Source organism: Mirounga angustirostris, unplaced genomic scaffold, assembly GCF_029215605.1.
Source record: "Mirounga angustirostris isolate CCGP_5_RB_7025 unplaced genomic scaffold, mMirAng1.0.hap1 SCAF_13, whole genome shotgun sequence".
In the NCBI taxonomy this organism is placed as follows: Eukaryota; Metazoa; Chordata; class Mammalia; order Carnivora; family Phocidae; genus Mirounga; species Mirounga angustirostris.
Genome location: NW_026991721.1, coordinates 23,704,707 through 23,826,602, shown reverse-complemented (window position 1 = coordinate 23,826,602; position 121,896 = coordinate 23,704,707). Strand labels below are relative to the sequence as shown.

The 121,896-nt window shown below is 42.6% G+C and overlaps 1 protein-coding gene and 1 long non-coding RNA gene across 12 annotated transcripts; one reads left to right on the top strand and one right to left on the bottom strand.

Moving 5' to 3' along the window:
* The first annotated feature begins 2,111 nt into the window (after window positions 1-2,111).
* TRIM44 (tripartite motif containing 44) lies at window positions 2,112-112,698 on the top strand. Of its 11 annotated transcripts, XM_064576633.1 has the most exons (9): window positions 2,112-3,145; window positions 23,774-23,851; window positions 25,533-25,598; window positions 47,447-47,686; window positions 59,887-59,906; window positions 67,144-67,266; window positions 67,774-67,855; window positions 69,817-69,977; window positions 108,172-112,698. In XM_064576633.1, the coding sequence occupies exons 1-8, from the start codon at window positions 2,477-2,479 to the stop codon at window positions 69,931-69,933; spliced, it is 1,395 nt and encodes a 464-aa protein (XP_064432703.1). In that variant the 5' UTR covers window positions 2,112-2,476; the 3' UTR covers window positions 69,934-69,977; window positions 108,172-112,698. The 11 variants fall into 11 exon arrangements, 10 of the variants coding, with proteins under 10 accessions (XP_064432703.1, XP_064432706.1, XP_064432705.1 ...); XM_064576636.1 differs by lacking the exon at window positions 67,144-67,266 and having other exon boundaries at window positions 2,114-3,145; XM_064576635.1 differs by lacking the exon at window positions 69,817-69,977 and having other exon boundaries at window positions 2,114-3,145.
* Window positions 79,694-91,226, bottom strand: LOC135362334 (uncharacterized). Its single transcript, XR_010406895.1, has 3 exons — window positions 91,122-91,226; window positions 81,075-81,334; window positions 79,694-79,931 (listed from the first exon to the last, which is right to left on the bottom strand). It is a non-coding gene; the product is annotated as an uncharacterized LOC135362334 (long non-coding RNA).
* Window positions 112,699-121,896: the final 9,198 nt, after the last annotated feature.

Genomic DNA, 121,896 nt, shown 5'->3' with positions numbered 1-121,896 from the left:
TTATGAAGTCCCTTTGGAACAGTTCCATCAACTTCTGCCTCTAAGATCATCTTACCATAGAGGATTCAAAGAAAGATTGTGAAGTGTTAGATACTGAACAGCACAGTACGATCTTTTCACTTTCTGTCAGATAAAACTAAGAACAAACAACAACAACAATATGACAACAAAAAGACATCTGTCCCTCCCCACCAAACACCCTGGACATAAAAATCTTCTTTAAGACATTAAAAAATTGTTTTCATTGAAAAAATATTTTCTAAATGTGATAACATTATGTTCATATCACCTGTTATTTCCTTTTAAGCATGGGGTGGTGGAAATAACCAAGCAAGAAACACTCACTATTCACTAGGTATATTAATGTTGATATTTGAGTTGACATTTGTTGAAATTTTTTTTCCCAGAATGGTGCATCAATCCCTGTTTCAAATGCAGATATAGAAATAATTCCCAAAGAAATGAACTGGAGAAAATAGAAATGTATATGGAATTGGAACAAAACAAACCTTCTGATTCCACCCCACCCCCCGCCCAACAGCCCAACATTCTACAGAATTGTTCTGAGGTTAAAAAAACAAAAGATTTCAAAAACATAAATCTTTGACAAAAGCCTCACACGGATTAAGCATACATTATATATGTGGAGACAATGAAAATTATTTCAAATGATTTTTGTCCCACCCCATGCCCTAGCATTTTTGGGAAAATCATAGGGAAATGCTAGCTCAAAATTACCTAAGGGAAATCAGTTGAAAACAGATACTACTCCATTCCCCTCCATCTGCTCAACCACACCTCAGCCTCTCCCTGGACTAGATCAAAATGTCCTTTTCCTCTCCTAAATACAAAACAAAAGCTCCTAAATACAAACACAAAAGATATGGGGTGGATTTAGGGGTTGCTTATACTACCAGCAGCCAGCCAAAAATGCCCAATGTGTTAAAAATTAAGTTTAGGGGCGCCTGGCTGGCTCAGTGATGGAGCCTGCAACTCTTGATCTCAGGGTGGTGAGTTTGAGCCCAACGCTGGGTGTAGAAATTACTTAAATAAATACATCTTTTAAAAAATGTTTAAAACTTCCTTCAAAGTGTCATTATATGCACTAAATATAATTTGTGCCAATAATAATAGTTAAAATCTAGTGAATACTTCCAGAAGACAGGCACCTTTACATTTCATCCACAAAGGAGCCCCATCAGGTAGATATTATTATTTCCATTTTACATATCTTTTTAAAAAGTGGAAAACAGAATGATCAATTAACGTCTCCATGGTCACAAAGCCAATTAAGTTGTAGTACCAGGATTTGGGAGCCCTTAACAGTGGATCTTCCAAAACCAGCTTTTAAAATACCACAAAAAGGTCTGGCCTGATTCTGGGCACTTCGGTATTGGTTAATAAATAACAGTCCCTTTCATTTCTTTCGGAACCCAATCTGGATCTAGGTGGTCTCTTTACATAAAGGAAAATGGACAAATCCTCTCTCCCCACCTACCTCACCTGACATCTCAGAGGAACCCAAGGCAAGCACTCAGAAAAAGGCACAGAGGTTGCCACCCTAGAGATTCCAAGCCCCTAAGAAGCAGGAATGCAAACAGACTTTGCAAACAGACAAAGTGTAGTATTGCTTTGGATCGAAAATGTCTGTTTGCAGAGCCTGACTCTGAAATTCCCTGAGCCTGGGAGAACAAACACAACCCTTCCCGGGGCCCTCTGAAAATCCCAAGCGATCAGGTTCAGTCTGGTAAAAAAAAAACAAAAAACAAAAAACACTCAGTCCTGGCACCCTGCAGAACACCTGGCGGTGGGGACTGGGATGGGCGGCGACAAACTGGAAGGACCGAGACTGAAATGCACACGTACACCTGCCTAGCGGCCTTGAAAAGTCAGGTTGACACCCCCAGGGCCGTGGGAGAATTTGACCCCGCCTCCGGAGCGAGCGGGAGACCTCCTCCATCCTCCCCCTCCTTCCGGGGCGGCGGAGCGCCCCCTTCCCCCCACTCCCTCTCCCCCCCTCCCCCCGGGGAACGCGGAAAAGGGCCCTTGCCACTTTAAATGACTCAGGAAGTGAAAAGAGGCCGCTGACAGGGAAAGGGAAAGCGGAACCGGGGCGGCAGGGCCAGCGGCGCGGCGATCTCGCCGGGGGCAGCGCGAAGCAGGGCGGCGCGCGGCGCGGGGGCCGACGGGGGCGCGGGGCCGCCGCGCCGGAAGTGCCCGCGCCGCCGGAGGAAGCGCAGCGGGCGCCGAGCGGCCGAGCGGGCGGGAAGGCCCCTGGCTCCTCGGCCGGGCAGGGGCTGGCGGGAGCAGGCGGGAGCAGGCGGCAGCGGCGCCGCGGCCCCAAGCCTGCCTTGAGACCCGGCGCGGCCAGTACCCGGGACGGGACCCGGGCGGGGAGGAAGTAGGGAGGAGGCCGCGCCGAAGCCAGGCGGCGAGCTCCGAGGCCCAGCGGCCTGGGCCGCGTCACCGCAGCCACATGGCCTCCGGAGTGGGCGCGGCCTTCGAGGAGCTGCCGCACGACGGCACGTGTGACGAGTGCGAGCCGGACGAGGCTCCGGGGGCCGAGGAGGTGTGCCGAGAGTGCGCCTTCTGCTACTGCCACCGCCACGCCGAGGCGCACAGGCAGAAGTTCCCCAGCCACCACCTGGCCCAGTACGTCCACGGCGCCGCCCAGGCCTGGACCGCCGGAGCCCCGGGGCAGGGCGACGCCAAGGAAGAAGCCGAGGCCAAGGTGGAGAATGAGCGGGACCTAGAGAGCGAGGTGGGGGAGGAGAGCGAGTCCGAGGAAGACAGTGAATCCGAAGAAGAGAGCGAGACGGAGGAAGAGAGCGAGGATGAGAGCGAGGATGAGAGTGAAGAGGACAGTGAGGAAGAAATGGAGGATGAGCAAGAGAGCGAAGCAGAGGAAGACAACCAAGAAGGAGAATCCGAGGCTGAGGGAGAAACGGAGGCAGAAAGTGAATTTGACCCAGAAATAGAAATGGAAGCGGAGAGAGTGGCCAAGAGGAAGTGTCCGGACCATGGGCTCGATTTGAGCACCTATTGCCAGGAAGATAAGCAACTCATCTGTGTCCTGTGCCCTGTCATTGGGACTCACCAGGGCCACCAGCTCTCCACCCTAGACGAAGCCTTCGAAGAACTAAGAGTAAGTATTGGGCATTCAGAGCATAGGCCTGGAGGTCTGTACACCTGGGTTTCAACTCAGGTGGCCTAGTTGTGGCCACATTCGCCTTCACCATGACCTTAAAAGTCTAGCCTGTTCAACTTAGTGAGGGCAGTGCTTATACCCTCTTTTTGGTTGAACTTTGAGAATCAGTTGAAAGTTCTGGACTCTGACCCGATGGGAAATATATGTACACGTGAAACCTAGTGTACAGCTTCTGGAAAACTGCAAGCCTCTGGTGTCTGGATCCCAGTTAAAGCATTCATTGGGAGTTTTGACCCCATTTAAGCCAATTGCCGCAGCACCGCCATCGTTGAGACTAGTGCCTTGACTTGGTAAGGCAGTCTCTTTGCGTACTTGAGAATATGGGAAACCGTGCTTCAGCCAGATGAACCCAAGCAGGTGGTTCCTCTGTAGTGAAGAGACCCCCTGACAAGCGGCGGTTTCTGTGCTAAGGTCATATGTGCCGCCAATTTCATTCAGGTTCTTCATGTGTGACAGTTATTTGGAAAGGAGGATGAGAGGTTGGAAACAAACTCGGAATGGGAGTTCCTGTGTCCTCCATCTCTGGCAGGAGGGCAGGACCTTTATCTATCTTGGACCTTGCTGATCCCCTAGAACAGTGTTTGGGAAGTCGTAGACATTAATTAATCTTTTTTGGGCCAACAAATTTTTACATGATTTGCCTTTTACTTATATTGTGGATCTTTACAGTCAGAGAAATTGCTGGAGTTAACCAGGGAGGAAAGTTTGAGCAGAGTGACCAGTTCATTAGTGAATGTTGTCATGTTATGACGATTTTTGTTTCCCTAAGTAACCTTGCAATTCCTGGCACTGGGATAACAAATACTTTGTTAATGAAAATTTCCTGTGTTGAGATTTTCCTTTTTTTTTTTATTGTAAAATACACAAAGTATATAAAAACGTTTGCACAGTCTAACAAAAAATTATAAAGCAAATTCTGATGTACCCTCTACCCAGATTAAGACAAAGAGTATTAGTAGCAATATTGAAGACCTATGCCCTTTCCAATTATAACCATTTCCCTTCCCTATAGGTAACCATTTTCTGGACTTCTGTGGTGATATTTCCTTGCTTATCTTTATAGTTTATCACATATATATGCATTCCTAAACTTACTTGAGCTTGACACAGTTGATGTCATATTGTGCATTCTTTTGGGTTTTGCTTCATTTTTTTAGCATTGTGTTTGTGAGATTCATCCAGTGGAGCTGTGGTTTGTTCATTTTCATTGTTGTGTAGAATTCCATTTAAGACTATGCCACAAGTTATCTCTTCTATCAGTGATGAACATTCGATTTCCAGATTCTGAGGTTTCCGCTTATTATAAACAATGTTGGTATAGACATTCTTGTTCATGTCTCCTGGTGAACATCTACATATATTTAAATGGAATGTAACCCTAGGATGAGATTGTTGGGTCACAGACTGTGCATATCTTAAATAGCACCAGATTTTGCCAACTATTTTCCAAAGTGGTTGTACCAGTTTGCATTGCCTTGAAGAGTGTATGAGAGTTCCTGTTATTCTGTATCATCACCAGCACTTGCTATTAGAGAATTTAAAATTTTTTGTCAATTTTGTGGATATGTATGGTATCTTCTTGTGGTTTAAATTTGCATTCCTCTAGTTACTAAGGACTTTGTGTATCTTTTATCTCTCTCCTTTTGTGAAGTGCCCCATTGAGGTTTTTTTGTTCATTTTTCTGTTAGGTTGTCTTTTTCTCATCAATTTATAGAAATGTATTCGGACTTCTTTGTTGTTTCTGTGGGTTGCAGATATCTTCTAGTCTGTTTTTTAAAACTGTGCCTTGAATAGAAGCTCTTCATTTTAATATAATAGAATTTATCAATAATTGCCTCTATTGTTAGTGCTTTTTGTGTCTTGTTCCACTTAGGATTGCTTTTCCCATAGTGGAAATAGGGGCTCAATTTCATTTTTTCCTCTTGCAGGTAGCCAGTTGCTCTAGCAGCATTTATTGAAAAGCCTGTCTTTTCTACATGGATCTGCTGTGCCACCTGTCCATATGCCTGTGAATATGTTTCTTGGGTCTTCTGTTCTCTACCATTGACCTGTTAGCGTATCTCTGTGTGAAAAACATGTTTTCTTAGTTACCATAGCTTTGTAACATGTCTTAGTATCTGGTAGAGCAAGTTCTTCCACTTTGTTCTTCTAGAAAGTCTTGGCCTTTTACATTTCTTAGAAGCATACTATAAAGTTGTGTTAAGAAAGCCTGCAGAACGTTTTTCGTATTGTATTGAGTTTATAAACCAATATATAGAGAATTAACAGCATTCCAAGATAAAGTCTTCTCATATATTTAGGTCTAAATTGCCTCATGATAAAGTTTTATAATTTTTTTCTGAAAAATCTTGTATATCATTTTGACATTTATTGCTGGATACTTAAAATTCTACAGTATTGTACAAAATTTTAAAATTTTTGTTTTCTAATTGTTTGTATATAGGAATATGATTAACTTTTATGTATTGATTTTTATGTTAAGATGTCTGCTAAATTCTCATAAATATTCTAATAATTAATGTGTAGATTAATTCTAAGTACATGACCATATTATCTGCAGAGAGGGACAGTTTTTGTTTCTTTCCAGTCCTTATATGTGTTGTTTTTTTTCTTGCCCTAAGACTTTAGTTAGGACCTCCAATATAATATTGAATAGAAGTGATAGTGGGTATTCTGGTCTTGTTCTAATTGATGAATAATTTACATTTCACACATAAGTGTGATAGTAGTTTGGTTTTTTTCACAGATATATTTCATCAGATTAGGAAAATTCCCTTTTAATCCTAGCTTAAGAGTTTTTCTTTTTTTTAGATATTTTTTATTTATTTATTTGACAGAGAGATAGAGAGCGCAAGTAGGCAGAGCGGCAGGCAGAGGGAAAGGGAGAAGCAGGCTGTCCGCTGAGCAGGGAGCCCAATGCGGGGCTCGATCCCAGGACCCCAGGATCATGACCTGAGCCGAAGGCAGCCGCTTAACTGACTGAGCCGCCCAGGCGCCCCAAGAGTTTTTCTTAATATTCAGTGGCTACTGAATTTTGTCAGGTGGTTTTCCTGCATCTATTGGGGTGTTCATCTGATTTTACTAGGTTAATGTGGTAAGTTATGTTAATTGATTTTTTAAATTTAAAAATCAGTAATATGTTCACATGCCTCAAAAATCTCTAGTTCACCTTTGTCCTTTTCACCTGGTTTCTTCCCCAGCAACTATTGGTGACCACTTTTCTTAGTTTTTTGCACATCTTTCAAATGTTTCTTCTTCTATTTGTACACAGAAAGATGGGTGTGCATAAATATGGTCTTATTTTCATCCCTTCATGTCATTGTATTTTACAATTAAAGCAGCTTTGCATTTCTGGGATAAATGCAACTTGGTCATGGTGAAGTATCTTCATGTTTTTAAATTTGGTTTATTAATAATTTAGGCTTTTTTTCATTTGTATTTATGGGAGAAATTAGCTTGTAAATTTTCTTCTTTGTACTGGGATTCTGCTATCCAGGTTATGTTGGCTTCATAGTATGAGTCACAGTGTATTGCTTCTCACATAGTTTCGCTCTTTTAATGCTCTGGAAGTGTTTGCTTAAGATTGGTATGTTTCTTCCTAGAATGATTGGTAGAACTGACCATGGAAGCTGTCTGGACCTGAAAAGAGAAAGAGAGAATTTTGTTACTTTGTTTTCTATTTTTGATTATGAATTCAATTTCTTTAATGGTCATAGGTCTGTCCAAGTTGTCTATTTTTCCTTAGGTCAGTTTTGATAAGTTACATTTTCCCAGAAGTTTGTCCATTTTGTTTAACTTTTCAAACGTACTAGTATAAATTTGTGAATCATATCCTCTATCTTTCTTCATACTGTAGCTATCCTCTTTATTCGTGTGGGAACAGTAAGCATGTTGGTCATAATCTGTTTTTGGTAATTCCAGTATGTGGAGACTTTATAGATCTCTTCTGCTGTTGTTTTTGATGGTATTTTTCATGTTTCTTTATTTCCTTTTGTGTTATGTTTGCACAACTCTTCATTGCCTTTGAAAATTATTTGTGGGGATTTCCTAAGCCTTGGCATGAAGCTGTATTCTTCGAAAGAGGATTGACTTTGCTTGTGCTAAGGCCTGAGAGTACAATTTGTTTAGAACCCCTTTAAACTAAATGAATTGCTTGAGATTTCTTGGATCAGATTTTCAGGAGGTACCTGCCTAAGTTTACAACTTCTTAAAGATTTCATTTTCATCCAGCCCTGCAGCTCCTCCCCTCCTTCTGTTCAGCTCCAAGGCAACACTCCCACAGTCCCCTTCAGAGGGTGAGATAGTGGCAAGTTTAGTTTGTTTTTACTCTAGGATTTTACTCTTTGGCAGGGGTGAGAGCATCCGAAGTCTGTGTGGAAAGGGCTCTTTTAAATGTCTCACCCTGGGGCACCTGGCCAGCTCAGTTGGTAGAATATCTGACTCTTTTATTTATTTATTTGACAGAGAGAGAGAGCGAGAGCAGGAACACAAGCAGGGGGGCGAGGGGGGAGAAGCAGGCTTCCCGCGGGGCAGGGAGCCTGATGCGGGTCTCGATCCCAGGACCCTGGGATCATGACCTGAGCCGAAGGCAGACGCTTAACGACTGAGCCACCCAGGCGCCCCACATCTGACTCTTAAGGTTGTGAGTTTGAGCCCTACATTGGGTGTAGACATTACTTAAAAGACAAATTAAAAAACAGTAAGTGTCTCACTCTGAGCATGCCCCAGCTTTGCTTTCTCTTACCTTCTCCTCTTCCACCTCACTTTGTAACCCCTATCAAATGCACAGCCCAATTTCTTGCAGATCAGTAAATGTCCTCAGATCGAGAGCCGCTTCCCATACTCTTTTTTTTTTTATTTATTTTGAGAGAGAGCACAAGTGAGAGAGCACAAGAAGGGGGAGCAGCAGAGGGAGAGGGAGAAGCAGACTCCCCACTGAGCTGGAACCCAATATGGGGCTTGATCTCAGGACCCTGAGATCATGACCTGAGCTGAAGGTAGCCGCTCAACTAACTGAGCCACCCAGGCGCCCCTCCCGTACTCTTATGTTAACATTGGAATAGTATTGCTAACGAAACTGTGGACATTATTAGAATTTCACCAGTGTTTCCTCTAATTACCAGGATCCTGTGGTCACATTACATTTTTTTTTGCTTTTGATGAACTTGATAGTTTGGAGGAGTGCTAGTCAGGTGTTGTGTAGAATGTCTCTTAGTTTGGATTTGTCTGATGATTTTCTCATGGTGAAATTGGAATTAATGGGGTTTTGGGCGATATAAATTCTCTTTTTTGCTTTGCTTTTTTAACTTAGCAGTATGTCTTGGAAATCACTCCATAGATATGTCTATTTATTTATCTTTTTTTTTTTTTTGACAGCTACAAATACTCCATTGTATGTCATTTGTTAAATTCTTAATTAATGATAATGTGTTTTTCAACTCTAGGATGCTTATTTGGTTATTTTTTAAAGCTCTGTTTCTTTGAATCTTTTGGGGTCTGATTTTACATTTTCATAATTCTTCTCATATCTCATCATTTTTCGTCCAATACTAGACATTGTGTTTAAAAGAACTATAGACACTAGAATAGTATTTTCTTTTCTCCCCCTCAGAAGTGGTATGCCATTTACTCTACTAGGCAGCTAGGATGAGGGGCTGATTATTTTGATCCAGTAAAGCTTTGAGCTTGATCAGAGCTTGGTTGCAGCTTTAATTAGTTTCAGTTCACTCTGGTTTCAAATGTTTTGAGGCCAGTGTACATTTGCTTATTGGAAGAGAGTAAGGCTCTTGGAATATTGAAAGTAGCACAGCATGATGATGGTGAGGGAACAGGGTCTTGGTTACACTGCATTCATACAGCCAGTATTTATGGAGTATTGGCCAAGGGCAGGAGCTTCTAAGCATTGGGGATATAGCAGTGAGCAGAATGGAGAAAGTCCTGATTCTATTGGAGCTTACATTATATTAGAAGGAAATAGAGAAAAACCAATTAGCAAATAAACATGTAGTGAATGTTATAAAGAAAAAATGAAACAGTGTAGGATTAGAGAGGAACAGAAAGTATCCTAGCTCTGCCACTTGCTTTTTGACATTGGGCAAGCTATGTAACAGTTTGGTCTTATTTCCATATCTCTAAAATGGGTATGAAGTTATGAAATAAAACAGGATTTTCATGTGAATAAAATGGTTTAGTTTGTGATAAGACACTTTAACAATGCTTAACACATTGTAAGTTCTCAGTAAATGTTAGCTGCTGTTTTTATTATTAATATGAAGAGTCTGGTTAAACATACATGTTCTGATAGCTTCAAGCCTAACCAGGCTGTGAGTGGCTGGTATTGGTGGAGGAAGGCCAAATTGTTGCGAAGGGTTGCTGACACTTAGAGTAAAGCAGACTTCAGAATGGGCAGAGAACCAAGGTGAGACTGTATGGCAAGAGGGGCCTGAAGTTTCTGTCTCCAAAAGATTTTTGTGGGTCCAGATTTGAATTGCGCATGTGTGCCAGCTCTATCATAGAAATATAGTTACACAGCCCAAATTATGATCTCTCATCTGATTTATAACCTCTCATCCAGATATGTAGGTTTCTCTTACCATAATTTCTGGCTCTGAAAATGGGTCATTGGGTCTGACAAAGGAACTTGATCTGGCTTATGGATTTATTCATATGAAAATTCTTATATTGTCAAGGGGATTTGCATTCATAGCTACGTTAATGAGTCATTTTTGTTGAACAATAAAAGTGCAATTAGATGTTCTCAGAACTCTAGGCCAGTAGTTTAAAAAATTGAACATAACCTACAATAGGGGAAGTATATTTTACATTGTAACCTTGTTTACACACACACACACACACACTTTTAAATAACTCAAATGGAACACTGTATGCCTTACCGGATAGGATGTTTTCTGTTATTGTTCTATTCTGTTCAAAAAAATTCTGGATTCTCACACTAAAGTAATTATATTGCCTATTAATGGGTGTGTCCTGTGACTTGAAAAGTACGTGTCTAGTGCACTGTAGGATCACTGAAGGAAAGGTAGAGTTATAAAATGGCTAAAGGACAAGTAGGAAGCAGAGTTCAGCAGATGCTTATGAGCATCTGTGGAGTTCTTAACATGGCTTTATTATGTACAGATCCAAAGGGTTTCCCTTTGCCCTGGAGTGTGCCTTTAAGATGAGTATTTGGGGAGCAGAATGTTTGGTTAAGTGGCATTGGGAACAACTGCAGCGAAGAGCCGGTGAGGGAGCACTAGGAGCAGGGTGGTTCGAAGGATACAGGCATATGCTCAGAACAGCTGTGGCTCTAGGAGGGCTAGAAATGGAGGTATGTCACTGCTCTGTCCCATCATGGTTCATGACTCAGGCTCTTTAGTCAGCTCATAAGAAGCAGCTCTGGTAGGGAGGCAGAAGGTTGAAGGTCTGCCCAAAACATCTAATTATGTTATTTTTAATTGTTTGAAAGGTTTGGGTTATCTTCTAATAAAACCATGAAGCCCTGGCTACAGAATGTTGCAGTATCTTATTTATTTGTTTAGAATAAGACAAACTAAGACTAAGGTCTTTAAAGGGAATGGCTTCCTGTCAGAGCAGCCCCATGTGGTTCTATGGAAAATTTCTGGGAGAGACCTACAGTTCTGGGATTGCCCATCTGAGTCTACCCTTCAGAATGTACTTACTTAACCTGTAGTAAGTCTTGGAGTTAATACAGTGACGAGGACAGACAGGGCCCTAGCTTTCATGGAGTTTTCCCTCTAGCTGGGGAGAAAGAGAGGTAATTTGGGATGGTAGTATGTGCTATGAAATCAGCATGTCCTGGTGAAGGAGTGAGTGGCATGGCAGCAGAGGGTTACATTTTGGTGAGGTAGTCTTGGAAAGCATCTCTGAGCATATGACATGTGGGCAGAGACCTGAATTTATGAGATCTAGCAAAGATCTAGGAAAACCCTTCTTTTGTGTTACCAATTGAGTACTGCTTGTGCAAAGTTCAGTGATTTGTAGCAGAGACGATTGCTTTGGTTCCTACAACTTTTCATAAAGGGATTGTTGGCTCTTGAAGTGAGAAGAATATCATAATTCTCGCTGTTTTAATGTTCTGTTAGCACAGGTAAAAATACTACCCTGTGGAGGGAGTATGAGCTTGTGGGGAGGTCCTGGAGGGCTTCTGCAGGGTTGAACATGGGAAAAGCTGTCTCACTGTGTCCTGTTAAAGCATGGACTCTTTGTATAATCTTCATTATTAAAATTATACCTTATAATCTAAAATTAAGAAAAATTCTGGGAGAAGAGTGGTTAAGGTAGAAAGAATAGTGAATGCAAAGTTCTAAGGTAGAGGTGCGCTCGGAGTATTGGAGGGACAATAAAAAGGTCATTATGAAGCAGAGGGGAGTGAAGGAGGAGTAAGAGATGAGGTCAGCAAAGTAAACAGCGTGTTTCTCACCTTGGTACCACATTTCTGAATCATCTGTGGAGGGCAGTTCTTTAGAAAATACCTCTGATTGGCCCTATCCACGCCAGGTAAATCAAAATCTCCAGGATTTGTCAGGTATTTTGTAGAATGTCCTTTTATTGGGATTCGTCTTTTGTTCATCTCATGATTAGACTAGAGTTAGTGGTTTTGGGGAGGAAGACCACAGAGTTAAGGGTGCATGCTATCAAGATGACTTATCACGGTTGGTGTCTGGGAGCCAGAACCGATTAAGAGCTGGCACTTATTATATTACTATTTATGTGGTAAGCACTGTTCTAAGCTCTTTATACATATTAATTTGATTCTCATAACAATCCTAGAGGTCCACTTTATTTATTTTTTAAAAAGATTTATTTATTTGAGAGAGAGAGAGCATGTGTGCAAGCACGAGCAGGAGCGGCAGAGAGGGAGAGAATCTCAAGCCGACTCTGCACTGAGCACAGAACCAATGCATCTTTACCATCATGACTTGAGCCTAAACCAAGAGTCGGATGCTTAACCAACTGTGCCACCAAGGTGCCCCAAAGTACATTTTATTATCTCTATTTTAAAGAGGAAGGAAACTGAAGCATAGGGAGATCACATAACTTGCCCAGGGTCATACAGTTGGAAAGTGGCAGAGCTTAGCTGGGAGTCTTAATAGCTGACTCTCGAGAAAAGGTCCAAGCTTTTCCTTCTCTCTCTCCCAAGAATCCAGTGCCTTCTTTTTCTCTTCCCTGACCTCTCGATCAAAATAGAATGGGTTACTGGGCATTATGTACTATTAGATTATTGCTTTTCAGGGTAAGGTTGCTGATGCAGTAGTCTTATTATTCTTTTTTTTAGTCTTATTATTCTTAAACCCCTCTGAGAATAAAGGACTGTGTGCGTGTGACGTCAGCTTTTCTTGACTACAGCCCACAATATAGAAGTTGCCCTGTCTATTCGTTGGTGTACCCACTTCTCCTCCCTTGCATCTGACCCAAGACTGAGAAGCCAAAGGTGGATCTGTGTCAGTGCTCATTGTGTCTTCTGCTTGAACTTACAGTTCAGTCTGAGATGACCAGCTCAGTTTCATATTCCTGTCCCAGTTGGTTCTTTTAATATCCAGAGCCACAGTCTAAACTTGTGTGGCAGGAAGGAGCACAGATGCTCGTGGACTGTCAGAAGAGAGGGGGCAGAATATATACAAGGAATAGGTGGAACAAAAGCTTTGGTCCTGATATGTGGGGTAGAGATGAGAATGGGGTAGGAAACACAGAATTCTGGCCCTGGCAGACTTAAATCCTTTGTATGTGTGTTTTGTTTTTGTTTTTGGGGTGTGTGTGTTTATGTGTTTGTGTGTGTATCACTGTCATAGATCAAGCCAACATGGCATCAGAGAATATTAATATTAATGTCCTTTTCATATGTCACAAAATGAATGAAGAATTAAAAAAATAAAATCCTTCAGATATGCTAAAGGCTCAATCCATAATGTAGGCCAGATAACCATATTCTTGTTGAACATTTAACTATATCTTAAACTCACTTCAGATGTGTTTAACTAGTTTTTGGTCAGGTAGCAAAGAAATCTGCTTTTAACTTCAATAAGTATTAGAGGAAACATTCATTTTAATGTGTACAAGCTATAGCATATAGTTAGCATTAAAGACTGGTATTTTAGGTTAATCTTATTTATCTGAATAATTTTTGAGCATTTATGGTGAGCTGTGTGACGAATATTGAGAATAAAGAAAAGTTTTTGACATTAGGAAGCTTATAGTTTAATAGGAAAGACAGTCTTTTCAGGTGCTTATTTGTGTATAAATAGAGGAGAGGTACAAACAGTATACTATGGGGGCTCAAAGAAAAGAGAAACTAATTTCAGCTGAAAACATGGGATCAGGAAAGATTTCTCGGCAGGAATGGTATTCAAGGTGGACGGGATGGATAGGATTGTACTAGGTAAATACAGACTAGACTGCTAGGTAGCCTTCCTGTGTTTCCATAGCAACAGACTATATACATTAACTGTAGCATTAATTACAGTATACTCTGAGATGTTATTTCTTTCCATGTGCCCTGTGGGTTATAGTTATGAACTCTCCTAGGGTTACTACTATAAGTTATCTTTGTTCCCAGTACCTAGCACAGTGCCTGTTGAGTAGTAGATGTACGTGGAATATTTGGTGAATATATGATATGAAATACCTAGTTTCTAGGGTGCTGATGAAGAACTGAAAGAGACAGTATTGCATAATGATTTAGTGTATCAATGTTTACATTAGTTCAGCTGCATCTAATATAATGAAATAATTTGGAAAAATCCAAAATAATCGCAACTCAAACAGATACTTATTTCTCTCTGTGTAAACGAAGTCTGGATGTAAGCAGTCTCAGGCTGGTGTGGAGGAACTGTGATGTTATTAGGAATCTACGCTCTTTCTAGCTCCACTCTGCCGCCCTTAGGGTATAGTTCTTGTCATGGACCAAGTTGACTGCTGGAGTTGAGCCAGCACATCCAAGTTCCAGGATAGCAGGCATAGGAAAGCGAAGAAGGACACACCCCTCCATTTTAAGGAAACCCTCCAGAAGTTGCACACATTGCTGCTTATGTTTCATTGGCTAGAATTCAGTCCTGTGGCCTTTTCTAGTTGCAAGGGAGTCTAGGAAACAGTCTTTTCTTCAGGCTACAGTGTGTCCAGCTAAAAGCTGGGGTCTGTTACTAAGGAAAAATGGGAGAATGAAATGAAGGACCAAGCAGTCTTGCATTAGTTGGCTTTGCAATCTATGGATTTGAGTATTTATTAGCTGTGTCATGTGGGATAATTCACTCAGCCTCTCTGAGTCTTGGTAACAGCATAGTAATTGCTTCTTCTTGTTGGGTTATAGTGAGGAACAAAGATCGTACTTCTAAAGAGCTTAGCGTAGTGCCTGGAAGATAGTAAGCCCTCAGCCATGGGTGGCTCATTCTTATTACCATTTTAAAGCCATCTCAGGTTCTGTTCTGAGTTCAGTTCCAAACCAGTCAGTCTGGCAGCAGTAGAAGTTCTGGACACCAAGTTTCTTTGGGTGAAAAGTGTTCAGCCCCCTCTCCTTCTGCTCCTTCTGCTCCTTCTGCCTGCTTTATTCTGGTGGGTGGATATGCTGAGGAAAAACTTGTCTTGGAGAAGAGGCTCCTGTATGTTTCAGTGTCCTGCTGGTGCCTTATGCACTAGCTAACCAAAACACAGCTGGTAGGTCTAATTTTAGGTTCACAAGTCTTGCTGGTTGTCCTCTTTAAATTCTGTTTTACATTCTGAACTGTGGGAAATTTTTATAGAAGCAGAGGGGAGGCAGGGGCAATACATTATTTTCTGGTTAGGAAATAGCTTCCATTTTCTTTCCAGTAGGCAGTCATGGGAGAGATATTGTAGGCACCCTTCTGTTCTCTCTGTCCTTTGGGTCGGTGTAAACCCTGGTGGGGTGTAAGCTGTGAGTGGTAGACTCTGACTTCACGTGCGTGAAGAATGAAAATACTGGTCTTCAGCTGAGGTTATAAAACTGAGACAGTCTAGAAACTCTGCTGTTGTATTTTGAGGCTCTTTCCAGAGATGAGAATATAGTAGTAATAGTTATTGAGTGGTTTTAGGTCAGGTGCTTTTCATTCATTGTTTCAGTTGATCTCAGTACAACTCCCACAATAAGCTATGTTACTATGATTCTCATTTTACATGAGGAAACTGATACTCAAAGAGGTTGAACTTTGCGGAAGGTCACCTAGCTAGTAAGTAGAAGGACTAGGGTTTGAACCCAGGTCTGATGCCAAAGTACATGTTCTTTCTACCACCCCATGTTGCCTCTACTCCCCCATTTTAATTATTTCCACTTACATCTAAACTTTAAAGTTGTACCAACACAGTTTTCTGATGTTTACCTTCTGTATGAAAGTATTTAATACTTTCTGAATATTCTAAAACCGTTTTCTCTTCTACCTGAAGTTTTCTTCCTAGATATTTTACAAAGTATTTTGATTAATAACAGATTGTTTTGTCATTTTTTTCTGTTCATCCCTTCTCTATCTCAGTACTTGGTACTTAGTAGTGCTTCAGTATGTTGTCATTCAATTAATAATAACAACAATGATAACTAAAACTTATTGAGAACTTAGTATGTACCAGGTTCTGTACTATAAGCTTCCTACATGTTTTTGGTTTTTTTTTAATTTTATTTATTTATTTGACAGAGAGAGACTGAGAGAGAGGGAACACAAGCAAGGGGAGTGGGAGAGGGAGAAGCAGGCTTCCTGCCAAGCAGGGAGTTGCTTCCAGGGATAGCAACTTCAGATGTCTGTAGGGACCAGAAAGGTAACGTAAATCGGGAGGCAAACCAGGGTAACCATGGCAAACTGGAGAGAGCTTGCCTGGTGTAAAGTGGATAGCTGCTGCTTAGCTTCAGCCAATTGCTGCCATGTGGGAATGAGACGTGGGGCTCGATCCCAGGACACTGGGTTCATGACCTGAGCCAAAGGCAGACGCTTAAGTTTGCAGGCACCCCTAAGCTTCCTACATGTTATCTCATCTAATTTTTACCACAGTTCTTTGAGGTAAAGTATTTATTAAGATATTTTTATATAGTGGTTGAAGTTAGTAGCATGATGATTTTTTCCTTTGATCTATTCATTCAATCAGGTAGAGTGTTTGGAACAGTAGGGAATTTAACAGTGAGTAGTCCTAAGTTCCTATTCTCATGGAGCTTATATGGTATGAGCAAAACAGACATAAGGAAGTTCAGCAGTAAATTATATTTCAAACGATGATAAGGTAAATACTAGGGATAACAAACTAGGGGAAGGAGGAGGAGAGTGACTGGGATGGGGGAATAAGAGGGAGGCTATTTAAGGACGTGAGAAGGAGTTGTTTGAGGTAGTGACTTGGGTAGACTTTGAGCCAGTGATGGGAAGATCTGGGGGCATAGTGGCCCAAGTGGAGGGAATAGCATGTGAAGAGGCTCTGAGGTGAAGGAAGCTTGCTGGGGAATAAAAAGGATGGCTGGAGAATAACTGAGTAAAGGTAAGGGATGAGGGAGTAGTAGTTGAGATCAGATTACCAAGTAGGTCGTGATGAGGACTTTGGATTTTCTTCTGAGTAGCCATAGACTATTCAAGCAAGGGAGTGAGTGAGTGACTTAGGTTCTTAGACTCTGACTCTGGTGTCTGTGTGGAGATGGACAGTAGGGTAGCAAGAAGGAGAACAGTGCTCTTGCTTGGCCTGAGCAGTAGTACAGATGGTGAAGAGTAGTTGGAGGTGGCATGTGTTTTAGAGTTAGCTTTAAAAGACTTGGCGATGGGTTTCTCAGAACCAAAAGTGATTTTGGATCTGACCAACTGTATAAAAGTGGTTGCCTGACATAGGAGTAGACTTGGAGCTGGAAAATCAAGTAATATTGGTAAAGAATTTTTGTACATGGCATGGTGATAAAAAAATTCAGTTTCATTTCCTTTTGACAAGGCCTTTGCTTTCTGATTTGATTCCTTAGGAAGACTTGCTGTATATTCTTTTAGTCTGTTTCCACTGGTTTCCCCCCAAAAAAACTTTTTGTAAAAATAGAAAGTTGGGTTGATCTTTTTTTTTTTCTTTTTAAAAGCATGTTACCAACACAAGGCCAGTGGGATAGGAAAAAACCCAAAACAGCCAGCCAGTATTCTTTCTGAACTCAGCATCTTCTGATTTTTTATAAAGAGAATTCAATATTTAGGAGCCAGCTTAGGATGTTTAAGTGATTAACATTTACAGTTCTACAGAGAAATTACTGTTCTTTTGGTGCCCAGCTGGTTATTAGCATTAGACTAGACTAACTCCCATTAAACAGAGATACTTCTTGTCAAGAGACAAAAGTCGGGAGATATTTCTTGTTCTGATGCCGCTTTCACCTACCATATTCCACCTTTGTTTCTGCTCCTCACACATTTTCAAAGGACGTTTACATTAAAATGAGCTATATTACTTTTTTTGTTTTGGGGGTAAGTGGATGAACATGTGTTTATGAGGTGTTCTCAACCCCTTTAAAGAAAGAGATCCCAGGTTTTTGGTGTTCAAATACAAGGACCCTTAGAGGTAGAAAACCTTCAGAGTGTTACCTCCAGGGATAGCAACTTCAGATGTCTGTAGGGACCAGAAAGGTAATGTAAATCGGGAGGCAAACCAGGGTAACCATGGCAAACTGGAGCTTGCCTGGTGTGAAGCGGATAGCTGCTGCTTAGCTTCAGCCAGTTGCTGCCATGTGGGAATGAGAGCCCAGTACAAACAGATCTTTCAGATTTTCAAAAGAAGCTAGAAATCTTTATTGCTAGGTCATATCTCCTGATTTTTAAATGCTGGCAACTAATTTAAAATTCCAAGTATGCTGTGTGGGATAACACTCTAAAAGTCCCCCCCCAAAAAAAGTTCTGTAGGCTGCAGGCTACAAATTTGTAGATTCTGATTTGGTCCATTTTCTTCCTTCACAGATTGAGAAATAGAAATCCAAAGATATAAAATGACTTTTCCAGGCTCACGTAGGTAGTGGCAGAAGTAGGAATAGAACCTGGGTCTTTTTTCTTTGTGCAATTGTCTTAACACAGAAAGTTAAACTTTTTTGGTACTCTGAGGAAAGCTAATGTCCCTTTCCCTAGAAAAGTACATGTACATTCCAAATTTTGTACACAGTTTTAGGGGTTTTAAACCCCTGAAGTCTGTACATAAACAGGTAAAGAACTCTCTCTTGTACCTGCCGGTTTATATGTTTGCAGTGTACAGGGAACAGTATTTAAGCAAACTCACGTAGAGAAGCACTGAAGAAGCCGTAGGTCTGTCCTCCCTTGCTCACTCCTACCTTTATGTATTCTAAATCTTAGACAGTAGGACTACCTTTAGCTAAGTCTAAGACTCTTCCTACTACTGTCTGCAGTACCAGTCCCTCCAATCATTTCTTTCAGGTGTTTTACATACATATATAGCACCCATGGAGAGTAACAGGTTTTTTTTTTTTTAATAAATGTTATTTATAGTATGTATCCTTTCGCAAGTTTAAAAAAATTCAGTATGTTTTGCCTTGTATCCAGGCACATAACAGATCTACTTCATTCTTTTTATTTGCTATATTATATTCCACACTTTGTTAATTCCAGAGCTTATTTAGCCACCCACTGTTGATAGATGTTTAGAATGTTTGCAGTTTGTTCAGTGCTACAATAAATATTTCTGTGCATGCCTCCTTGACACATGAGCTAGGTTTTCTTTTTTTTTTTTTAAGATTTTTTTTTTATTCATTTATTTGAGAGAGAATGAGCTAGAGATAGCATGAGAGGGGGGAGGGTCAGAGGGAGAAGCAGACTCCCTGCTGAGCAGGGAGCCCGATGCGGGACTCGATCCTGGGACTCCAGGATCATGACCTGAGCCGAAGGCAGTCGCCCAACCAACTGAGCCACCCAGGCGCCCTGAGCTAGGTTTTCTTAAGGGGATAGAGAGAGAAATGGACTGGTGAGGTATGTGATTTCAAAGTAGCTTCATCATTTTGTATCAGCAACATATGGAAGTCCCTAGTTTCTCCAAAGCCCCTCATCACTTGATATCAGATCAGAACTTTTTTTTTTTCAGAACTTTTTTTTCAATATGATGGATAAGAAATATCTTAATTGCTAGTAAGTTTGTGCATCTTTTCTTTTAGTATGTATGTTAGCCATTTTGCATTTCTATTATATCATATCCTTTGTTTGGATTTCTTTTGGGCTTATTTGACTTTTTCTTATTTATAAGAATCCCTTTTGTATTTTCTTATGTATTGTTGACACCAACCGCTTCGGCTGTATATATTGTAAATCTTTTTCATTTGGATTGTTCTGATCCTGGTTTTGCTGCTGACTGACTAGCTTTGTGATTTGCGGGGCATTGTTTGACTTCCACAGAACCATTTTTGACCATTGTAAAGTGAGAATACACCACCTCTTAGTTACTGTGTAATTGTGAAATGCCAGTGACAGAGTGTATGAGCCCCGTGATTTTTAGGTTCCTCATTTGATTTCCGCGAGCCATTTCTCAGCTATAAATTGTGAATACACTAGTTTATAGGTTTATTGGGAAATGCCAGTGAAAGAGCATATAAAAGTGCTTTGGAGAATAAAGAATAACTTCAAGTGTAAGGCATTTGTCCTTTCTTTGGCTTTGTTATGACTCATCCCCAGGAGTTGGCTTTTGTGAAGCATGCTACATCTTCACAGATTAATCAAACTCTGAGAGGTAGGTGTCACAACATACCACTTGTTTCTTTTTATTCTACACTCTTTCAGGGCAGGGAAGAGGTGTGTAAACAAGGTATGTTCACATTGAACTCCTGTGTTCTTGGAACGTGTGAGGTGGGATGGAGGTGGAGAAGAACGGTATCAGGAGACTCTGACTTCATCACCCATAGTGCTGGCCGCAAGGGCTGACACAGTAGAATCAGGACACTTATGGAACCAAATGTCTATGAGGTTAGAATTAGCCTGCCCTTTCTTACTGTCGTGGTCCACCTCTCAATTAGAACACAGTTTTCAGAGGCAATTGTTCTATTCCACCACAAAAGGGAAGTATGAGGGTATAATTTCCGATCCTGGTTACCTTTTGATTGATGACTGCCCTTTGCAAACAGATAATTCACTAAAACATGATAACCACCCTTTGCTCTGGGGACACTCAAACTCAGATACCACCTTAGACCTAGATAACCCTGTGCCCCTACCCTATGCTGCATGCTTTAGAGGGCCCTTCCTTTAGAGGGCCTATGCCCATACCCTTCTCGACTACTCTTCAAGTACCCAGGACCCAAGAATTACCTGACAAAATGTCGTGAACCTGCTTTTGAGGCCTGCAGAGCCTCTTTCTGAGTCTGTCCTCCCAAAGATGGATCAAGCCATTAGACTCTACCCCTGATGTGTGCATTACTGGGTCCCAGGTGTGACCAAGGTGACTGCTTAGTACACCTACAGCTTGGGTGTACTAGCTCGAACATCTGTATACTATACAAGGCTTTTTGAGGTACAGAAAGTGTGTGGGGAAAGAAAGGAGGTGAATCTGGGGCCAGCGTCATCCACTTATACTTTTGCTCCAGCCCTGCAGCTGTTGGAGGCAGGTCTGCCCAGTGGATCCTCTCCTTTCTGACCATCTGCTTATTTTATGGGTAGAAAAAAAAGCCATTGAGGAATGTTTTCTTCACCACCCATTTAGAAACTGGGTATCGCTGACTCAATGTAGACCCCAGTTAATCTCAGAATAATTCTCAAAACGGGGGTGGGGGTTGGAATGGGTGAATTTCCTGAAGGGAGAATATCAGTGCATCTTCCTCTGTCTCTCCCCTGGGTAGGCAGTGCTGCTGATGCTTGGTGAAAGGAGGGAGGATTCTGCTGACACACTGTATTTTTATGAAAGAAGGCTAAGGGTTCCCTTATCTCTCCACACAAGGCACATCTGCCTGCAAAAGTGTCGTCTGCTTCTGAGGGATGCCTTTGTCGTTCTGTGTCTTTTCTGAATGTTTTAAGGCACAGTTTTGGTGCATTCCTTTCTGTTCTCTAGAGCCAGGGGGAAAGTCAATATATCAGGGCTTTTGCTGAAGAACTTAAAATGGGCGCTGGCAGCTGGGATGTGGGGGAAGAGAGCTTTCCAGGGACAAGTGACCTGCTTGTTCAGCCAATGAGAAGCAGGTTACAGAAATGATATCACCAGACAGGCTTTATTGTCTGATCATCTCATAAAAGCAGGATTGTGTCTGGCAACTTAACCCTTTTTTAGGTACTTCAGCTCTCACCCACTCTCTGGTATGTGACCTCCAGATTCTTTTTCCCAGCTGTCTGCTGAGAGATCACAGAGATTAAAGATTTAAATTGGTGATGAAATTTGGAGAGTTGTAAACCATCATTTTAAAACTACAATTTATTAAAATTTAGAACCCCAACTAGAATGGGAATGTCAACTACACTGTTTGGAGAGCATATTAAAGCTCCCATCTAATCATGTTACACCAGGCTTTTGCTGGATAGACTTGGGAGAGAAAAGGAGTTAGAGGGAAAACAAGACTGAGCCGTTAGTCTATTTTAATCTACATAAAGGGGTCTTAGTAAGAATTTGCTGTTTTAGAGGAATTGGAATTGGTTCTGAACATTTGGAAAATATTACTGATTCTGAGACCAATTTTGAGTAACAGATATTTGTAGTGTTTGTTTATATTTTACCTCTTGATTATCCCTTCCCCCATAAAAAATGTCAGTCATTTTACTTCTTCATGCTTCCTTTCATCACTGGTAAGATGCAGGTGATGATCCTACCTGATCCTACACAGGAGTTGAGATAAGAAAATAAACGAATTTATGTGATTTTGGAGTGTGCTACGCACATGTATTATAGTTAGGTCATTCATGTCTTAAGATTGCATGTTCGTTCATTCATTTGTTCAGCAGCCTTTTTCAAATCGTTCTTGATGCTGGGCACAGATACAGAGATAGAAGTTGTAGTTCTTACCCTTAAGGATTTTAAAACGTGGGGCGCCTGGGTGGCTCAGTCGTTAAGCATCTGCCTTTGTCTCAGGTCATGATCCCAGGGTCCTGGGATCGAGCCCCGTATTGGGCTCCCTGCTCAGCAGGAAGCCTGCTTCTCCCTCTCCCACTCCCCCTGCTTGTGTTCCCTCTCTTGTTGTGTCTCTCTCTGTCAAATAGGTAGATAAAATTAAAAAAAAAAAAAGGAGTTTAAAATATTGTGAGGCAGACAAACAATAATAGAAATGTCTCATGAATCTATTGCATTTACCATGTTCCAGGCCCTTTTCTGAGCACCTTAGCATATATTAGTTCATTTAATCTTACTATAACGCTGTGAAATAAGTACTGTTATTAGCTTCATATTACAGATAAAGAAATAGAAGCATAGAAGAAAAAAAAAGAAATAAAAGCATAGAGACGCTAAGTGACTTGCCTAAGGTCACACAGCTAGTTGGTAGAGTTGGGACTTGAATCCAGGCTGTGTGGCTCTAGAGTCTATTCTCTAAATCTCTGTTGACCAGTACAGTAGTTACTAGCTATATATAGCTTTGGAGGACTTGAAATGTGGTTTGTCTAAATTGAATGGGACTGATTTCAAAGACTTAGTATGAAAAAATGTATCTAATATCTCATTTTGAAATCACATGTTGCAGTGATAATATTTTGGATATACTAAGTTAAGTAAAATCTGTTAGAAATTAATTTCACTTTATTTTTGTGGCTACTAGAAAACTTAAAATTACATATGTGGCTTGCATTTGTGGCTTAACATTTCTCTTGGACTGTGCTACTCTAACTCGTTATAATGCAGGGGCACTTGGGTGGCTCAGTCGATTAAGCATCTGCCTCTCTCTCTCTCTCTCTGTCAAATAAATAAATAATATCTTAAAAAAATAAATCGTTATAATGCGGTAGTAATAACAGGAGACATTTGTTGAGCACTTACTATGTGCCACATACTGGGCAATACCTTGACACTGTTCTAGTTAAACCTCAAAATAACCCTGTTTATTATCCACATTTTAAGAAGGGGCAGGAGGTTTTGAGAAAGTCAGTAATTTACCTGAGGTTAGTCCACTCGTTAATGACAGACCCCAAACTTGAAACCTTGTATGTCTGACTCAAAAACCTGTACTCAACCAGTACACTGTAATACAATTTCCAGTTAAATCTTAGGGCATTTTCTTTGTTTTTATTTCTATAAGAATATTTAATACTGCATACTTCTGTATCTGGTATGTAGACGTTCAAGATAAAAATCACTAGGTCATAAAGTGGACCTCCTAGATCAAAATCTCTTTTCAGAGCCTCAGCCCTCAGTGAACACTGGCACAGTTGAACCCTAAGATGAAGCAGTGAGTCAGCCTGTACAAATTGCATTTAATTTTCATTCCAGTAGTTCTCTCAGGTCACTGGGCAATTTATGTCATGACCCTCTTTGTCCAATAGAGAGAGGAAGAGGGGCAGTGGAGCTTTCCTTAGTCGTTTAGTTCTCTTGGCTAATAAGAAGAAAAAATTGCTTTCCATTTCATTGTTCCATGAAATGCTGTTTGTGTTTGAGAGAGCAACAAAACGCTGTCTAATGATCCCTGACTTTTCTTTCTTTTAGAGCAAAGACTCAGGTGGACTGAAGGCGGCTATGATAGAGTTGGTGGAAAGGTTGAAGTTCAAGAGCTCAGATCCTAAAGTAAGTATTGTTTTGGAATTGATTGGGTATTGTATTTCGTTCTCCCTGAGCTGAGTTCGAGGGATGTTAATGATCATCTATCTGAACATCGCTTTGAGATCTAATTAAGCCTGCCTATCAGAGCAGTGTTTTAATATGCCTAGAGATAAGTCATCTGTTTTTTCCCTTCTGTGTTTTATGACTTACAACATATAATCATTAATTGTTTTCCCTGAACTGCAGACAAGTGCGTTTTTAATCTTCCTTTAACAGGCCTTTGAGACTACTGTCCTCTGTGTCCATTAAACTTAGTCAGAGGCATCCAAGGTACTGATCATCTTAATGCTGGGGCCTGGAACAGGCTCCAGACCCATCCAGTTGGTGTTCAGCACTAGTGTCTTGTCTTTCTCCCACTTACAGCAACCAGCAGCCACGGTGAATGCTTCTGTCCTCATGACCTGGAGTGTGGTCTGGGAAATGGCTTCAGCTTCCCAGCTTTCTTTGCAATATGTTGGGAGCTATAAGATTGATATTCTGGGAGACTCCATAGTGGGGTGGGGTGGACTGGGATCTGAGCATGCCGGAGGGAATCTGACTAACACAGCCTCCCTTCTCCTACCCAGAGACTTCCTGTGGCACTACTGGATATTGGTCCCAGCTGGCTCTGCCTGAGAGTCAAAGCCTGTTACAATCCAATAGGGAAAGGAGCACAATTTTGTTTGACTTTTTGTATCCCCACCCCCTTTCTTTTAATTTAAATTTCTTTATATGGGGAAAAGACTAGCATTTCTTGAGTACCCACTGAGAGAGCCAGAACACTGTGCTAGGAGCATTACATATCTTTTTTTAAAATTGTGGTAAAATATACATAATGAAATTTACCACTTTCACCATTTTTAAGTGTATAGTTCAGTGGCATTCAGTATTCCCATTGTTGTCCAACCACCATCACCATCACCATCCATCTCCAGAACTTCTTCAGTTATTCCAAACTGAAACTTTCTGCCCATTAAACACTAACTTCTTTTTCTCCCTCTGCTCTTGCGTACTTGTGATTTTTGTAACAACCTGGTAGAGTAGCTTATTATTCCCATTTTATTGATAAGGACACTAAGGCTTAAAGAGGTGGGGCCATTTGCCCTGAATCTAGTATAATTTATTTATTTATTTTTTGAATCTAGTATAATTTAGAGCTGGGATTCAAATTGACTCCAGTACCTGCGCTCTTTCTTTTATGTCACATGGCAGACCAAGCACTGGGGTTCATCTCCTTTCTACCATCTAATCCCGTTGTGCCCCGATTTTCTAATCTGAAACACTATCGAGGCGGAGCCACAGACAGTGACAGGCTTTTCAGAAGGTGGCTGCAGTCTCCTATCTACTAAATAACTTTCTCTTCATACAGCATTGAAAGTATTGGACATTGGTAATATCTCTTGCCTTCTGGTGTAGTTAGGACTCCAGAGATAGAGGGTATCTTGATAGAAAAAAGTTGGTGTAACCTTTATCAATTTTCTTAGCTCAAAGTAGAAAGACCCTTGGTATAAGTAGTTTTCCTTTAGTGAAGATGAACTAATTAATTATTAAGGATTACTGAAAGCTTTTTTTTTTTTTTTACCGAGTTTTTCTGGTTTCTGGGGCAACAGCTATCCTGAAGGAGACAACTGTATTTTCTGTTTCTGCCACACCCCCATGCTTGTAGGCAGTGAAGAGCAAGAGGATGTATACAGATTACACTGAGTGGCTTCTGTGCATGATGATAATACAGGTAAAGTGCTTTGGGGTCCTTTATGAATGCATAGAGTGCCTCTAATAGGAAACTTGCCAGAGGTGAAAAAATTGAGTGGTCCCATGAGAGCAGCTTGTAGAAGTCTCAGGATTTTCCCATGGTGCATCATGAGCTAAAGGATATTTCTTAGGACCAGACTTGATCTTGGATATGTGCATACACACTCACCTCTTTTATCTTCTCTTTATCTTGTCCTGAATTATTTCCACCAATCTCCTTTATTTTCAGACCCCGTTCTGGTCTGCCATATGCATATACTGTATATACCTGGAGCCAGCTTGAAGAAGGTCCAAGTCATTGCAGAATGACTGCCAGATCACAAACAGGTGGGGGGAGGGTGGAAAATGGGACACTATATACATAGTTTTTGCAACAAATAGTTGTCTTCCAAGAGAAGTTTTTAGTCTGTTCTGCATTCCCTCAGAACTCTACCATCCCTTTTTTAAGTTGGCCTATTTAAGAAGGGCAGAATCTCTCAGGCTTTATGACCTGTCATTTCCTGGCACAGGAGCTTTTCATAGAAGCACTGATTTGAGTCATGGAGCACTGAGCGCTATCACTGCCTCACTTCCTCTAGAATTCCATAAAGCATCACAAAGCTTCATTAGTCCAGACACTGAAATCTACTGGGGACTGAGTTAATTTTTACCTCTGAGTTTTGTCAGAGAGGAGTGGAAGATGACTAGATTAACCATTTTTTTAAATTATAAAATAATATATGCTTATAGATTAAAAAATACAGATATTCATAAAGAAAAAGTCAAATTTCCCCCAAGCTAACCACTATTAACAATTTGGTGTGTAACCTTCTAGACATTCTTCCCTGTGGAAATATACCTCTAAGATTTTTTACAAGAATTATACTGCACCTATGGTTTTTATTACACAGAATATTTTGGACATTCTTCTGTGTCAGTAATGTAGACTTAATTTTTCTTCTTAATGAGAAGCCTCATTTTGTCCAAAATATTTGTCACATGCCCTTTTTTCTTCCAGACCAGTTGTTCTTAACGTTTAATGTTCATAAAAATCACCTGGAGAACTTACAGAGTGCTGGGCCCACCCCCACAGTTGCTGATTCAGTGGGTCTGGGGTGACTAGAGGCTATGCTGACTCTGGTGATTTTCCTTCTCTCTTGTTTTGATTTTTTTTTTTTTTCATTCCTTTCAGCAAATGGCCAGAAGAACCCTTGTAAATAAGTCTAAGTGATTTCAACTTCAAAAAAAGTGAGATCCATAAAAATCCAGGCTTAGAAAACCAACAAATTGAGCAGAGGTAGCAGAGGAGCAGGGGAGAGGAAAGGGAGGTGGCCTGTGGCTGCTTGAGAGGACAGGATTCCTGTAAAGTGCCATATCCAGCAGAGAAGCAGCAGGGCCCAAAGAGTGAGAGGAGTTCTGGTCAGGATTTACAAGGATCAAGACTCATGCCATGGGACAGGAGTGGGTTGAGTTCCAAAACCAGAGGAACAACAGGAGACACCAAATCCCAGCCACTAGGAGTGAGCCTGAGGACAGGAATCAGAGCCAGTGGTGGTTGGGAAATAAGGCACAGAACCAGATTAAGTTGTGTGCATGCACTACTGGGTTTTACCCCAAAGATACAAATGTAGGGATCTGAAGGGGTATGTGCACCCCAATGTTTATAGCAGCCATGTCCACAATAGCCAAACTATGGAAAGAACCCAGATGTCCATCAACAGATGAATGGATAAAAAAGATGTGGTGTGTACACACACACACACACACACACACACACACGAATATTATGCAGCCATCAAAACCCCCGAAATCTTGCCATTTGCAATGACGTGGATGGAACTAGAGGGTATTATGCTAAATGAAATAAGTCAGTCAGAGAAAGACATGTATCATGTGATCTCACTGATACGAGGAATTCTTTTTTTTTTTAAAGATTTTATTTGACAGAGAGAGACACAGCGAGAGAGGGAACATAGCAGGGGGAGTGAGAGAGGGAGAAGCAGGCTTCCCGCCGAGCAGGGAGCCTGATGCGGGGCTCGATCCCAGGACCTGGAATCATGACCTGAGCCGAAGGCAGACGCTTAACGACTGAGCCACCCAGGTGCCCCACGAGGAATTTGTAATTTTAGGAAACAAACTGAGGGTTGCTGGAGTGGTGGGGGGTGGGAGGGATGGGGTGGCTGGGTGATAGACATTGGGGAAGGTAAGTGCTATGGTGAGCGCTGTGAATTGTGTAAGACTGATGAATCACAGACCTGTACCTCTGAAACAAATAATACATTATAAGTTAAAAAAAAGAGAGAGAGAGAGAAGATGGTAGGAAGGGAAAAATGAAGGGGGGGAGGTCAGAGGGGGAGACGAACCATGAGAAACTATGGACTCTGAGAAACAAACTGAGGGTTCTAGAGGGGAAGGGGTGGGGGGATGGGTTAGCCTGGTGATCGGTATTAAAGAGGGCACGTATTGAATGGAGCACTGCGTGTTACATGCAAACAATCATGGAACACCACAGCAAAAACTAATGATGTAATGTATGGTGATTAACATAACATAATTAAAAAAAAAAAGTTATGTGCATGCAGGTTGCTATGGTGAGCCCTGTTTTAAAGGATGCATATTTCCAGGGATCTAGAACTTTGTATATAATGGAGAGAGTATTTTTAATAACAAACAATCTTTGTTTAATTCAAAGTAGTCTTTTAAATAGTAAGCCATCCCAGTGTGTTTGATATTATCCAGTTTGCAAACATATTTTTTTCAGTCATACTTTTCAGAAACATTTATTGCACAAAGTAGGATTTTTGTCTGTAGATTTCTTATATTTATTATAGACTTTAGGGAAATTAAAAGATGTAGTTAATCAGGCATGTGCATGTCCGTGTCCATACCTGGATTTTTAAGAAATTGAAGGTATTCTGAGTTCTTTAAAACTCTCCTGTGAAGTGACTGTGCAGTTATCTTTCATATATACCCAGTGGAAACTGAAGCTCAGAAAACACATGGAGTCCCTTCCCTTCCTTCCCACTGCCCAGCCTCTCAGAAAGCACTGAACCAAAAACATAACATGCTAAACTCAATCCAACTAACATCTTACTATGCAGTTCATAACAGCCACTCTCTCTGTTAGTATTGATTGCTTTTCTTTCCATCTAACATGCGCTGTTCCTTGTTCCTATGGCTGGTGTGCTTGAAACAAACAGAAACACAGCTGTGTATCATGAAATCATAGTAATCTTACAAGAAGTTATTCTCAAGAAAAGTGCCTTAAACTCAAGCCAAGTGGCTCACATTATTCTCTCAGATTGAAGTGGGATTAAACATGGGACCTAGCCATACTAACACTGCCTAAAACATACCAGGTTTTTTTTTCTATATTCAATGTCTGAAGGTGTTCTTACTGAAGTTTAAAACCAGAGAATTGTCTAGCAACATGAAATTAAATAGATCTGAGAATTGTTTTATTTTTATTTAGCATTTACATGGCATTTTATAATTGCAAGAGAACTTTACAGTCCATTTTAGTAGCTGATATCCTTGACATGGAACATAGCCCAGTTCTTCACTCTCCTGTGCTAATCAGACTCTTGTTAAAATGATAGGTTCTGGGCTCCTGAGTGGCTCAGTTGGTTAAGCGTCTACCTTTGGCTCAGATCATGATCCGGGGTCCTGGGATCAAGCCCCATGTCAGGCTCTCCACTCAGTGGGGAGTTGGCCTCTCCCTCTGCCCCTCCCCCTGCTTGTGTTCTCTCTTTCTCTCAAATAAAATAAGTAAAATCTTAAGAAAATCTTAAAAAAAAAAATTTAAAAAAGACTCATTAAAGAAACGATAGGTTTTGCATGTACAAAGAGTAATGGATATAAGCAAAACCTACTTGAATTCTTGTTGTTAGTATCCTGTTATTTACCAGGGTCAAGCCAGGCTTCATGCTGGTCCTTGCCTTGTCCCAACACAGAAGCATTCACTGGGGCAGTGTTTATGCAGCCAACTGAAGCAGAGAATTGAGCTGCTTCAGTTATCAAGTTGATTCATTCAAAAGTGTTCCTTCAGTTGGAAAGTTATTAGAATTATTGACCTATTTCTACACTTTTCATAAAAAAAAGAAGATGTAAGTAGTAATCTTGAAGGGCATTCATAGTGTTTTATCTCTGTACCCTCAAGTCCTAGCCTGGTAGTTACTAGATGATGTAATAGTAATAGATATGCGTTATCTATTACAGTAACGCTATAAAAGAAATATTACTTGTCCTTTTTTATGGAGGAACAATCCAAGGTTTAGAGGGGGTAAAGAGCTTGCTAGTAAGTGACAGGACTAGGACTTCACATGTGTCATACTTCACGTTCTTCCCCTGCACACAATTGTTGAACCCATAGATGAGTAAATATAGAAGTATGTGCTGTCCTCATTAGCAGTATGACTCTTCACTGACTATTTTTCCCTTACATTCTCCTTCCTACCTGCCTTTACTAGATAGGGCAGCCCACAACCCCAGGGTCCAGGACTGGAGAATGGCCTTTTCCAACAGAAAGTATGGGGAGATGGAGAGGAGTTGTGACAGCCCAGAGCATTTAGCACTGGAAAAATGAAGAATTGAGGCTGGTGCTTCAGTAGTTTCCCATTAGTGATGGAGGACACCAGATGGGAAAATACCTGTGCTGTCTCAGGCCTGAGCTAGGCTCTGAGGCATGGAATCCACCAAGGAGCAAATGCAGCCCCTTTTCATCCTCTGTAAACACTTGGGTGGTAGAAAGGGGAGAAACAAGCTCTTTGCCCTCCTTCACCATACCCCTGCCTTTATCAAAACAAAATGAAACAACTTCCCCTTTTACCCATCCCCCAATTATAAGAGTGTTACATGCTGTCTAGAAAATTGTGGAAAAAACAGACCAGTATATATAGAAGAAAAAAAATCTCCCTGCAGTCGTTTGTAAACTTTGAGTACCTCTTTTTTCAATTTAATTTAATCTTATTTAAATTCAATTGATTAATATATGGTGTATTAATAGTTTAAGAGGTAGAATTCAGTGATCCATCAGTTGTATATAGCACCCAGTGCTCATTACGTCACGTGCCCTCCTTAATGCCCATCACCCAGTTACCCCATCCCCCCACCCACCTCCCCTCCAGCCACCCTCAGTTGGTTTCCTATAGTTAAGAGTCTCTTGTCGTTTATCTCCCTCTCTGATTTCGTCTTATTTTGTTTTTCCCTCCCTTCCCGTATGATCCTCTGTTTTGTTTCTTAAATTCCACATATGAGTGAGATCATATGATAGTTGTCTTTCTCTGACTTATTTAGCTTAGCATAATACCTCTAGTCCATCCACATGAGTACCTTTTTTTAAATGCAGATTCTTGAGCCTCACCCAGAATATCTAATTTGGTGGTTCTGAGACTGCTTTTTTAATATACAGCCTGGACGATTCTAATGCACATGGTCAATACATCACACTTTAAGACACACCTGTGAGAAAACTGGTTAATATCATGGTGCTTTGCCCTTCAAATAGAGATAACTATTATTCTGTGTGTGTGTAAGTATATATACAATTAGATAACTGTATATGTTTTTGTGTGTATAGACATGCATACATAGTTTGTATCCTGCTTTTTCCACCTGACATCATCCCTTATAAACATTTTTATCATTTGAATCCACTTCAGTCTTTGAACTGCAGCTTGGAAAACTAAAATCCTGAAGGCCAGTCTGCCATTATTGCCAAATGGAAGTTTTACCCATTATGGCATTTCTGTCTTCTTCCTAATAGCATAAGCACACTGAAGTTTGTTTTCCCCAGACATGCCAGTAACAGTCTAAGATTATTCAGAAATTTAGTTAATGCAAAGTCAGACACACAGTCATGCAGTCAGCCCCAAGTGGTCCTTTTGAAGCATCCCCCGCTGCTAGTCAGGCTGTCTCACAGGATGGGACTAAGTGAATACATGTAGGGCTCAGTGGGAAGTCTGAGGCCATCTGCAGTCCCCCGCTTTACAGCAGAGGAAACTGAGGTGCCAGGAGGCCAAGCGTTCCTGCCCGAGGTCACCCAGGCAGTAATAGCAGAGCTGGAGCAGGTTGATGGTTTTTAGGACTACAGTTCTGTAGTTCTCTCAATAAAGAGAAGTTTTCCATTTTTCAAGGATGTGGAAAAATTGGAAGTGGTACAGTCACTTTGGAAAACAGGCTGGCAGTTCCTCAGAAGGTTAAACATAGAGTTGCCATATGACCCAGCAATTCCATTTTTGGGTACATACACAAGAGAAATGAAAACATATCCACACAAAAACTGCACCCCAGTGTTCATAGCAGCATTATTCATACCACCCAGACTGTGGAAGCAACCCAGCAGATGACCGGGTAAGTAAAATCTGGTCTATCCACACAGCAGGACACTATTTGGCAGGAAGGAAGTGCGGTGTGGATACATGCTGCAATAAGGCTAACCCTTGAAAGTGGTGCTCAGTGGAAGAGGCCATTCCCAGAAGACCTCATACTGAGTGATTCCATTTGTGTGACATGTCCAGAGTAGGGCAGATTTCTACAGCTAGGAATAGACTTGTTTCCTGGGGCTGAGGGAGGTGGAGAAATGGGGTGGGGGTGATTGCTAAGGGCCGTGGAGTTTCTTTTTGGTGTGATGAAAATAAAATGTTCAAATTGATTGTGGGGTGATCGCACAGCTCTGAATATACTAAAACCCCTTTAAATGGGTGAATTGTATGATATGGGAATTCTATCTCAATAAAGCTGCTGAGAGGGTGAGAGATTTCCTTCTGAATCACTTTTGTTAGCCCTTCACTTAAAGTTCCGCAGAAGGCTAAACATAGAGTGGCCATATGACCCAGTAATTCTATTCATCAGTGAATAGTCTTTCTTTCTCCTTTCTTCTAGGCAGGGATGAGGGGCAGAAACCCGATGTTAGCTTGTCAGGGAGAGGCAGTAGTCTATAGTTATTACCCGCGTGGGCTCTGGATCAGACCGCACCTGGTCACATTACCTCCAGTGTTGACCACCAGTTCGACCTCAGGCAGATCCTGTGCTTCATATCGTCATGTCTCAGGTTTTTCATTTTTTTCAGCTGTGAAAGAGGGGAAAATCGTATATACTTCATAGGGTCGTTAGGAAAATTAAATGAGATAATCCATTTAAAGTGCTTAGTATAGCATCCTGTTCAGGGTGGCGGCTGCTAGCCTTTTCCTAGTCCTGAGATCCACCCCCTCTTCCAGCAGAAGGCCAGGGGTCCATGGGGGCAGCAATCCCACACCCATAGTTCAGGAGGCCTTCGGATCCTTGCTAGAAAAAGAAGCCACGTGTTTACAACTAACTAGATTCTATACTTAGATCAATTAACACTTCCTGGGATTAGTGACACTTTAAAGGACCACTGCTACCTCTTTTGAGTGATAATAGCATTCAGATAAATTGAGTTAAATCCCCACAGTTGGAGCCCCTTGGTTTGGCTGGCTGGCTGGCTGGCTGACTCTGGGCCTTGCGTGGCTGCCTCACCTAGGGTTAGTTCACTGTAGCTCCATTGCCCATTCAAGTTGAGGCAAATATATCTGCCTTGGGAGTTTACAGCTATGTGTCCATATGTTCCCAATAGAAACAAGAAATCAATGCATAGAAGCAATTATGCTTATTGTTATGGAGCAAATTCTCTAGTTAGCAAAACTGCCTGGTGCCAAATTAAAAGAAAAATAAATTAAGGGTCACAAAAGAAATTAAGTGTCACATTTAAGAGCCACATTAGGAGATATGTCCTCACTTTAAACACCACTGAGATTCTTGTTCTCTTCCTACTTCCCCTTCCTGCTTCTCCTGTAGCTTTACCCTTTGGTCATCCTCTTTCTCTTGGGCACCAGAGCTCTTAATTGAAGTACTGTATAAATAAGCTCTAGGCATTTTGAAATTAGGGTAGGCATGGTTTCTGAGCTGCCTGGTGGGCTGGAGCATTGTTAGAAAGCAAAGGGATTGAGCTTTAAATGGCTTAATAAAATTAACACGTTGTGATGTCCTTCTCCCCCTGCTCCAGCTCCTGTCTGCACTGACAGGAAACTTGATAATATACTCTCTGCCAAAGCTTGAAGGGCTTATTACGTGACCAACATGGGGAGGGGAGGGGAGCTGTCAGGACTCCCCCAAAGCAGCCACACTTCATGTTGCCAGTGCAGGATTGTATTTGACATTTAATTTAGGAGCCTGGGTGCTTAGATATAAAACTTTACTGTGATAATAGTGATAAAAACCACCCAGACTTTTATTTAAGGGCCTCCTCTCCTGTCTCCCTTCTTCCCCTTTTCCTGTTAGTTCAATCTCTCATTCAGCTATTAAATAAAACTCAGGTCTGCTCAAGGAAAAAGATGTTTTCTTTGATAACTTAAGGCTAGAGTTACAGAGTACAACTCTCAGTCTACCTCAGGTCTGTATGTAGATGCTTGTGTGTGTATATAAAAGGCAAAATTTGAGAATCACATCTTTCCTGACTGCTTTTAGCCAAAGGACAAAATCCATCTGTAGCTGTAGAGAATGTCCATTCAACCCAGTGATTTAGTTGATGACTACGCTTTGTTGAAGGGCTTCTGTTTAATTCTGTGGCCAGTGAAATAGAATCTTTGATAGCTCCTTAATTCCTAACTCAACCTGATTAGCTAGACATTATAATCTCCATTTTACAGATCAAGAAGCAAAGATTTAAGAGGTTTAATGACCTAAGGCTAATGATGCCAATAAATTGCCTTTCTGTGATTGCTATATAGAATTGTTAGTAGTTGTGGGAGGTTACTCACTTTTACCTATGGAAGATGGGTTGGGAATAGTATACCAGTAGAGAGTTTGTTCAGACTTTCGGGGAAAAAAACTATTGAGTATGACATGCTTGCTTTTACTATGGTGAAGAGCACAGGTGTTGGAGTCAGATGACCCGAGTCCTCTGGCACTTATTACCTGTTGATTTGCCTGAGCCTTTAGTGTCATCTGTAAGCTAGGGTTAATCATATTATACTTTTATTACTGAGTACCCTGAAAACAGAAACTGTTGAAGAGGAGATAAATAATGGAGGATCGGGCACCTGGATGGCTCAATCGGTTAAGCGTCTGCCTTCAGCTCAGGCCATGATCCTGGGACGGAGCCCTGCATCGGGCTCTCTGCTCAGTGAAGAGCCTGCTTCTCTCTCTGCCCTTAACCCCACTCATGCTCTCTCTCTCTCTCAAATAAATAAATAAAATCTTAAAAAAAAGAAAGAATGGAGGATGGTTAGCATGGCCTTTAGGGGCCCAAAAAGTATTTTAGCAACGGTAGTTAGTTAACAAGCCCTGTGGTTCTTAGGTAAGCAGATTGTTAGCTGCTCCAGGGATCTAATACGGTTTTAGTCTGCAGAAGAGAGACAATATGATAGAAGCAGGTTGTGAGGTTGACTATACCTACAGACTGTGTGTGGGAGCGAGGGGCAGAATGTGACCTATCCTTCGCACTCTGTGCTTTGCTGCAATATCATTGAAGTAGACTGTATCTGATTATATCAAACTAGAAAAGGCAAACATTGCTCCTTGACAGCTTGTGGCCATTTACTAAAACTGAGGCAAGGAGCCTCTGATTGACATCCTTAGTCTTCATGCCTAGGTCGTATGAGAAAGTCGTTCCTGTGTTCCTTTGGGAAATTAGCATCTGCACTCCCAAGGTTGTAGGCTCTTTCTCTAAGAAAACTAATTGGGGACTCTTTATCTGTGAAAGCTCAGTGGGAGGTACCATATGAAAAGCACACAATAAATGTTTGTGGTTACTGTTATCTGGACCAGCAGAATAGTTCTGCCGATGTTCCTATGTGCCCAGAGAATACTAAATTCTTTTTATGTATTATTTTGTGTAAACTTCACAAAAATACCTGTGAGAATGATATTATTACCTCTGTTTTACAAATAAAACTTTCACCTTTCTGAGCTTCAGAAGCATTGAGTTAGCAGAGTCAGTACTCACATCTCTTTCTCTGTCACAACAGACTCCATGAGGTTTACCATTTGGACAGCTGTAACAAAGAAGACTGAGACATACATCTCAGTGCCCTTTCCTGAGTGTTCCTGGTAGTGCACAGTTGTTTGGTTTCGATAGTACACAAATAATTGTGGCTTTGCAGGGAAAATGTTTGGATAGAGAAGTGGAATGAAGGTGGAGGGGTGAGTCTTGTTTTAAAATTGCTTTGAACTTCAGCAGATAATATAGACATGCTTTGTATATTCAAGTCTAAAAGGCTTAAAAATAATTTCTGTTTAGTTGCCCCTGAAACTTTCAGTGTCAGTTCCCACCTCCCACTTCCTATGGGATAATTTCTGAAGCAGAAACTGTCTTTCTAGCTTATGCACAGGTTAAGATGGAAGAAAGGCAAGAAAACAAAGTGAAATAGTTCTCACTCATTCTTTTTTTTTTTTTTTTAAGATTTTATTTATTTATTTGAGAGAGAGAGAGAACGAGAGACAGAGAGCAGGAGAGGGAGGAGGGTCAGAGGGAGGAGAAGCAGACTCCCCGCCGAGCAGGGAGCCCGATGCAGGACTCGATCCCGGGACTCCAGGATCATGACCTGAGCCGAAGGTAGACGCTTAACCATCTGAGCCACCCAGCTGCCCTAGTTCTCACTCATTCTTATTACAGGTCCTGGGTGTCTCTGGGGACTCCTTCTTCTACTTTCACATTTCTACAGGAGGGTCACCCAGAATTCTTTTTCTTTTCACTCAGGAAGAGTGGTGTTCAGAAGTTTGTGATTGCTTTCTTTATTGCCACCCTGGAGTCAGGCAAGATGAGAAGCATCTAAGAAGCAAGCAGTTGTATCGATTCAAAGGGAGCCTAGCATTCCTGTTGAACTTTTCTCTGGTGCATCCAGTTCAGTGCCATGACACTGGGTTCCACATCACATTCTCATGGCGATAGAGTCATAGCAGCTGACAGCATGAACGGGCAGCCCTGGGAGGAGGGGATGCTTGGCAGGGATGCCACAGCCATAGTGGCTAAATCGCCATCTCTCACGGTAAGGGCTGGACCGCAGTCTGCTGTGACCATGTCTCTCTCAGATGGCTTCATAGCTGATTAGCAGATTCGGTTCAAATGTTTGTTAGGATCTTTCCAATACAAAGCCTTTAGATAATATAGTCCTGAGTCTCTAATGCTGTGTGTGTGTTTGTGTGCACGCACATGTGCATGTGTGCATGTACATGTATATTCATATTTATATTTGGGGGAGGGAAAACCATGAAAGGGAGGAGATTCAGAAGAAGCATACTACAGGTTCATATGCGTGAAGCCGTTGAAGAACAAGCGTACTTAGGCTCAAGGACCAAAATTTATAGTCTCAGGAAGAAGCACTTTGGCAGAAATAGAGGAAGGCTGGAGTATTCTGATTGAAATATGGGGCTCCTACCTGAGCTGAAGGTACAAGCCAAACCAAAGACTGTATAAGACAAAGCTAAGGTCTAAACACCAAGGAGGAGATAGAGGGGATCACCCGGAATCTCTTTCAGCAAGTTACAGGTGCAAATGAGAGTGGGAGTGGGCTAAAAGACCCTGGGGCAAGGGGGCAGGTGGAGCTAAGATGGAGCATTTGGGTCTAGAGACTGGGTAGAGAGATTTAGTGGAGAGTAGTCTGAGGGAATGCAAAGAAGGGGGTTTTCATAGATACAAGGGCAGACTTCTTCAGCCAGTGTGGTGGAGAGGCAGATGTGGGATGGCTTCTGACATTTAATGTACTGACCACCATTTTGTGCAAGAGCCCAAGCAAAGGTGTCATCGTTTCTCCTCCAGATGCTAAGTCAAGAGACCTGTTCCTGGTGGAGAAAATGAAACTGAGCTCCAGAATTTAGAGCCTAGGTGATTTCCTAAACCATGGTGTTGTTAAGGGGGAAGGCAGGGAATAGGACAAGGTCTGAATGGAAGATATGGAAGAATAATATTGTGGTTAAAAGGAAGCTTGTGTAGTCAAACTGTGTGGGTGCAGATCCCAGCTCTGCCACTTACTCTGTGTGTGAATTTGGGCAGGTTTCTCACCCCCTCTGAACCTCAGTCTCTTCATTGGTAAAATTGATAGAATATAATTGTCACCACTTGGTATCTTTGTGACGATTAATTGAAGTAACACGTGAAATGCTTAATGGTAGTACCTACTATCTGGGCACTCAGAAAAGGCAGCAGTGATAACAATGAGGAGGAGGGAGAGGACTCAGTTTGAGGCTTAATGGTTCGAGTAATAGAAAAGTATCCAGGCAGAGACAGACATCAAAAGAAATTGTGAGACTGGAGGCCTGGAGAGAAAATCCAGGTGTAGGAGTCATCTCTGTGGAGGGAGGAGTTGAATTGCAAAAGTGGGTTGAAATCACTAAGATGGGAGTGTAGAGAGAAAGTGGTTTGGGCCCCAGAGGACATTTGACAACGTCTGGAGGTGAGGGGTGATGCTACTCACCACCTGTGTAGAGGCCAGGGGTGCTGCTGCATATTTCACAAGGCACAGGACATTTCCCTTACACAAAAAGCTATCAGCTCCAAGTATCAATAGTGCTGAGGTTGAAAAACCCTTGGTTTAGAGGAGTTTTTCTAGTCATCTAGAGAGAGTATGTAAAATTGTAGGGATGGAGCTGATAGAAAGCCAGAGGAGTCCAGGGTCACAGAAACCCTGGAAGGAAATTAAAGACTGAGGGGCATCAGTAGTGCTAAATGCTACGGACAGGTCAGTAGTGAGATTAAATAGAGTTGGCAACTAGTAGATTCTTTATTGGTGTTTATGACAGCAGGTTTTATGTGACCTTCTAAATAAGCTTGGTGGTTAAAGGTGGGAGAGAGGGCAATTTGCTTGATAGGGCAGCACTGTCAAAGGAAAAAGGTTATTTTATTCTCTTTACACTTTGTTTCATCTTTAGAATTTCTAAGGCAGATTTCTAGTCCCCCAAAGCCCCTCTTGTTTAGGTAACAATTGTGATTAGAGACAAATCCAGATCGGTGAGTTACTGCTCCAAGAATGCAAAATTTATGCAGTTGTATCATTTTAGAGATAAAAGGAAAACTGGCTCTTCATTTTTAGTAGCTCAGGAGCCTGAGGCTCTGAGAGATTCAGTGATTTGCCCCAGGTCACATAGCTGGTTGGTTCCAAAAGACAGGACTAACACTCAGGGCCTCTGACTTCTCATCCTGAGCACTCTCCTCTATGCCGAGTTGCTTTCCAGGGGTCTGATACTGGCTCTCAGGGGCTCAGTTTCCTTTTCAGTAGCAGGATGCTCTATGGAGTGGTTGTCAGAGCACTGACCTGGAACAGAGCTTACCTGAGGTGAATCTTTGCTCCATAGTTTACCTGCTGCATGACACTGGCCAGGTGACTTAATCACTGTGGGCTTCAGTTTCCCTAACATAAAATGAAAATATCATTGCCTACTTGAAAGATGAGAAACACATATGTAATAGTCTCTGGCACACTGCCTACACATGGTAGCCCTTTATATTTTCATCTTCATTATTCATAAGGCCCTGTCTTTGTCATGGATTAAAGGATAAGAGAATGTCCAATGACGGAATCAGGCCAAAGTTAGGCATGCCTTCTCTTTTCACCCAGCATCGCTCCTAACTCCATCTCCCACTTTATTATATGAGCTGTATAATGAGGGTTAATGCCACTGTGCTTATATAATGTCCTGAAGCAGATGTCCCTCTAACATACTGTAAGAATGTCCATTTCTCATTGATGAGCCTGGTAGTTCTCTAAAGTAAGTGGCTTCACACTTTGGTCACTCATTGGATCACCTAGTTAGATCTTTTTTAGAGTTTTTCAAGACACTAAAATCTGCTCTTTTGGGGAGCCTCAGGATGACTGAAGCTCCCATAGCAGAACCTTGTTCTTTTTTTTTTTTTTAATATTTTATTTATTTATTTGACAGAGAGAGACACAGTGAGAGAGGGAACACAAGCAGAGGGAGTGGGAGAGGGAGAAGCAGGCTTCCCACAGAGCAGGAATCCCGATACGGGGCTCGATCCCAGGACCCTGGTATCATGACCTGAGCCGAAGGCAGAGGCTTAACGACTGAGCCACCCAGGCACCCCCATAGAAGAACCTTCAAATGACAGGAGCAGCATGTGCTAAGTGCTTGGCTGTTATGGAAGCCATTATTTTAATGGGCTTAAGTTGAAAAGGGCTTTAAAAAAACCTTTGATTTCTTATAGAAAAGGGAAGTCAGATTAGGAAGGATCTAGTATTAACTGGGAAGGCAAAGAATGAAAATGTTGACATGCTTGAGATGAAGGTTCAGGTGGAAGAACTATCCTGCGTGGCCCTTTGGATGGTCACTCCACCCCCATGCACCCTTCCCCCACGTTCTCTAGGCTCTATTTCAGTGGCTATTTAGTTTTCTCTTTTGATTGTATTAATTTTTTTAAATAGACTTTTTTTAGAGCAGTTTTAGATTCGAAGTTGAGCAAAAAATACCGAGTTCCCATGTACCTCCTGCCTCCACACTCTTACCCTTATCCACTATCAACATCTCACAGCACAGTGGTAGATAAATTTGTTAACGATCAATGAACCTGTGTTGACTCATCATTATCACCCAAAGTCCATAGTTTACATTAGGGTTCACTTTTGGTGTTGTATATTCAGTGGATTTGGACAAATGTATAGGATGTTATCTACCATGATAGTATCATACAGAGTATTTTCACTGCCCTAAAAAATCTCATACTCATCTTTCCTTCCTTCTAGACTTATGATATCTACGGATCTTTTTGCTATCTCCATAGCCTTTCCAGAGTGTCATATAATTGGAATCATACAATGTGTAGCCTTGTTTCATATTAAATTCTTTAATTTAGTAAGATGCATTTAAGGTTCCTTCATGTCTTTTCATGGCTTTCTAGCTCATTTCTTTTTAGTGTTGAGTAATATTTCATTGTGTAAATGTATCGCAGTTTAGTCATCTGTTCACCTAACTTCGAGACATCTTGGTTGCTTCCAGGTTTTGGCAGTTATGAATAAAGCTGCTGTAATACCCATGTGCAGGTTTTTGTTTGGACACACGTTTTCAACTCCTTTGGGTAAATACCAAGGAGCATAATTGCTGGATCATATGGTAAAAGTATGTTTAGTTTTGTAAGAAACTTCCTAACTATATTCTAAAAGTGGCTGTACCATTTGGCATTCTCATCTCTCACCATTGTGCTCTATATCCTCGTCAGCATTTGGTGTTGTCAGTGTTTGGAATTTGGCCATTCTGTTGTTTTAATTTGCATTTTCCTAATGACATATGATGTTGAGCATCCTTCCTGTGCTTATTTGCCATCTGTATATCTTTGGTGAGATGTCTGTTCAGGTTGTTGGCCCATGTTTTAATTGGATTCTTTGTTTTATCATTGTATTTTAAGAGTTCTTTGTATATTTTGATAACAGTGCTTTATCAGATGTATCTTTTGCAAATATATCTGTGGCTAAGTCTGTGGCTTATCTTCTCATTCTTTTAACAGTGTCTTTCACAGAGAAATTTTTAATTTTAATGTAATCCAGTTTATCAAGTATTTCTTTCATGGATAGTGCCTTTGGAATTGTATTTAAAAAGTCATCACCATACCCAAAGTCATCTAGATTTTCTCCTGTGTTATCTTTTAGGAGTTTTATAGTTTTGCATTTTACATTTAGGTCTGTGATCCATTTTGAGTTAATTTTGGTGAACGATGGAAGTTCTATGGCTAGATTAATTTTTTTTGCACATGTGTGTCCAGTTGTAGCACTATTTGTTAAAAAGACTTTTTCTATTGTATTGCCTGTGCTTCTTTGTTCAAGATCAATTGACTGCATTTATGTGGGTCTATTTCTAGGCTCTGTATTCTGTTCTGTTGATATATTTGTTTGTTCTTTCCTCAGTTCCACACTGTCTTGATTACTGTAGCTTTATCATAATAAGTCTTAAAGTTAAGTAGTGTCCTCCAACTTTGTTCTTTTCCTTTGATATTATGTTGACTATTCTGCATCTTTTGCCTCTCCATGTAAACTTTAGAAGCATTTTATCAATATCCACAAAGTAACTTGTTGGGATGTTTTAGTGGAGTTGTAGTGTACCTATGGATCAAGTTGGGAGAACTGACATCTAACAATATTTAGTGTTCCTATCCATGAACATGGAATATCTTTATATTTATTTAGTTCTCCTTTGATTTCTTTCATCAGAATTTGGTAGTTTCCCTCATACATATTTTCTTAGGTTTATACCTAAGTATTTGATTTTGGGGGTACTAATGTAAATGGTATTGTTTTTATATTCAAATTCCAGTTGTTCATTGCTGGTATATAAGAAAGTGATTGATGTTTATATATGAACTCTGTATCTGGCAACCTTGCTGTAATTGCTTATTAGTTCCAGGAGTTTTTTTGTCAATTCTTTCAGATCTTCTACATAGACAGCCATGTTATTTGTGAACAAAGACAGCTTTATTTCTACTTTCCCAGTCTGTAAACCTTTTATTTCCTTTTTTGTCTTATTGCACTACCTAGCACTTTCCAATATGATGATGAAAAGGAGTTGTAAGAGGAGACATCCTTGCCTTGTTCCTGATCTTAGCAGGAAAACTATAGATTTTCACCAATTTTTTTTTTTTTTTAAGATTTTATTTTTAAGCAATTTCTGCACCCAACGTGAAGCTTGAACTCACAACTCCAAGATCAGGAGTCACATGTTCCATCAACTGGGCCCTCCAGGCACCCCTATAGTTTTTCGTTATTAAGTGTGATGTTAGCTGTAGATTGTAGATATTTTCATGAAGTTTCCCTATAATCTGGTTTGTTGAGAGTTTTTATCATAAATGAATCTTAGATTTTATCAAATGATTCTTCTGCATCTATTGATATGATAATGTGATTTTTCTTCTTTAGCCTGTTGACATGATAGGTTATATGAACTGATTTTCAAATGTTGAACCAGCCTTGCATGCCTGGGATAAATCCTGCTTGGTCATGCTGTATAATTTTTTTATACATTGTTGGGTTCAATTAGCTAATATCTTATTGAGGATTTAACTTTTTTAAGCTTCATTTATTTTTAAAAATTACTGTTCAAGAAAAAATAAGTGTTACACATTATTATAGAAAATTTGGACTGAAAGTGGAAAAAAAATACTCTTAATCCCATCACTCCGAAGTAATCACTCTCCATCATTTTGGTGTATTTCTTACAGTCTTTTGTAATAGAAATATTAATAACAGCAACAGTAAATGTTATTATTAGTAACTATTATTAGTTCTTTGGGTGGATACAGAGGTAGAGACCCCATGGTGCTGTATTTACACAGTGGAGTAATGAAAGGAGGTAAAGAGGATATACACGACTGCTTTTGTCTGCATTTTCTGATGAAGATGAGAAAATTGGTTTAAGGAAGAGATTAAATGGTCACTTTAATAACCTTTTCTTTTCTCAGTACCCCCATTGTAAAATCCAAGCAACTGAGGCTTCTAACCAGGTTGTCAGGAAAATATTTGACCGCACTCAGAATGTTAGTAATGGAATGTAGTTCATAGTTCATATCTGCTGTATTTCTAGGCTAATAGTAGATAATTTTCCAAGCCTTAGGAATGAGCATTGGTTTTATTCACGAATAGTGGCTATTCTTCTCATACACAAAAGATCCTGAAAAAGGACTTTGTCCTCATCTCTTCCCTCACCTGCCCTCACTGGAGCCTGATAGAGATTTGGAAAGCACTGTCTTGGAGCAAAATGCCAGAATAAATACTGGAGGCTGTGCAGAAGCCTTAACTTTGAGATTCCCAACCTGAAAGTTTCCATGGACACTGGCATGTTGGGAAGGCACTGTGCTGGTGGGAGTGAAGACAGCTTGTAGCATCTGAAAAAATTGCATTTCCTGCTTTTTTATTTTTTCTATTTTAGAATAGTGGCCATTCAGAAGAGGAAAGGGGGAGTAAAAGTGGACTTCTTGACCTTTTGGGGAGGTATTTAGAGTCCTCACAAACTATTTCATACAGTTCACACTTTTTAAGATCGTTTTTGGAGTAGGCTCCTTTAAACTTACTTGCAAGGAATTTGGCTAGTAGAACAAGTATTTCTGAACTCTTCAACCAACGTAGACTCAAATGTTTTTCTTTTGTGTAGCTTCCTGCTCCTGACCCTGTTCCATCTTTCTCAGTTCATGTCAGCAACACCTTTCTGGAACAAATCTTTCTTAAGCTATGATGCTTTCTAACTAGTATGCCTTTTTTTTTTTTTTTTAAATAATTTGCCTATAATAGAAAACTAAATAAAATCTTAGTTTCCTACAAGCCAGCTAACTAGGAGTTAATGGCTTGCAACCCATGTCAAGCACATTGAATGGTGTTGTTTTTAACTATAAGCTCTTAATTCAAGGTTTTATGTGTTTAATTATGTATGTGTAAAGTGCCAGTCTGTATGCCTCTTGGGTTCAGCCTAGCATGGAAATATTAACTACAAGATCATATAGAAAGTAGCATGGGATGAAACTTAACTCTTCAGATGTGTATCATTTATCCCAAGATTCACTTGGAGGGGAATAACATCTCAGTGGGGATAATAACAGAGCTGCCTGTTGACCAAGGAAACATCTCAGTTAAGAAGAAATAAGTTTGAAGAACCTGAAGCAGGCAGAAAGGGATTATAACAGGCAATATATTGTAGCACAAAGTATACTGGACTGGACCAAAGGAAAGCTGGTTTCTAAGCTTGACATGTATGTGTGTGTATGTGTGTGACCTATAAATTGAGGAAGTTGGACTCAGCTCTAATGAGAACAGTCAGATCTTCACTAGTTATGACTGTTCACATATAAGCCACCCAATTTTGCAAATTATAATGCTGTGTTTAAGTAATTTTAGTAAAATGCTATGTTTAAGTAATACAGATTTTCACCCTAATACAACGATAACAAAGATATATCAAATGGCTTGTAACCTAGGACTTTAAAGTTTCAACAACTTAGGGGCCAGTTGACCAAAGGGAGGAAGCTCCTATTAGGGTTTCATTTGTGTAGAGGACCCAGGTATCACAGGGGAGATTTTGCTGGAGGCCACTACCAGTGCCCTAGGAATTACTTTGAGGAGGGGGAGATTTTTCTTTTAACCAGAGTAGTTCTACTTTTGGTTCTGTTATGATTTAGGGTTCTACATTAAGATTTTGTTTAGGGTAAGTGAAGTTCTGTGCCTCTAAAAAAGCTTGTTCTGTGATACACCCAGGCTTCTCTTCTCTGCATATGTAGAATTTTCTTTTTACTGACACTGTATGTAATACAGTCAGGAGTATCAGACTGTCACTCTCACCTTTCAGGAGCTGTAGGATAGAGGCTGAAGAAATTCTAAGAAACCTACACAGAAATGATGTCAGTGGCTCTCCGGTAGCAGGGGCTGACAGAAAGGGTCTGCTGCTCTTGGAGAACCATGAAGTTTGTAGCAGAATGGAGTTTTGATGGCAGGGAGGTGAAATGAAGCTTGAAAGGGAGTTTTGAAAGCTGTTTCACTCCTGCCATTGGTAAGAGTCCTTTCTCCAGAGTACTCAACCTACTATATGCCAGGTCCCCCAGGGAATCTCTCCTTTGGCCTCTGAATGTGAATGGAAGCTATGACCCAGAGATTTGTTCTTACCATTTTGAACTAGGTTGGAGAATATCTTTTTGTTGATTAGTAGAGAACGGGGGTGAAAAGGATAAAGGTTTTAGAGAGTAGATTATTCTGCCTTCAGTTCTTATTTGTGGCCTGATCTGTATAAGATAAACTGTACAAAATAAAGGTTGAGAAATCTGTGTAAAACAATGGGAAATAGAGAATTTGATTTTTTTTTTTTTTTTAAGCCCTATGATTTAGTCACCTACTGCAGTCTGGCCACACCTTTCCTGACTGATGTCAGCTTCTGACCTGAACCACATGTGTATGTGAGGGTTAGTGAAATAGGTTGCGAGTCAGTTTTTATTTTGTTCTCCATTTTTAGTCACTTGCAACTATTAAAGAGATTTTTGCAGGCATTCAGAAAAGTTCATCTCTTAGCTAAAATTTGCTACGTTTAGTCTCTAAGAGAAGGTCTTAGGTCTTTATAAGACCTAATTTATTTCAGAGTTTGAGATCCATTTATAAAAGGTCATCATAAAGTATAACAGCCTTGAAATAAACACACTAAAAATAAAAAGGAATTACATAAATAAGCACAAATCACAGTTCTCAATCTGATAAAGAATTTGCAGGGACATTAACAACATTTAACACTCCCCCTCCCCTTTTCCTGCGCACCAGGGAGAGCACCTGCAGAGAGTATAATGAATTCCTGAGGGCTTATGTCACTTAGTCACTTGATGTGTGAAGAGAGACTGTCCTACAGGCCTTATTTTGTATGGACGTTCTTATGGCAGTGTTACAAAAGCTGCTTAAAGTATCAAGCCTCTTTCAGTTTTTAAGAGGCTAATTAAAAATGGCCCCATCTTCCCCTCTTCTGTAGACTTTCTCTTCCTCAGTCTCCTTTTTAGGTTTTCCCAGTTTGGCTTTCCTTCCTGGAGACTGTTCTAGTGAACAGAGCACCAGACTGGGAGCAGGAAGATTGGTGTCCCCAGCATCTTCTCCAGGTGCCCTGCAGCTGCGGCTGTTCCCTTATCTGGCAAAGAAAGGGATTCGCTTAGGTGACAGCTATTTTCTCCTTCCTCCTTCTGTCCACTGCTCTACCTTTTCCCTTTTCCCTGCCATAGTTACCGTGCAGAGTTGTTTGAAAATATTTCTAAAATACACATAGTTGTGAGGAAGCATCAGTAAGTATAGTTACTGGTAAGATACAGAGTTTAGAAGTTCTTATTTTGGTAGTTTCTCACTTTGTTTACCTTATGCCCCAGCCAAATATATCCTGCAGCCATATTTTATTTGATCTGCTCAGTGGTTGCTATAAAATAAATCAATATATAAATATATAAATATATTTTTACTCATCAGAGAATAAACATTTTAAGGATTGGCATGATCTAATATTGGTGAAGGTATAAATAAATGCCTACTTTCACACATTGTTGTGGGAATGTAATTGGTACATCTTTTTTGGAGGGCAATTTGGCTTTATCAGTCAGTATTTTTAGAGTATATAATAAATGGACTTGGTGACTCTAAAAGTCTCTAAAAAAAATTCATATGCGAATATTAAGAGATATATCCAAGGATGTTCATTACTGTGTTGTTTGTAATAGCAAAAATTTGGAAATATCCTGTATTCCCATTAAGGGAAATATTTAATGGGTACGTTTATCTTTTTATTTATATATATAAATATTCATTGTATATATCCATATCATACAGACATTAAAAATAATATAATGAAGTTGATCTGTATGTACAAACATATTTTAAATAGAAAAGCAAGACCCAGAACCTAATGTTCACTATGACCCGTTTTTATAAAAACAACATAATTGTCTGTGTATGTATATGTGTATAACTAGATAGAAAGGTGGCTGGAAGGATACATACCAAACTGTTAATAGTAATTACCCTCCAAAGAGAAAAATGGTATTCAGATGGAGAGAGAAGGGGAATTTCATTTTTTACAATTTACACTCACCTATTAAATTGTTAAAAAGTAATCAGGTATTGCTGGTGTAAAAGTGAACAAAAGGAAGAGCAAAAAGGGAAGGAGGAAAAGAAATTACTTCCTAAAGACTAAAAGAGGCAAAAGGATTACTAAGAAATTCATCAACAGTATTATGGGAACATTGTTTAGAGGATAGTCCCAAAATTTCAGGACCATGTAGGAACCATGGTTGGTTTATATTTTGGCCAGGGCTGCCTAGCATTTACAGTACAGTTCTATCCTTCCATTCTTTGTATGTCCAACTTACTATTTTTACTTGTTTATGTTCTGCAGGTAACCCGGGACCAGATGAAGGTGTTTATACAGCAGGAATTTAAGAAAGTTCAGAAAGTGATTGCTGATGAGGAGCAGAAGGCCCTTCATCTAGTGGACATCCAGGAAGCAATGGCCACTGCTCATGTGACTGAGATACTGGCAGACATCCAGTCCCACATGGACAGGTTGATGACTCAGATGGCCCAAGCCAAGGAACAACTTGATACCTCTAATGAATCAGCTGAGCCAAAGGCAGAGGTAAAGGAGAATGCCTGCAATTATTAGTAGCAGGAGGAATAGGAGGAAACTGACTGCTCTGTTTGTTAGCTCTGGAAATTCTCTTTTATGGTCCTTAAACATGAATGAATTGAAAGTTTAGGGTATAGGTGTTTAGACTGGTGTGTGAACCAGTGTGGAAGCATTGGCTGCTAGGGCCTGCACCCAGCAATTGGGCCTGGCAAAATATTTGTCTACCATGACTTAAAGGAGTATAGTCAGTAGGGCAAATACTAATCGCAGTTAAGGAGGGAAGCCAGAAATCAGAGCCAGAGAAGAAGGCAACTGACAGATTCCAAGTTGTGAAATGAGCCTATAAATAAAGTCGTCATAGGGATGAGAACAGGGTGAATGAGAATGTCAGGAAGTGGAGCATAAAGCAGGCCAGAATGAAAGGTTTTGGACTGATTGTGTGAATAGTAAAAAAGTGCCTTAGTCTGGTTTTTATATGGAGCCAACTGCATAAATTGGGGGCATAACTGTTAGATTAAAAGAGGCATGTGGCACTGGAAAGATCAAAAAAGGTGTGAATGAAAGACACAAAGTAAATGTTGAATCACTACATATGTGAGTCTCTGTATTCATTGTTATTTAGTAACAGGCAAAAAAAGTCTTAAACATTTTATCAAACAACATATTCAGGCATTTAGAATATAATTCTAAAATAAAATTTAAGATAGCTATTTAAAAAAATATTATAGAACTTATATTTCACCCACTGGGGAGAAGCTTTTGTTCATAAGGTTTCATAGTGTTATGTTGAAAATTCTGGTCAGGCTTACGCCTTCTAGAAGAAAACCTAGGGGAGTCCCATGGACTCTCCAGGACTGCTACAGACTCACTGAGCTTACTGCTTAGCTAGCAGTCTTGCCTTGGCCCAGGAGAGCCTAGATACAGAATAAATGAGCCGACAGAACAGCCAGGTTATCATTCAAGAGGCAGGTATTGTCTGAGCCATCCTGACAAAATGTCAGAGACCGTTGGACAGTTATCTGCTTCACTCATCCAAGGTTCTTGATTAATTTTCATCAGTGTGTGAAAAGAATAGAATGTCTTGTTCTTTTCATTTTATCCTCCGCAGGATGAAGAAAATATGTGCCTAAATAAGTTTCTAGATAGGCAAGAGAGCATTCTATATTCATCATTTAATTTAACCCTTATATATCAGCATTCATTATTTCTGTTTTACAGATGGGATATTGAGATGCAGAGAACTACAGAGACATTGAGCCAGTGTCATTTAGTTAGTAGAAAACAGAGCCAGGATTCAGATTGAAGTCTGTTCTATCCCAATGCCTATGTGTTTTCCCTACTATGTGCAATATGTCAAGTGTTCCATTTATATAAGTGGGAAAAATGAAGAGAATCAGTGCCCTAGACGGCTCTGTGTTCCTGAGACCTTTTATTTTATTTTTTTAAAGATTTTTGATTTATTTATCTTTGTGAGAAAGAGAGCGTAAGAGAGCACGAGTCGGGGGAGGGGCAGAAGGAGAAGCCGACTCCTTGCTGAGCAGGAAGCCCGATGTGGGACTCAATCCCAGGACCCCAGGATCATGACCTGAGCCAAAGGCAGACGCTTAATTGACTGACCCCCCAGGCGCTCTCCTGAGACCTTTTATAGTGTGGAGGTGGTCACTTTGTGTCTTAAACAAAAAAGTCAACCAGAATTAACTCAAAGGGATCAATGGCATGACTGTGTCCCAAATTCCCCCCAAATCGGAACCCCACATTTATTCTCTGTGTTGAGTAGGTTGTTTTTTCAAAAATAAAGATTTATTTTTGAGAGCGAGCCCCCTCTCTTTTATTTTCATTTCAAGTAATGAATTTAGTCCCTCCCCAGTATTAACCATCCTCTAAGCGCTTCATCTGCTCAACTGCGCTATGCTTGTTAACTCTGATGGAATTACTCCTAGGGATGCAAAACTGGCAAGGCCAAAGGACCAGGCTGTGGACAAAATAAGCTATTAAAGACAAAAAGTAGCATTCAGCTGGCTAGAGCTTTTACAAAGAACTGTTCTCATCTGATAGCCTCTCGCTCCAGCTAATCTGATAATTTACTGATCAGTTCAAATCTCCAGTACCTCTTTTTCACTCAGCAGAGGAATTCTTTTCTTCCTTTTGCATGTTACGGATTTTTTTTAATCACCTGCATTTCGTATTTGGCCAAAAGAGTCTTCCTCCCAACATTTTATTACGGAAATTTTTGAACATATAGCAAAGTTGAAAAGATTTTACAGATTACACCCATACACTTCCACCTAGATTCTTCCATTAACATTTTAATATACTTGAATCATGATTTACACATAGCCGTCTTTCCAGCCTTCCACTCTTTAATGCATCTTATTTTTTTGATGCATTTAAAATCGGATTGCAGATACTGATTCTGAACAAGATGGAGTAAACATATTTCACTTTATTACTTCCACTAATCACAACAAAAATTCCTGGACAAAATACATGTATATATGTGTATATTTATAAAAGATTTTATTTATTTGAGAGAGAAAGAGCATGAGCGGGAGGAGGGGCAGAGGGAGAGGAAGAAGCAGACTCCCCGCTGACCTGGAAGCCAACGCAGGGCTTGATCCCAGGACCCTGAGATCGTTACCCTAGCCGAAGTCAGATGCTTAATCAACTGAGCCACCCAGGCGCCCCTGGACAAAATATTTAAGTCACCTACCAGAAGACTCTCAAAAGTGAGAAAAGATGGTTCTGACCAGGGATCTTGGGATTTGAGGAACTACATGGCAGTGAGTTCCCTGGGATTTTTCTTGCTTCCTGTGTATATCCTGGCCTGGGTGCCTTGCAAACTGGAAACTATAATGAGCACAGACAGAAAGAAAATCTCCAAGAAAAGCCTGCTCTCTGTAGCCAAAGAACTAGGAAAAGGGCATTTCAGCTATAGAGAAATGTTTTGACCAATCCTGCCTATTCTGGAAACACACCATGAATAAAACTATACCCTTTCCCAGCCCCAGTTGGCACTGCAGGAGTGGAGCCAGTGGGGTGGAAACCTATCTGTTGTCTTCTCCTGCAGTAATGAGTTATCATTCCTTTTCCCTGGAGCCTTTAGGTAAAAGTCTGACTTCTGTCATCACCCCTGCCCCTCTCAGGAGTCAGTGGTGCCTGTCTCCCTTGGAGCCTAAAGGTAAACTCTTACTTCTACCCCTGCCCTGCAGTATCAGGAAGGAAATAGTATCCCTCCCCTTTGGAGACTGTAGATGGAGCTCTAACTCCTCCCTCCCACCCCTGCATTAACTAGGCAGTGTATATCCCCAACTGGGTCAGTGAGTAGAACCTTATCTTCCACTCTTGTCCTATAGTAATGAGTTGGTACCCTCCTTCTCCCTAGCCAGCACTGTGGAGATGATAGCATGGAGTTTTGTCATCTGAGGGGGGCAGATCAGAATAGCATTGCAGAATCATTTAAACTATATTGATATTTGAACCACAATCCACAAACCTGATCCAGGACATGTGTTCTGCTTCTTTCTTCTTTTTTTTTAAATCATTTTTACTTTCGTTTTATTTTGTTTTATTTTTTTAAATTGAAGTATAGCTGACACACAGTGTTCAATTAATGTAATAGGACATGTGTTCTGAATTTAAATATGTTGACTTCTTGCTAGAATAGAAGATTTAAATAGGAACCAGATTCTTAAATACTCAAAATGTTCAGGATACAGTCCCAAATCAGTCATTATAGCAAGAACCAATAAATCTCAACTCTAATGAGAAAAGACTATCTAATGAGAAAAGATGCCACCGCCAAGATGACACAGAGTATAGAATTATTAGACAAGGATTTTAAAGCTACTGTTTTGAAAATGACTTAGCAATAACAAACTCTGGAAACAAATGAAAAATAAAAAATCTCAGCAAAGAAGTAGAAGATATAAAGAAGGGCCAAATGAAAATTTTAGAACAGGAAAATACAATAACTGACATAAAAGATTCACTGGATTGGCTCAGTGGCAAATTGGAGATAAGAGAGGAAAGAATTGGTGAATTTGAAGATAGAGATCCAATCTGAACAACCAAGAAAAAAGATTGAAAACTAACTGAAATTGAGTCTTCAGGACCTGTGGGACAATGAAAGAAGATCTAACGTACACGTCACCCATGTCAGTAGGGGAGGAAAAGGATTGCGGTGCTGAAAAAATTGAAGAAATAATGGCTCAAAACTTCTAAGATTTGGTTGAAAGATATAAACTTAGAGATTTAAGAAGTTGAGTGAACCCAAGCAAGATAAATTCTAAGAAATCCATACCTAGACACATCAAAATCAAAGTAATGAAAAGGAAGGACAAAGAAAAAAGTCTTGAAAGCAAATTAGCCAGAGAGAAATGACACAATTAGCTATGGGGAACAATAATTTGAATGAATGTAGTATATATAAGATATTTGCTCTATATCTATTGAAATGATTATATGGGGGTTTTTTTCATTATTTTATTGTAATGGCTGATTATATTGGTTAATTTTACAATGTTAAATCAACCTTGCATTCTTGAAATAAACTCCCACTTCATTATTATGTATAATTTGGGTTCATTTCGTTAGTTTTTTATTTTATTTTTTTTAAAGATATTATGTATTTGAGAGAAAACAAAGACACAGAGAGAACACAAGGTGGGGGGGAGGAGAGAGGGAGAAGCAGACTCCCCGCTGAGCAGGGAGCCCACTCCATCCAAAGACCCTGGGATCATGACCTGAGCCAAAAGTAGGCATTTAACGGAATGAGCCACCCAGGTGCCCCTCAATTCGTTAATTTTTTAAAAAGATTTTTAGGTCTGTGTTCAATGAGGGATATTCATCTGTAGTTTTATATTTTTATAACATCATTGTCAGGCTTTGGTATTAGGGTTAGCTGGCTTCAGAAAACAAGCTGAGAAGTATTCCCTCGTCATCTATTTTCTGAAAGTTTATGTACAATTCGTGTTATTTCTCCCTTAAATAGTTGGTAGTATTTACCAGCAGAATCATCTGTCCTGGAGTTCTTTATGTGAAGGTTTTTGATAACCAATTTAATTTCTTTAATATAGAGCTATTCAAATTTTGTTTGATCTCATGTTTATTTAAATTTTAATTTGTGTTATATTTAAATTGTGTTATTTAAATTTGTGTTGTAACTTTCAAAGAATTTGTTGGTTTTATTTAAGTTGTACTTTTTAGTGTAAAGTTGTTCATACTGTTTTCTTGTGATTTTTTTAACTGTCTGTAGCATCTAGAATGATAACCCATCTTTCATTTCTGATGTTGATAATTTGTGATTTTCTCTTTTTTCCTTGACAATCTAATTACCATTTTATTAATTTTGTTAGTCTTAAAGAACTTTTTGATTTGCTAATTTTTTCTTTGTTTTCCATTTTGTTTATATGTGCTCTTATTTCCTTTTTTCTGCTTATTTTGAGTTTACTTGTCCTTTTTTCTAGCTTTGTAGATGGTTGATTTTACTACTTTTTTATGTCAGCTTTCAAAGCTATACTTTTCTCTCTAGGCACTGCTTTAGTTGAATCCTAAACTTTGGCAATGTTTTATTTTCACTTATCATTCAGTTTGAAATATTATTCATTTACTTTGATTTTTTTTCTCTTTACTCATTGATTATTTATGTCTTGTTTAGTTTCCAAATACTAGGGATTTTCTTACATGTCATACTGTTAATCATTTCTGATTTTTTCCATTGTGATCAGAGAACATGTTTTGAGTGGTTTCAAGCTTTTAACATTTATTAAGATTTGTTTTATGGCCCAGCATATGGTCTATCTTGGTGAATGCATTTGTGCACCTATTTTATAGTTTGGGGTGTGGTGTTCTATTAAATATCAATTAGGTTTTCAAATAACTTATATTTTTACTGATTTTTGTGCCTAGTTCTGTCAACTGCTGAGAGGTGTTAAATTTCTAAGGATGATTAAGGAATTATCTCTCCCTTTAATTTTATCAACTTCAGATATCTTGAAAGTCTCTTTAAGCAAATACATACTTATGATTGTTCTGTCTTTCTGATGAACTGACCCTTTAATCGTTACGAAAGTCCCTCTTTTTCTCTGATAATACTGTTTGTCTTCATGTCTGTTTTATCTAACGTTAGTAGAGCCGATCCAGTCTTATGCTTACTGTTCTCATGGTATGTCCCCATCAATTTGTTTTTGGTCTGTTGTTAAAGTGTTTGTCTCCTAGGCAGCATATGGCTGGGTTCTTATAATCTTTTATCCAGTCTGATAATCTCTGCCTTTTAATTGAAGTGTGCAGTCCATTAACATTTAATGTTATTATTAATATGGTTAAATTTAAGTCAGCCATTTCATGATTTGTTTACTGCTTGTCCCTCTATTTCTATTCCTCTTGTCTTTTCCTGCCTTCTTTTAGACTTTTGAAACAGTTATTTGAATTCCATTTTAATACATTTTTTGGCCTTTTAGCTCTATTACTTTGTTCTTATTTTGTAATGATTTCTGTGTGGATTATAACATATGTATTATAATATATGTAGCATATATAATATACATAGAAATCCTTTAATTTTCTGTCTACTAAAAATTAATACAGTACAACTTCACATAAAATGTAGATACCTTGAGGGGCGCCTGGTTGACTCAGTTGGTTAAGCGTCTGCATTTGGCTCAGGTCAAGATCTGGGAGTCCTGGGGTCAAGTGCCATGTTGGGCTCCCTGCTCAGCGGGGAGCCTGCTTCTCCCTCTGCCCTCCACTCTACTTGTGCTCTCTCTCGCTTGCTCTCTCTCTCTCAAATAAATAAATAAAATCTTCAAAAAAAAATGTAGATAGCTTGAAACTATATAGGCCAATTAACACTCTTTTTATGCCCTTTTGTTATAGTTGTCAAGTAGAAAATCTACATGTTATAAATACTGCAAGACAGTTACAATTTTAAACAATCATATGTTTCTAAAGAAATTAAGGAAAGTATAATCATAATTTTATATCTGTATATATATAGTTTTTAAGCAAGTTTGTAATAGTTGCATAACTGTAAATTTAAAGTCATTGAATATACACTTAAAACAGGTAATTTTATGGTATTATAAATTATACCTCAGTAAAGCTGCTAAAAACAAAAATTGTAAATAGTCCACCTGCTCAAGTACTATTTGCCTTTGATATCTGAAAATCATTTTAAAACCAGTCCATTAACACAATATGTTTTAAGAAATCTTTAGTACAGATGAATTTGACTAGGCTAAGCAGAATCACAGAGCTTCTGGTTGAAGAAGTCCAGAGATTACAAGGTTTCCTGATGACATTTCTTTTTAAAAATGTGTTTTTAATAAATCTTTTTGGGTCCTCTTATAGAATATAGCATACAGGACAAGTTTCAGTACTATTCCCCAGATCTAATGAGATGTGGTGTTTCTCCTCTTCAAATAACTAAATAAAGTTATTTCCTTCTTATTCATTTTGGAATGCTAAAAACTTATAGACAGAGCAGAAAGTAAACACACTAAATTGATGGTTATTATTGGGTTATTTTTTTCCTTTTTTTTTCTTTTTTGTGTATGTATTTTGTTTTTTTCCCCAACTTTATTGAGAGAAAATAGACATATATATAAGTTTAAGGTATACAGTGTGATTATTTCGATACACATATATACTGCAAAATGATATCCACAGTAAGGTTAGTTAATATCTTCATCCCCTCATGATATTTTTTTCTTAACAGTATATTTAAAATTTTCCTCGTATTACCAGAAATTCTTAATAAACATAATGTTTGAATCCTGAATCAATGATACAAACTTAACTTTTATGTAATTTTAAGTTTTTTCCAACTTCCTTACTGCTATTTATTACATTATAGTGCATGCCTTTGTTTATAAATCGTAATTACTGAGTCAAAAGTATGGACGTTTCTTAGGCTCTTGTACATATTTGTTAACTATTCCCAGAACAGTTACATCAGTGTATATTTTCATCACCAGTTTTGACAGTCTCTCATTTTTTTGCCTGAATTTTATAAACTTCTTTGCCAAAGTCAAGTACTCAAAAATGGTGTTTATTTTTATTTGCATGTCATGAGTACTTCCATCTTTTGTCTAGTTTTGAGAGAAGAGTACTGAACTATGTGAGATAATTTTAGGAAAAGTTCAGATGAGCAAATCATTAAAAATGATACGTGCATATCCTAAACATTTATTTTAAACTTGAAATATCTATCTGTATATTTCTTTGATTTTTGACTCAGGCCTTTGAGTATGCGGGTTTGCCGCTTGGAGTGGAATGTTATGTTTCTGCCATAAACCACATCTATACTGCACTGTTTATAAGGTCCAATTTCAGGATAACATTCAAAGCAAGCTGAATGTGGAATCCTAGACTTTTATACCTTATTTTTTCTAATATTTTGCATGTGTCTCACCTACATCAAAGTTAACAGCAATTTTTTTTTTTAAACATTTTATTTATTTATTTGACAGAGACACAGCGAGAGTGGGAACACAAGCAGGGGGAATGGAAGAGGGAGAAGCAGGCTTCCCGCTGAGCAGGGAGCCTGATGTGGGGCTCGATCCCAGGACCCTAGTATCATGTCATGACCTGAGCCGAAGGCAGACGGTTAACGACTGAGCCACCCAGGCGCCCCAAAGTTGACAGCAATTTTTAAGTAACTCATCTTTATTGAATGCTTTGGAAGCATTCAGCTTAGTTTTCATGGAGGCAGTGTTTCCCTCTTGCATTCACTTTTTGTGATTTAATAAAATGTGTTGTCATAATTACAAGCTCAACTGATTTAAACAGCCTTAGGAACAAAATTATCTGCTTCTTGGTGAACAGACATTTCCACTGGTGGAAGTAGAAACAAGGTGGTAAGATACTAGAATGTAGCCTACCAGCCAAGAGCGTTGAGGATATTTGATGGAGGGATTTGGGAACATTGCTTAACCTGACAAGTCATTTAAATAGAAACTGGTATTTAGCAAACTTTCAGTTCTAATATTGTCTGAAACCAAGATTTACTCGGGGGGGGGGGTAGAAATTAATCTTAAATCCTACTTATATCTTGCCTTCCCTCCTTTCCATTTTTGAATAATTGTTATTTTTTTTTAAGATTTTTTTTTTTTATTTATTGGAGAGAGAATGCATGAGCAACGGGGAGGAGTAGAGGGGAGAGGGAGAAGAAGACTCCCTGCTCTACAGGGAGCCTGATACAGGACTCGACCCCAGGACCCTGGGATCATGACCTGAGCCAAAGGCAGACGCTCAACAGACTGAGCCACCCAGGTGCCCCATTTTTGAATAATTATTAATTATGTGCCTTATGCTGTGTAAGGTACAGTGAATAAAGAGATTAACAGTACAGTTTCTCTTCTCAAGGAATTGAAATCCAAAGAGGGAGACACTGTATGCTGCTGTCACTTGGTTTTCTGCTTTAAGTACCAGCCTAGGAGTATGAGCCATACAGTTGTGGAGGACAGAGTAGGATTACTCCACTCAGTCTGTCAGTGAGAAAAAAATTTCCAAATGAGGCTTGATCTTCCAGAATGGACAGGAATTAGCTTAGGCTTTCAGAATAGGAGGGAATAGCGTGCACATCTTTTACAAGGAAGATTAGCAATCTTCTGAGTGTCTGCTGCCCTATTCAGAATTGCCATATGTATGTGTGTTTGTTCTTTCATTCATTTATTCATTCCTTCAACAGTGAAACTCTCACCCTGGTCTTCCCGCATGCTTTGTGATAGTGATTATTGCTTCTGAACAGCCACGTATCTATAAGCTGTAGAAATGGATGAATGTGAAGCACAGTCTTGTGTCCCATCTTCTCTGTCCTTCCTCACTCTTCCCTAGAGACGTTATTAATTAATTCAGGGAAAGTACAATAATGAGCACCATCTGTTGAACATTTATAATGTACCAAACATTTTCTTAGTGTTTTACATATTTTCTCATTTATTTTAATCTGTATTGCCACCCTGTAAGGTAGGAATTAGAATCTCCATGTGTAGATCAGGAAACTGAACCTGGAAAAGTTAAGGCAAACTGCCAAAAGCTTTGCTGTTGGAATTGATGAACGTAAATTTGAAGCCATGTTTCTCTAAATCAGAAAGTCCATCTCTTAACCACTGTGCCAAGATTTACAGTTGTGAGGACTCACTCTAAATCACAGGAGAGTGTTTGGATACTTTTTTCCGTAAGGTTCTCCTAGACAATTATGTTTGAATATCCAAAGATAATTGAAAACTTGTGTTGAGGTTTAATTAAGTCACTGATAGTTATGTAGCTCAAATTTAAATTATATGAATTTTTTCTTACTAGATTGTAGTTCCCATAAGACATGCCAGTCATTCAAAATGGAAAGAAAGCTCCCACCATCCCTATACCCTCCTTGCACTACCCGCCCCACTTCTCTCTCATTAGAGTGTGGATGATTAGTGCCCTGACCAGTACTGCAAATCCTGAACAGTCTACTAAAAGCCCTCCTTATCCAACCTCCAATGTATAATCTGACTTAAATCACCTTTCTAGCTATAACTGTCCTTAGATGCTTCTGCCCTGGCACTCTCCCTTTACTTCAGTTGCACTACCAACCCTCCAACCCCACACCACGGCCACTTCCGCCACAACCCCTGTCCGAGACACACATAAACACATCCCCATTCTCTAGTATCCTCAAACTCAAAATTCCTTTAACATACTTTTTTTTTTTTTTTAAACATTGCTGTGCGTTTGCTCTTGCTTGTCCAGTGCCCTTCCCACTCATCTTCTGTTGCCAACCTGGGGAAGTCCTGCTTATCCCTTAAGTTCCAATATAAATGTCACCTCTGTGAAGCCCTCCCTTCCCCTTTCTCCAGAAGAGGCTGTGTTTATCACTTTCCTTCTGACTTTCAAACATTCTGTTTATGTCTTTGGTAGAGCCCTTAACATAATTCATTTTCTTTCTCTTCCTGTGTTTCCCCTGTTCCTGAATGGGAGTTCCTAGGTTAAGTTATTATCTTTTACCCTTAGTGTTGACCTATAGTAGCTTATCATACTGAATTGTTACTGATAGTGATAATAACCTTTATTAAGTGCATCCTGTGTCTTAGGCACTGTGCTTGATGTTTATACATATTAATTCATTTAATCCTCCTTTCGTCCTATGATACAGGGACGGTTATTACCCCATTTTACAAAGTAGGAAATTAAAATTAAGTGAGGCAAAATAACGTGACCAATGTAATACAGCAAATGAGTGATGGAGTCAAGATTTGAACCTAGAGTGTCTGACTCCAGAGTTCATTCTTTATACCTATAGGAACAATCAAATTGATTAAGTGCTCTGGGGAGTTAACAACTAGGAGATACATTCTCCATTGAGACCAACCCTGAAAGGCTAAAAAGAAGGATGTAAAATACCCCATCACCAAAAGAAGGAGTGAGGTCCCTTGGAGAAGGCTTAAGAATCATTTGAAAAATTTTGTGTGATCACAAGAAGAGAGTCAAAGGACTCTGCTCTGATCACCGGTAAAGTTAGGTTCAGAGCATGCAGTACCTGGACAGCTACCCCTCACACATTGTTTTTATAGACAGTGAATGAGAAAAAGTGAAAAGCCAGTGTTGGGCTGAGGGATGTTGTAGATCATCAAATGCCAGAGCTCCCCTTTTATAAAGGAGAAGACCAAGGTTCAGATTAATTAATTAACTTGCCCAAGGGCACATAGCTAATAAATAATAGAGCTTGGACTAGAGTCCCAATTTTCTGAGTCCCAGTTCAGTGCCCTTTTTACCACAGTGTGCCCTATATTAGAGTTGCTATGTTCATATTTGGAGAGAAAAATGCTAGCCCAGGGCAGAAATGACTCTTTGAAGGAAACAGCTTGATGCTTTTGGAGCTGGTCAGCTTTTGCCTAAGACCTGCTGCTATTTTGGGTTCTCAGTTTGCTCAGAACTAAATACTGCCAGCCATACAAATAAAAAGGCAAGGCTATTATTTAGGCCTCCTAGGTCTGTGCATTCACTTACCTGCTTGCAAAGGCAAATTATCAGTTGATCTCTGCTGGACAGTTCGAGCATAGGATTATATTAGCCCTGGTCTTAGCCCTTGGACATCTGCTGGTTTGTCTGTGTTAAAGTAAATGCACAAGCCTTGCTTTCAGGTTGCAAGAGGGGAGGGAAAAGAAAGAAACCTAAATCTGTCTCTACCAGTGTTGATTTCTAATGCTGTTTCTTTCTGTTTCTTTCAGGGTGACGAGGAAGGACCCAGGTAAGATCACATTATTGCTGCTTGTCTGTTCTCAGAATTGAAGTAGAGTGACATTTGTGGCCTTTTAATGCCCCATGAAATATGGACAGCCAAAGAACAGCACAGAAAAGGGATCAACATCTTAAGTCAGGGCTTTGAAAATCTTATTTTGTAAGACTCCCATCTCCTTCCCCATCTGTGCCATTTCCTGCCTGTAACCTTCAGATAAAGGTAGACTTTAAAGTATGTAATGACAGTAACTCCAGAATACCTTGCTCGGAAGAGTAGGCACTATATTTAAATGGTAATTAGGCTATCAGGTGGACTGCCTAGATAAACTTTTGCATTGTTCTTTCTTGACTGGAATTGGATTGCTTTTTTTAATGGGCTTTGGGTCCAATATTCTTTGTTTCTGACGTATAACATTTTTGCATCTGACTCGAGACACTGATACCGTGAATCCTAGGTCATAGGTATTACGTTTCTTAACTTGGTTTAGGAAAAAGAAGATGCTCCTTTCTGCTTCTGTGTCACCACATGAAATGTGAAAGTGTATTTCATTATTGCCTCAGCCTTGCAGTAAACCTGGAGTTTGGTTTCCTTACTTTTGCTGTCATGCTGCTCAGTGAGAACAGGCTCTAGGAAATGCTGCAGCTTTGCCATCCACACAGTCAAGGGGCATTTGTACAAAGTAAAATAAAATGTCCAGGTGGGTCCTGTGTCACATAGGATCAAGAACTGTTCAGGCTGGGAAGTGTCAGAGAGTTCAGTTAGGCCGCTGCTATTCAAGCTTTAGTTTTAGCAGAAGTGGCCCCCCCTTTTTTTAAATGAGCTTTAAGTAGAACCCCAGTATACAAAGAGTTTTTTCTGGCTAAAGTTGGGGGCCAGATCCATTGGTGAACCTTCTCTCTTCAATACAATAGACCCTGAGGGGCTTCTGCAGAAACCTAGGGTTCCAAAGAACTCAGTTTGAAAATCACTTATCTAGTTCAAATTTCTCATTGGAAGAAGGTACATGAATTGAATTGTCCAAGGTTACCTTACTGGAACCAAAATTCAGTCCTTTGGTTTATAAACCAACAAAGAAAGTTTCTTCTTTTTTCCTTCTCCGTCCCCACACCCTCTGCCAGTTTCTTGGTGCCAGACATTATTCCACATCTGCATCTCTTGGTGCTTCTCTCCTTTGAGAACTATGGTTCTCAGCCTAGATCTAGCTCCTTGTCTACTGTGGCTAAAGCCACAGGCACCCTGCTTTAGAACTGCAAAGCCTCAGGGAATTTCTTCAAATTCACCTTCCAGCCGTTCTCAGGAACAGGCTCCCTCGGAATTACAGTTCATTTCTTTCCTCCCTCTCTCCTTCCTTCCACTCCCTCCCTTTCTTTTCTCATGACCTACTATGTGTCGGGCACTGTGTTACTCACTGGGTATATAGTACCCAGTATTCCTGTCCTTGTGGGAGAAATAAGCATATCACTGGGCCCTTATACTGTGGGACAAGTGCTATGATTGAGGGAAGTTTAGGCTGCTTTGTTGTTGGAGGGTAAGGGAAGGCTTACCCTAAAAGGTCATATATAAACAGGGCTCTGAAAGATGAGAAGGCAGGCAAAGGAGGAGCAGGGGGTAGGGGGTAGGGTTGTTCTAGGTAGATGGAACAACTTGTGCAGAAGCTCTAGACAAGAGAAGAGTGGAAGAAAGAAAGCAGAATCCAGATCCTTTAGGGCCTTATAGGCCTTCTAAGGTGTTTGAGCTCTGTCTTGCAGGCAATGGGAAAGCTTAAAAGAATTGTAAACAGGAATTAACCTGAGTAGATTTGCATTTTGGAAGTCTCCCCTGCCTTAACTGGAAGTGGATTAACACCAGAGGGTGGGTGACTAGTTAGACTAAAGTAGTGATGATGGGAGCCTAAATCCACATCTTTTCTAGTTATTGACCAGGTGTTTACCATTTTGCACAGACCTTTGGTTTCGACAGACTCTAAATTATCTCCTTGGCACTCCCATCTCTCCTACTGTCTAGACTAGCTCTAGCTCCTTAAAATCCAGGCCAAACAGAGCCCTAGACTTTCTTCTTCCCCAGAAAGAGCGTTCAGACAAGACCAGTGTAATGAAAACACCTTAGCAGATGTCATGTAGCTTAGAGGAACCTGATTAGGATGAACACACTCATTTGTCTTCATGGTTACATGTCAGAGTCACGTTGAGTAGAAGAATACAGGGACTTTATGAAGAGATTAACTTGCTTCAAAGATACTATTTAGTGTAGATACTGGTTTTAGAGTTTAATTGCAGATACCTTCATGTCATTTTGACAAGATAGTCGTGAAGCATAGAGTTTCTTTACTAGCAACCAAAATATCAAGCTGTCTCCTTCGAGCTAGGCTATCGTGGATGTCAGCAGGGAATCTGTTATACCAGGACTTGATAGAATCCTCTTTTGGTACAATGACAGAACCCTTTTTTGGTATAATGAACCCTTTGGTACAATGAAGAGCATGTTCTAACTTGACAGAAAGAAGAAAACGAAGTCAAATTTTCTTTTTAAACTTTAAATTTATATTTGTTGGTTCCATTCAGTTTGTGTTGACTACCATTTGTCTCTGTTAATTCCAATTAACACTTCAGGGCAGATTGCCTTTGATCTGAAATTCTCTCATTTATGATACACGTTTTCCATCTCAATAAGCCAGAGTTTTGTTCCAGAGGCTTCTGTATTGCTGAAAGTATTGAATGAAAGTATTGAATGAAGGGAAGTGTGGGTGTGCCTGCACAGGGGATGGAAGAGAATGAATTGGGAGACTCTGTGTCCAGGCCTCTTGGATTGGGACACTTGTGTCTCCCTTGCTGGCATTCTTTCCATTCAGCCGCTTGTCCACCATCCGCACCCAAGTCCAGTGAGACTGCGCTCCAGCCACTCCACAGGAACAAAGGGAAATCGTGCTATGGGTACATATTTGTCTATAATAGAGCTTGTGTCCTCCCTCCTGCCAGCCTCCCTGCCTTCTTTCCTCCTTTTGGTTCTGATTCCCCAAGACATTTGATGTGAAGCGTCCCAATATTGTGCTGTTGGTCATGTCTGTTCCTGGTCCTGAATTTTATTGTGTAGTTGTCCTGCTGATAAATAATAATAATCATAGCTATCATTTATTGAAGGTTTACTGTGTACGGTATTTTATATCACTTCTCATTTAATCCTCATGTAAAGCTTATGATGTAATTATTAGCTCACTTGTAAAATGAGGAAATTAATGCTCAGAAAGATTAACTTGCCCTAGATCACAGAGCCAGTAAGTAGCAGAGCTAGGATTTGAATCTACTCTGGCTTCAGGGTTCATGCCCTCCACCGCTGTTTGGACTGTCTACCCCTACCTGCCCTCATCTGCCAGTGCATTTCTTTCTGTGACCCTGAAGGAAAGCCAGGAGGATTCACGCATACTCTCAGAGGATTGCTTTGCTCTTATTTCTCTAACCTGGGAGGTCTCACTTGCTTTGACATTGACTTGCTAGGGCCTCTGTTTTCTGCAAGCTACTTCTCCTTTCCTTAGCCTCTGTCATTATAAAGGGGTATTTCTTCATTTCACCCTCACACAGTGCCCTTTCAGGGTCAGCAGCAAAAGGAGTACTTTCAGACTCCCTGGGGAGCAGACAGCCAAGCCTTCCTTTGACCCTGCAGAATTCCCTGCCTGTTGCCCCTGTGTTTGGTGGTTTACTCTTCAGATCCATTCTAGTTACATAGATGGCAAGGATTCTTGGAGGGCATGGACGAACAGAAATCCTAATCTGTAGAATATGGATATTAACCACCATGGAGTTATCTTTTAAGAGGGTGTCTTTGAAGCCCAGAGTGGTTTTTTTTTTTTTTTTCCCCAAGCAAAAAAAAAGCAATTTACACTTTTGGCAGCAATTTTCTGTCTCTCTGTGCTATTATGGGAGATCTTGTGTTCACTCCCTCACAGATTGGCTCCTCAACTCCTACTGGAGCCTGCTGAGAAATAATATATATTCGAGGAGAGGGGGTGGCAGTAGGATCTGCTGCCTCGAAGCTGTTTTGTAGTGGGAGGAAGTCATAGAGGGAAGGACCCTGAAACCCTTGTGCTCAGAGGAAAAAGGAGCAAGATCAGTATTAAATCTTGATTTGCTATTAAGATTTTCTGTGCTTTTTTTTTTCTTAAACTTAGAGGGAAATGGCTTTTTAATAGTAACAACCATATTTGGGACTTCTGTAGAATATTTTATCTTCAGAGCTGGCTCTTATTCAGGCAGAAAGCTCCTGCTGAGATCAGTGTGAATCTGACCCATGCTGAGTCTGTGATCAAACAGGCAGCGAGTTCTGAAGGAGTAGGAGCTCAAGGAGAGTCAGCAGACCTATTCTATTCTTGGTCTTGGTCTGCCTGAGACTGACTATGAGACCTTGGGCTAGTCATTCAACCTCGTTGCCTCTTTGTAGGCTGTTTTTATTTCCCTGTAAACACTAGCCTTTCTTTCCCCTGCTCCCCACCCAGTTTTTTTGGGCTAACGTTGTGTGAAGCAATAGTCATATCACATATGGAGTGGAAGGAATCTGCCTATAGATTCTGTAATTTAGTAGATTTTTAAAAAATATTCTCAATTTTGTTTCTTTAAAAATTTTCTTGGGGCTGTATACTAGGTACTCTCCCCCCTCCCCCAAATAATAACCATGTGTTCTTAGATACGACATTTCTCTTCTTGACAATTTAGTTTGGAAACATAAAAAGAAACTAAGTCAATTAGATATGACATTTCTCTTCTTGACAACTTAGTTTGGAAACATAAAAAGGAACTAAGTCAGTGATACACTTAGGTTTCTTTTGTCCCCTGATTTCAAATTCCTGGTTTGGTTTTTGCATTGTCTTCATTTTGGAAGACCTAGCTAGAAGCCAAAGAACATGGCTCTGATAATTGTGGCATGGAATGGAGATGTCAGGGCTGTTTATTACACAGAAGTGGGATTCCAGTATCTCAGTTGGCCTTCAGCGTACAGAATCTCTTGATCACATTTCCCTGTTTCGGAACCTGGGCTGACTTTGTTTTCCCCTGCTGATATCAATTATTTATCCTCTACTCATCCAGACGAAGGATAAAGCTATGTTATGCATTATGCTGCCTACCTATAATAAAAGCAAGCCTCCTTTGCTAAAGTAATTGCTTTTCAGAAATTTACCTGTGATAGTCACTTTATTTTATTTTGTGCATATTGGTATATAACCAGAGAATCCATTCACAGCTGGAAAATTCAGCCAAGGTGCCTCTAGTTTACTTCCATCTGTCTCACACTAGAAATGCTGGCAAGGAGCATCCTGTATTCTAACATGCATCTGCCTGCCTTTTCTGGCTTCGTAATGCTAAAAAAGAAAAGAAAAGAAAAATGAAAGGCCCAGTAGAAGGGGCCTGAATATCACTTTGCATGCTATGGTTTTCCTCGAAACATTTGTATATATTATCTCATTTATTTCTCTTAGCAGTCCTAATAGGTGGTTAATACATTACCTAGAGTTGCAGAGAGGTTATATATACATGAGATGGCACAGCTAAAAGTGGTAGAACTGGTGTTCAAACTCACGTCGTCTGACTCAAGCATGTGGACTCTTAATCATAACGGTGCTCTATAATGAGTATGTTGGATGTAGAGTAGGGTACAACTAATGCAGAGTAGAGAATCAGAAAAGAGCATTTGTGCTGGACCCTGAAGAGTGGGGAGAGGGGGGCTTTTCCAGTTGGAAACGGTAGGAAGGGCACCCAAGCAGAGACCAGCATGCCTGAAAGCTCAGAGGAAGAACACATGTGCTGTGTGGGGGATGCTGAGGCACTGCGTACCTGGGCTATGGCAGGAAAGGAGACTGAAAGATGGGTGAGTCCACCTTGAGGCGGGTCTCACGTGTTATACTGAGGTGCCAAAAGGTTTGTACTACCCCTTTGTCCTTTCTTTAGAAGAAGTGGGCAGAATCGTGAATCTTACGGGTCTCTTCCTGTAGTCACATCTTGTGATTTGTTGCGGGTGAATTGTTTGCTTTCTTCGTGCCTCAGTTTCCCCATCAAAATAGCACACTCTGTTTACTTAAAGGGCAGGTATGCTATGAAGCATTGAAAGTGTTCTCCTTTTGAGTTTCTTTTTTTAGTTGGAAAAACAAGCAACTGAGCTAAAGTAGCTGAAGAGGGAAATTGTTTGATTTATATCTTCTACCCCTATTTTGACAGCACCTGCCTCCTTCAAATTTAAAATCAGGTTTGGCAAGTAGTTATCTAGTTCCTTCCAAATTAATAGAGAAAAGGAATACTAAAGCCTCAACATTTTCCAAATAGATTTAAGACCAAAGGCATTTTTTAAAAGCTAGTTTAAGAATTAAATCGATGTTACATTTGTCCCTGAATTAGATCTGGTGCTGAAGAGTCTGGCTGGGGCCTAGTTCTCTTCTTCCTTGTTTGTCTTCATAGCCATTCTGGACTGGCTCTAAACAATCAGTTTTAGGAAGTCACAAAACTCCAGTCTGTGTTTTAAGAATAACTAAATTTGATGTCATTACTTATGCCCCCTCAACTGTGGCAGCCACAGTGAAATTGTGGTTAGTGGTATCTTGTCATTTTAGGAGAAACCTGCTAGCCTCTAGCATCTTCTCACTTCTTCCCAGTGAGAGGCAGGCAAGAGGTCAGTAATTCCATTTTCCCAACAGCTTCCAAGGATCTTCCCCTTTTTTGTAGCTCCATGTGGCTGAACTGCATTCGCCTCTATACCCAGAAACCCGCAGCAGGCATCTGTAGCAGATGCTGGGAGCAGAAGCTGGTGTGTTCCTGTGTTTTGGTTTGTTTTTGTTGTTTTTTCTTTTTTCTCTTTTAAAGAAGTTTAGAGTCAATGAATGTAGGTTTCTTTAAAACTACAACTCCAGGAAGGTAGCTTCAGAACATTAAGAGAGATGGCCAAAGGCTGAGATAAAACTTGGGTAGCCTACATGGTGAGGTCTTTGCCAAGGAGCAGTGTTCATATATGTGCCTGTGCTCGTTTGGACCTAGGACCTAACTATGAGTGGTTGTACGTTCATAAAAGAAATACTTCCTTATCCACAGGCAGGGGTTTCAGGGAAGAAAAGCACTTTCTTATAGAAATGCCTCATCCCCCCGCCCCCCGCCCAGCACCACTACCAATTGTTCCCCGTAGGTTGCAGTGTGGTTGTAAAACGGAAAAGCATTTTGTTTCCTTGGTGAGTACCTGTCTCCTTCCACTCTGGTTCCATCAATTCTATTTAAAGGAAAGTGAGATTGAGCACGAGGAACACAGCCCAGAGAAGGAGGAGCTGCGAGAGTTGCATTGAAGGTCGGGAGAGAAGCATTTCTCAGCTGTCCCTGGCTGCTCGGCGCTTCTTGGTCTCAAGGTGAGGGGCAGCGAGCTGTCACGCCCCAGCTGCACAGGGACTGCCCCTCAGGCAGGGACCGCTGAAAGCTGACCGCGCTGCCAGCTTTGCCCTGGCTTTACAGCTGTCCGGGGCTGACAGCTGCTCAGGTGCAGTAGTGATACCTGCTTCTGTGCTGGACAGTATAAATAGGAGCCAGACCCACATATATTCTTCAGAGCTTCAGAACCCCTCTGTGAGCTGTAGTTACTCCGTTCTTCTTTTTACAGATGAAGAAATTAATATTACAGGAGGTTATATGATTAAGCCATGGTCACACAGTCAGAAAGTGAGTCCACCAGGATTAGAACCCAGATCTCTCAGGCTTAAAATTCTATGCTTTCAACCACTGCATTATACTGCCTTTCTCAGGGGATGCAAGATTCATATCTTCCAACATCTTGGCTGGGAATAAGTGACAACCCAACAGGGATTTGGCATTTTTATCAGGAAATTTTTTCATTTTCTTTGTTGAATGGCGAAAAGCAGTTTGCCTGAGACAGAAGTTGAGATGGAGCTTGCCAGGAAAATGCCTAAGGTGGAACGAACCAGAACTTCTCTCCCCAGACAGGTAAACAGGAGTTTATTCCCTGGCTTTTGTCGAGCCAGCAACTACCATCGCCTCTTCTAAAAGAGCCACTGTTCACCCAGTGGCAGGTGCAGGCCAACTGTTGTCATGGCAACGGCAGGAGAGGCGAGCATGTTTAATTCCAGAACTGATAATTAACTGGGGGGTGGGGTGGGGGCAGGGAGAGAAATGGGGGGATAATTGTTTCAGGAGGGAAAACTTAGCAATTACCGGCAAGCTGCATAGATGAAAAGGCCAGGGACAGATGCTCCAGCTCAGCATGCCCCTAGAATTCAGCACTCATCCCCTCTGGTTAGGAATTTTTGATAAACTGAAATGAAGGGTCAAGTCCCCACCCAACCAAGACTCTTTAAGGAACCAGATGAGGAAAGAAGAATGTTACATAAAAGTGCAGGGGGTCAGAGGAATGACTACCCTAAATGATAACACCCAGCCAGGAGCAATCTAGAAATGCTATCTAAACTCTGCGGGAAGAATTCGTGCTTGGGGAGAAAGCATACCTGTTTTGAGTTTTGACTTCTGTGGGTGGAATGAGGGAGACTGGCTTATTAGAGAGTAAAAAGGAAGATGTGTAGAGATGATGCACTTGTTGAGGTACTTGATCATTGTGGCTATTAGTCTATAAGCCCTCAGAGACTGTAATATTGAAAGTAAGCTAAGCATTCCATGTGGATTATCCATCTCATTTAATCCTTACAGCAGCCTAGCACAAAGGTGTTTATTATTTTCATATCGGACTTTGATATATTCAGTACCTTGCCCAACGTCACAGAGCTCGTAAGGCACTGTACTGAATCCTATTGTCCTGTTGATTTGTATTTATAAAATAAAACCTGTATTACTCTGTAGGGAAGTCATGGTCCCAATCTAGAATAAAATCAGACTTAAGTAGATACAAACAATTTACAGTAAAAAGGAAAATAATATTTTTTCTAGTGGAGGTAAGGTCAGCTGCGACATAAAAATTATTGAAGGAGATATATTGGAGAATATCCTGCCATGCTTCTGAGATCTAACACACTCCTAGCTTATAGATTAATCCTATGTCTCCAGTGCTGATCAGGTGAATAAATATGAATTATGGTTCCTTCCTTCCTTTTTTTTTTTTTAAAGATTTTATTTATTTATTTGAGACAGAGAGAATGAGAGACAGAGAGCATGAGAGGGAGGAGGGTCAGAGGGAGCCCGATGCGGGACTAGATCCCGGGATTCCAGGATCATGACCTGAGCCGAAGGCAGTCGCTTAACCAACTGAGCCACCCAGGCGCCCCTATGGTTCCTTCCTAACTTGTTCTGTGGCTCAGGATGGGTTAAGGCTTGGAAGAGGAGGTGACTTGGGGACATTATATACAAATACGCAGGCTTAGAACTCCTCTAATGAAAAATATTTTTTTAAGTAATCTCTCCACCCAACATGGGGCTCGAACTCACAACCCCAAGATCAAGAGTTGCATGCTTTTCTGACTGAGCCAGCCAGGTGCTCCTAATGATGTATTTTAATCAAACTTCCATGTTTGTGTAGTTTTCATTGGGAAAAAAATGTCATAGTGTGTAGCAAGACTTTCCTGTATTCGTGTGTGGGGGGGGGGGAGGTGGGTGGAGAGGGAAAGAGAGGATCAGGGAGAGAGAGAGAGATTTTTACTTTAAAATGATAAGTCTTGGTGGGGGTGGCTGAGTCTCAGTCTCCTGGCTGGCTCAGTCAGTAGAGCATGTGACTCTTGATCTCAGGGTTGTGAGTTTGAGCCCCACATTGGGTGTAGAGATTAAATAACAGCTACAACAACAGAAGTGAGGAGTCTCTGTGGAAAGAGAAACATAGCATTTATCTAGCAGTATCTAGAGAGCACCTTCTTCGTTCCAGGTGTTGTTTTTGGTGCCAGGAATACAGTTTTCTTTCTTCTTTTTTTTTTTTTAATTTAAGATTTTATTTATTCATTTGACAGAGAGCACAAACAGGGGGAACGACAGGCAGAGGGAGAGGGAGAAGCAGGCTCCCTGCTGAGCAGGGAGCCCAATGCGCAGCTGGATCCCAGGACTCTGGCAGATGCTTAACCGACTGAGCTACCCAGGTGTCCCAGGAATAATTTTCAACAAAACATTCAAGGTCCGTGTCCTCAAAGAGTTTATATCCTAGAGTCTCAAGTAAGGACTGAGAAATGTAAGTGGTATGTAATTTAAAAACACATTTTAAAAAACCCATTGGTTTCTCTCTTAAAACCAATTATAGGAAATAAAACTTGCCCAGTCCTTCTGGCTGGGAAGAAAATATGCAGAAGATAGAATAAAAGAGAAGTATAGGTTGATAATCACTACTTAAAACTGTGAGTTTCCCCTCAATTTTCCAGAGGCTTAACAAACTCTAATAAGTTGATGTTGCCTTTGCAAGTGAAACAATTAATATCAAAATTTGGGAGTTCGATTGACACAATAATTATGCTAGAAAATGTAATTTTGCCTGCATAATAGAGGTGGGATTATCTCAAGGAGCTCTCATTAATGTGCTGTTCATTAACAAAGAGCAGAGTAACCTTTCTCTTACTAGATTAGTACAGGGTCATGATGCAAAAGGCTGTTGGAATAATTCTCAGTCTTTTGTTCTAAGAAAATAAATTAAGCACTGTCTAGAAGTCTGGATATGGAAATTGAAATCATTGAAGACAGAAAAACAGTGTGGCCACTCATACTGAAATCGACATAACCTTCTTTCCTTTCTGCAAGTTTCATCCCTTTATCCATTTATTTAACAGATTTTACCAAGTGTCTGCCATGTACCAAGCAGTGCTAGCTGTTGGAGCTATAGTAGAAGTCAAAACCAAAAAAAGTCCTTGTTTACGCATAGCGATTGGTCTCTCCTCCACATTTCAGGGGCATACATCTGTTCTGTCTACTCAACTCTCTGCAAGCTTAAAGAATCAGCAACCTACTTTAAAAAAAAAATGCATGTCACACGCGGTTATAAATGGAAATCCCCGAATGTGAGGTTTCCCAGGTATATTAGACTAAACACTAGTTATTTGGATTGTTGAGTTTACCCTTCTCAACTAGGGTTCCATTGTCCAGTAAGTGTGGCACGTGCTGCTGGCTGACCCACCTCTTGGACTTCCACAAGTACCGTGGTATAATAAAGAGTTTGAGAAGCCTTGTGATAATGAGTCCTGTCTCTTTGTTTAGCCCAGCATTCCCAAACTTACTGATTATAAGGCTCTTTTAACTCCTGTCACATAAATATACTCTAGCTGCCATGTTCCTCAACTGGAGGAATGTAGCTCATTCTCCACTATACGTTGAGACCTGATACTAAAAATTTGCCACCCAGAAAGAGATGTAAGGCAATATATTAGGAGTCCACATCTTTCAGGCTGAAATCTCCCCCTCATTGTACTTCAAGTAACTGGGATTTTTGAACTGTTATTATTAATATAATTTATTTCCAGTATAATTGGAAGTGTAGTTAACAGGGGTTCAAATAATTAAAGCTGATAAACATTCCTGAGAAAAAGAAGCCTAGAAAGGGCCACTGGGATATATTTTTAAATTGACATGGGAAAAAAAAAAAAAACAATTTGGATGTCCGTAATTTCATTAAAAATAAGATATCCATCATAAATAAGCTTTTTGTTCTTTTCGTCTTAATGTAACTCCTTTCACTTTTTAACAAAATGTTGCGGTACCAGTGTATATACCAAGCACCCAGCACATTGCCTAGTACGGAGTAGACCCTTAAATATTGATTGAAGGAAGGAATAAATGAATGAATCAGACAATGACAAGGAGCATTACTAAATACAAAATAATGGAGAGCAAGGTCATTTTTGGTTTGTTTGTACACTGATATAAACAGTGTATAAAGTAGGCTTATCCTTTTGTCACATGATAGTGCCTCTTACATCCAGTAGGAATCATGTGCTTATCACAGATTTGGAGGAACTAAGAAAATAACTTATATAAGAATATTTTGCCAACTGTTAAGTGCTGCATCCAAGGGTAGTTGTGGTTTTTTTTCACTAAGATTATGGAAGTGCTCAGCATTCTACTTCAGAAATTTCCTTGATACGACCAAGCACTAATGCCAAATGGATTATACACCAGGATCACAGTATTTTTATTTAAAGGCCAAGAGAGGGGCGCCTGGGTGGCTCAGTTGGTTAGGCGTCATGAGATTGAGCCCCGTGTCGGGCTCTGTGCTCAGCACAGAATCTGCTTGGGATTCTCTCTCCCTCTCCCTCTGTCCCTCCCACTCATGCTCTCTCTCACTCTCTCTCAAAATAAATAAATCTTTAAAGAAAAATAAAAGCCAAAAGAGATAGGCAATGAAACCAAGATGTCAGGCCTTCAATGGAACTCTCTGTCCCTGAATTTCCTCATCAGTCATCTTGGGGCAGTGGCACCCACTCTGTATTAAGGAGCAAGTGAGATAATATATGTGAATGGTAATATGTAAGAAATGCAAAGAAGAAATGGAAATGATGCTCTGTGCCCTTCAGAAGTATAAAGCACTAAACAAGTGAAACAGAATTGGATGATATAAAGTCTTTTTATAATGGTATTTGTTAAGAACATTATTGCATTCCAACTTGAGGTTCATATATTCATTTAAATCAATACCAAAAAAATTTTTTTAAGATGAATGAATAAACGTTTACCAGAAGTAATGAAGGAAACAAGAAGATTGACCTTGATTCAGCACCTTTACAATTTAAAAGGTGCACATAGACTTCTCATTTCCTTATTCTAACAAGACTGAGAGATGGTTTTGCTATCCTCCTATTACATAATCAGCAGATTGGATGAGAGTAAGTGACTTGTCCAGGGTTTCCCAGCTAGAGCTGGAAGTGGTGAGAGTTAGCCCCATTTGAAGTAAGGCCTTCTTACTTACATTCTGCACCTTTGTTCTCATAGCTACTTTGGTTCAAAACATAATTCTTATGCTCTCCTCCCTCTTCAGTGTGCTTCTCTGCCCTTCACTTCACGTTCTCAGTAAATGGTATCATCATGTCTCAATATCAGTGTTCAGTATCTCTCTTTTCTTCACACTCCATGTCCAATTAATCAGCAAATCCTGTCAGATTTGCCCCCAAATATACATCAAATCCAAGGACTTCTTAACACCACCACCCCACCATCCTGGTCCAATCATATACTTTCTCCCGAAGAATCTTCCTGCTTCTTTAAACAGGTGTGGTGTTCCTTCTGACTTCAGGGCCTCTGTGCTTGTGTTCCCTTCTGCCCACATGTTCATCCCCAGGTCTTCACACATAGTTCGCTCTCTCACTTTATGTAGGCTTCTACCAAAATATTACCTCTTTAGATCTCTAGTCCATACCCTGCTTTGATTTTCTGCATACACTTGTTACTACATGAAAATATATTATGTATTTAACATAGTATTTTCTTTCTTCCCCACTAGAAAATAAGTGTCATGAGGGTAAAAGCTTTGCCTTTTTCACCACTGTATATTAGTGCCTGGAACATCATAGGCACACAGTTCAATTTTTGAATGAATAAATAGTTCTGCAAAATCCATTTTGAGTTGTGGAGGGAACCCCGGTTTGGAATAGGAAACCCTTAGATTCACTTGAGAGCATTCTGAATTTGTCACCTTGTCAGGTCATCTACCTTCAGCTGTTATTTGTGGGTCTGCTTTTGTTGTCCACAGAACTCCACAGAATGAGAATAACAAGGTCATAGGATTCAGAGTGGGAGGAGTGAGGGGAGATGAAATGAGCAAACGTATATGCACCCTTTGAAAAGACATGGAAGAGAAACCTGTGCGTGACTTTCTGAGCCTGAGCTGCTCAAGGGCAGCGCTGGTAGGGGACTTTTCTTCCGTGCTGCTCTGGAGTTCCATACCCATAAGGCTTGCCAGAGACTATACTGGCAATGTTAACATTCTTAAGCCTAGGCTCTTTCATTCATCCTCAAACCCTAGCCTAAAGAACACCTTGCCCAAGCCATAGGGTTCCCAAGTGACTATCAAAATAATGCTTATGCATCATACTTTTTGCTTAGAACCAACTACTAAAGTATCTAGGGGTGGCTCACTGACCCAGGCTACCTTAACGATAAGAAAGTCTTCTCTTGATTATTTTCAGTCTTGTTTTGTTTCTCCGAACATGCCCGTGTTTAAATAAATGAGTAGCACTGTCATTTCTCCAACCAGATCTAACCTTACTGCTGTTTGGGATGGGCAAGCCTCATCCTCTGCAGTTACCAAATTGATTTAAAGGAACTGACCCTCCTGTCGGAAACGCTGTGTGTCGACACTTCCGGCAATTAGGGCTCCTTTCAGAGACTCCTACTCTTCTATCTTTCTGCCCCTGGCTACTCAGCCTTTATGTGGTCTTAGTAGTTTCACCATCCTTCTCCCTGTACCTCATCGAAGGGGCCTTCTTGCTTACCCTTGGACCCACATAAGCACTTGTCATTCTGAACCATTTCTTTCTCAATAGAAGCTGACCGGTAAGGCAGTGAAATTTCTAGTTGCTGTAAGTTGTGTTGACAGTTGTAGTGTGAATCCTGCAGCAATGAAGGTCCTTACCAGATAAGTAAAATCTAGCTGTTCACAGAAAAGAAGGACAGGAGGATGGTTTGTTGGTGAAGAGGAAGGACTGGATTATTCTAAGAGCCTGACCTGCTGCTGCTAGCCCCTTCAGATGGAGGGGAAGCAGTATAGGTAGGGGGAGGAGTGGTTACCTCCTGGAGCAGGTTCTGGAGCCAGCGTGATGGCTGAGACCGATTGTAGTACCAAGAGGAGTTTCAGTGGAGGAAGCTGTCTCTCTAAAGTCTGGAGCTGAGAGAATCATGCCTTCCTGCTTCCACTGTAGGTCCTTTCCTTCTTTCCGAACTGAATCAAATTACAAATGTCGGATCTGTGTCAAAGTAACCTAACATAATAGAAACCACTTACTGAATACTTACTAAGCGCCTTGCATGTATGTGAATATTGCCCTGAGCCTTCAGGCTTTGTGTTAGTGGGAATTTTTCAGGTACATAAAAGAGAAGTAAGGAGAAATTTCATAAAGGAGAAGTTCTTGTGAGAATGCTCAGGTAAGTAAAGAGCACAGGGAAGAGTCAGTCTCCTTGCAGGCCTCGTGGACACACACACCACCATTCTGGATCTAGTGCCACGCTCCTGACCAGTGTCCCAGCTGCCTCTTCAGCAGCGGCTTCTCTGGCTTCCCTCCAGCGCTCTGCTGTTATGGAGACTCAGCTCTCTGTCTGCTTTTTAACCGTACCACTCCTACCTTTCCTTCAAGGTCCAACTCCACTCCCTCTTCTTCCATGAATCCTTCTTTGATCCTCTCTCTGGTTTTTATGGTTTATCTCTGGACTTAGCACTTTCTTCTCTGTATTGTAATCAGGTGCGTGCTCTGTCACACCAACAGCCTATGAGCCCCGGCAGCATCTGTGCTTGATTTTTCTTTCTCTCAGTAATGCGGGGCAGGACTGTTATACTATTTGCTAATGACATGCATGAGCAATATTTTGCCATGTTCCAGACTTGGAGAATGACTACTGACCAGGACTCATGAGCCCTTGGCCATTCTTTAGATAATAATGATTGTGGCCATAATAGCTGACACTGATTGAAGGCTTACTGTGTGCCAGGCACTGTCCTAAGGGTGTTATGTGTCACGATTTCATTTAATTTTTACAGTAGCCCCTTAAGGGTAGAGGCTGTTACCGTCCCCATTTTCCAGATGAAGAAAATGAAATATGGAAAGATTTGAATAATGTGCCCCAGGTCACACAGCCAGTAAATGGGAGAGAGCTAAGGTTTGAACCAGAGCCATCTGGATAGCCACCTCTCTCTACTGCCTTCTCGAATCACCATTGTAGGCTTGCACTAAAATAAATATGTTAACAAATAAACAAAAATTTAAAATATTTAGTAAATTAATATTAAATAAATGAAATGTCTCTCTTGGACATGTGCTCTAATGAGGGGCTTTAACCTAATTATTTGAGGCTAGTTTCTTGGCTGTTTTCACTTCAAGCTGCACACTTGCCCCATCTGCTGTGTTTGGGCCTTCTGAGAGGGCAGAGTTGTGGCAGGGAGAGCTTTGGAGGGAGTAAACTGCGCTCTCAGGACTGTGGCAGCAGAGCCTCTGGAGAGATTTGTGTAGTGCTCTTTGCCAGTCCTTGGCCGGTAACAGGCAGCAGAGGTGCCATCGTGCCCGCGGCTGCCCATTAGGCTTCAGACTTGTGTGTGCGTGCGCAAGGAGCTTGGAGAACAGCGGCCCATCTGAGCCAGCCTCAGTGCAAGCTACTGTCTGGAAAAGCAGGGGCGAGGTCAGATGTATCATCACAAGGTATTTCCCAAGATAAACAGACTTTTTGTTCTGACTCCTGCTTTCCCAGCTTGAGGCCTGGCTGTTTCCTCTTTCTTCTTTTAAAACAATCTTTCCTGAAGGCGTTTTCTTCCTTCCTGCCTTTGAGTGATTAGGGCTGACATCTGGGAAGAAGGAAGTGGTCTCCTCCTTCAAAGGGCATGTCTCCGTGAGACCTGAAAGTTGTTTAAAATGAAGATGTTGCCGCTGAAGTTCTGAGTCAAGGTGTGGAGTGCGCACGCCAGACTTCTGGCTCAGGGGACCGGAAATAAGAAAGGTGATTCTTGCCATGAATCAGCTATCATCAGTCAGTAAACAAGTCTTTCCGGAGTCTTACCCAGGTGATTAGGCTTGTGGTAGGATGCCAGTTGCTTACAACCAAGAGGAAATGGTGGGGGATAGTCAAGACTGTAATATATGAAGAAATAAGACAACAGTGAGATAATACCATTATTAAAAACCAAATGTGTGTTTCAAACTCTCATAATTTTAAGAGTTCTCGGAATCAGTGTGATGCACTGGTTAAAGAATGTGGGCTTTGGGATCAGAGGTTCTGGGTCTGAATTCCAGCTCATCACCTAGTGGTTTTGGAACCGTAGTCCTGCTGTTTAAACTAGGCCTTGGTTTTCTCATCTGCAAGATGGAGATGCTGGTAGTGTCTAAAGTAAGGTTACTGTGAGGATTAATGAGATGATATATTTACTCAGTTAACAAAAAAGGTCTGTGGAGTGTCTTCTTTGTGCAAGGCAGTGTTGTAAGTGTATGGGGGATGCCCATGCCCCTGAAATCTCAGTGGCTACAACAACGACAGACATTTCTTTCTCTCACTCACTACATGTCCACTGTGGATCAGCTTTAGCTCTGCTCCCTTCTCCTCCATTCTAAGACCAAGGCTAAGGAGCAGCTCCTATGTGGAACATGCCAGCAAAGGGAAAAGAGCAATGGCAAAACCGTGCACCCCACCCCAGCAGAGCAGGGTATGGCTGTTGGGGCAGTGTGTGACGTGATTTCAGATGGAGAGGAGTCTTGGCCCAAACATCGTTGCAGTGATTCAAGTGAAAGATCTTGAAGTTCTAGGCCTGGATAAGAACAGGAGCAATGGGGAGAGGAGAATAGCTGGGGGCCACATGGGCTAGGCCAGGAGATGGAGAGTATGGAGTGAATGGGTGTATTTGAGGAATAAAGGAGAAAGCTGGAGCTCATTCGGGAGCCCTGGCTTCCACGCCCAGCACGGCCACTACTTCCTTAGGTACACTCGGACAAGTCATTGAGCCTCGCTGGGCTTCAGTTTGAACATTTATAAAATGAGAGGCCTGAGTCTGATGTGGCCCCTTAGGTGCCTTCCAGCTCTATCCCTCTATGACTCTAAGACTCCAAGGTCTTTGTCTTAGGAGACCACAGACTGTGGGGAGTCATGCTGTTGGGAGGAAATGTTGGTTTGGAGAGGAAGATGTAATAACTCCGTTCTGCATTTGTCTCAGTGCACTGGATTACGTGCCTTTCACTGTACCTCTGCTCATAGCCTTCACTTTCTCTTGGGCTTTGTTGTGAATCTGAAACAGGAGCTAGAATTTATTTTTCATCTCCAAAGTGGGATCCATAGACACACAGGGCCTTGAGGTCATGGGACTTATGTAGCCTTGTGCACAGTGTGTCTCCAGCATCTTTGGTATGCTAGCATCTTTATATGCTTCTTTCAGCATATTTCATGTTATGATAACATGTTCACAGTGTTAGCCTGGGAGTCTGCTCGGGGAGAAAACTTATTTCCCCCCACCCCCATATATCCTCAGAATGAGAAATTTCTGACAACTCTTCCTCCCTTCCACACTTCTGCCTCTCTTAGCCATTATTTGCCCCTTCCCTTGGGAAGAGGGGTAACTTGTCTGATTGGTGAGAGTCTGGCGTTCATTTGGCTTTTCTTCTCTGTTGTGCAGGGTTCATATGTTAACAATCACCGCACTGAAGAGACAACATGGCCATATCTTTATCTCTTCTCTTTTGCATCTCTTGGATCAATTGGTTCAGGCAGGATGGGCCATCCTTGCTCTTCTGCTCTCCTTTGCAGTAAGCAGATTAGGAAGGAACTGCCTCTGATGGACCCAGATAGGTCTTTGTTCCAGCACTTCCATCAGTGACTAGATGAGTAAGTTGAGTCACTCTTTCCCTGAGATTCAGAAAACGTTGATATAGTGGCAGGAGGCACCTCGTGTAGCCTCAGACACCATCCTCGGTCAGCATGACATTTTATTAATTGAGTCTCCATTAACAAAAGTAGCACCTTGATTTAGCTCCTTAAGTCTTTGCTCTCCTTGTTTGAAATGAGAATACGGTGAATAAGTGACACCGTGACCTTCAACAGAACACTTCTGACGTCACATCACAGTTCATGGCTTTCTAGCCCCCATCCTCAGCTTTTCCAGGGGGAAAGTGCAGCCGTGAAAGAGGAGACTGTTCTTCACTGTGCATCAGAGGAAGTAGTTTATTTACAAAGCTAAGTTTCCGTCAGCCAGTGTCTGCTTGACCTGGAAGCTGTGTTTCTAGGAAACGTAGTGCAGCTCTGGGTCTGGCATTTTAACCACTTCAGCCGGAATGCTGAATGTGGTGCTTTTCTCGTGTGGTCGTTTCAGTTAAATGACTACTTTGACTTTTCAGTATTGACGTTATTGTGCAGTCTAAGCTCACCAAAGATGAGAGTTGTACCTAATGAGTTTGAGGTTTCTAACCTCTTTCCTATCTCCAACACCAGGCAGTGTTTTGAAATATACCTTTTAACTGGCAGATACTTAAATCCTGACGTGATAATGGCACGTTGTCTTTGTTTTTAACTATAGGCTTTTTTAAAGTTACAGGCTCACTCAATTGAAATGGTTAAACCAATTTGTGTGCATCGTTGTGACCTCAGTTGATTTGTTACAGAAAAAGTTTCAGTCTTGATCACTGTCTCCAGGAATCCTCAGGAGACACAGCTAGTGGGCCTTGGCTTACTCCACCCGCACGTGTGCCAGACAGGCTGCGAGGCGCAGTAGGAATAAAGGACGAGCCACGGACCTGCTCTCAAGGCACTTACAGGCCAGTTGAGAACTGGAACTCGTGAGCAGAGAATTACACTGTACCAGTATGAGAACCAAACTGGGAAGATGTCACAGATGGTGACCCATTCAAACCAGCAGCCTGCTCAGAGCTTTACAGCTGGAAGTGGATTGGGGAAGGGTGGAGAATGGACTCAGAATAGTAAACTCTGTTCATTACAAGGGGATTTGGAGCTACGGTTCGTTCACCAGGGGAAACCGTATGCTATATGACTAGTTATGTCCTTGGTCGGCATTGTGCTTTATTCTGTAAGAAGAGAGCTTTGCCACCATTCATTTCATTCTTCTGGTTCTAAAAGAGCATGAACGTAATAGAAATAAATTTGGCATATATTGAGGCCATATTTGGGGGCCTGTTCAACTTGGAATTTCATTTGTTCATTCGTTCGTTCGTTCATTCATTCATTCTCTCCCTCTCTACAATCTAAAAGAAAGAGATTTTTTTTTTTTTTTAAGATTTTATTTATTTGACAGAGAGAGACACAGCGAGAGAGGGAACACAAGCAGGGGGAGTGGGAGAGGGAGAAGCAGGCTTCCCGTGGAACAGGGAGCTCGATGCAGGGCTCGATCCCGGGACCCTGGGATCATGACCTGAGCCGAAGGCAGACGCTTAACGACTGAGCCACCCAGGCGCCCCTAAAAGAAAGAGATTTAGTTTCTTTTTAACAGCCTCCTAGTCTTCAGCTGTTCTGTGTTCTAACTGCGGCTTCTTATTAGAGACTGCTGGTAAGGAGCAGAAACCCACCCAGACTAGTTCAGATCCACAGTGGGGCATGGAAAGGGCATTTCACAGAACCCCATTCAAGGAAGTGTTCCTGTGCCTGGTGGAGACAGGATGGAAACTGGTTAAGACTCTCAGGCTCCATTTTTGTCTGTCCTTCCTGCTTCTCTTTCCCCATGACAGAGCAGCCCCTTGTGTTTACTCCTGTCCCTCATCTTCCCTTATAATTCCTGCTCGCCCTGGCACTGCTTCGGATCCAGCTGTACAGCGGTTTTCTGAGGCAGGATTCAAAATTGCCTCATCACAGTCTCAAGAGAAAACCCAGCTAATTCACGTCTAGTAATTAGCTGCCCTTGAGTTAGGTGGTCATACCTCACGCAGACAGCTCCAGTAACAAAGGGTATGTGGGGGTGGAGGAAGAGACCTGTGGTTTGCAGGCTTCTCCTCCCCAAGGAGGGGGCAGGGCCCAGCAGAGTAAATTGGGAAAGGTAAGCAAAATTGAATGAAATTCTGCTATGCTACCCTAGAGGCAAACTAGTACATAATCTAAGATGATAATTTAGTCTTTCTTAACACAGTTTTTGATAATTAGACAAGAGAGTACCCCTAAGTGCCTACATCTAGTGTCCCATCGCAGACAAATTCCATTCCATTTCTTATTCAGCTAACATTTCACAGAAAAACAGAATAGTGATCACTCATGTGGCTCCTAATAGCACACTGTTTTCATTTGCTGTGACCTCTTACAGGCCAGGGTGTATGAGAAAAACAATTTGAAATCTCAGGAGCTACTTCCATGTCTTGCTAATTGGGTGACTATGAACAGTTCCAACTTCTTAGAACATGTTCCTTGATTCACAGAATGGGCTTGACTTGTTCCTCACCGGCCTCCCTGAGTGCTTTGCGAGGAGCAAATGATAATTTTGTGAATAGTAGAGCACTGTACAGATGAAGTCAGTTATTAATAAATTATGTTAGAGACAGTAACAAAGATACAGGTTTTTTGTTTGGCATTTAACATGAGGTGCTAAGGAATAGACCCTCTGGCATCTGCTTACCTAAGGCAGGCCATGGCTTCAGGCAAGATCCGTAAACACCAAGTTTCTGGCTCTCCACCTTTACGTCTCAGGGCTGTCATCAAGCACTTGGAGTTCCTTGGATGAAAGGTGTAATGAAAGGTACTAGGTGCATGCGCCTCCATCAGTGTGCATATATCGTCATGGCTCCGGGTCATGATAGAGGGCCTTTTGTTCATTTTGGAGGTGGTAATGTTTTAATCATTATAATGGTGTTACATGGGCTGTTACCTGGGGTGCTTCTTTTAATTAGATGGTGATGGTGAGGAAGAAACATGGATCACAAATTATTTCCATTTTGCAAACAAGTAAAAAAAACAATAATTTGTTGAAGGTCATTCAACTAGTAAGTTCAAGAGCTAGGATTCAATCCAGTTCTGCCTGAATCAGATTCCCACATTTTTCCACTATGCGTCACTGCCACCAGATCTTAGAGCTCAGTTTAGTCCAATGATTTCTAATGGGGGCTCCCAAATCCCAAGAGGATCTATGAAGCTAGAAATAAAAGTCTGTGGACTGTTTTCAGTATTTCAGAAATTGTAATGGGAAATCTTCCATTTAACTATAACAGGGCATAGTTATGTTAGCTGTTTCCCCTCCTTCTGACCTAATTTGTCAGTTATTGATTATTTAATTCATACAAGAAAACTAATTAAATATTCAAAAATGCTATTTGTTAGACCAGATTTTCTAATTCTGAAGCTCCTGGAGGGCATATAGGGGTCATTAGTGGTTAAAAAATTGTGAAATATAGTCTGATCCAAAGACTGTAAACTGATGGGTCATCAGCCAAATCTAGCCTAAGGAAGTGTTTTGTTTGGCTCATAAAGTATTTTTTTAATTTATGAGTTACGAGCATTTAAAAATTGGACAATTCCACATGAAAAAATAGATATTTTTAGCTTCTTTTGAAAATTCAAACATTCTGACAATATTAGATCCATATTTTCCCATGACATTGGCTAGCCGGCCCCTTAGATAGGGCATGCTCTTTCCAGTTTACCAGTCTTCACCTGGCCCAGTTTATTCATTTGTTCACATTACCTGCCAGATCCCTAGAAGCATCTGTGATGTCTGGGCTAGTCCAGTCTCCTCATTTTGTTGCTTGGTTTTATTTTTTTATTTTTTTTAAAGATTTATTTACTTGACAGAGAGAGACACAGCGAGAGAGGGAACACAAGCAGGGGGAGTGGGAGAGGGAGAAGCAGGCTTCCTGCCGAGCAGGGAGCCCGATGCGGGGCTCAATCCCAGGACCCTGGGACCATGACCTGAGCCGAAGGCAGGCGCTTAACAACTGAGCCACCCAGGTGCCCCTTGTTGCTTGGTTTTAAAGTTAAACCCATTCCCTGGTTGTAATCACTCACATCTTTTGTACCCTGTACAGTTTTGTGTCTTGGTCTTCTTATGTTGTTATTTTAAGGTCTTTCATACCACCTTGTCTATTTGGCTGTACTATATCTTTGAGAACAGGAGCCACATGCTCATCATCAGTTCAGCAAGCACTGTTGGCATAGTTTGGGGGGTTGGGAATGCAAAGAAGAGTAAGATGGAAATCCTACCCTGAGGAAGATCATAGCCCAGCCTTGTTTCTTTTTAATTCAGGAAAGCGGCTGTCACCTTGATAAGTACCAAATGCATGTTCAAGGCCTACTTAACTGGAGTATTGTGATTAACAGGGTGGGGTTTGATGTCAGAAAGATAGGTCGGAGCACTGACCCCCACCCTTTATTGCCCACTTAAGCAATTTATGTAAACTCTCCAGCTTTAGTTTTCTGGCCTATTAAATGGGGATAATCTTGATGCCTGTGGGGTGAAATGCAGATTGAATGACCTGATGCTCTTAAGGGGTTAGGCATGGTGCTTAACATTTGGTAACTGCCAGTGTGTGCTGATTCTGATTACTAGGGCTAGACATGCAGTTGGCACTCAATTAATGCCTGTTGAATTAACAGATGAGTGGGCGGAATAAATTCAGTGTGAAGAATTGACTGTGTTTAAATAGGCAAATAGCTGTCAAGGATGATGTCACCAAAAGTGTCTGTGGCAGGCCTGGAGAACACAGATTTTTGATGGCTTTGAATGTTCTGGTTTTAATGAGCCTAGAGGAAGCACATGTTGTGGCTCAGCACCCAGAGTTTTTTAAAGCGGATTTATAAGCTTACCTCTGTGGAATAACATCAACCCTCGGTTTAATATAAGTTGATACAAAGTTGAGAAGAGAGGAATAAATCTCTACTAATCTTGCAAAGTAGACCTGTGCTTAGTGTTTTGAAAATGTACTCAGGACTTCAAAATTGGCCAGTAGGCTAAGACTCCCTGAAACAGCAGGTAGACGTTATCTCTGTGAACAATCATCATGGTTGCTAAGGTGACTGCCCAAATGGGAAAAAGCATCAGACCACTTTCCCAGAGCTACTGGACTGCTTCCTCTTTTTTACAGCCTGAAAGGACAGGCTGAGGGGAACGGACTTACTTACTGTGCTATCACTGTCTCATTTAATTGTTATACTGATCCTCTGAAACACTTTACTATACAGATGACAAAACTGAAGCTCAGAGAGATTAAGGGACATGTTCCAATTCTCGTACATCTTGTAAGTGGCAGGACAGGACAGTGGTTCTTTCCATAACCACACAGAGCCTCTCAGAGCCAACCTCACCATCTCAAAGTATTCATTGTGGCCACCAAACCCATCCTCATTCCCACTCCCAAAAGGAAGCTCAAATAAAGGCCAGCAAAGTAGATTTACTAAGCTGCTCATTTTCTTCTTACTTCTATTCAGCACATGTTTTTTAAGCATCCATATTATGCCCAGCACAGCCCCTGTTGCTGAGGATACAGGGTGAACAAGACAGAGATGAGGTCCTTTCTCAGGTAGAATTTAACTCCAGTGGAAAGAGATAGACCAAAAAACAAAAACAAAAAAAGAAACAAAAGCACTAGTAAACCACTAAATACACAAAATAATCTCAGATATCATTGTTAGGAAATGAAATAAAATGATTTGATTAAAAGGGACCGGAGAGAAGAAACTACTGTAGACAAGGTGTTCAAAGAAGAGCTGAGGAGGCCACTTCGGAGCTGAAACCTGACTGAACAAAGGACCTAGTCAAGCAACAGTGCACACGGGGAGCATTGCAGGCAAAGGGAACAGGAAGTTCAGACTAGAGTCTGGCCTCTGGTGAAGACCACCTCACCTCTTAGACATTTTTTAATGTGCTTAACAGAGCAGTGTTTCTGATATATAATCTGAATGATGATATTTTATTGTTTGATACTATTATTTTTCTGGGTATTTTGGCAATGGGGCTAGTAATCTTACTTTAAGAAAGCTGTGATCTATACAAGTCACGGCCTAAGTTGGCTTTATAGGAAAAAGGTGGACACAGGGTTTACATCTGTTTCCTGGGAGAGAACCACATACCCTAGGCTCTGCCTGGGCAGTGGAGCACTGCATTCGAGGCTGGTAAGGATCCAGATATGGCAGGATCAGCGGGAAGCCTCTAGAAGCCCCAGTCACACAGAACTTAGATACCTAGGAAGGGAGCCGCTGGATGATGTGAACATTTGTTTTGGTGCCAAATGAGATTATTCCCAGGATGTTTTTGGTTATCACAAGGGGGAAATTCTAAAACAACAAAGAGGGAAATAAAATTATATATATATTTTTTGTAGAAAAGTAGGGACTAAATACACAGCCTAAAATAATTTAGGGAGTAGAAATAGGGGGAGTACCATGAACTCAAACAAGGTTCGAGTGGAATAACTTTTAAAACAGTAAAAACCACTGCCTAGACCAATACTTCCCTAACCTAGACACCCTGAACTTAGTAATAGGAGTTAGAAAGCTCTTTACCATGTTTCAGAAATATGAATGGGTAATAGGGCTAGACAGGCTATCATTTACTCCGTGCCTTTCAGGTCACTCTTTCATTGGCTTATTCAGTATTGCAACAAACCCTTAATGAGATATCCACTGTGTGCCAGGTATAATGCAAAGTGCTAGGAAATTTTTTAAATGACTAAAATAAGAATCCTTGCTGTTGAGACATTTTAACCATCTGGAGAACAAAGAGACAAGTAAATGGATCATTACAAAGCAGTGTAACATGTACCAATAGAGGTGTTTATGGAGTGTTTTGAGAAGTCCACACAGTGGGGCTAGGGATAGGGTTTTGGAAAGCTTCCTAGAGGAGATCTTATTAAATCTAAGTTTAAAGGACATATATAAATTGGCCAGATGCGTCCAAGGGAATGAAATTCTTGGCAGAGGAGTGATCGTATATTTATATGAAAGGCTTTTAATTCTCCAGAGTACTTTTATGCATTGTATCAGAATTGTGTTCAGCTTTGAGGAAAACTCTGGTATCAGTAGCTTAAGCAAACAGAGGTTTATTTGTTTCACCTATTAAGTTTGGAGGGAGGTGACTGCTGGCTTTGGTTCAGTGCCTAATGATGTCAATACTGCCACGTGTCTCTGAGACTCCCTGGGCTTGTTGCCTTATGATTGAAAAGGGGCTGCAGCTTTGAGTATCGTATCTGTGTTCAAGCATGAAACAGGGGTCAGAAAAAGGGCCATATCTATTAATCAGAAAAGTAAACATATCCCCAAGGAGCACCCCCACCCAAACCAGAAGACTTATCCTTCCATGTCATGGGCTTGGACCAGGCACATGCCCCCTACCCCGCACTGCAGTAGAGGCTTTGTGTGCAGATACTTAACCCTTCTACCCTCCAGAGTAGAAACCAGCAAGGGAAGCAAGTTAGCAGTCACTAAATCAACCCAACAGTAGTATCTGCCACACACATTTCATTTTACTTGCTCCTCATGATAAGCTTATAAGTAGGAAGAGCAGGTGTTATGGCTCCACTTTAGAGAAGAAGAAACTGAGATCCTGCAATCACAGAGCTGTACCTTTATGTAGCAATAATAACACAAAAAATGAAAGCTAATGTTGATTGTGTGCTTAGTACAACCCAGACTATGCTAAGCACTTTGCATTGTTCTCTTACTTCCTCCTCTTGCAGTCCTGAGAGGGAGGCTCTCCTTAATTGATAGGTGAGCAATCTGAGGTGTAGGAAGATGTCGGCCTAACTCGCATGGGATCACAAAGCTAGGGTAGCGCAGAGCCGGGACTCCAATGTCAGTTCTCCAGAATGCCAGCCAGATGCTCTTCTTGCCTATTCTACCTTTAAACTCTCGTAACTGTCTCCCTGTGGATCCAGTAAGTGTGCCATCTCACTCTAATGGCCCAGAGCCCTTGAAGCCTCCCCATGCCCCTGTTACTCATGTTAATTTATTTGACCCACTCCTGTTTCTTCATTATTGCTTTTATGAACAGAGAATCCAGCAACACATTATTTAAAATGTCCTGCCATTATGAATGCATTTCCTTTCATTGTAATAGCACCGACCATAATGAGTACATTTTGTATCCGTGCAGATGTCACTGGTGTTTTTGATGCTCCATTCTAATTTATGTTGGAAAATGAATACCTAAAGTATTGCCCAGGCTCCCATTACTCCAGAGGAAATGAGGGACACCCTGTGTGTATGCATAGGTTTTTGCATTCATGCAGCAGATAGAATGTTTTGGTCAGAATGAATTGTGTGCCTGAAATGAGTCTGGCCCTTTCCTGGAAGGACACACTGGAGGTAATTCGCCGTGCATGTCAGCAAACCTGTGCAAGCAGGTTTCTTTATGAATGTGTGTTTGGGCCAGCTGAAGGGGCACAAATTATAGTCCGATTTTGTTAGAAAGGGAAGATGGAAAGCTTAGCTGATTGAGGGATCCAGGTTCTGGGGTATCCCAAGATGATCTTGCCTTCATGTGCACAGCCGGCAAGGTTGCTATTATGCTTGGTGCCACCAAAATCACCCCATCAGTCAGCCACACACTGTCACTGCCTTTTTGACGTTGAGGGTGAATAGTGACACAGGGCCCCTGGGGAACATACGGCGCTTGGTTTGGGGCTAGTTGCATGAACTGATCTTTACGTTGAGAGTCTGTCTGTGAAGTAGAGGGGTGATCATAGGCATAGAATTTGAAATGCCAGATTGTGGTAGAATGTGGCTCCTTTGTGGAGAGAGGCTGAGGTACTCAGCTATCCAAGAAATGGTTTTCCCTATGTTTGAAACAATATGTGGGCCATAAGTCTCTAGACCTTGAGCCTGTCTGTCTGTCGGGGATACTTACGGTGGTATCTTTTTAGATACATCTATGCCAAACATTTCCAAGGCTCAGGATTGCGGTGGTGAAAGGGTACCTGGAAGATAATCTGTGAGACCCATTCTTAGGAATCTTCACTTATAACTAAGCTAAAAAGGAGGTAACACGGTGGTTTACAGAATAGAAGAATAGCCTAAATGTCTATAAAATCCTACATTTTTATATCACCTATTCCAGCTAAATCTTTTAAATATCAGGAGTTGCCCCTTGGTAAAAATTGTCTACTCAGTTTAGGACTACTGACTTAGTATACACACAGATATGCGATATACACATAGATGAAGGGGTCTGGAAATGTTTTTCTTTTAACAGAAAAGGGCAAGACCCTTTCTAAAATTTGGCTTGGGGGAGAGCAGAATTTTTCTTTATATCTAAGTGATCTTAAATCGCACCAGGTTTTTATTGCTAAAAAATCTATCAGAATCTAGACTGGAATTTCAATATTTGTCCTTTTCTGTTTCATAGGGAATGCTTTCCCCTCTGGGTCTCTGCAGCCTTAACTTTTGCACAGTGCATCACCTGGCTCTTCTGTCAATACCCAAAAGACAGACTTGAAAGAACTCGTTTTTCCAAATCTACCTAGAAATCTAAGCCCAGATAAGACCAATGCAATAACCTTAAAGAAGTTATTGTTCTTTGCTTCCTTGATGCCAGTAATCTACTAATACTTGTCCTATACTGAAAAGTCTACTGTTTTATAGGAGATTCTGTAGGAATGTTGTGTTTAAAACACAAATGGATCTGGTTCTGAGTTGAATTTCTGTGTCCCATATTCTCCATTATTGCAAACTCAAATGCCAGTAATGCCCGCTGCAGCCTCTAAAAGGGAACAGCAAGAGGCAAACACTTTCGGAGCTCTGCACGTCTGGGCAGTCTGTGTCATTGTTCACCATTTGCTCAGGGGCAGCAATGTGAAGCACATTTTACTTTTGCCCAGGGGCAGGGTTAGTCTCTGAAAGGAGTGCAGAAACGAGGGTGCAGCTAGAAGCCGTGTCCTACAGCGGTGGCTTTAGGTTTCCATGGACAGATCACAGAAGAAGATGCAGTTTACCACCAGAGCCGTTTTGAGTCAGAAGTGTAGGAGACTGAAACCCAAGAACCTCTGGGTCTCCACGCCACTGTTGGGGTTAGAGTGGGGAACCAGGGTGAGAACAAAGTATCTGCCCGGTGCTCCTTCCAGTAGCTGCTACCTGCTCGGTGAAGTGCAGGGAGCCAGGCTGCACTGCTCTCCCGAGGAGCCGCCCATCTGAAGAGGGTACCTCTAGCAAACGTGCCTTCAGGGGACTATAGAACCAGAGGCAAAGCCATTTGCATTAATTCATCCTACACATGTCTTTTGCCTCCTAAAATGTTCAGGGTTCCTGCTATATGCGTATATAAGTTTCTGGTCTCTAAATAGCTGTGCTTAGAGTCTACTCTGAGTTGATTGAGCAGCAAGGGAGAGGACCAGGCCCAGGGAGAATATGGCTTGCTCTTTCCTGAATCAAGTTGTCTGCGCTTCCACGGCCATTCTGTTATAGTTGTCCTTAGCCATGAAACAAATGCAAGGGCTTTACGTTTTTCCTCAACAGTAAATGGCACCAACTGAATGAGAACAGGTTGATGCCAAATCTGTGTGGTTTTTGAAACCATTTATCTGAAATAAAGCAGAAATTACTCTTAATAGCTATCATTTATGTTGACCTGTGCCAGCTATAACTAAGGACTCTAATAAGGTATCTTATTTAGTGTTCACATAGGGTTTATTGGACCCATTTTACATGAGGATTTAAAACGTAGAGAGGAAAGTGACGTTCCCAACGTGACAGTAGCTACTTATTTCAGAGCCCAGTCCTTCTCTTTCACATGGTCGTTGACAACTAGAAGACTGAAGAAAGAGTCCCTCGAAGAGACTCCGCTAGCCCACTTAAGAGAGATGAGTTCCCTCCTCCTTTAAGCAAGTGCACAGGAAAGGCCACGGGGCTCCCCACACCAGCCACGCTAGTGCCTGATGCACCCTGTGGTAAGAGCTGCCGGCAGGCGGCTCAGCACCATGCACACTCGGCAAGGGGCCCAGCCCAGCCCAGCATTGTCTTTGGTGGGAAGAACAGTGGCTTTGCCGTGGGACAAACCTGGGCTCCAAACGTGAACAGGTCACTGACCTTTCTGAGCCTCAGTTTCCACATCTGTAAAACGGGGAGGCATAATGCCTTCTTCACAGAGATGCAGTCCACGTGGGATGAGAGATTGTATATAACTACCAAATATGATGCATGCTCACTAGATGATTTTTTAAAAAGATACATAGTGCTTAAAATGTCATTTTACTCTGTGTTAACAAAAGGTTTCCTAGTCACCCTGAAGTGTTTTGGCTCCAGCAGGAGCAGGGTTGAACGATGCAGTGTTCTGCAGTTTCCCCAAAGGCAGGTTCATTCTTTAGAACCAGTTCTGCTTTTTATGGCCTGTTTTTCCCTCCAAGGTCGGAGGTGGGCCGATGCCTTCCCTTCTGCCCTCCCTATCCTATAGCTCTTCCCCAAGAATTCTCTCACCTCCCTTTTATGATTTCCTTAAGTGCTTTTGATGGCTGCTTGACACTAGAAAGATATTCCCAGCAGGCATTAGTTTGTAATTGCCGCTTGTTGCTTGATGTGAACTTGTGGCTGGCTTCTGGGAAAGCAGTGGGGCCTGGAGGGGGGAGGCAGGCTCTGCGCCCGCAAAGTGAGGCGATGGGCCCCCGATCGGCTGGCGGGCCACCAGAGGAGGGGCTCCACACATCCCCTCATGCCTTTTGCCACCTCTGTCCTGCGGGCCTGGAAGTGTGACTGGTAGAGGATTATGGTACGGGCAAACTCCCACATTCTTAGCCCCAACCAAAAAAGCAAAACAGAAACACAGATAAAGACCAGAGGCTGCTAGGAGTACACGTCCGCAGTGTTTGTGTTACCACTGAGAGAAGGAATGCGGTGTCCTTAGGGTCACCCTGTATGCACCAGAGCCAGCCAGCCCTCATTCCGGGGCCTGCCATCTGGGGACCTAGGCAGCCTCCCACTAAAACCTAAATAGGACTGTCCTCACCAAGGGGAAGGTGATTGAGGTACAAGAAATGGAGGCAAAATGCGAATCCCTTCTATCTTCATTTCACAAATAGACTCACAGCTGCTAAGCAGGGTTGGAAGTGTTTAGTCACAAGATACGCCCTCGAGCAACAGCTCTTGGTCTAGAGGAGGAAAAGCCAAGAATCCTACAGGGTTAATCCCACCGCAAGAGACACGCGGAGTAGCCGGTGACCAGTGCCAGGGAAATGCCTTTCACGTCAAGTGCTTCGCGGCCTAGTCATGTGCCCCTGGCTCCCTTGTACCTTACGGTCTGTGCCCTAAACCCCACAGCCAGGACTTTACGAAGAGGCTTCGGTGCCCACCACTGTTCACAGCCTCCATCCTGATCTCAGGCCCGCCCCCCTTGCACTCCACTTCCCGGCCTGCCTGGCCCTTACCAAGCTTGGACTTTGTGATGAATTGTCCTGTTCGTGGACACGGCTCACTGCTTAAGGCTGCCACTCTGCCCCTCGCGCCAGCTCTGCCCCTGCCGCATATCCATGGCGGTCGTTAGTGCGTAGTTCCCTACGGAGGCGGCCTCTGGCTCGGCTGGCCTCACCGGCCCTCCAGACTGTACCTGTGTCCCGCTCCCCTGGGAGCAGTGGCACACCGCTAAGGTCCCCGCGGCCCTACGGGCCGCACCAGGCTCTGTGAGTCTGAGGGGTGAATGCGGAATAGTCTCTGGAGGCCAGAGGGTTCCGCACAACGTGCGTGGAGGACGTACCTTTGAAGGCCGGGTCTGATTTGGGTAGGCCAAGGGAGAGGATACTGCTGTTCCAGGCTGGAGCAAGGGAGGTCCTTGTGTGACTTGTTAACAGCTCTTAAAGCCGTCAGTGTGAGGGAGGAGTTTAGAACTGGAGCTGCCACCGAGATTTAAGGATTATCTGTGGATTTCAATGCCATTACTGTTCTTCACTGGAGGGGAGGGGAGGAGGAGTTGGAATGAAAGAGAAAATAAAGCCTCTGATACAGAGTTATGTCAGATTCATGGAGTCCTACCCTCCTCCTCCAGGCAGTTTTTTCATTCCTATGGTGGGCCTGATTTGCGCGTCTGCTTTTAACCCCCAGCAGGAGCGCCCTTTACAGCCATGTTGTGACCGTTCGTTCCAGTTGAGATGAGTAAGAGCTAAGTGGGTGAGCATCTTTTCTTTTCCAGAGACTGGTCGTTCCCACGTTGGTTGCTGGGCCCCTACAGTTAATCTAGCCCCATTTCTAAAGCCTGGTCTTGCTGTTCTCTCCAGTGGGCAAGAAGAGGTATAGGATTAGCCACCAGAGCCCTTCGTCCCAGCAGCACTCCAAGCACTGTCAGCAGTCAGACTTACATCCTAAGAGCAACAGCCCAGAGGCAATTATGTGAGGTAAAGGATGTGTTAACCTTATTGTGGCAGACATTTTAAAGCCTCTATACTACGTGTGCCGGATTATGAGAGCGTACCTTAAACTCGCACTGTGGTACATGCCAGTTAGAGCTCAGTAAAGCTGGGGGAAGTGAGACCCCAGAGATCGGAGAAGCAATTTGGGAAGGAAAAGAACCTTGTCCTTCCAGCTGAGCATAAAGCGAGCAGTTCCGTAGGCTTTGCTGAAACTCCCATCTACAGAATTGTCCTCTTTTTTTAAACTTCTTTTTTTTCTTTCTTGCATGAATTTCAGTCAAGGGCCCTAAAAATGGTTCGTAGAGAGGAGTGACTCTATTGTTTCACAGCAAATGTTTTTTAATTTAAAAACAACCCCTGAAAGGATTCACTCATCTTTTCCCCAAAGTGGTTAGCTGGAATGTTTATTTTGCTGTCATTCCCTCCCTCCACCCCTCTGGCGCCGGGCTGAGTGAAGACTGCAGTGGAACGTTTTAAATAGCGAGTGGGTGAGTGGGTGGGGAAAGCAAAAGATCTCTACGCTTCTTGTTAATTTCTCATGCCGGCGTCGAAGGGCCGTCTGATTCGTGTACTATCCTATATGCGATGGAGTTCTGATTGGGACTCAGAAGTGAGAGCCCGAGCCATCATCTAATCCAGGAAGGAGGAAGGGAGCAGAGCAAGGCGGAGTGGAAGTCTGATGTGTCAGGCACTGTCTTACACACCATTTCCTGAGAGAAGCAGTCACTTCAGGAGCATTTACCATGTGCCATATGCTTTTACTTTCATAAAGAACCTGGAATCATCAACCCTGTTTAACTGATGAGGAAACTGAGGCCCAGTGGAGTAAGTTTTGCCCAGGGGGACCCAGTTAATAAGTGGGAGGACTGGATTCAAACCTTGGTTTCTCTGTGCCCTTCCTGCTCTTCTCTGTCTGAAAGCCAGGGTGAAAAGTCTGACAGCAGTGAGCCATCTAGATGTAGACATTTACCTCTCAACTCCGCAGCTTTGGAGGGTGACTGGGCCTTATTCAATACTAAGGGGAACATTCCCCTGGTGCCCTTTGGGGTATTTGGATTATCTTGCTCTGGCTAAGCCCTGAAATTGGGCCAGTGAAGAGCAATTGCTTTTCAGGTATCATGAGTAAATGTTATGACATCTGATTTGTGTTGAGAAGTGAGCCGTAATCAAGTTCTCCTGCAAATGGATGGGACAGGTCTGAAGTGGTGGGACGATGTCATTTGAGTGTCACAGCTGAGCTGGCCTCAGAAAAAACCAGGAGGAAGGCAGAATGTGTCTTTAATGATCTTTAGTGCTTCCTTCAGCACCCTCTGCTTAGACCCTAAACCTGGCCCTTTAAAGATGAGCATTTCTCTTTCCCTAGCAAAACTTAACCATCTACCTTGTCCCATTAGCTTCTAAGAGGACAGCTGGCTCACCCAGAAACTCATCTGTGTTCAAGTGGCGTATGGTAGCCCCATGACCTACTCTTGTCTTATGATACCTACTGATTTTTTCATTCTGGGGGCTCAGCCAGAAGTGCAGTACCTCAGACTAAAGAAACAGCTTTGATAAGTTCTTCAGGTTTAGTGGTTTATGGGGAGATGTTTTGAACATGACAAAGGCCACAGCTGCCTTTTACCCAATGTCATATGTGCCAGTACCTAGGGCAGCCCTTTGATTCAGAGCAGTGGGCTTTGTTCAGTCTTGAGATTGGGTGATGATATGCGAAGGGTGGAGACCTGCAGTGTCCCTTCCTCTTTTCTCTCTTTGTTTTGGGCTCTCTCCTGTTTGGTGTGTTCATGTGTTTTAGGTCATCTTCTTCTCTTCTGGCCAGGCTAGTGCCTGTCTGTCATCTGACAGAACTGATGTGGAATCCAGGGAGAGCCTCTGGTAAGATTGGCTGAATGTAAATTGGATGTGATGTTCATCTCCTTGGCTCTCTGCACCCATAGGGGCAGATTCCTACAGTCCAGACCTAATGGCTGTATCACGAGCTTTTGCAAGAGTAGGGTGCGGATAGCTTTCTTACCTTCTCCATTTCCTGAGGGGTCCCCTAACAAGAGTGTTCACTGCAAGGGCAGGGATAGGACAGGGTAATGAATAGGGAACCAGGCCTCCATCTGAATGGTTTCCTTTTACAAACCTCTGCTTCGTAGTTACACTCAGAGAAGGTGAGCTGGTGGGGGTGCCTGAGCTACTGATAGGCACAAGAAATCTCCTTGTAGTTCACTGTCTCCCTAGTTCCAAGCCCTCTCACTGTCCCCGGCATAGGCCTTAGACTCTGGGACAAGTGAGTCTGACTTTGGCGAAGAAGGAGCCCTCGGCTGTGCTTGGGAGTGCGTCCGCTCCCTGCAGACCCCGGCATCATACATGGGTGCCTCGGATAGCCTTCCAAGCTGAGAGTCAGACTTGCACTGATGCTCCACAGTCGCACTGGAGCAGCCCGGTGCCCGCCTGGCCGCCACGCAGGCTTTATGCTGAGCCACCGCTGGCTGTTTGTCTTTTCTTGCTTCTCTGAGATATCTGTGTGTGCCACCTCGGGGAATGCCACACGGAACCCGGGCTATTTTAAACATAGGCCTGGTTCCCACTGTGCGTGCTGGCAGTGCGGTAGACGCCACATGGAGCCCTGACGCCCTTCTCATCTCCTGCTCGGTCCCGCCCACACGCCTCCCATCTTCCTAGGAGACGCTTCAAGCGTGACCCCTGGAGAGCAGTATTGGGAGCTGCTCGGGAGATACTCTGTCTCTTGGGGCGCCCCCTCACACTCTGTGTGCAGCCGCTGTGAGCAGCTCACGGCTCCCTGGACGTGCCGAGCGGGCGCATGTCTTCAGGACTTTGTTCAGGCTGCTCCCCCCACCTGCCATGCCCTCCTCTCGCCCCATGGGCTTCCTGGAACATTCCAATCCGTCTGCCCACATTGAGTGGCAGTCTTTGCTGACTCTACAGGTGGAATTTACCATCTCTTCCTCTTCTCATAGAGCACTGGCTGCATTCTTTGCCAGTCCGAGAGCTCCAGCTGAGTGCCCTCTGTCTTCCCCTCCCTGGCATGTAGTGGGGGCTCAGCCACCGTGAGGCGAAATAGAAGCAGTCGGCTTAGGGATGGGGAGCAATCTAAAAACAGTTGAATTTGGTAGAGTGCCCATTACTTGGTAGTAAGCAAGCTAAACACTTGAGCTCATTTAGTATTCCTGTCCACTCTAGCAGGGATATCCTGGTATTTCCCGTCTCGGTTGCCCTTCAGCACACATACGCCCGTCGTTCTCTGTCCAGCATCCTGCTTTACCTTCTCCACAGTACTTTCCTCTATTTGAAATTATCCGTTTCCTGTTTATTAGATGTCTCCTTCACTAGAAGTGAAGCTCCATGAGAATTGGGACCTTGTCAGACTTGCTCACTACCGTGATGCCAGTGCCCAGGACAGCGCCTCATATCCTGTGGGTGCTCAATAAGCATTTGTTCACTGAAATAGTGAATGAATGCATGACACCCTGTGTCACAGACAAGCAGATTGAAGCGTACAGAGGTTCAGTAGCTGTGCCAAAGTCACCCAGCTCAGAAGGGCCTAGATGGGAATCCTGGTGTTACTCCGGTGTGGACGATCCTGACAGATTATACTACCTCCTTTAGGCGTTTTCCAAGAAAATAGGTCTTATGCTCTTAGGAGAAAAGTCTGCTTTTCTTCTGGTCATAGTTACTGCCTTGAAGGCCAGTCTTCCCCACCTTGCACTTTACCTGCTAACTCCTTTCTCCTAGGCCAGTGCAGGTTGTGTGAGATCCTGTGTGACAGCCACCAAAATGCCTCCTAAGTGCCAGGCGTGGTGCTAAACACTGGGGGTAAAATGGTGAATGGGAAGCAGAGTCAGCCTCCCAGGAGCTCAAGCGGCAAAGACATTTACAATATAACCACACCAAGGGGTGGTGAATCCCTGAACCCCGGGAGGCGGCAAGGACAGAGCAGGGACCCATCAGACTACCTTCATCGTCAGTTCTCCGTAGGCAGACAAGGGAGCGTCATCCCAACTGAACTCCTATTTTGTATCTTCTAGTGGCGGGGCGGGGGGTGGGGGTGGGGAATCAGCTGAAACCTTGGAAGAGTTTCTCTGCATCCTAATTAAAAGAGTGAGAAGTGGGTGCCTCTCACCTCAGGACAGGGTTGAAACTGAAACTGGTATCTGACCCAGAGACCTTCTGCCCTGAGTCCACGGGACGGTGTCTTGGGACTGTGTGCCAGAGCCCACAGGAACCAAAGCAAGAATCCGAGGGAAACCACTACATTGCAGCCAGGTGGCTACAGGAATGTCCCAGGCAGATCACAGTTGTAAACGCAGAAGACATCTAGCCATACCCTTTTTTTTTTTTTTTTTTTTAAAGAGACTATTGGGATGCCCTAAAGCAGGGAGGAAGTTTTCTGGTAATTGGCGTCCAAGCTGGAGCTCGAGTCTGCCAAGGCCTTGGATGATCTTTAGCGATCCGCAGAGGTTCCCACCTCTGCTACTGGCAGTGAGGAATGCAGCCAAGCTGACGGGACAAGCGCCCTCCTGCGCGGCCTTCACCACCACCGAGGGCTCCCCCCAATCCCCGCCCAGGGGGAGGAACACGGGCCAGGCCGCGGGTGTCGTTCCAGCCCTGCCTAGCTTTGGGACTTTGGGATGTCACTTCACTTCTGTGCTCCTCGTGTTTTTTCATCTGTAAAATGGAGTGTTCATTCTGTTAGGGTTATTACTATGAAAACCGAATGTGAAAATGTTAGTAAGGTGATGAGTTCAGAGCCTAGCGAATAATAATGATAGCACCCATTTAGTGAGTCCTTCCATGTATCACTGTCTTCATTTTACACATGTGGAAACCTTCGTTTAAAGAGGCATCCCTCAAAAACTAATGACGTACTCTATGTTGGCTAATTGCACATAATGAATGAATGAGTGAATGAATGAGGCATCCCACCGAAGGTCATATGCTAATGTGTGCTGGACCGTGGTCTTGAAGGCACATCTCTGATTCGTAGTTGTGTGCTTGTCCCACTGTCCCCACCATAAGGACAGCTAACCCTGCTCTCCCACATGCACAGCCACGCCTCAGCTGGCTTTCCTACTAGGGAGGGAGGGGAACAGTGATAACCACCCCTTTACTTCTTTCTTGGCCTGGGTGTCATTCTCCCTTCACAGACCATTAGGGTGAAGGACGGATGGTTAAAGTCTTAGAACCCAAGCCTGCCTTGAGCACAGCTCACAGCTGGATTGTGGAGGGCTGGAAGTTGCCAAACGTGCAGCTGTTTTATAAGGAAGCCAGATGAGAACATTTTCTCCAGCAGATGAATTGGTTCTTTAGATTTCCTTGCCTGGGAAGGGCTGGACCTGAGCTTGCTTCTGCTTTGCCCTCAGTGAAACAGCATTCCTTGGACACACCCAGCCTTTACCAGTAAGGCTTAGTCATTTGTAAGAGCAATCCTGTTTATGATAACAGCATTTTCATCCATACCTGGTGCCTCCCTCCACCCCTTGTGGGTCTATGTGCCTGGTGATTGCGGTGACATTTAGAAAAGAAATAGAGCCTCTAGAAATAAGCTGTCCACGAGATGCCTGGGCAGTATTTCTAAGACCAGCAAACTGCCCACAGTTAGCCTGGGAAAGCTTGGAAGGCTTCTAGATCAATAATACCGTAAGGAGTTGTTTTGATAATTCACTTAGTCATTCATTCAAAAAATATTTGGTGAGCTTTCACTGGTGCCAGGCACATTATCCAGTACTGGTGATGTAGCAGGGGACAAAATACTTAAGGACCCTTAGCATCTCAGAATAACTTTAGATAGTGACAAGTGCTGTAAAGACAGTCCAACAGCCTGACCCCACAGTGCGGGGCTGGGGTGGCTGCTCGAGACTGCTTGGTCAGGGGAGGCCTCAGAGAAGGTGGCATTGAAGCTGAGACCTGAATGTTAAGGAGCCAGCCAGTCATTCCAAGGCATGAGGGGAGGAGCTTCTGGAACAGAACAGCAAATGCCAAGGCCTTCATGCAGGAACAAGCTCTACTTATTTGAGGGGCGGAAAGAAAGCCAGTGTGCCGGCAGGTGTCCCGAAATAGGTTAGAGAGGTAAGCAGAGGCCAAATCATGTAGGGATTTGGGGCCATGGGGCTTTCTTCTAAGGCTGTAGGAAGCCATTAAAGGATTTTTAAGTGGGGCCGTGGCATAATCGGTTGCACATTTAAGAAGTATTACTCTGAATGCAGCTTGAAAATGGAACAGTAGTGAAGTAAGGGTACAAGTAGGAAGGCCAGACCGGTCAGAAGCCCGTGGCAGTCATTCCAGCAAGAGATGGTGGCGGCCGTGGAGAAGTGGAGGGGACAGGCAGGGGACAGAACTTGCTGTGGACCCGATGGGATAGGGAGACGGTGCTTCTAATGTTTTGAGCGCAATCGTCGGCACATGGAAAGTACTGAATAAGCTATAGGTGTTTGCTGCCATTATTAACAAATGGCCTCTTACCAAACACCAAGGGAGCAGGCTCGGGAAGGAATCTGGAGCCCCTTCAAGTGACAGTGTGATGCCTCCAGCACTTGTGTCACATCAGTGTTAGCTGCTCTCTTCTGTTAATAAATGGCGTTCCGGGGCGCCTGGGGGCTCAGTCATTAGGCATCTGCCTTCGGCTCAGGTCATGGTCCCAGGGTCCTGGGATCGAGTCCCGCATCGGGCTCCCTGCTCGGCGGGAAGCCTGCTTCTCCCTCTCCCACTCCCCCTGCTTGTGTTCCGTCTCTCTCTAGGTCTCTCTCTGTCAAATAAATAAACAAAATCTTAAAAAAAAAAAAAAAAAGAATAAAGGTACAAGAACAGTCGACACAATTTAAATAAATAAATAATAAATAAATAAATAAATGGCATTCTTCGAGAAAATGGGGCTTGCAGGTTTGACGATGCTTTCAGGAACCGAGATGTTGACTTCCAGTATGTATGTATATGTGTGTGTGTGTGTGTGTGTGTGTATACGCCAGACACTCTATATATGCTCATCCCCACTTAATCTTTTCTGCAACTCTTCCAGGTAGGCACCAAATTGTCCTCATTTCCAGGTAGGAGCACTGAGCTCACAATCCCACAGCTAGTAAATGGCAAAGTTGTGACCCAAGCCTAGGTGCTTCTAACTCACACTTCACATTTATAACCCTCTGCAATATAAGATAGTCGCAGGAGGTCTTGAGAGTTGGGTTTGCTTCCAGTTTCCAACTTCCGGACTTCAATTCAAGGTCACCGTGGGACTCAAAACTACTGAGAACTAATCTGGAATACTTAGGGAAAAAAAAAAAAGCCTACTATTCATACAGAGATTAGAGATTAGTGTCAAGTGTGTATTTATTTATTGATCCTTTCTCCCTCTCCCTTTGGTAACCTGTAAGATACAGCAGCTGAGGCAACAGGAAATTTGAAGTCCAGCATTTTATTAAATGTTATGTTTAAGATTTCTGTGGAAGGAAGCTGCTTGAGAGAGATTGGATTTCCATTATTTACTTGCCAAGAAAAAATGAGAAAACTGGGTGGTGGGGGGAGGGGTTTCCTGAAGGTATAGGGAGCAGGGAAGGTAAGCCGTTGGGCTATTTTCTGCTTCTAGTTCCTCCACCCCCTGGAGTTGCCTGGGCTCTAATAGGGGTTTAGGAAAAGTTCCTTTCCAGCCCTCACCGCAGGAGGTTGTCAGGTGAAATCCCGCTGTGCTGGAGGAAGGAAGGGAGGTTGAGGAAGGCCCACAGAAAGAGAAATGTCCCCATGGCATCTTCCTCTTGAAGTTCAATGGGAACCCGAATGATAACAAGGAAGTTATTTCAGAGAGGAGACGCACACACACACAACATACACCCCATCCCCACAGACACTTTGCAGCTGCCTAGTGTCGGCAAGGATGTGGGGAAAGGGGGCACTCTCAGGATTGTAAATCAGTATAAGGTGGTGTCTCAAGGGCAATTTAACAATAATAGATCAAATACCTTTAAAAGTACATCTCCTTTGCTTGTTGGAGGAAATACCTGATTGTAGGACTGGGGAAGGAAATCTACACGATGAGCCCGGAGCATTTTGTAGTGCCAGAAAGTAAGGAAGTACTCAGAACAAACCCCATGCAAACCCCACGCTGATGAGGATATGTCTGGGGCCATAGGAACTGATGAAAAGAGCTCCCAAAGGCCAAAGCTGAACAATCTGAGCAACAATAAACAGAGTAGTATTGGGTTATGACCCAAAGTGTAAAAATAAACATCCATGAGTCCATAGTGTTCTAAGTAAACTATTGAATAGATAAAGGAGAAGAGACAGATGTCCTTTTCAGAAGAATTTACAATAATGTATGCAAATATTCTACCCTCCATGATGGGGAGAACAGCTCCTCACTCCATAGGTGTGATTTGCTCAGAGTGACTGCCTTCCAAAACGTACAGTTTGGGAAGCAGGGAAAGAGTAACTTTCCAGTGAGAAATGCTAACAAGCACAGCCTGGGCCAAGCGATCAAGGTCAGCATCTGCAGTGCTAGGTCAGACTGACAGTGTGTGTCCTGGCTATGATGTGATGAGAATGGTAGGGTCCCTCTGTGGTTCCCTCTCAAAAGGCCTCTAACCATGGCCTAATCAGGACAAAAACATCAGACAAATCCCAACCAAGGGACACTCTACAAAATCTCTGCCCAGTACTCCTCAGAACTGTCAGGGTAATCAAAAATAAAGAATCTGAGAAACTGTCATAGCCGAGAAGAGACCAAGGAGACATGATGACTAAATGTAGTGTGGTTCTTGGGTAGAATCTGGACCGGCATGAGAGCCTCGGGGGAAAACTAAAGAAATCTGAATAAAATATAGACCTCAGTTAATGGTAGCATACCAATATTGTAACAAACGGACTTTACTAACATGAGATGTTAATAGTGGAGGAAACTACGTGTTGGAACCCTTGATGCTATTTTTGTCATTTTTCTGTAGATCTGAAGTTGCTGTAAAAAGGTTTATGACCCAGGGCGCCTGGGTGGCTCAGTTGGTTAAGCGACTGCCTTCGGCTCAGGTCATGATCCTGGAGTCCTGGGATCGAGTCCCGCATCGGGCTCCCTGCTCGGCAGGGAGCCTGCTTCTCCCTCTGAACCTACCCCCTCTCATGTGCTCTCTCTCTCTCATTCTCTCTGTCTCAAATAAATAAATAAAATCTTTAAAAAAAAAAAAAAAAGGTTTATGACCCAGGCGTTTCCCTTCCCACTCCCTTTGGAAATAACTAAGGATGAACCTAAAGACTCATCCACATGGATATGTGTCACAGAGGTGTGGGTAATAAATGAAAAGGTAGAAATAATTTAAATATTCAGTAGTGGGTACGGTAAGTCCATACAATTCAGTCATGAATCACAATCTTATAGAAATATATTTCTTAATAAGGAAAGGTATTTATGATTGTTAGTTGAGTGGAAAAATCAGATTATGAAAGAGCCTGCAAAATATATATTTTTTATATATGCATGAGGGGGTATAGATAAATGTATTTCAGTGTGTTAATCGTAATTATCACTGATGCATAATGCTATGGATTTTTCTTTTCATGGAAGCAGTATTTGCTTGTTACAGAAAGTACAGATCAGCAAAAAATAAAATGTTACTTTCTGAAGTAAAAAAAAAAAAAGTTGGAAATGATTCCATTATAAATCCAGCAGCAGCAACAGGAGACTCGATCCTAAAGAAGGCAGTTCTTTTTTTTTTTTTTTTTTTTTTAAGATTTTATTTATTTATTTGACGGGGAGAGAGTGAGAGCAGGAAACACAAGCAGGGGGAGTGGGAGAGGGAGAAGCAGGCTTCCGTGGAGCAGGGAGCCCGATGTGGGGCTCGATCCCAGGACTCTGGGATCATGACCTGAGCCGAAGGCAGATGCTTAACGACTGAGCCACCCAGGCGCTCCAAGAAGGCAGTTCTGAGAGCAGATGGAATGTTGGCAGGCTAGCAAGCCTGCCTGTTACTTCTGTTCACGTGTCTCCCTATAGAAGCGCACTGCCTGAACAGACCCTCGGGCACCCTCCATCTTCCATAGAAACAGGCCACCACCCACTTAGCCCTTGTGGGGTGCAAGGAGGGTACCCCCTGTAAACACAGTAAACAGGTTGCAAGGTGCGTGGAGATCAATCTTGGCAGTGAGGTCCAGTGTGGACCTGAGGCCAAGCTGGAGCCCCAAGCCTCTTTCAGAAGCGCCTACGTGGGTCTATAAGGCAGAGGCAGCTGGAGAGCTGAGAGACAAACCCAGGGTGGGTTGCCTTCTCCTTCTGTAGCAATCCTGTCAGTACCTAGCATTGTTTTGTCTTAGAATTTGTGTGTACCTTCCATCTCATCATAACAACCCTTGGAGGTAGGTATTGCACAGTGCACAGAACATTAAGTCAGCCCTCTGTGAATAATGGTTATTATTGAAGAGAAGGTTCATGGGATAAAGTAGAATGCAATGTGGAGAGAAGGGTCCTTCTCCCTGTCTTTCCTATGATTTGAGAAGGAAGATGCGGCCAGGCTGGAGCTATGTGAGACTTTTTAAGACCAACAATAAATGAGGCTTTTGAGGCTCATAGGCTCATGGGCCCATGGGGCTTTTGCTCCCAACAGACTTTTGCTCTTGGCTTTGTACTAGGTCCTGACCAGCCTGGTGTTTGGGCCCTGCCAGAGAAAGAGGTGAAAGAACCACGACCATTTAGGCCAGCCTTCAGATTGAGCTGGGGAGGAACAGGGAGAAGGACGCACAACAAAAGCAGATGAGAGCCAGTGAATTAGCAAATATGTAAGTCAGAAAGGAGCTTATTAGCTTTTGTCTGGTTTGCAATTTTCCTAAATTGTACTCGTAATGCAACACATCCTGATTCCCAGAGTCACCAGCAAAGCCAGGACTAAAACTTTGAAGTCCTCTCATGTTTTCTCAGTTAACCCAGGATAAACGGAGGACATTTTGCCTTATTTTATATTTAGACCTCATTTAGTTCCCTAGGCGGCAGCTACAGATAGAAGTTCTGATTCCTTCCAGCACTGTGACCCCCCTCGCCCCAGGCTGGGCTGCTGGGGCAGTGACAGGGGACACAGAAGTAGCAGCTCTGCTCTGTCTGGTGGAGGAGTGTCTCTGGGTCGGGGCGGGTGGTCCATCCCCAAAGGCAGACTGACTGCACACCTCCCAACACTGGGTGGCCACAGCCTCGGATGGTGAACGGACACTGCCCGTGAGCTCCTTGACAAGACCCGCGTGGCTGCATTCTGGGAGAATACTAAATCTATCTTTTCGAATCTAACCTTCCTCCCTTGTTGATACCTCTTAATTTCTCTATCCTCTTGAGTTGAATAATCCTTTTACAGCAATAATGAATTAATAAATAGCCAAAGATTCAGCAGATAGCAGTGATGCCAAATCAAATTAAGTTGTATTATATTCTCAGAAAAAGAAACTATTAAACTTGCGAGGTCAGAGTGCCTTCCACCTCATTTATTAACGTCCTCTCATAAGCTGCCATCTCTGGGGAAGAAGTGGAAAGGCTGGGCTGCCTATCTGTGTGGACTGGCTGGAAAATTGCCAGGCAAGGAAACACGCCTCCATCGCAGCCGCTTTGTCAGCAGGTGTTTGGGGGCTGGCCGTGACGGGGGCCGTGGCATACCTCTAACAGCTTCTCAGTTTCGCAGGATTCCTCATCTGACAGTGTGGCAGCTGTGGGCCACATGTGTGACTCAGTGTGTCGGCTGGCTGCTGGCTGGGGCTCCCTAGTCCCATCCCGCGCTCCCCCCTGCCCCACAGTGTGCCCCGACCCCAGCCCCCGGCCAGGGAAGTGGTAAATGGCACACCACTCTCCCAGTCAGGATTTGGGAGCCCTCAGTTCCTCAGCTAAACTTTGTGTTCTTATACCCCCTAAAATTTAGAAAAAACTGCGTGCCTCCTTGCCCATTTTAAAGTTAACTCCTGAAATGACAAATCAAGTGGAGATAGTTGAAAAGGGTGTGATATCTGACATATTACATGGTCTGAGCTTTACATAAGTTTTTGGCAAAGCTTTGGCACTACTTATTAAATGTACAGGCAAGATTCACTAGATAATCTAATTGGCAAAGGTTTTTATGGTCAAACCATCCAGCCAAATCAGTCTTGCTTTCTGTCAGACCCAAGTCTGATTTCATTTTTTCAACTGAAATAAACTTATTAGTACATACCTCATGACCACCATCTGACTTCTGAATGTGAATTCTTAAGGTCTGTGGACAGACGGGAGCACGCAACCGTGCCAAGAGTTTATTGCCTGGGCAAAATAGATATTTCTTGCTCTGCTCTCATAGGACTCCTCTTAGAAGGAAGGCATTTTCAAATTGTCCCCTGGTAAGATTCAGGCGGGGGAGAGGTATGCATTTCTTTTCTGAAGTGCAGTACGGTGATTGTGAAAATGGGAGTGGCTGCTGAGAGAATGTATAGATCCCAGGCATGTTCTTGGAAAGGTCAGTTGTAAGAAGGGGTGTGTATGGAAGTTTAAGGATCTGAACGTGTATTTCCTTAAGAATACACATGCCCAGATACCCCCTGGGAAGTCATTACGTACCACAAAGATACATGTGTCCCAGCCTTAAAACCACTGCTTTTAGATACGAGCACTCTCACCCTCCATCTGTCTATGACGGAGGCCAGTTAACTAGGCTTTGCTCAATATTTGTCCTCACCAGGGTTTGGCAGAGACCTGTCAGGTGGAAGGATCAGAGCCATTGAACTCAGCCTTTCTTTCTCTTCAGTACCTGTGTTTCATTTTGTCTGGAGTTGTCATTAAAAAAATAAAACACAACACTCCCCAAGCAAGCAAAGAAGAGCACTATTGCTCTCCAGAAAGCTAAGGGCATCTGGGGATAGGAACACATTTGCTCTAGAGGGTAGTGTTTCAGATGCCAGGACCAGGAACACTGAAGAGAAGTCAGGAGGAGGAGCTGCTGATTTAGGATAAGAAGGAAGGTGGGTTGAAGAAGAGAGTCCCCATTGTTAATCATTTATACTGCATGAAGTAAATAGAACTTTCACAGTAAACCTATAAGATAGATAGAATTACCATGAGGAAACTGAGACTCAGAGAGGTTGGGTAACTCACCCAAGGTTCCACAGCTCATTAGTGCCAGAGCAGAGATTTGAACCTAGTTCAGTCTTGGTGACCTCGGAGCCATTATATAATACTGCCGCTCTCGTCGGTAAATACCTACTACAGAGTGGTCTGTCCTTCATTCTTTCTCTTTGTTTTTAATGAAGTTTTTAATTTTAATTCCAGTATAGTTAACATGAATGGGCTGTCTTTCTAACACCATTAGTTCATTCTCACAACAGCAACAGTGACCTCAACGACAACACAGTAGAAAGAATTTCAGTAACCTCTGAGTACTGATTCAATTATAAATCTAAATGTGGCTGGTAGATGGGTCAGGGGAGGATGGTAAGTGGCCAAGGTAGAAGGCTGTGTTACTTCCCTTGGAGAAAGTAAAGACTTTTATAGACTATTTAAGATAAAATCTTATGAACACAGACCAGCTTATATACAAAGTGAAGAAGCATTCGGGAGATGCTGTCTCATACTAATGATATTGTGTAACCCTCCAGGAGAGACCACACACAGGGTGAGCAAAGTTCTGTTATCCATTCACTTAAGATCCTTTTTCTTCTTCATTATTGTGAAAAGCAGTTTGCTAGTTCATTATGAAAATGAATATGCTGTATTTGAAGATGCCAGTTGTGGGAAAATAATTCTCTCCCCCACCATTTCTCTCTTTCCCTCCCTCTCTCCTTCCCTCCCCTTCCCCCCTCCCCCTTCTCTCTCCCCCTCCCCTTCCCCCCCTCCCCTACTAGGCTGTAAAGTCTGTGAGGGCAACTACTGTGTCCATCATTCATTGTTGTGCCTAGCATCATAGTAGACAGTCAATAAATGTTTAGCAAACGAAAGAATCAGTGATTCGCCAGAATCCCAAGATCTCATGCTTTTAAACCCTGAGATGAACTTTATCAGACTCAAGAACAGATCTCTTTGAGGGTCATGAGAAAAGATTTTATCAGTCAGGACTTCTGATCTTTTCCCCAAGCCAACTGTACAAGTCTTAGAGTAGAGAACCTGGCAACTAGGAAAACACTTAATTTATTCTCAATTTTATTATACTCAGTTTGGGGGGGAAGGGTTGTTGACCTTTTTGTGAATATGATGAAAATTATGGCCTTTCTCAAACAAAGGAACACACAGACAAAATTTTGTGTACAATTTAAGTAGATTCATGAACCCTTTAAACTATGCATCTCAAGAATGCTGAAAAGTGAACCGCAGCTTAAGGAAAGGGTGCAGTCATCATGCTGGACCTCCCATATTTGGAGGAAAATTGACAAGAGAACAATAGAGCTTGCTTTGGATATAATACCAAAGGGGAGAATATGGCGCCAGTTCCAACTGTGCCTTGATTCTGGTGAGACACTTTCATAAAAGACCCTTTGTTCCCTTTGGGACAGATGCCACCAAACACTGCTTTTTTAATGACAGTCCACTGTCCAGCCCTTCCCAGCATGCACCCTTCATCCTGTGATTGGACACCAGGCAGGAAGAGGGAATGGAAGTAGGGCAGAGCTTTGGATCATGAAGGTTGCTGAGTTGGTTCTTTTGGCTCCTAGAGCACCCTTCCGTTCATTTCAGGCTCCGTGTCTTGAAATGCTTTCGCCCGTACCAGAAGTACTACAAGTCTATTGCCTAGGATATTTTCCCTTAAAGTCTATCCCAAATGGATGCAAAAAAGCAGATTTTATATAGACAGATAATCCCTTGTGAGATAAAAAATTTCTCCGTCGTAGCTGGGAGCCGATGCACCCCAGGCCTTCCCTCTTCTCCAGCTCCTGTCTCTACCAGAGGAAGGAGAGTTTTCCTCCCTTCCAAACACCCCCACTTGATTACTTCAGACTTTATCCAGCCAGAACTCATCCTTGAGGTTTAAGGACACAGACGTTACTGGTGACTGAGGATTTTCTGTCTCAGCTTTACTTTCTTCATCTACAAAGTGGGGATAACAACACCAGTCCCTGCGTCCTGGGATTGTGGTGAGGAACAGTAGAAAGTGGAGCGCTCAGCTCAGTGTCCCCGGCACACAGTAGGCACTTGATCAAGTTGGCTCTTACTCTTTTAAGGATAGTGGCCTCTAGAAGTGGAGGAGGAGAAACTGGGCAAGCTCGCTACTTTCGTCCTTCTCAGTGTGCTCGCTTCTGCCCCTTTCCCTGTCTGGCCCTGCCTTTTCCTCCACCCCAATCCCTGGATCAGCAGGACCAAGCCAGGGAGGCTCTAACCTTAGACACCCGTGGGCCTGGCCATGCCCCTGGGACTCATAGCTCACGTTTTGGCCACTGAAATATCACTGACGTTTTGGACGCCCTGGCCAGGGCAATCATGACTGACTATTCCTTTCAGCTCCCTCCTTCCCTCCCTTCCTCTTGCTTTGATTTCTCACTCCCTTTTTGAAAACAACAATTTATTGAACACTTCTCTACTAGTAACACTAACACTTCTCTGCTAATCCTAGTGCTGGTGCTGATAAACAGTGTTGCTACTTTTTTACGCTCTAGTTGGAGGTAGAGGGGAGAGTAAATAGCAGACAACGTATAGGATGTAATAAGGACAATTAATGAAATAAAATGGAGAATAACGAGGGAATCCTACTTAGGTAGAATACTTTCTCTAAAGAGGCGACATTCGAATCCTGTGGCTGTCCTGGGCAGGAATTGAAACCTTGGCTTGATTCCAAGTGAGAAGCTCTGTTGGGAGTGCCAAGTGGTAGCTTCTCCCGTTTTTCTCTCCTAACAATAGAGGGTTTCAGGCTAAGCGGAAGTCAAACTCCTGATTTTTACCAGCTCTATTTTGTCAAGTAAGCTTAAAAAATATTATGACTCTCACCTGTGCCTTTACAGATACTCACTTACCATGTACCAGGCATTGTACTTTTTTTTTTTTAAAGATTTTATTTATTTATTTGAGAGAGAGAATGAGATAGAGAGCATGAGACAGGGGAGGGTCAGAGGGAGGAGCAGACTCCCCGCCGAGCAGGGAGCCCGATGCGGGACTTGATCCCGGGACTCCAGGATCATGACCTGAGCCGAAGGCAGTCGCTTAACCAACTGAGCCACCCAGGCGCCCCCAGGCATTGTACATTTTACATGTATCCTCTGATTTAATTCTCCAGTGACCCAAGGAAGTATATCTTATTATCAAAATTATCCCTGGAGTCAAATAAAGAAACCAGAACTTAGAGCAGCTAATTAACTTGCCCATGGCCCACGGCCCAACAGAGGTAGTGTTAGGACCGGGGTCCGGGTAGGTCTGAGAACAGAGCCTGTGTCTTCAGCCAGTAGACTGGGCTGCTCCCTTCTTTGATGTCTTAACTCACCTCGTTCTCCTTTCCTCTGCAGCGGTGCCAGTGAAGAAGAGGACACATGAAGGCTTGCCATCCCCCGTGGAGACTCATCCCTTCCCCCTGTGTGTATGTGACGGCGTGTATGTAGTGGCTTCTGAGTTCTGTGAAAGCTGCCCAGCAACAAACGTACTCCTACCGGACACATCCCCAGATCCACAGCAGGCACATATCTCTCCAAGGGATGACCAATTTTATTGTTACTGACTGCTTTTCATTCTCTTGTTGTGGTAGCTCAAGAAAAAGTGCCCCTATGATCAACCAGGAGCAGTTAATTAAGAAGCGTCCTTCAGGTAGTCCCTCAATGGCTGCTTTGAACTTACTCAGGAAAGCCAGCCCCCGTGATATTGTATACCCAGATAGCATTACTTTATCTGGAAGGATCTGGAATAATCCTGAAGGGCAGTCAGAATTTTTTCCCTACCTGCTAATAAAACCCCACTTTATTTAAATTGCAGCATGAAATAGTGGGGGGCACGGTAGGGCTTTGTAGATAGTGTCTAAAAGTCCAATTATACATTTGTGAAAATGTGGCTCCACGAAGTAAGATGGGTGGCGTGAAGATGGGGTTGGAGAAAGAGTTAAAAGTTCGAAATACAGGGATATTTTTAGTACATGAGGTTATCCAGCACTTCAAATCCATAATTCAGTGCTGTGGAAATGAAAAAAATGATTGAAGAGGTAGAAAGGAAATGACTTTAAAAAAAAAAAAAAAAGGACCAAAGAGATCTGATTAAAAGTTGAAATCAGTATTTCTGAACTCAAATTGCCTGAGTTTCCAAAATAGTCACTAAAGGATCTGATGGAACCTGAATTATTTGGGTGCTTTCTGCCGGTTTTCTGGGTCTTGTCGCAACATGAAGGCCGGGATGTGTATTACCAAGTGGGGATTTTCAGTGTAGGTTTTTGTCACTCCTGCTCCAGCCCCCTTGGCCTCATTTGGCTTAAAGGCAGTGTAGAGAGAGTTCTCGTCACTCTGGTGTGCTGAATCAAGCCCTGTCTCCTGGCAGGTACACCCTCCTTTCCCTCCAGCTGGAACCCCTCTTTGCATGGCACCCCGCCCCAGGCCTTCAGCCCCGCCCCCATACCCAGGTTCTTCCCTCTCAAGTACCCTGAGCAGAGACATCCCACAGTTGGACTTCCAACCTTTCCCCCTTGCCAAGTCACATTTCCTTACAACCAAGTTTTCTCCTCCCAAGTAAGCAGTGATTACCAGGGAATACCAACCTGCAAGTTTAAAGCCTGCATTTTCTGAAACATCAGTTTTACCGAAATGGTTTGGAGTCGGGGGATGACCTTCTTTTTTGATAAAACAGCTACATTATGAAAGAGAGTGTTCATACACACAGTTAAGATAGAGTGGGACACTTCAGAGGGAATGCTTATTTGCAAGTGGGGTACGTGGTCCCTCTCCTCTGCCTTTAGTGGTATTTTGGTGTTCACTTCCGAGAAGTACAATTGGAACTGTATCCAAGCAGCTGACTCGGGGCCTAGACCTCTAGTCGCCTCTGAAGCAAAACTAAAGGCGCCTGCACTGGGAGAAGTCCCTCTTCCAGCCTGCCTGCCTGTGACCTGTGTACCTGGCACAGAGCATTAGGGCCAGCTGGTGTGTGTGTGTGTGCAGGATGGTTTTGAGGCAGAAACAGTACTTACTGTAAGAATCCTATTTATGTCATTGTTCAATCCTGCGCATGCTATAAAATTATTTCTTTGGGGCCAGGAAGCTACCAGGCGTATATGCTTCTGCGTTAAGATTATCCTAGCTCACTAAATATGTTAGGATGTTGGGACTGAGAGTACTTTGGGCTGTTAAAAAAAAAAAGTATTTTTCTCTCAAACTGGTGGCCAACAAATGGCTAAGACAATTTCGGTGCTTTACCTGTCCTCCTGCAAAGACTGGAGAATTTGGCATACCACTAATTACAACCCGCAACCGTATCCCACAGAACTACCCATAAAGAAGGACAAGTGGCCACTCTTATAAGAGTTTAAAAGCCAGAAGATGAAGAAGATTTTAGGTTCTGGATGCTTGTGTTTGTCTTTCCCCAATAATTATTGTTTCATCTCTAAATAACAGCCTTATCTTCACAATGGATAGACCATTGGCTCCTCCCTACCTGATTGTATGTTATTAGTTAAAATCAGTATTTGGGAAACCCAAGCATTTATGCAGCGGATATGAACGGAAATATAAAAATACATGCCAGCTTGTCTCAATATATTATCATTATATTATCATATCTCTGTAATCCTCAAGGAAAGCCCTTTTGCTTTTACTTAAGATTTCAGATTTGCTTTATGGGCTCCCGCGGTCTTCAGCACCTGATAAAACTTTAACCAGGGAAGCATTAAACAGAGCAGCAGCTTCTGCCCAGGCTCCGGAGTCCCTGCCAACAGCATTTCTCAGTGTAAGAACTAGGGTGCTTCCTGCAGTGGGGCCAGCTTCCCCCAGAGCTGGAGGATGCGGCTCGGCCTTAAGCTCCTGCCAGGTGAGTAAGTTAGAGTGCTCAGCAGTGTGTGCCGACTGGCTGCAGGCTCTAGGTTTGCAGAAACCCCCAGGGAGACGTCATCAAGGGCAGCAGGTAATGAATGTCTCCAGAATGAATTGGGTCCTCACAGCAGTCCCTGGCTACCTTCCAGATTTGGGTTCTCTGGAGGCTGAGAGTGGGTTGGTCTTTTGATTCGATGTCCTGAAATCCAGGGCAATTCCAAGAGGTTCTCTTAGGAGTCTCAGCTCTGACAGCCCAGGAGGGGAAATGACCTGTATTGAGGACCAGCTGTGAGCCAGGCCCTGTACTGGGCCCCATTTGTCAGATGATAGAACGGATGTGGAGTAATAGAGCCCCTTGCCTTGAGTTACACAGCTAGGAAATACTGGAGCTCTTCCTAACTTTGTGGTGGTCCGTGGTACATCTACAGTACAGAGGGAGGAAAAGGCTTCCGGTTCCCCCACTGCAGTCTGACTATCCCACTTTATGGATTCTTTTTCAAAGTTACGTTTCATGGCTACCGTTTGGGCTCAGAAATGGCATCAAGGTGGCCTCACTCTTCCACCTTAGCAGGTCTGTGAAGTGCACATTGCTAACTTGAGCCTGCCCCCAGGAGTTGGGGAGACCTTTCCTTTTTGGTGCCATCCCCCATAAATAAAGTGTCTCTAGGCCTTCAAGAGTATAGAAGTTCTAAGAAATAGTAAAAGTGGAGGGTGTTCTGCTCTTAAGTTTATCTGAAAATGTCTGGTGCTGCAGTCCTGCAGAAAAGGAAATCTTCATATTTGAGCCCAGCCGCTGCTGTGCTCTGTGAGGCTGTGTTAACTCAGAGTCCAGTGAATCTAGACTTTCCTGCTGACGCTGGTGTGTATATGCACACACATACACGATATGCGTGCATCTGTATATACACACACGTAAACATATGCACGCACACGCAGTTTAAGAACTACGGGGAATCCAGAACAGCCCCTCATTACCTTGCATACCCCTGCAGAGGTTTCTGCCAGCCCTGATCACAAGCGTCACCAGATAGCCGGAGCTTCGGTGCTTGCTTACAAGAAGAACAGCTCCTTGGCGACGGTTGTCAGCTCCTAAAGCGCTGAGCCAACATGGCGCCCCTGAGGGGACTTCCCAGGCTGCTCCAAGATGTCTAACGGTTTGGGTGACCCGGGGATCTGTCCACTCCGGGCAGGCCTGAGGGCACAGCTGCTGAGTTTATGACTTGTGGTTGTGGCAGGGCATAGGAAGCCCTCTCCCCCACCTAGAAAATATTCCCTTTCTAATACCTGAAATTCCATACTCAACATAATGGCTGCTCAGTACATGCTTTGTAATAAGAAAATTGGTTGCATGTTTACTGTGTGCCTAGCACATCTGGAAGTTTCTATTTAAAACACAAATCTCATTTTGGATGAACTTGGCCCAGCCTTAGGAGAGAAAGAAGGCCCATAGGGGAGAGTTGAGATCTCATTACCATTGCCTCTACCCAGCGGTGTTCTAAAGCCCCCACCCCAGCCCATTCCAAGACCCAGAGGCCCAGGGGATCTGCCTGGTAGAAGAGTAGCATTCGAAACTGAGAACACACCAGAAACAGCAGAGCAAGTGCCAGAGCAGGAAAAGGAAGACGAATTAAGACACTTGTGGGTATACTGGTGCAAAAGTTGCCACAGAGCCCTGGGCTTGATAGGACCTTGAGGGGACAGTAGATTTATATTAACAGGAGTCAAACCTGACCAGTCTTTGTACAGTGACAGGCCACACTGCATGGGGGTGGGGGGGCAACCGACGAGCCCTTTGTCCTCTGCCTGTTTTCCCGTGCACAGTCACATTCCCTCCTTAGTCACCTTCCTCTTTCATCCTTCACATTAAACAAGGGGACACGCGATCTTTCAAGGGAATTACACATTTGAGTTAATGTTTCAGTATATCATTTTCATACTGTAAATTATTTTGTAAGAGAGATTTACCGCTATCCCAGGATGTTTGGACTCAGTGCCCCTGTGCATTTGGAAATCAATAAACTATTACTGGAAATACCATTTGTCTCTGAGAGTTGTGCACAAAGGACCCTGCTAGGTGTAAATATTCATGATGATCTCCACTCTTAACTGTGGTAAAGCTGGAGATGATGGTGTTTGGTTATTAATACAGGATACTCATTTACTCCTGACTTCTCCGGAGCGACTTAGGAGATCTCTGGGAAGGGACACGCGAGCACATGTAATGTCGTTATTTAGAAATATGTTTTCGCCTCAAAGTAAAACAGTCTGTGCCTAGGTTAAAGTTTCTGAACAAAGTTAGATTATAACCTGAAGAATACTTGATCCTGAATGATGTTTTCAAATAACATTAAAGCTTTACCATTTGGGTTAACCTGGTTTTAATTTTTATCATATTTTCTAGAAATAAAAACTCTTTGTAGAGCAAATTACAGGTAGGCCAGCAAAATCATCTTGGTGGAACGTTAGTTAGAGTTACCCATTTGTTATAATTGATACAGAGGTAGAATCAAGCTGTCAATGAAGTAGTTCTGGTCCAGTTTGTCATACGAGGACCAGAGGCTGCACTGAAACCAACAGTCCTATACACAGAGGCAAAATGCAAACACCCAACATGGTCGATGATGCTGTGTGAGCCAGAAGGCGCCAAGTCCTGCCTGAAGGCCTGGAAATTCACTGCTTAAAAGCCCGCCCTGCCCCTCCCCCGCCCCCACCCAGCAGGTGTGTCTGGAGGAGCTATGGTTCAGGAACCCTGCTCTAAATTTGCTTTGAACCAATCCGTCTCCATCAGACCTCGTTAGTTAGCCGGGGGTACTGTGTGAACTTCAGAGACATTGTCCAAGATGAGCTGAGTCCATCGCTGAAGGTCAGCCAACGAGCCACACGGATAGAGCCGGGACAGCAGACTTTCTGTCTCCTGGAGCGATCATTAGGTCCTCCCTCCTCCCTCCCCAGTGGCCAAGGTCACTTCTGCCTGGTGGGGTGGGATTGCCAAGCCCTGGGGCACTGGGGAGTCTCAGCGTTTTAACAAACCACAATGTGTGTGGAGGTTTTCTTCCCTACTGCCTGGTGCCAGTATCTCAACACCACATCCCATTGCCCCAGGCCTCTCTCATTTTATTGTCTTCCCCTCTGAGAGCTGCAACTCTCTATTTTGTTTCATTGATCTTCGCCTGGTCCAACTTACAGGTGGCCCCATTTCCTTTACACTCCCAAAAGGGTGGAATTGCAGCTTGTCTGGAGTATCTCCTGGACTTGACGAGGCATCAGAGGCTCCGACACCCAGCACAGTCAGAGGAGAAAATGTCACAGGAAAAAACAAACAACAAAAAGACTGCTCTAAGTCCGTAACTGGCCACCGTGGGTATGTGTCTGTACTTGTTAAATACTACAATCTCCAGGGTTAAATCCTTTTGTTAATAACTCTAGCTACCACTTAGGGAGCTCTTTCTTTGGGCCAGGCGCTGGCCTAGTTGCTTTTCATTGTCTTACTGAATTCTCAGAGCACTGGTATTACCATCTCCTATTTTATTGCACAGGAATCAGATTTAGAGAGTTAAATACTCTGCCCAAAGTCACATCCTAATATATGGGAAGCCAGGATTTAAATCTGGCTCTTTACAGGCCTTGCAACCCTTGCTCTCAATCTCTCCTTCTGAGCGGCATGGGGTCCACCTTGGATTGGTGAATAAACACTCACAGCGTGGCTTTGGGGCAGAGGACTTCACCCTTCGTGTTAGGCCTTGCTTTGTACCACCTGCAAAGTACAGTGTACGGTGAGGGAAGGGGGCTAAGGATGGCAAGGAAATCCTCTTCGGACCTGAAACTGCACTTCTGGAGGAAGGGAACTATTAGATTTTCTGTGTCTCCTTTATTTCAAGGCCATAAATAATGAAATCACCAGGAGAGGCAAAGTCAGGGCCTCTTCTGCCATAGTCTTAAAATCCTGTAAGTCAGCCAACTCTGACATTGAGTCTGATTTAATGAAACATCTTGAAGACGTCTCCCCCAGGCTGACGTGGGGCCAGCTTCATATTCTTGGAAAGGGACTGCAGAAGGAGCTTGTCTACGGTGTAGTCCGCTTACTGAGTGAGCCATCATGGCTACGGCCCACAGCGGACCATGTGCCTCACAAGCCTCACACCAGCTCAGGGACTCAGGAGCAGCTCATTTACCTGTGGCTCAGCCGCCTGTGAGCTTCACCTCGCCTTATGTCCATAACAGGAAACCAACAAGTGCTTTGACAATGAGTAATTGAGTCGGAACTGGAAAAATCTAGCACCTCTGCTAGACCCACTCAAGAGTGAGCATACCAGGCTCTTCCCAGTTGAAATAAATACCATGAAGCACATACGTGAGAGACAGTCCATACATCTCCCCATCGAGCCATTACTCAGAAACCATTCCTACATCACACATAATTCTACATGTTAGGTGGTTTCCAAGCCTAGAGCAGATGAAACGCAAGGGTGAGGAACAGACTTCTAAAGGAAATTAAGGTCAAGAAGGAAAAAGAACAATAGCGGGGACAAAAAAATGTCATGTATACCAAAGAGCTTAAAAAGCACTGTCTAGGGGAGTGGATAGTGCCCAAAACAGCTCCACATCCAGCTCAACCCCTACAGGGGACTGTTGTATTATAGGACAGTGTAACCATATTCCAAATGACGACCCTGAGCTTCATGCCTAAAGAAAGGAAATGATGCTCAGAAGAAGGCAAGAATGTGCATATCAACCTTTTAGAAGTGTTTCTATCACAAATGGTAGAAAACAACACAAAACAAATACACTTTAGGGGTGAAAAGCAATCAACCTCTGACCATCCAGAGCATGTAGCTAAACAAAATAAAACAAAACATCCCCCTACCTGAGGTTTTACTGTTCCTTGAGGCTCTTGTATTTAGGGAGGTTTTTTCATAGCTTTATAAGTGACTTTCATGCTACAGTGCTTTGCATATAATGTCATGAACAATGGAAGTGCCAAGCTTCTAATGTGATGAATAAAACTAATAACCAGAATACAGGTCAGATTCTGTTACAACAAATACTGCTACTATAAAAATCACTTAAGCATCCCTGTTATCTTTAAGGCCCTATCAATTGCCCATTTATTTCAAGCAATAGTCATTACAACAAAATTGGGAGTATAATAAAAAGAAACTGGACCCTCACCACAAGTTGGGTGTAAGACAATTTAACCTGTAATAACAGATTCTCCCTTGTATTTCTCCAATTCTTTGCTGCAGGAAGAATACACCTTGCATAGACATAATACCAGCCTGGGAAGCTGGTGTTTAGCAGTTGTTGCTAGGAGAAGAAAACTCAGAAGCAAAGGACACGTGGAGTTGTGTGGCGAGCCCTCTCTAGGGAATTTGGTCTCCGGGTCCACTTTTGACCTTAATCCATGCTGGAGCCATCAACCACAGAGTCCCTTGCTTCTAATAGTGATGTAATGCATATATTAAGCCCTGGAATGAAGACATGATTCATTTCCCATGGATCACTGAGCACTTTGTGGCAACCTGGCCCTGCTCTGATGACCCTAAGATAAAGAAATCCAGAAGCATGCGACTGGAACTATCCTTTTTCCCATGATGCACTGCTGTCAACACCGCATAATTGTAAAAGCACATTCCACATTGATTATATATAGAAATGATCTAAGTTAGCTGCATTCCATTTGGCATACGGGCAAGGATTTTTCCATGCCTATCCATCTTCTTTTGGTGGCAATGATCAGTTTTGTCATTTGCTACATTTTTTCCTTCCTTCCTTCCCTCTGTCCTTCCTTCCTTCCCTCTGTCCTTCCTTCCCTCCCTCCCTCCTTCCTTCCTTCCTTCCTTCCTTCCTTCCTTCCTTCCTTCCTTCCTTCCCTCCTTCCCTCCTTCCCTCCCTCCCTCCCACTTCCCTCCCTTCCTTCCCTCCTTCCTCTTTCTGTCTTTCTCTCCCTTTTACTTAAGTATTAATGACTACATTGCACCCAACATTTTGTAGCACCCTTAGCACAGAAGGGATTAAATCGTATTTCTTTTTTTCTTTTCTTTTTCTTTCTTTAAAGGTTTTATTTATTTATTTGACAGAGAGACACAGCGAAAGAGGAAACAAGCAGGGGGAGTGGGAGAGGGAGAAGCAGGCTTCCCGCGGAGCAGAGAGCCTGATGCGGGGCTCCATCCCAGGACCCTGGGACCATGACCTGAGCCGAAGGCGGACGCTTAACGACTGAGCCATCCAGGCGCCCGGGATTAAATCGTATTTCACTTCTGAATAGTACAATCAGCATAGGATGAGCAGCAGAGAGGAAAATTGTCCACCTTTTCCCGATGTTATAATGCCTGGCTTGGACCCCAGATTCATGTCATACTCTGAAGAAGTTCATAAATTCTGGGCACCACTCAGATTGAGGAGGCAGGCAGTGTCCCTTCATACCTCAGGGTGAAATGAGGGGTCTGTGGAAGTTACGCCATTTCAGAATCTGTTCAGCTCTGCTTGTTTTCTCCCGCAAGCCAAAGGGTAGTTAAACATTTACACGTCCCAGACTGGGAGACCAGGTTAAGGAGAGCTTTGAACACTTCGCTTGGCTCTTGGAAAACATCAAGTCCAAGTGTGGTTCTCCGGCTTGAAGGTGGCTGTTTACTGCTCACCATTTTTATTAAGACATCTAGAGATTGTAGGTCTAATTAGGAAATAATTTTTCTCTATTTCGTTTCTCCCCACATATTTGGCCTTCTGGGAACTTTTGGGCCCAAATGGATGGCTATATCCTGGTATCAAACTCAGACTATTCCAAAGGGAAAGAACCAGGACAGAGGAGCAAGATTGCTCTTCGGCTTGGTGGTGGTGGCGGTGGTGGTGGGGACATCAGTGGAGTGGTTGTAGGTGGAGGTGATGATAAAGAAACCACTAGTTAAGAATAAAAATGGGCATTTTCTCAGCACTTAAACCAATTTCCCATTTGCTAACAGGTTCTGATCTCTTTTCCGTGGAAAATACTGGCCTGTCTGATCAAACAAGGGCATTCCTTCTGAGATCATACCTCGCACACTTATGACCAGACTACACTTGCCTGTTACTTTACTCAGAACTAGGTTTCCTGTTAAGCTCCCTTCCCCACCTCTGGCATAAGGACAAGACATGCGGAGGAAGAATTAGGTCACCTGGGGTCCACTGTTGCATATGGTTTAGAAGCCAAAATTTCTAGAAGTCTTTCACCATTTCTGCGATGGTGAGAAAATCCATCTGGAGTGTTTATGCTCCTCTTGATAGCCAAGCCATAAACTTGCTTTTATATTGTGCTATGAGGTTAGTCGCTGCCCTCAGAAAAGACAATTTCACGATGACTTACTCCCAATAATCACCAGAACAGTCTCACGAGGACATGCATACTGCTGCATTCCTTAGGGCCTGGCACATTGTCAAATGGCAAACTTGGCAGAGCAAATAAGAGCCCTGGCCTGGCTCACAAGGCCATCAGAAGTGATCCAGAGTTCAGGCTTCCCCCTGCCTTTTAGCCTCCCACCCTCCTCCCTCTCTACCTCCACCTCCTCTCCTTCCGGTCCCTCCATCTGGAAACCATGAGCCTCGTGGATTCCAGACACAAACTCTCAGATTTCGGATGTTTGGGAAATTTCTCTGCTTGGGTCATTCTTCAAGGGTAAGACAATTCAATTTGGGCAGAAAAACAGCTGAGAGCCTTCCACAGAAAACAAGGTGTGGTGTTTATCCATCCCCTCTGCCAACTCGGCTCCAAACTCACAACTATGTCTAAAGTCAGAAAAAGTATTGAGATTCACCCACTCCCCCCGCCCCTGGGAGAGAATAGAATGGGAAAACAAAGTCTCCACTCATAAAAACATATTTTTCTCCCTTGTGAGGTTTAAACACGACTGGTATCAGATAATAGGACATAATTGATTTTGTGTGTGTTATTGGGAAGGGGAGGGGTCTCTGGAGGGTAGCCCTACCAGTGATGGAATGAAGTAAAAGGTAAAATTTAGGGAGATTGTTAATTGTTAGGGAGAAATTGTTAACATTACAAGCCACTTAACCCCAGTGTGGAATCTCCAGGAAAAAGCAATGTGTGGACTTTGGAAAATTGAAATGAGCTTGCTCTGGATACTGGGTTTTAGAAGCAGACAAACTTGGTTCTGGTACTAGCTCTGCCTTGAACTAACTCTGAGGGGTTAAAGGAGCAGCTAGATCTACAGGGTTCAGCACAGCACCTGAACTTGGTAAGTAGTGGCTTGTGATTCCTATTTATTGTGATGGCCATCACGCATCAAAATGGAGTCGTCTTGGCAGACAGAGCCCGCCCTTAGCTTGCCCCAGACTAGCTTTGCTCAGCTACTTCACAGCCCTCGCTACCACACCCAGCCAATTACACTTTCATATTAGTTACGTACATTTATTCGTCCATACGGTTACTGACTATAACTTTCTGAAGGTTGTATTGTTTGTTCGCCGCCGTATTACCGATGCTGACAAAATGGCTTGCTGCAAAATAGATGTTTGAAAACATCGTGACTCACATTTGATAGCATTCATTTCCAGAGTCATTCCAGAGATTACATTACGCAGAAAACCGGGAGCCACCCTTAGCTACGTTGACGGCCGCATGAGTGTCCAAAGCACATGGGGCCACCCAAAGGCACCTGCTCTTCCCGGGAGAAGGGGGACGAGAGCTGGGAAACCTAGCTGCTCTCCCCACCGTGCCATTAACAACCTGTGCAGCATTTGGCAAGTCAGCTTCCCTGTCTAAATGCTCCTAAAATGAGGGGTAGAGTCTGCTAGATTGGAGGATCTCTCCACCTCGGCCAGCTCTAACACTGTAAGATCTTAGCAAAGTGAGAAGTGACAGTAGGAATGGAAACGGCCTTCCTCGAAGAATCCCCAACTCTTCTTCCTTCTTCCTCTCCATGACTGTGTATGTGTGATGTGTATGTGTGTGTCCATGGGTGAAACGTGTGGGTTCACGTATGTGCACGTGCTGGGGCTATGCCAGGAGAACTGGACTCATACATAGACTTGATGGAGATCAGCGATTCCCCCAAATGCTTTGGGGAACTTTCGTGTACCCCCAAAATTCATATGTTGCAATTCTCACCCCCAGGGTGACGGTATTAGGAGGAGGTATTTGTGGAATAATTAGGTCATAAAGGTGGAGCCCTGATGAATGGGATCAGTGCCCTTAGAAAAGGGACCCCAGGGAGCTGGCTCCCTTGTCCCTTCCTCCACGCGAGGACACAGTGTGAAATCAGCAGGCTGCCACCCAGAGATCCCTCACCAGAACCTGACTGTGATCTCGGACTTCAGCCTCCAGAACTGTGAGGAATCGACCTTTGTTGATAAACCATCCAGTTTAGGTGTTTGGTTATCTCGGCCCCGAGCAGACGGAGACCACAAATGCGCATGAGCCATGAGACAATGCAGTGTAGTCGAGTGACTCGGGAAGTGGATCCGGAGGCCACACAAAGTTGAACTGGTTTCTTCCCTGTGGGACTTCTCGGACTTTTTCATATGCTCATGAGCATCAGGGAATGTCAAGAAGGGGTCAGGGTATGGTTTTCTGGTGATCCCTTGTAACAATGATAGAAAACAGATTTAGAGAGGCGTCCCAAAGACCTCATTTTACCGGTGAACAAACTGAGGTTGAAAGAGAATAAATGACTCACCTAAGGTCATATGGCTGCTGGGGGACCCGAGTTCGTATCCAGATTTGGCCACTATCTCCCAGAAGAGAAAGTCTGGCTCTCGACCCAAGAGCCCACATTAGAACATTCTGGGAGTCACCCTGAGCTTCCTTCTTTGATACTGAAAGGAAGCACGCTTTCCACGGGCTGGGGTTTCTCGTTTCAGGGCTCGCACAGACATGAGCGTTTACCACAAGTGAGTCATTCTGGTGCGAGTGGCACCATCTGGAATGTGGGGTGCAGCCCTGACAAGCTATGGTTCTCTCTCTAGCTCTCTTCGTCCACCCCTGCCCCCCATCCCCGCATCCTGGGGGGATGGTTGCGGCGAGTGGAGGCGGCACTGGCCTGCCTCCCGAAGACGTCTGGCCCCACAGTGCACCGGGCCCAGGGTGAAGGTGCTCAGGAAGGAAGCCTTGTGCGTTGGCAGCCTCTTCACTCCAGCTGAATGGTCACATCCTTTTTCTGAGGTGTAAGGTCGCTAAAAATTGGGAGCTTGTGCCCGGCCTCTAACAGAGTTGACCATGGACCATTTTCAGATGCCTTATCTGGCACTTAGCATCAGGGCACTGGGACATGCCCCCAAGAGGCAGCGTGTATAATACCAGAGGGAAATGTGGGTATTTATATACATACCCACTGGAGGTCACGGCCCCCACCTGCCTACCACACTTAGAAGCAAAAGCCCTGACCCTCTTTTTAGAAAAGGCCACTGAGCGACCACCTGTTCTCATTCCAGCACCCACAAGCTTCCCACCCCCACCCACTTCCAAATGGCTTGCAAAGTATTTCTTCCAACTCCATGCAATTGTCTCCCTGAAAGGAGTTCATAGAAATGCAGTTGTCCACCGCACTACAACTTTAGTGAGGTTTTTACACAACCCCCCCTCCCCAGCCAGAATGGTCGTGCATCATGTGTAGTGTGCGTGTGTGTGTGTGTGTGTGTGTGATCAGGCTGGTGATTTAGTCGTGACCCTGTTCTTTATATACAAAGTGTGCGTGACCCCCTCCATGCGGTTGCGGGCTTTCTTGGACGGAGTCCATGCCCTTCTGAGGCAAGAGGAGACACAGGTGGCATTTTCTTAGGAGATTAGTAGATCCACTGGAATGTAACAAGAGCATTTAGCAATGGTAAGGAATAAATATCCCCACTTGCCGGGACAGCTGTCTTCCCTCCGCCTCCTCCTTCTCACCCCTTTCCTTAAGCCCACTCTGACCCTTTTCCTCCCAGGGACGAAGGTGCATCACCCAGAGGAGCTCATGGACACAAGCGTGCCCGGAAGAAGCCATCACCCGAGTGGTCCCCGGTTCTCCTTGTGACGTTTCATACTTAGAGAGGGATTCTGTTTCTAGGAATGCACAATACCTATGGCTTTGAACTGCATTTACCCACCATCCCATTTCATGTACTCTCAGTTTGACACAGCAGAACACCGAGACAGCCAGCTAATTTAATGGAGGGGAAAACCACGTCAAGCAGCTATTTGGGAGAGGTTAAATAGAACAACTACAAAACTGATTGAATTATGCATCTGAAAAAGAGGTTTTGTAG

Coding starts and splice junctions, on each gene's coding strand:
- TRIM44 (XM_064576633.1), top strand. CDS start 2,477: ATGGCCTCCGGAGTGGGCGCGGCCTTCGAGGAGCTGCCGCACGACGGC. Junction 23,852..25,532: donor TCAAGAGCTCAGATCCTAAA/GTAAGTATTGTT, acceptor CCATGCTTGTAG/GCAGTGAAGAGCAAGAGGAT. Junction 25,599..47,446: donor TGTGCATGATGATAATACAG/GTAAAGTGCTTT, acceptor TATGTTCTGCAG/GTAACCCGGGACCAGATGAA.